The sequence below is a fragment of the Musa acuminata genome, chromosome BXJ3-4 (assembly GCF_036884655.1).
Source record: "Musa acuminata AAA Group cultivar baxijiao chromosome BXJ3-4, Cavendish_Baxijiao_AAA, whole genome shotgun sequence".
Lineage (NCBI taxonomy): Eukaryota > Viridiplantae > Streptophyta > Magnoliopsida > Zingiberales > Musaceae > Musa > Musa acuminata.
This window is the reverse complement of record NC_088352.1, coordinates 1388658-1528908: the sequence shown is the minus strand read 5'-3', so window position 1 is coordinate 1528908 and position 140251 is coordinate 1388658. Positions and strand designations below refer to the sequence as shown.

General features: G+C 38.4%; 19 protein-coding genes across 33 annotated transcripts; 11 read left to right on the top strand and 8 right to left on the bottom strand.

Moving 5' to 3' along the window:
- The first annotated feature begins 308 nt into the window (after positions 1–308).
- LOC135635170 (UPF0481 protein At3g47200-like) lies at positions 309–4624 on the top strand. The gene is made up of 2 exons (XM_065146058.1): positions 309–382; positions 2765–4624. Exon 2 carries the CDS (start codon positions 2949–2951, stop codon positions 4539–4541), a length of 1593 nt encoding a protein of 530 aa, XP_065002130.1. The 5' UTR covers positions 309–382; positions 2765–2948; the 3' UTR covers positions 4542–4624.
- A 3202-nt stretch (positions 4625–7826) lies between these two features.
- Positions 7827–10349, top strand: LOC135635429 (UPF0481 protein At3g47200-like). The gene is made up of 2 exons (XM_065146475.1): positions 7827–7880; positions 8219–10349. Exon 2 carries the CDS (start codon positions 8631–8633, stop codon positions 10182–10184), a length of 1554 nt encoding a protein of 517 aa, XP_065002547.1. The 5' UTR covers positions 7827–7880; positions 8219–8630; the 3' UTR covers positions 10185–10349.
- Positions 10350–13255: 2906 nt separating this feature from the next.
- LOC135636114 (subtilisin-like protease SBT5.3) lies at positions 13256–19217 on the top strand. Its single transcript, XM_065147689.1, has 11 exons — positions 13256–13475; positions 13626–13738; positions 13806–13903; positions 13979–14143; positions 14434–14542; positions 15859–16393; positions 16644–16741; positions 17130–17375; positions 18040–18154; positions 18239–18452; positions 18587–19217. Exons 1-11 carry the CDS (start codon positions 13392–13394, stop codon positions 19126–19128), a joined length of 2319 nt encoding a protein of 772 aa, XP_065003761.1. The 5' UTR covers positions 13256–13391; the 3' UTR covers positions 19129–19217.
- A 645-nt stretch (positions 19218–19862) lies between these two features.
- LOC103980326 (ras-related protein RABB1c) lies at positions 19863–23450 on the top strand. Its single transcript, XM_009396694.3, has 6 exons — positions 19863–20043; positions 20785–20924; positions 21619–21701; positions 21780–21984; positions 22088–22156; positions 23156–23450. Exons 1-6 carry the CDS (start codon positions 19998–20000, stop codon positions 23246–23248), a joined length of 636 nt encoding a protein of 211 aa, XP_009394969.1. The 5' UTR covers positions 19863–19997; the 3' UTR covers positions 23249–23450.
- Positions 23451–23973: 523 nt separating this feature from the next.
- On the bottom strand, positions 23974–24576 carry LOC135636951 (chaperone protein dnaJ 11, chloroplastic-like). The gene has a single exon (XM_065149188.1). It carries the CDS (start codon positions 24476–24478, stop codon positions 24089–24091), a length of 390 nt encoding a protein of 129 aa, XP_065005260.1. The 5' UTR covers positions 24479–24576; the 3' UTR covers positions 23974–24088.
- A 7326-nt stretch (positions 24577–31902) lies between these two features.
- On the top strand, positions 31903–37623 carry LOC135634786 (probable galactinol--sucrose galactosyltransferase 1). Its single transcript, XM_065145382.1, has 13 exons — positions 31903–32790; positions 33116–33375; positions 33472–33562; positions 34384–34432; positions 34572–34663; positions 34782–34889; positions 35008–35142; positions 35262–35672; positions 35754–35895; positions 35985–36052; positions 36132–36266; positions 36348–36565; positions 36670–37623. The coding sequence occupies exons 1-13, from the start codon at positions 32600–32602 to the stop codon at positions 37044–37046; spliced, it is 2277 nt and encodes a 758-aa protein (XP_065001454.1). The 5' UTR covers positions 31903–32599; the 3' UTR covers positions 37047–37623.
- A 5498-nt stretch (positions 37624–43121) lies between these two features.
- Positions 43122–43963, top strand: LOC135635698 (uncharacterized). Its single transcript, XM_065146955.1, has 2 exons — positions 43122–43144; positions 43243–43963. The coding sequence occupies exon 2, from the start codon at positions 43260–43262 to the stop codon at positions 43686–43688; it is 429 nt and encodes a 142-aa protein (XP_065003027.1). The 5' UTR covers positions 43122–43144; positions 43243–43259; the 3' UTR covers positions 43689–43963.
- Positions 43964–45306: 1343 nt separating this feature from the next.
- LOC135635089 (probable galacturonosyltransferase 4) lies at positions 45307–50136 on the top strand. The gene is made up of 9 exons (XM_065145938.1): positions 45307–45551; positions 45692–45726; positions 45820–45861; positions 45953–46067; positions 46260–46465; positions 47480–47697; positions 48109–48466; positions 48579–49154; positions 49587–50136. Exons 1-9 carry the CDS (start codon positions 45467–45469, stop codon positions 49860–49862), a joined length of 1911 nt encoding a protein of 636 aa, XP_065002010.1. The 5' UTR covers positions 45307–45466; the 3' UTR covers positions 49863–50136.
- Positions 50137–59094: 8958 nt separating this feature from the next.
- Positions 59095–59448, top strand: LOC135634922 (uncharacterized). Its single transcript, XM_065145675.1, has one exon. It carries the CDS (start codon positions 59095–59097, stop codon positions 59446–59448), a length of 354 nt encoding a protein of 117 aa, XP_065001747.1.
- A 657-nt stretch (positions 59449–60105) lies between these two features.
- LOC103980331 (protein FATTY ACID EXPORT 1, chloroplastic) lies at positions 60106–63706 on the bottom strand. 5 transcript variants are annotated; one of them, XM_065149366.1, is made up of 7 exons: positions 63326–63706; positions 63058–63216; positions 61931–62171; positions 61686–61841; positions 60607–60654; positions 60479–60519; positions 60106–60394 (listed from the first exon to the last, which is right to left on the bottom strand). In XM_065149366.1, the coding sequence occupies exons 2-6, from the start codon at positions 63112–63114 to the stop codon at positions 60512–60514; spliced, it is 510 nt and encodes a 169-aa protein (XP_065005438.1). In that variant the 5' UTR covers positions 63115–63216; positions 63326–63706; the 3' UTR covers positions 60106–60394; positions 60479–60511. The 5 variants fall into 5 exon arrangements, with proteins under 5 accessions (XP_065005438.1, XP_065005435.1, XP_065005434.1 ...); XM_065149363.1 differs by having other exon boundaries at positions 61931–62164; positions 63063–63255; positions 63364–63638; XM_065149362.1 differs by having other exon boundaries at positions 63058–63255; positions 63364–63635.
- A 23-nt stretch (positions 63707–63729) lies between these two features.
- LOC135637031 (VIN3-like protein 1) lies at positions 63730–69511 on the top strand. Its single transcript, XM_065149361.1, has 4 exons — positions 63730–63915; positions 66637–67229; positions 67880–68196; positions 68298–69511. Exons 2-4 carry the CDS (start codon positions 66709–66711, stop codon positions 69389–69391), a joined length of 1932 nt encoding a protein of 643 aa, XP_065005433.1. The 5' UTR covers positions 63730–63915; positions 66637–66708; the 3' UTR covers positions 69392–69511.
- Positions 69512–70681: 1170 nt separating this feature from the next.
- LOC135636296 (WPP domain-interacting protein 1-like) lies at positions 70682–79472 on the bottom strand. 2 transcript variants are annotated; one of them, XM_065147950.1, is made up of 3 exons: positions 79350–79472; positions 77962–79171; positions 70682–71603 (listed from the first exon to the last, which is right to left on the bottom strand). In XM_065147950.1, exons 2-3 carry the CDS (start codon positions 79139–79141, stop codon positions 70939–70941), a joined length of 1845 nt encoding a protein of 614 aa, XP_065004022.1. In that variant the 5' UTR covers positions 79142–79171; positions 79350–79472; the 3' UTR covers positions 70682–70938. The 2 variants fall into 2 exon arrangements, with proteins under 2 accessions (XP_065004022.1, XP_065004023.1); XM_065147951.1 differs by having other exon boundaries at positions 79257–79391.
- Positions 79473–81860: 2388 nt separating this feature from the next.
- Positions 81861–88918, bottom strand: LOC135636740 (uncharacterized). Of its 4 annotated transcripts, none has more exons than XM_065148729.1 (4): positions 88585–88918; positions 87236–87592; positions 85478–86615; positions 81861–84866 (listed from the first exon to the last, which is right to left on the bottom strand). In XM_065148729.1, the coding sequence occupies exons 2-4, from the start codon at positions 87379–87381 to the stop codon at positions 82182–82184; spliced, it is 3969 nt and encodes a 1322-aa protein (XP_065004801.1). In that variant the 5' UTR covers positions 87382–87592; positions 88585–88918; the 3' UTR covers positions 81861–82181. The 4 variants fall into 4 exon arrangements, with proteins under 4 accessions (XP_065004801.1, XP_065004802.1, XP_065004800.1 ...); XM_065148730.1 differs by having other exon boundaries at positions 88777–88904; XM_065148728.1 differs by having other exon boundaries at positions 87236–88918.
- Positions 88919–94746: 5828 nt separating this feature from the next.
- LOC135635405 (probable WRKY transcription factor 2) lies at positions 94747–100496 on the bottom strand. 4 transcript variants are annotated; one of them, XM_065146444.1, is made up of 6 exons: positions 100155–100496; positions 99213–99720; positions 98101–98283; positions 95882–96702; positions 95582–95740; positions 94747–95463 (listed from the first exon to the last, which is right to left on the bottom strand). In XM_065146444.1, exons 2-6 carry the CDS (start codon positions 99672–99674, stop codon positions 94899–94901), a joined length of 2190 nt encoding a protein of 729 aa, XP_065002516.1. In that variant the 5' UTR covers positions 99675–99720; positions 100155–100496; the 3' UTR covers positions 94747–94898. The 4 variants fall into 4 exon arrangements, with proteins under 4 accessions (XP_065002516.1, XP_065002515.1, XP_065002518.1 ...); XM_065146443.1 differs by having other exon boundaries at positions 99213–99711; XM_065146446.1 differs by having other exon boundaries at positions 95882–96699; positions 99213–99711.
- A 2147-nt stretch (positions 100497–102643) lies between these two features.
- LOC135635459 (probable protein phosphatase 2C 66) lies at positions 102644–107846 on the bottom strand. Its single transcript, XM_065146534.1, has 5 exons — positions 107445–107846; positions 105243–105623; positions 104850–104967; positions 104303–104526; positions 102644–103300 (listed from the first exon to the last, which is right to left on the bottom strand). Exons 1-5 carry the CDS (start codon positions 107784–107786, stop codon positions 102743–102745), a joined length of 1623 nt encoding a protein of 540 aa, XP_065002606.1. The 5' UTR covers positions 107787–107846; the 3' UTR covers positions 102644–102742.
- Positions 107847–113595: 5749 nt separating this feature from the next.
- Positions 113596–117733, top strand: LOC135635268 (uncharacterized). Of its 4 annotated transcripts, none has more exons than XM_065146235.1 (3): positions 113596–114052; positions 114581–114622; positions 115451–117733. In XM_065146235.1, the coding sequence occupies exon 3, from the start codon at positions 115496–115498 to the stop codon at positions 117254–117256; it is 1761 nt and encodes a 586-aa protein (XP_065002307.1). In that variant the 5' UTR covers positions 113596–114052; positions 114581–114622; positions 115451–115495; the 3' UTR covers positions 117257–117733. The 4 variants fall into 4 exon arrangements, with proteins under 4 accessions (XP_065002307.1, XP_065002310.1, XP_065002309.1 ...); XM_065146238.1 differs by having other exon boundaries at positions 115407–117733; XM_065146237.1 differs by lacking the exon at positions 114581–114622.
- Positions 117734–124864: 7131 nt separating this feature from the next.
- Positions 124865–125580, top strand: LOC135635436 (glycine-rich protein-like). The gene is made up of 2 exons (XM_065146486.1): positions 124865–125002; positions 125115–125580. The coding sequence occupies exons 1-2, from the start codon at positions 124903–124905 to the stop codon at positions 125378–125380; spliced, it is 366 nt and encodes a 121-aa protein (XP_065002558.1). The 5' UTR covers positions 124865–124902; the 3' UTR covers positions 125381–125580.
- A 2447-nt stretch (positions 125581–128027) lies between these two features.
- On the bottom strand, positions 128028–129447 carry LOC103980339 (fasciclin-like arabinogalactan protein 7). The gene is made up of 2 exons (XM_009396716.3): positions 129318–129447; positions 128028–129117 (listed from the first exon to the last, which is right to left on the bottom strand). Exon 2 carries the CDS (start codon positions 129070–129072, stop codon positions 128284–128286), a length of 789 nt encoding a protein of 262 aa, XP_009394991.2. The 5' UTR covers positions 129073–129117; positions 129318–129447; the 3' UTR covers positions 128028–128283.
- Positions 129448–130952: 1505 nt separating this feature from the next.
- LOC135637030 (threonine--tRNA ligase, chloroplastic/mitochondrial 2-like) lies at positions 130953–137595 on the bottom strand. The gene is made up of 8 exons (XM_065149355.1): positions 137204–137595; positions 136171–136317; positions 135890–136037; positions 135527–135780; positions 134719–135096; positions 133119–133427; positions 132819–133019; positions 130953–131398 (listed from the first exon to the last, which is right to left on the bottom strand). Exons 1-8 carry the CDS (start codon positions 137534–137536, stop codon positions 131138–131140), a joined length of 2031 nt encoding a protein of 676 aa, XP_065005427.1. The 5' UTR covers positions 137537–137595; the 3' UTR covers positions 130953–131137.
- Between the last annotated feature and the right edge of the window lie 2656 nt (positions 137596–140251).

Here is a 140251-nt window from a genome sequence, read left to right as displayed (position 1 = left end):
TCTCTAAAGTTTTTTTCCAGTTAATACCTGACTAAATGCCAAATGATAATGATATGCTAATATAGTCTGTACCACAAAGCAGCGACTTATATATTTATATGACTATATTATATATTATAAATTATGTCAATTTGGACATTATTTATAATATATAAATTATTATAAAGTGGTACAAGAGTCGAGTCTTTTGATAGACAAAAGTGTGGCTTAGTATGTGGGATGTTTCCTTGCGTGGCCCCTCGAACAAGAAAACTGTCAACTGTATAAATACAGAGCTGAGGAGGCGATGTGTCAATGTCTTCACCATCCCCGGATTCCCCAACAGCCACCGCCCCCAACACCAACCACACACCCCCACCTCCCCTAGCACATATGATTCACGGTAAGCAAAACAGAGAAAAAGGTCTTAGTTTTAGATGCAAACATGTCTTTTCTCCAGGTTAACCAGTAACACCTTTCTTTTTTGTGTCACATCTCTATCTTAGTTTTTTCTCTACGTGCAAACATTTCTCATTTACTTGATGATGTTTTAATCAGCATTTTAGTTTTTTTTTATTCCATTTAAGCATAAAAAATATAATTATGCGGACTAACATAATGTCAAAATCAAATAACATAATTCAGAGATTAGGTCAACATACCTTTGGATGTTATGATAGAATACTTTAATTTGATCTAGCAACTCACTATAGTTCGATTCACATAACTATAGCACTAATACGAACGAAACTAGATTCTTATTCCCTTTTTCTTCTTTATCTTCCATACGATAAGGATTAATAGGAAGATGAAAATAGATATATGATCTATAATGAGAGTTTCTGTCGTCTATATATAAATGAGAGTAAAAAGTATAGAATAGATAATTAGAAAATACCTCTCATCAATATTATCTCTTTTCTTTCTATGGATCATAATATTAATGGAGGAGTAAGGATTAATAAAAAAATGAGAATAGATAGATATATGATGTATAATATAATCCTTAAGAGTTTCTATATATAAGTGAGAGCAAAAAATATAGAATAGATAATTCGAAGAGTTTATCTCATCAATATCAATATTATCTCTTGAGGAAGCCTAACATAAATAGATTTCTTGTTTATAACATTGATTAGAATCCAATTATAACTTTAATATATATTAACTAATTAAATAAAGTTATATAATCTGACATTCTTTTATTTGACCTATTAATTGGTAAGATATAAAATAAAAAAATTAATATTAAAATATATTTAAAATTAATATTACCCAATTAGATGCTAAAATTTTAAAAAGATTTTAAATGAGTGCACGTACTTTATAAAACATGCTAATATACCTAATAAACATAATAATATCATATCAAGTTCGACTATCAATACGAGTCATAGTAACTATATATCATCAATATCATACTTTTTTTTCTATACTATAATATTATTAATCTTTCCTAATACAATTCATAATGATCTTTATAATTTATCTCGTCAAGATAATCTTATTTTCACATTCAACCATAATATACATATACATAAAAGTAAATAGGATAGCAGAACAAATAAATTTAAGTAAGAAAAAATAATAATGATAATGTCTGCTTCAAATGCATCATCATATCTTTTTTGTATTGTTTACGAGTCTCGTTCTAAGAATATATTCTTTAATCTTAAACTATAAAATCTTATTAAATATATTAGCAATCAATATAATGAAACTTAAAGTATATGATTGCTAGTTAAGTATATGAAACTTAAAGTATATGATTGCTAGTTTAACTATCAAGTATAAAATACTTGATAGTTAAACTATTTCTTTAACTATCAAGTATTTTGTGCTAATATGCTTAATATTGCTAAAGTATTTATCATTTTTAGAGAAAAAAATTATTATAGTATATCAAAAAATATCTTTAGTGACTTGGCAATTGAGTATGACTATACCAAGAGATAAAATTTCAGTCATAAAGTTTGATTAGTAATCTTAAATCATATTATGAAATCAGCTTCTAATGTCGATAATATAATAATAAATTAGTTTTCTCCGTAAATATAGATAGAGAATGTCGAATATCATAAATCTTATGTTGACTATTGAGTGATTACTAAAAGTGCTCCTTTATTTTTCGTCCATGTGTCTCTATTTTGATAATTGTTTCATGAGACAAAGGATGGTATCTAAATAATATACTTTTGGGATGACACTATTAAAAGTTATAATCGTTGTAAAATTTTTAAAATGTTTATACAAACAAAATTCACTAATTTACATCATCGTATCTATAATCTGTGTTAGATTATGTGGTCTTATCTAATTAAGTAAGATATATTATTGATCTGATTGGATTTTGATTATGATTATCAATTAATAGAAATAAAATCTAATTATAATAAGATTCCTTATGATATGAATTTAATGAGAGAGACTCTCGTAACTATTTAGTTTAGACTTTTTACTCTCGCTTCTAAAGATAGGATCTCCTAGAGACTCATGTGATTTATTATTAAAAAATTATAAATCTTTATTCATCATCCCTTAGTCTCTAATCCATCATTAATTATTAATAGTTGTCCTACGAAGGATAGAAAAAGATGACGTTGCACCAACAAATTAGATAAAAAAAATTTGAATAATATTGAAATGTACACATTGTATATTCGATCTATTATTATTTGATTTTATTTTTTAACATTAAGATTATAATTATAGTTTTTATGCTTATATTGTGAACAAGGGCTAGTGAATTTGTTTATACTATTTTTTTTTTATTTGTTCATGACAGAAACCGAATTTGAATTAAGCCAGCGTTCCCATGGAGAAATAGGTCGACTATTTTGTTCCCACATTCGTCGAGCAATAATTCTCCAGATTCCTTGCTTCGTTTCTTCCGAGAACCTTAGTGTAAGATAAGGTTGGGGAAGACACCAGAGAAGGAAAGCAAGAACAAAAATAAAAAGAAGCTGAAGATGAGTATTGCAGAGGAGAAGATCGAGATAATTACAAATGACGAATGGTTAAGCTCGTTGAAGACGAGGGTAGCCAAAACAAAATGGGTGGTTGGGCGCACCAGTGGGCCGACCATCTTCAAAGTCCCAAGAATCTTTCTAGAGGCAGATCGGAAAGCATATGAGCCTAAGATGGTGTCGCTCGGCCCCTACCACCATGGCAACATACACCTGAAAGCTATGGAAGATCTGAAATGGCACTACCTCAAGGAATTCCTGGGCCGAAACCCCGGCAAGCCACTGGAAGACTACATCGATCAGATCAAGGAAAGAGAGCACGAGGCACGTATGGCCTATTCAGAAAAAGTGGACATGACTAGTGATGAGTTCGCCCAGATGATGCTGCTTGACTGCTGTTTCGTGATCGAGATCATAGACTTGTGGAAAACGTATGTGGAAAGACAAGAAAAGGAAGAAGAAGAAGAAGAAGAAGAAGAAGAAGAAGAAGCAGTAGATAAACAAATTAGATGTGCGTGGCCATGGTTCCGCACTGCGCGACCGATACATTCCGTGGCCGCCCAACCGCGGCCACTGATGCATTCCGTGGCCATGCGACCGACGCTTTCCGTGTTCGAGCGACCGATGACGATGTTCGGAAACCAGCTTAGAACGGATGAGAAAGGAACAGAAGCTGAGCATAATCCAATTACAAGTACACGGTACACTCTACCAGTGGTCGTGCGAGACATGCTGATGCTGGAAAACCAGCTTCCTTTCTTCCTCCTCGAGACTCTGTTCCACTCGGCTTTTCCTAAATCACCTGATCGCCTAGAAAATTGGATATTCAAATTCGTCAGCAATCTCGTGAAAAGCAAGATTGAGAATTCCCCCAATATCGGCGATGTGAAAGTTCACCATATACTTCATCTTTTGCATTATTGCATTGACCCATCAAAGACACGAGATGGCGGTAAACCTTCCTCATCCCTCTGGCACAAGCCTAACAGGAACAACTTACGTCGCTCTCGAGAAGATAACCACCCAACTCCCCTGCTGAAATGGATTCCAAGTGCAACGCAGCTGATGGAGGCTGGAGTACATTTTAGGAAGAAGAAGGGGGCCACGAACTTCTTGGACATCACCTTTCAGAATGGTGAGATGGAGATCCCCTTGCTTCAGGTAGATGACGACACCAACATCCTCTTCAGGAACCTCCTAGTATTCGAGCAGTGCTCCAAAAATGTCAGCCTTCATGTCACGGCCTACGCGACGCTCATGGATTGCATCATCAACACCGCCGCCGACGTCGCGTTGCTCCAGCAACATGGGATCATCCTTAGCTGTTTGGGCGACGGCAAGCAAGTCGCTGATCTATTCAACCAACTTTGCAAGGAGGTGACGTTGGACTACGAGAAAAGTTATGTTTCAGGCATCTACAAAGATGTCAACAAGCACTGGACCAACAAATACAACCAATGGCGAGCGAGGCTTAATCATGATTACTTCAGTAATCCTTGGGCGGTCATCTCGCTGTTTGCAGCTACCTTGCTCTTCGGTCTCGCCATAACGCAGACCATCTATTCTGCTCTGAGCTATGTTCGACCGCCAAATTAGTCTCCGTATTATTATTATTATTATTATTATTATTATTATTATTATTATTATTATTATTATTATTATCTTGTGCCTCTTCCTGAAGTGTTTGAAATCTTACTGGTACTGTACGATTCTCTGGTTTCTGTACTGTAATTTGTTATTGCAAGCAATAAAGGGTTTGTTTGCTTAGTAGTTTGTATGAGATTGCTCAAAAGCATTCCTTTTGCTTACCTGCGTCTGAGTTATGTATTTTGTAGGACAATTAAATTGGCTACATGATCACAAAATGCAATTGAAAATGAATGCCAGGATGTCACCTATGAATTGTTCATCACTTCTCTGTAGATTCTCGCATCAATCGTCGGTGATACTTAGAAATGTAGATCACCAAACATGTGAATCTGCATTTGCAAATACACGTCAACATAGTGCGTGTATTCAGTCGTTGATGGTATTCGCAGAATATACGCATATTTCTATACAGTATCATATTATCAAATCCTGCTTCAAATTTTGAATGTGTGAATCACAGTAGAATTACTATGATAAAGACAAACCGGGCAAAGCAAAAATTATTAAAAATGACTCAACAAACGACAAGGGCATGCTTCTAATATGGTAAAGATAGACACTACAAAGCAACTATAAAGAGTACATTGTAAAGAAGATAAAATAGAAGTTTAAAGAAGTTTTAAGGTATATTCATGATCAATCTCAATTTGTCAAATTCTTATGATAACATATAAATATTGGATATCGATAGTGTTTATTATGTTTGTAATTTATTGTAGATTTTGATAAGTCATACGACATTGACAAGAGGCAAGATGGACCTAAAGATGGACAATAGAACAAAAATGATTATAGTGACCGTTTGTAAGATCACCTTACATCTAAGTGAAGCTATTATTACATTGGATACATATTATTTTATTCTTATTATTATTAAAAATATTATTTATATTTCATGTTTGGATAGTTAGTGAATATAAATTAATTTTTAAAAATAATTATTGTTCAATAATATTGGATGATAAGATCATCACTGGAGGAACATTGTATAATAGTTTATTTATGCTTAATAGTGCTCTATATATCATGAATGTGTCAAAAAAAAAAAAAAAACGATGTGGAATAGTATATACTTGTAGTATTGTAGGTTGGGTCATATCCACTAAGGAAAAATCTAAAAATTATTGAATGATGGACATGTAGATCTGTTCGACTATGAGTCATATACGAATATTACAAAATATGATAATTTACGTAACAAAATATAAATTATTTATTTTTTAATAATTTATCTAAATTTCTTTTGCTTAACAAAAATATAATAATAATTATCGATAGATAAAACAAATCCCTCTTACGATTAAGGTAATTACAACAAATCAAATACAAATCGAATGCTACTGTGGATTGCATGACTCAAAAATCAAATCAAAGATAACACCATAATAATTTTTCAAACTTTTCATAATAATTTTTTTATAAAATTTATTTTAGGGAAGCATATTGATAACTTAAATTTTATAATTAAATAAAAAATTAATTTAAGAGTTTTACATGGTTGAAGTTAACGTAGTAAGTTGATCCTCTATAAATGGAGAGCTAATATATTGGTTTCAAAAGTTAATGTAATGCTTTAGAAACAATAAGAAAATGGAAAGACGAGGTATAGTCAGGAAAGATTGAGAAATTTAGGGTTTTAATAGATTATAAGTTCTTATGATTAACAAGAGTTTATAGTTTACAAGTGTCTATATTTTTCTCCTTGATATAGTTCCGGCATTCCCAAGTTTGTGAGAGTTGTTGCTTTTCTTTTCCTTTTCTTTTTCCCTTTTCCTTTTTCATAGTAGAAGCAACCTATTAATTCGAGATGCTAAGGCCGAGGACAGGATAAAGTTGGTCGATCCATTGAGTGGGATGGAAGCAGCATATATTCTCTATAGTTTGTTTCGAATTAATACCGAGGACAGGATAAAGTTGGTCGATCCATTGAGTGAGATGGAAGCAGCATATATTCTCTATAGTTAGTTTCTAGTTAATACCTGACTACATGCCAATTGATGATGATATTCTAATCTAATCTATAACACAAAGCAGCAACTGATATATTTATATGAGTATATTATAAATTATGTGAATTTGGACTTCCCTAGTGATGAGTGCAATAATGGCGAAACGACGTGAATGACGTCAGCCACCCTGTACCGTGACTTCACTCCACGGTCAACGAAACCCTGGGACGCCGTCCCAGGCGCATTAACGCCCGGACTGGATCCCGTCCGTCACCACAACACCCTCACCCCTCGTCCAACGAGCCCAGCTCTGCGCCTTCCAGGGCTCGGTCAAGGGTAAGGAACACGCCAATCGAGATACGCCATACCCTGCAGCAGCCCGGTCTCCAACACAGCCCCAATGGGCGTGTCAGACGCAGCGCGAGGTACTTACCCAGGCCCATCTATAAATACTAGAGGGTTCCAGACGAGGAAGGGGGGGAGATCACACACTCAACAGACGGAGGTTTCTCCTCCTCCTAAACCCCCTCCGCATCTTTCTCTAACTTGATCGTCGGAGGGGTCGGGTCGAGCACCCCGGCCCGACCTGTGTGCAGGTGCGAGACGGTGTCGCCTCTTCCTGGCGCTGTGGCGGAGCTTCTTCCCGACCGGGACGACCCGACCTCCCGACCCGAACCGCCGAGCTTGTGGAGGAACTCTCTCGGACACAACACTCAGAGGCTCTTCTTCTGCCTCATCCACAGACGGAGGTGCGAGACGGTGTCGCCTCTTCCTAGCGCTGTGGCGGAGCTTCTTCCCGACCGGGACGACCCGACCTCCCGACCCGAACCACCGAGCTCGGCTGCTGGGAGACCCCGAGGAGCGCCCCCAGAAAGATCCCCGTCATCCGGACCCGAACCAAGCCGCGACGGCCCCCGATGCCACGGCTGAAAAAGTTACTTACCGTAACACCTAGCTAGCTAGTGCACCTAACTTCTTTGTAATCTACCATTATAAATACGTACATAACAGAAATTTAAGATATGAATTGTGTATTATTAGCAGGAGTCCTTACCGTCTTCCCCTTGTGCTTCGTCAATCATTTCTTGAACTCCCTTTCCCGCACACTGATAATTTACCCTTTGGGATCCACCTGCACGATCTTTTGATAGACAAAAGTGTGGCTTAGTATGTGGGAAGTTTCCTTGGGTGGCCCCTCGCACAAGAAAGTTATCAACTGTATAAATAAAGAGCTCAGGAGGCAATGTCTCGATGCCTTCACCATCCCCGGACACAAACGACCCCCCCTCCCACCCCCTAACACTTACTCCGGTCTATATAGCGCACATGATTCACGGTAAGCAAAACACAAAAAATGTCTTAGCTTTTAGAACCTAACATTTCTCATTTACTTGATGTTATTTTAATCAGCATAAAAATATATAATTATATTGACTAACGTAATTTCAAGATCAAAATCAAATTATATTGACATCATCGTAACTTTCAAATCTGATAACGATACACCAACAAATTAGATAAAGGTTTTATGAATAATATCAAAATATATGTACTATATATTCATTTGATTTTATTTGTTGATATTAAGAATTTTTATATAATAATATAATTATAGTTTTTATGCTTACACTATAAACTTGTTTATACTATTCTTTTTATATCTGTTGATGACAGAAACCGAATTTGAATTAAGCTAGCGTTCCTATGGAGAAATTGGTCGACTATTTTGTTCTCATATTCGTCGAGCAATAATTCTCGTTTCGCTTCTTCCGAGAACCTTAGTGTACGTCGAGGTTGGCGGAGACACCAGAGAAGGAAAGCAAGAACAAAAATAAAAAGAAGCTGAAGATAAGTATTGCAGAGGAGAGGATTCCTTTTATATCTGTTCATGACATGAGCCGAATTTGAATTAAGTCAGCGTTTCTCTGGAGAAATTAGGTTGGCTATTTTGTTCTCACATTCGTCGAGCAAGCAATACTTCTCTGGATCCCTTGCTTCGTTTCTTCCAGGAACCTTGGAGTGTACCTGAAGGTTGGGGGAGGCACCAGAGAAGGAAAGCAAGAGCACAAAGAAAAAGAAGCTGAAGATGAGTAATGCAGAGGAGAAGTTCGAGATAATTACAAGTGAGGAATGGTTAAGCTCGTTGAAGAAGAGGGTAGACGAAACAAAATGGATGGATTGGCGCACCGATGGGCCGACCATCTTCAAAGTCCCTGGAATCTTTCAAGAGGCAAATTCGAATGCATATAAGCCCAGGATGGTGTCGCTCGGCCCCTACCACCATCGCAACATACACCTGAAAGCTATGGAAGATCTGAAATGGCACTACCTCCAGAAATTCCTGGGCCGAAACCCCGGCAAATCACTGGAAGACTACATCGAGCAGATAAAAAAAAGAGAGCTCGAGGCACGTATGGCCTATTCAGAAAAAGTGGCCATGACTAGTGATGAGTTCGTTCAGATGATGCTGCTTGACTGCTGTTTCGTGATCGAGATCATACACTCGTATGTGGAAAAACGAGAAGAAAAAGAAGAAGCCGTAGATAAACAAATTAGATGTACGCGGTCATGGTTCCGCACTGCGCGACCGATGCATTCCGTGGCCGCCCAACCGCGGCCACTGATGCATTCCATGGCCATGCGACCGACGTATTCCGTGTTGGCGCGACCGATTCCGATGTTAGGAAACCAGCTTAGAACGGATGAGAAAGCAACAGAAGCTGAGCATAATCCAATTACAAGCACGTGGTACACTCTACCAGTGGTCGTGCAAGACATGCTGATGCTGGAAAACCAGCTTCCTTTCGTTCTCCTCCAGACTCTGTTCCACTCGGCTTTTCCTAAATCACCTGATCGCCTAGAAAATTGGATATTCGAATTCGTCAGCAAATTCGTGAAAAGCAAGATTGAGAATCCCACCAATATCAGCGATGTGAAAATTCACCATATACTTCATCTTTTGCATTGTTGCCTTGACCCATCAAAGATACGAGATGGCGGTAAACCTCCCTCATCCCTCTGGCACAAGCCTAACTGGAACAACTTACGTCTCTCTCGAGAAGATAACCACCCAACTCCCCTGCTGAAATGGATTCCAAGTGCGACGCAGCTGATGGAGGCTGGAGTACATTTTAGGAAGAAGGAGGCCACGAACTTCTTGGACATCACCTTTCAGAACGGTAAGATGGAGATCCCCTTACTTCAGGTAGATGACGACACCGAGACCTTCCTCAGGAACCTCATAGCATTCGAGCAGTGCTCCAAGAATGTCAGTCTTCATGTCACGGCCTACGCGGCTCTCATGGATTGCATCATCAACACCGCCGCCGACGTCGCGTTGCTCCAGCAACATGGGATCATCCTTAGCGGTTTGGGCGACGGCAAGCAAGTCGCTGATCTATTCAACAAACTTTGCAAGGAGGTGACGTTGGACTACGAGAAAAGTTATGTTTCAGGCATCTACAAAGATGTCAACAAGCACTGGACCAACAAATACAACCAATGGCGAGCGAGGCTTAATCATGATTACTTCAGTAATCCTTGGGCGGTCATCTCGGTGTTTGCAGCTATCTTGCTCTTCGGTCTCGCCATAACGCAGACCATCTATTCTGCTCTGAGCTATGTTCGACCGCCAAATTAGTCTCCGTATTATTATTATTATTATTATTATTATTATTATTATTATTATTATTATTATCTTGTGCCTCTTCCTGAAGTGTTTGAAATCTTACTGGTACTGTACGATTCTCTGGTTTCTGTACTGTAATTTGTTATTGCAAGCAATAAAGGGTTTGTTTGCTTAGTAGTTTGTATGAGATTGCTCAAAAGCATTCCTTTTGCTTACCTGCGTCTGAGTTATGTATTTTGTAGGACAATTAAATTGGCTACATGATCACAAAATGCAATTGAAAATGAATGCCAGGATGTCACCTATGAATTGTTCATCACTTCTCTGTAGATTCTCGCATCAATCGTCGGTGATACTTAGAAATGTAGATCACCAAACATGTGAATCTGCATTTGCAAATACACGTCAACATAGTGCGTGTATTCAGTCGTTGATGGTATTCGCAGAATATACGCATATTTCTATACAGTATCATATTATCAAATCCTGCTTCAAATTTTGAATGTGTGAATCGTAGTAGAATTACGCCTGCTGTTCTTGTAATATATACAATAATATGATTTGACTAGGAAATCAAGGAAATAACATACAAACAGACCATTTAGATATTAATGCTATTATCATATAGTAAATCTTTTTTTATATAATTTCTCTATCATCCTAATTTGGTCGACAGAATTTTATATAATCACTTATGTCTTTACACCTCTTAATTAAATAGCATATAGGGTATTATTAAAATCGAATTAAACTGACATCAGAATGGTCTAAAACTAATTTAGTCGATTTGATTTTGATGATTATAAATAGTTTCAATTCGAGGTATTCTTCTTAAGTTTGATTAGTCGATTTTATAAATTATATGAAATAATGATCAAACTAGGCATACAACAATAATATTAGCCCACTTTTAATACTATAATTTCATCAAATTTAAGTAGTTAGAGTTTTAAGAAACAGAACACAATCACAAGATCCACCATTAATGTTGAATAATGAGTCATCACCATCATCATTGTAGAACTCAATTAGATCATCAATCTGCTATACAAAATTGGTATCACCTTCCAATCTACTCCTATAATATAAAGCGATAATATCAATGATATCTACCTATATGTCAACCTAGTGTTCCACTCACGTATGAAACATATTGTTATCAACTTCACTTTGTTATACCTACCTATATGTCAACCTAGTGTTCCACTCACGTATGAAACATATTGTTATCAACTTCACTTTGTCAGAGATCAGGTTATCATTCGTCAACTATGTATTTCTCATATACTTCTAACCAATAAGTATATTCTTTTGTAAAGTATTTTGTTCATAGGATATTTCAGTTGCATCGATCAAAGATTGATATCCTTGACAAAAGCTTAATCTTGCGAGAGCATGATAAAGACAAATATGAAATGACAACTTTGAATTTCTTATATGCCCTAATCCTCAATCAATCTAATCTAAGATCTGAGGATCACTGAGTTGAGTGCATGATTTGAATGCAAGATTGAAAAAAATCTTTTCCTCGATATATATATATATATATATATATATATATATATATATATATATATATATATATATATATATATATATATATATATATATATATATATATAATCTTAATAAATGATATATTCCTTTTACAATAAAAGATATATATCATTTATTGAGAATGCATGATTTGATTAGTTGGTTGTATGTGATATTCTTATATTCTATATAGAGGGTGTTAGGATTGCAAAGTATTTTTGATTTACGAGAGCCCAAGTATCCTTGAATGATAAAGAATCATGGTTGAAAAGATGTGAAAAAATACCTCATATAAAAACAAAGATTTCTTATAAAGGAAGAAAACTCTATAAACTAGGGTTTGACTATGCTATACTAAGTGAATGATGATTGTGATTATTCTTTTTGTCAGAGAATATCAAATTATGTAAATCTTATGTTGATCTTTAAATATATTTTTAATTATTAATCTATGTAATTTCTCTTGATTTTAAATCTTCTCTCTCGTGGAGTGATTACTACAAGTATTCTTTTGTTTTTCGTCTTTATTCTAATCGTATGTTTTATGAGATAAAATATGATGTCTAAATACTATCAAAAGTGATATGTGCTCTGAACTATATATGTTTTTGGTACAACACTATTTAAGTTGTAGTTGTTGTAGAATCATTTACAATCTTTCGTTGCAAAATCATTTATAATCTTTAAAACCGAATCATTATTGAATCAGTTTGGAACTCATTCGATTTAAGTTTGATTTGGTTTTTGAATTCGATTTGAATACCCCTACCTACCAATCGCATCGACCTCATCGTGATCATCTCCTTCTCCTCTACATAGCCCCTTCACTCATCATGATCATCTCTACCCCATTCCTTAGGCCTAATGGTTTCGTCCTGTTGTGATCTACCTATGGATATTTAAGGTATTAAAGAAAAGAGCAACAATCCAAGAAAAAGTCGAGAGAGAGGTTTTTTCATCAAAATTGTTAGTATAGGAATCTATACTAACAAGAAAACTCTCATGAACACCACGCAAGCTAGTGTTACATTTGACGAAGTAAGACGTATTGAATTGTCATGGGCACCTAAAACATGTCCTCTTTGTTCTTTATATTATTAAAATAAAAGGCCGGGGTCAATAGAATACACTACTTTCAGCGTATATAACATGACAACTTCAAATCTATTTGTAGGGCAACGAGTCTAAGCAAGAGTAGAGTAATTGGTTCAGTTTAATATATAATAACCCCATGCTCCAAAAATAAAGAAACAATAACCCCACGGTTCAAACTATAATGCCTGCGCATGCAGAACAAGGCTTATAAAGCTCTAACACAGATTCCTAAACATAGAATAATATATTAAAATTATAGGATTAAAAAAAATATCCACAGTTTTAAGACATCAAATTTCTTGACTCAATCCCCTTTGATTCCTCAATTTTGTGACATTAAATTTTCTCTTTTGTTTCCCCTTGAAAGGTTTTTTTTTTTTTTTTTACTTTTGTGACAAAAAAAAGAAGAAGAAGAAAACAGCAAGAGTACTGTGTCCTTTTTAAGATGCAGAAAGTTCCCACTGCTTTCTTCTCTGGTGGGCTTCCCACACCTTCTGCACCTTTAAGAAACCTGAAGAGAAACCACAAGGATTGCCTTCCCATCACCCCTTCTGCCTCTCCCAAGGACGAGACCAGCAAAAGCGAGAAATGGGTGTCGAGAGGCGAACTTTTGTTTTCCTTCTTCTGTTCCTCCTCTCTCTGCTGCTCCAAAGTCTCACTTTTGCTAAAAGGGTAGGCATTTTATGACATCCCTTCAAAATCCCCCTTGTAAAGATCGCTTTTTTCTCTATGCTTTCTTGTTGAAATCTCGTTTTCTGATGGCCTTTTTCGTGCTTGCTTTGGTTCATTCCATTCTCTTGAGTTCTTCTTCCTCTGATGCAGTCTTATGTTGTCTACTTCGGAGCGCATTCCCATCGGTCGGAGGAGGCCCCTTTGCTCGCCCATGAGCGAGTCGTGAACTCCCATTACGAGTTCCTCGGCTCATTCTTGGGGAGGTAAGAGATCCTGTCGGAGGCATTCTGGCTCCTCTTCTTCATCTCAATCAATCATCTTGCAATGCAGTAAGGAGAAGGCCCAAGACGCCATCTTTTACTCCTACACAAAGTACATCAACGGTTTCGCTGCTGATCTCGAAGAGGAAGAAGCCACGGAGATCTCTAGTGAGGCATTCTCTCAATATTTTCATCGTGCCCATGCCTTTCCTCCTTTCACGGTTACAAGACTGTTGTATGCAGAGCATGCTGGTGTTATATCCGTGTTTCCTAACAGAGGACACACATTACACACCACCCGTTCGTGGGATTTCCTCGGCCTCGAGAGGAACGGCAGAGTTCCTCCGAGTTCTATCTGGGCACGGTCGAGATTTGGCCAAGCTGTCATCATCGGAAATCTCGACACTGGTACGTCCACTTTACATCAAAAAACTTCTACCTTTGTGAGGTAATTGGCTTTTCCTTCTCTCTTTTCATACGAATCCATGCACTGTCAATCCCCTGCTTCAATCTGTGTGTTCATGGGACTTTGTTGCTGAAGAGCTATTCAACATGAAACAGTCACATTTGACCGAGGAACTTGTTCCATCTCCTCATCATATTCATCCGCTGTCTCTATCCAGCTCTCAAAAGTATGTTCCACTGCTCACATGGTTGACTGATTTGTTCTTGTTTCTTCGAATGTGTGATGTGTGCAGGTGCATGGCCGGAATCCGAGAGCTTCAAGGATGAGGGCATGGGGCCAATTCCACCAAAGTGGAAGGGAATCTGTCAGAATGACATTGATAAGGGAATTCGCTGCAACAGGTCTGGCCTCTTTGTACCCGCTCCTTCTCGAGTCCTTTCCATCCTTCATTTTTCATCTTTCATCACATGAAGACTCTTCTGCCTCCTTTGTTCTCATCTCTGCTGCTCACATCATGTCTACTGAGCTTAGCAGATGCTTCTGGATTGGGTGAACGGCTTTCTCTGTCGGTTTGGACTCTTTTGGGTTGCTTTGGATAGCTTGCAGTTTCATGTGACTTCTTCACCTCTTAAAACCAATGCCGATACAACAGATTGCTAACTTGAAGAAGATGAAAACATGATCAATTCGACTTCAACAAGTTTAAATTAGTCGTTTAGCTTCAATAAATTCTTCACAAGTACTCCATATTGTGCCTTCTTGGCTTTCAATGTTCAAAGCCGCTTAGCATATACCAACAGGAGTACTTGGGTTGACTTTGTAGAAGATAATGAATTGAACGAAAACAAGTTGACAAAGTAGGGCTCACTTGCATTTATCTTTTCCTGGCACTATTTTTGGCCATTTCGGCAACATCTGCTGTATGTACAGTAAAGGTCATAATTTCTCATCAGAAATGTGTCTTTTCCATTGCAGATCGGACCAATAGTCTCTTTCCCAGTTCTTCAAACTTGCATCATACATTTAGTGTCCTGGACCACATTTCAGGGCTTAGGAATCTGTTCAATCTTGGGAACTTCAAAGACATAAATCCAGCAGATTCCACTGTAAAAGACAAATTTAACAGCTGTAGACATAAGCATAGGCTATGAGGAGAGGATTCATATGGTGTCCCCTTTCCTTCCTAGAAATATGCACCTTGTCTCTTTATCTTTGATTCCCATCCAAGTTGAAAGGGAAAAGACAAAACAAAAAAAAAATTTAGTCTTCCACAGATTGATGTGCCACCTGACAAAAAGGTTTTATTGTTGCCAACTCTGTTCACTGGACTAGGTGAAGTTTTCTGTTTTTTAGGAACACTAACAAAAATAATGTTGGAGAATAAGTGGATTATCTCTTTGGTTTAGTGATGTTTTATTATCTTTTATCCTACTCGAATTAAGTGAGCAGCTCCTGTTCTATGAATCTTGTGAGGAAGAAATAGCTTCTTTGAATGATGAGTGACAGAGAAAGGGAAAGCATTGAAGCAATAATTTAGGCTTCTCAACATGTGGGAAACGCTTTAGCCGCCCTCGACGAGAAACCAACCCCGTTTCCCCGTCTAACGGCTAGCGGGTCCACTTAAAATAGTTTCAGCAAACGGCTCTGATGCATGCGTCATTGACGCAAGGAGCGTGATCATCATAGATCTGACGGCTGACGCCGATGCTCTACGCAGGAAGCTGATCGGCTTGCGGTACTTCAACAAGGGCTACCGGTCCGCGGTGGGCGCCGTCGGCCTCGCCGCCGAGACGCCCCGCGACACCGACGGCCACGGGACCCACACGCTCTCCACGGCCGCGGGGCGGTTCGTGCCGGGCGCAAACGTCTTCGGCCTCGGGAACGGCACGGCCAAGGGCGGCGCGCCGAACGCCCGCGTGGCGGCCTACAAGGTGTGCTGGCCGCCGGTCAATGGCAGCGAGTGCTTCGACGCCGACATATTAGCGGCCTTCGACGCGGCAATCCACGACGGCGTGCATGTGCTCTCGGTGTCGCTCGGCGGTGGGCCGACGGATTATTTCAAGGATGGGGTGGCCATCGGCTCCTTCCATGCCGTCAAGCATGGCATCACCGTCGTGTGCTCCGCCGGAAACTCGGGCCCCAAATCGGGCACGGTGTCGAACACCGCGCCGTGGATCGTCACGGTTGGAGCAAGCACTATGGACAGGGAGTTCCCCGCCTATCTTTCTCTTCGCAGCAAGAAGCAAATTAAGGTTAGTTTTGATCTCTATTCTCTTATGAAACATCATGTTCTTGATTTCATGAATGCTACTCGGATTTATTTGTTGCCTGATGTGTCTTGTTCAAGTATAATTATTTGCTCAAGTTTTCCTCACATTTCACAAATGAAACAAAATTTTCCTTGTCTATAAACTACTGCATAGCGATCATTGGTTACCTGTAATCAAACCTCTTTGTCTCCATTGGTTTTGGTTCACTTTTCTTGTTCTTTTTTGCTTTCAGGGTCAAAGTCTCTCTCCAATGGCCCTTCCGGACAAGATGTTCTACCCCATTATTAGCTCGCGAGAAGCTACGGCTAGAAATGCGTCACAGGAGAGCGCGTATGGAAGAATTCATGCTACTGTTGCTATTTTATTCTCATTTGACTTGTCGCAAGTGGTGACCATTCTTGTGTTAAACGCACCATTGTTCTTGATTTCTCAATGCTAAAACAAAACAATTAGAAAATAAGCAGTTTATGTTTTTTTTTTCTTACATAGACTTCTACTTACAACATTGTTGAAATTACCAGAATTTGCTGAACATTTAACATCTAAAACATAAACCTAGTAATCTCGGCACTCATGTCATGTTGCTGAATATTTATCAAGGAAAAATAAACATTTCCAGTGTCGCATGCTTTTACTAAAAGCATTTTGTTTCAATCTAGTAAGTTTTTTGTGTCGGTCATATGAAATTGAATTGACATTTTTTTCATTTAAATTGCAGCAAATTGTGCCTCAAGAGATCTTTAGATCCAGAGAAGGTTCGAGGGAAGATAGTTGTATGCCTACGTGGGGAAAATGCAAGAGTTGAAAAGGGAGACGTTGTTCACCAAGCCGGCGGCATCGGAATGGTACTAGCAAATGATGAATCCACTGGAAATGAGATCATTGCAGATGCCCATGTTCTTCCTGCGACCCATATATCATATGATGATGGCCTTGCTATATTATCGTATCTCAATTCCTCCAAGTGAGTTTGTAAAGTATACATTGTTCCTAGTGCTAAATCATCAGCGTGCATCTACTAGACAACTTTAGTGGCAACTACAAGATGGCACTAGTGGTGTAGTCCCTATCAACTTTGATTGCAATAGCTTTGGCTTCACCAATAGCCTATTAGCTTGGTTAGAACATCCTTCGAAAGCACATTTTCGGCAAATTTCTAGACCTACAGAGCAAATTTTTGACCTTTTGGCTCTTCCATGAGTTATGAACTCCAAATCATAGTAAAAAAAAATCATGATCTAGATTGAACATGTATATTATTGTTACCTAATTTCTGAATAAAGATAAAGCTGTAGTTAGCAGTTTGGTGGGCATCAGTCAATCCTTTTACAGTTGCTGCTAAATGTTCACCTGCATGTTTGGGTAACTCTTTAGAATTTCTCATAATTTAGATTGACCCAAAAGCTTAATGGTCACAAACCTTTTTTTCACTGCTTGAATTTATGCAGCTATCTGCAATCTTATAGTATGCTCCAATTTCTTAGGTTGAAGCTGCAGCCATATGCAGTACATCAACATTGGGGCAAAAAATGTCAAATTCCGGAAAGACATGATATATAAATGGAAATACTGCATCTATACAATCCTTTCTGCAATAGTTAAATTTATGTAAAATATTCTTCGTGTAGGTCACTCTTTGGATATATTACAAGCCCCAGAACAACCATTGGCACAAAACCAGCACCAGTCATGGCTGCTTTCTCTTCTCAGGGACCTAATACCGTCAACCCTGAGATCCTCAAGGTTAACCAAAAACCCTCTTGATCTATATTCTGTAGGGCCTAATGAATCCATAATGTTGGTCAATTTTTTATGTCAATTTTGCAGCCTGATATCACTGCACCAGGGGTTAGCATTATCGCTGCTTTCTCTGAAGCAACTGGTCCAACAGGTCTAACCTTTGATGATCGTCGGGTTTTATTCAACTCAGAGTCAGGGACCTCCATGTCTTGTCCTCACATTGCGGGCATTGCTGGACTTCTCAAAGCTCTCCACCCTGATTGGAGTCATTCAGCAATTAAGTCCGCAATCATGACAACTGGTATGTGTTTGCTCCATGACTGATTTTTTTTGTTTCAACTCATGTGTATAACTCTACTCCTGCTGCTCTTATCTAGCCAAGCATGGTGTATCAATTTGCGTACAGTTCACCATTTTGCCTACAAACTTGTGCAGCTAGAACTCGAGACAACATGAAAGAGCCTATGTTCAATTCATCCTTTGTGAAGACCTCTCCATTCAGCTATGGCTCCGGCCATGTCCAACCAAACCGTGCCATGGACCCTGGCCTTGTTTACGATCTAACTACAAATGATTACTTGAACTTCTTATGTGCGCTTGGCTACAACTCCACTCAAATAGCAACATTCAGCACTGAACCTTTTGTCTGCCCATCTAAACCTCTAAAGATCGAAGACCTAAACTATCCTTCAATCACGATCCCTAATCTGTCTGGTGCTTCGACTATAACCCGAACGATAAAGAATGTCGGACTACCAAGCACATATAAGGTTCGTGTGGAAGAACCGGCAGGGGTCTCAGTGACGGTGAAGCCCAGAAAACTCAAGTTCAAGAAACTAGGTGAAGAGAAGAAGTTTACAGTTGCTCTCAAAGATAAAAGAAGTAATTTGGCTAGAGAGTACACTTTTGGTGGTTTAACATGGTCAGATGGTAAGCACTATGTCAGAAGCCCCATTGTGGTGAAGGTAGTGGGTTAAAAGAATGTTGTAACCCATCGTAATTTTCATAAACAGGAAATGTTTGGTATATTTGTAGACCAATGTTGGAGAAGAAAAAGCTGTATTGATGAACATCATATATTACAATAAATGCAAAAAAAAAAAATGCATAGCAAAGAATCAGCTGGAAAAATAACTTTTATCTTCTTGATTCTTTCTTTATTCAATGTTTTTTGCTCTCTCAAATTTTGATGCAGTTTCTTAGTCAACCTAACAGAGATCAGTCAATTTAAACACTCGAATTCTGGATTTTAGTCCAGTGATATGCAGTAGATGATAAACACTTGAAACAACACAAAATCTCAATATGAAATGTCAAATTTAAGTATTGCGTACAATTTTACGAAACAGATTCTTGAAGTTTAAATAATCAATCCTTGTTGTTAGTTCTGAGTAGTATAAAATCTCGTATCATCAGAAATATATATATATATATATATATATATATATATATATGAACACACGGTGAATGACTCTTAGACCGGTAACCCGGCGAGTCATGAACGAGTTGGACCCTTGCTCCGACCGGCTACGGGTTTTGGTTTTCTGTGGGGTCGGCGCCGACGACAGCGAGGACTCGGTTTTAATTGTATTATAACTGACAGCCCCGTTTATTACTACTCGAGTCACTTGCCTGAGAAGTGGGTCCCACAAGAGGGATGCGGGTAAGCCACGAGGAGTGCCAAGAGTATTCCTTTAATTGGAGGGCAACCGCGTGACGTCTCTGGAAGCCAGAGAAGGTCGACCGCAACTTCCCTTGGTTCTTTCTTCGATCGATTGATTACTTTTAGGGTTTCATTCTCGATCATTGGAGGGTCGGGGTGGTGGTGGTGGATCTGAGCGAGAGGATGTCATACGCTTACCTCTTCAAGTACATCATCATCGGCGATACAGGCACTCTCTTTTGCTTCCCCTAGGGTTTATATTTGATCTTCCGGTTGCGTCGAGTTTTCGATTTCTTTGTTCATGGTTGGGGATTTGATGAGCTACGCGTAACTTGGTGGGAATACGATGGTGGTGGCTTGTTATCAGTATCGGGTTAGGGTTAAACTTTGATTCTTCCTAGTGAATTTATTATTGTTTTGCTGTGTTCGGAGTTTGCTTGTAAATTGTGGGAAGAAGAGAATATGCTATAGTGCTTTCTCCTCTTCAAGTTTCCTGTATGGGTTTGTTATCTCTTGTTGGCTTGCATTATGATAATAGAGTATTTACGATATGAGGACGATGATGTGATCCTTTTTTTTATATGAAGTTCCTTTTCTTATACATTAATTAATGCAGATTTACAATGTTATCTATGTAGTATTACCAGCGAACATTCTTGTGATAAATCTACACATCTTTTTGTTATTTCCTATTGTAAAATTTGTGTACGGGTCATTTTTGTGTTCTTTCTTCACGGTTTCTATGTTTCTACTTACATATTTATTGGGGTTTGGTCAACGATATTGGGAATGCTCCCACTAATGTGCCATTCTGTTAATTGCCTTCATTTCTAGTTTAGTTCAGCATGTTAACATGTTCTATTAAGTAAACGAAGACAGGTAGTGTTGGTATCAAATTGGTCCACACAGATTTTTTAATTGCAGTTTTACTGTAACTTCTTGGGTTCTTTTACTTTTCATCTATTTGCAGGAGTGGGGAAATCATGTCTTCTCCTGCAGTTTACTGACAAGCGCTTCCAACCTGTGCATGACTTGACAATTGGTGTTGAATTTGGAGCTAGAATGATAACCATTGACAATAAGCCCATAAAATTGCAGATATGGGATACAGTTAGTATCTTTTGTATCTCTTTCTCTCTTTAGTGAATTAGTGTAATCATGAATTTTAAGTTTACTGTTCGTTCATTAGAATATGATATTTCTAAGGTTGTGATGGTTACTTTGTTGGACTTTTGAGATAGACTATTGGGGTTTCTTAAATATCATACTTGTAAGGAGGTAACAACATTCTACCTGGTATCTATACAGTGTTTGACACAACTGTTCCCAAATTTAGTGCTAGTAGCATTTAAGTTAGAGTTTTAAGTATAGTTTCTAGCTTAGAGGATTCTTGGATGAATTTATGCCCTTTTTTCTGTGGTTATTTAAATGATTTAGAGTCCTATTCAAACTGCACTAGTACTTATGGTATGTAAATAATATTTTCAGTGTAGCTTTTGTTTGGAAAATTATTCAGTTGTGAAGATTCAAGTTTGGGACTTATATATGTATTTCACTTTGTGATTTGTGAAATTTTGTTGGAAAAAGAAATCATCCCTTAAAGTTTTGTGGTAGAGATTAATTTATAGAGCACGAAAAAGCTGATAGGAAGAAAGAATATAAATAGGACATGCAGGGATGACATTGACTCTAGTGGTAAAGGAACTATCACCATTCCATATGTTCCTTCAAGAGCTATACATGGCATGGAATATGCCTTGTTAACTTATGAATTCATCTAATCAGAAAATTAAATTTTTTTCAGGCTGGCCAGGAATCTTTTCGATCAATTACCAGGTCCTATTATAGAGGTGCTGCTGGTGCCCTGCTTGTATATGACATCACCAGGTATTAATTTCACAGGGATCCTTGATCTTTCGGCGCTATTAGTTGCTTATACTGTTTAATATTTAAACTGATTGTAAGGAGGGAGACATTCAATCATCTTGCTAGCTGGCTGGAAGATGCAAGGCAACATGCAAATCCTAATATGACAATCATGCTGATTGGCAACAAATGTGATTTGGCTCACAGAAGAGCTGTGAGCACCGAGGAAGGAGAACAGTTTGCCAAAGAGCATGGATTAATCTTTATGGAGGCCTCCGCTAAAACAGCACAGAATGTTGAGGAGGTGAACCAGCTTTTTTTTTTCTTTTTTCTTGTGCCATGTTTTGTTATCCTAGGAACTTTTGTGTGACAATTTACTTTGCAAACTTTGTCATATATGGTTGCAGGCTTTTATTAAAACGGCAGCAATGATATACAAGAAAATTCAGGATGGTGTCTTTGATGTATCAAATGAGGTAAGACTGTGTATAACAATAGGTTATAGTACACAAACCAAAGCATTGATGAAGGGAAACTTCTCTGTAGGTACCAAGGCCTTGCTGTTTTTCCTTTTTATGTGTTGCATAATGACAAACAGAATATCAATTTTTCACTATTTTGGCTTTCTAATCTTGAGATTGTCTGTCACATGAATGTAGGGTCATTATTTGCTTGTAAGAGAACTGTGGACCCTACAGCCAGGAGGGCTGTTGTTCCTTTAGTTCTGTTTAGTTTCTGAAACTTATATAAGCAGAAAGTTTTTATATTAAAAGAAGTTTCAGATACAACAGAATTGTCTTTAAAAAGTGTTAGACAAACCATAATCAAACATGTCTCATACCTCAAGTTCCATTTCTTGCTTCCAAAAATGAGAATACGACAAATTGAGCCCAGTAAATGTCATGTAATTGCAGTTGGTTGAATAACCATCATAGTACCTCTTCTTCCTGTCAAGATATTAAAGGCTGTTTTGTTCCTAATTATCTACAGTAGTTTAATTGCATCTTTAATAGCATATGTATTATTTACCTAAAGTGCAAATTCATCATTGAATGTGACTGGTGCAGGGTAATTTTTTTGTAATATTTAAATGTAAAATTTTATATTAAAATGTCTTTTGTCTGAAACTGGAGCCTCACATACACGAACTGAAGCTCATGATGATAACCTGCAAATACTGATGATGATATAAACTGAGTGATGTCAGTCTTATCTTAATAAAAAAACATTGATATGATGCAAGACCTCCTTTGTATGTTGTACTTTTTCACTCACCATCTTGATCGAATGAGCTCAAGTCCCTATTGTCAATTATACTGGTGATGAATTTTAGGCTGACTTTAAGGGTCGCAAATTTTCTATGATAACTGTTGTTTTATTATCCTTTAATACAAATTAAAAAAAAAAACGTTTGGCTGTCTCTTGGAAGAGTAAAATTTGTGCATCGTCATTTATCTTATTTGTGTTTCTGGCAGTCATACGGAATCAAAGTTGGATACGGAGGAATTCCTGGTCCATCTGGTGGAAGGGATGGCTCATCTTCTCAAGCTGGTGGTTGTTGCAGCTGAGCTTGTGCCACTGATGTTTCTTATTTGTTCTGTTTCATCCTAATAAACTGAGCCTGACCGGTGTTAATTGGTTCTTCCAGTGTCAAGTATGCATGATGGCAAATATTGTGTAATCCGTCTGTACATTAGTCGGTATATCACCGGTGACTAGCTCCTCTATGTGTGTGCATTTGTGCTTGAAAGGTTGTATCGGTTTGTCTCATTTGTTGGGCTTCGTACATAGTCTGATCAGAGGAACTCCTCCATTTTTACGGTATGTGGTGGGTTTGCAAGCAAAGACATCTTTGTACCATCCTTCAATTTTTCACCCCTTTTTATACCACAACAGGAGGAGGGTGAATAATGTGCTATGCCTCAAATGCCCACTACTATGTAGAGGCCTCAAAGGAAAAAACGTGAAATAAAATTGAAGAGAGGTGCTCGTCGGAATATGTATGATATTAGGGTGCTAAATTTGATCCACGGCTATGCGATCCCTAAGAGTCGACACTGCTAATTTTCGGGTATGCAATGTAAGGCCGGATCTTGCCCTCCTTTATTCTAACTCCTCCTTAATCATCAGTTGTTCTCCTCGAATCAATCTCATCGTGTGATTGAAGTTTTGCCATGTCCATTTCTTTCCAACCTATAGACTGGATGTCCTAAGCCACTCGAGCTTCGTTTTTACTGATCAAGAAAGACCTTTTTATTTCTTTTTTATATTCTTTGATGACCTGAGATGAAAGTGATATGTAACAGCTACCATACTTTCATTGCCTGCCAAAAGGGACATGAGAAAGCCCAGCGAATCCTCCTCCAAAAGTATCTATTTACACGACTACGAATCAGGTGCACTGCGGCCTACCAGCACTGGTCCGTCTCCCACTTTGTGAACCGTTGCCGGTCCGACACGACGAAGCCGGCCCGAGGAATCCGCCCTACGATGGACCGGTCGTACCGCGCCCGCGCCGCCGGGTCGGACAGCGTCTCGTACGCGCGGCGGATCTCCAGGAAGTCAGGTCCCCCGCCCGCCGGCGCTGCGTCCGGGTGGAACCGCTTGGCCATGGCCCGATACGCCGCCTTGATTTCCCGCGCCGTCGCCGTCTCCCCCACCCTCAGCACCTGGTACAGGCTTGCCGGTGCCCTGCTCCTCCCCGCAGCCGTGGCCACCTGCGCCACCACCCGCCGCTGGGCCGAGATGCCCCGTGCCGGGGAGAGCGAGATCCCGGAGAAGATGACCGTTCCGGACATGGGCGAAGCGACCAAGTAAAGAGGGAACAAGAACAATGAAGGGTTTTCGTTCGTTTGGAGCACGGAAGCGAACAGAAGACTGAGTCGAGAAGGAGAACGCTTTGGGGGTCACATTTATATGCGGAGAATTAAATTATAGGAAATGGGTGTTTCTTTATTTTATATATAAATAAAATAAATTAGAGAGAGCGGTCTGCGGAATCGATGGACACGCCGCAGCCGATTTGGGAAAATGGGATTTGGACGGTAACGTGGTGCTTCTAGAAGGGACGGGGACCATGAGCATTGCGTGGCTCCCGGTTGGGTTCTGGAAGCGCAGGCGACTTGTGTTAGGTTTTGTCGTGGGGACCAGGCGCGTTCGAAACGGTGGGTTCTGGAAGGAGTCGCTCAAACGTCAACGTGGAAGACCATTTCAAGGATCCTACAACAAGATCAGCTCTTCGATCTTCGAGGAATCGACGGTCGTCAAGAAACCCATTGTTACTTTGTGTTGGTGAAAGTGTGTCGTGGCTAGTGAGTTAGCACGGCTCGATCTACGGATCAATATCGGGAGTTTCTATCGATTGAGTTGGACGTCAAGGTAGGCTGAGCCCTCGCAACGACGTGTTGATCAGTGTTTCTTGGTCCAGGTGTCGTCTGCGTCTCTCCGTTCTTGAGCTAGTTGGCAACTCACCTTCGTTCGTTGGATGGTGATTCCCAATTTGAGACGCTTGCGACTCAGAGGTGATTGCTTGTCTGTAAAAATGGTCTTCGTTAGGTAATTCCCGACTTTAGTCCATCCGACAAGCAAGTTAGTTGTGAGTTGAATTATATATGTCTCTCTCTAGGCCGGATATCGACCATGAGCTTTTATATTATTGTACGAAAGTTGGTCGCACGTGGATTCGGTGTGATGGCTGATCCTCATGGGACGAGATGGTAATATGCAGTCGTTATCCTAGGACGCACGGGACAACGTCAGATAGCGCCACCCCGAGCTTCCGGGATGGGATATGCCGAACAGTACCTCGGTACAGATTCTGACTTAACGTATGGGAGAGCTCCCCTTGCTGACCCGGCTATAGCGCGACGTGACATCGGTTGTAAGGTATCTTGGACCCAAAATATACTTTTTTTAATGATGAATTTTCTTTTATTATATTAAGCTTTCCATTTTCCATGGAGTCTTCTATAAATCAAAAAAACCGTAAGACATGTCTGAAGAACTTCCGGAGGACCTCCTCCTCTTCTCGGTGATCGTTTAATCAAACATGAGAAAGAAACATGTCTCCTATCGCACTACATATTTGTAGCAGTCCTATCCACAACCGAAACTTGAGAAACAAGCAGCTGAGTAGTACAAGTCATGTGGTCTTCTAGAAGCTCTCTGCTTTTGACGACCTTGGTTTCATCCTTCAGCTTACTGAGGATGAGGAGGAGCCCATGGGTTTCTTCCAAACCTTTTGCGATGCACCGTGGTCTGGCGCGTGAATGGTACCCATCGAAAGGGATATGGCCGCCGTAAGATTACAAAAAGGATTAAGGTGATCATCACATCATCCTATTCATGATGATGTGGATGGAGATATGTATGATGTCTCCGACGGTCAAAGGCCGATTGGCTCTTAGCTAGAGAGAAAGACGCCCATAACCAGCATGGCTTTGAAAACCGTGTTCTAGAGAGAGAGGAACGAAAGTTTTAACAGTCATCCAGAACCATCCTCACTTGCAGAGCACGTGCCTGAGTCCCACTAAACTAGACTAAGGAAACCGTTAGCACGTGTGAGCGAAGTCGTCATTTCACACCGCACCGTCGCCGCCCCACCTGTTCCGTCCCCAAGCGGCAGCAATCCCGTGTTAGGGTCATCGATCGAGTGAAGCAGCTCGGGTGGGAGATCCGGCGAGTCCTCCGGGAAGCCAAGATGATGAGGAAATCGCGGCCGGGCGAGGGCGACCTCGATCGCCAGCTACTAGTCAGCGGTGACCGAGGGGGCCTCTCGTTCGTTGTTCGTTCGAAGGAAACCGCTTCGGCAAATAGGTGGTCTCCTCATCTCCTCAGTAATATTATCGTCGTAAGGCATTTCTGTTTTCTAATGTCTCCAAGGCTTCTGCTTACCAGTTTTTTGCATGTAAATTGGTGCTATCAGTAAATCCTTTATTCATTCCATCGGCATCTCTGTGCAGAATTTCCTTTTCCCAATTCAGTTTGAGATTGACATTTCGCTAGAGTTTATTATTATTATTATTATTATTGAAGGTTTACCTTTTATTCCATAGTACAAGAATTCGACGGGAAGTCGAACCAAAGTGCGGAGTGGGGCGTGGGTGAGTGAGATCCTTGTTGAAGGCGCGGAGGTTTCTTAGGCATGCTATCCGCAACCTCTCTGTGAGGGTAGGAGTTCTGAGATATGCATAGATGTGCAAAACAGTATAAGCTGTGTCGTATTATTAGGTGGAAGACGCCGTTGTTAGAGCAGGAATAGAAGATCTAACAGCCATTTTGGTCATTTGGGTTTTTGTACTTAGAAGCTCCAACAACCATTCCTGTAGGTGTTTCAACCGGCAAAAATAATTAATTACTTGTCATATAACAAATGGTTGATATATATAACAAATTAGATTACGTGATCCTTTATAATTGGATAAGATAAATTAATTAGATTCTAATGATAGATATTGATAAACATAAAAGAAGTTTGTATTATAGTAGAACTCTCGTAATAATTTCTTCTAGACCTTCTGCTATCACCGCCTATAAATAGACAAGACATCTCGGCATAGAGGAAGCAATTGAGATATTACGAGTTCTCTCTCAATCTCTTTAATCCATCAATCTAAGTGATCCTATGAAAGATAGGAATAGAGAAGAAGAAGTATCTAGTTCTCCTTATAGATTGACAACATTTTTTTAGATCTAAGGACAATGTCTTTATAGATCACACAAATCTTTTTCAGATGATATTAGAAGGTACGTATCGTAAATCCGATCTAATGTTATTTGATTTCAATCATGGTATAAAGTTTTTTTTCGTATTACATATAGCATATCACAGATTTTATGCTTACACTGTCGGAACAAAACCATGATCTGTAATTGGCTATTCCATGCTGTCACCTAATTAAACATGAATGACTCTAGATGCGATAGAGGGCACTCAGTTGATTGGTATTTCTTCTTGGTGGGCTGATCTGAATTTGGCTTCTCTTCCTATTGGTTAGGTTCTCGAGAAGTGGACCTTATGACCCTATAATGCTGTTAGATGCTAACCTAAAAGTTAAGAGCAAATCAGATCGCTTTATAAGCTGGGAGATACTATGGTCTATGGATTAGTGCTTATATGGGTGTTGTTCTTATTGATAGTGACAACAGAGCTGGAGCTTTTAGTGTAGCTTGAGCTTGCTGAGATATTGCGAAGGTGATTGCAATGTTGCTTCAATTTTATGGATCTGTTAACAGCTGCAATAGCCACAAGTTTAGCTTCAAATATTAGGCGGATTTGCATCTCTTATTCATTTTGGTCTGAATTTACTGTTCCGATATCACAACTAGATGCAAAATTTTCTGTCTATTCAGAATTTTTTTGGAAAGAATTTGTCCAAGGTAAATATACAAGTCAAGTTCATAAACTGCTATAATATTTAGAGAGTTAATTGAGTTTGGATTTGCATGATGTGAAATTTATGACTTCCATATCTCTTTCCAATTTTATCATTATTAATGATAATTATAGGCCATTTTTTATATTAGAAACTCTTTAACAGTTTGGAGTGTATTGGAGATGCAAAATTAGGTATCAAGATTGAATTGGAGAGTAAACATCTAAGTAGGTAATTCAAGTTTAGATTAACCTCACGGATATAAGTTACAGTTGGGAGCATGTTCTATTGGAGTGTATTGGAGATGCAAAATCAGGTATCAAGATTGAATTGGAGAGTAAACATCTAAGTAGGTAATGAAAGTTTAGATTAGCCTGACGGATATAAGTTACAATCGGTAGCATGTTCTATTATAAGCCCCTCTCAACATGAATATGTCCGTGGATTGAAACCGAAGACAACCATCTTAGTTTAACCTATGAAACTATACTCTCATTTTCGAGGTTGAGTCCGGAAGTGGAGCTCTCAGTATGTTGAGGTTTCTTACTCGCAAAAAATCTGGAGTAGAAAGAAAATCTTGATTTGATCCCCTTCGATGCTTAAATTAATGAGTCCAAAGTAAAATAATTCAAGAGCGAAGATATAGCTGAGATATGAATGAACTTAGCATTTAGGTTTCATAAAACCTAGGAATCAAGGATGATTCAAAGAATACTTTCTGTTAATAGAAACGACTACTGACATAGTAAATCCTAGCTAGGTAAGTTTTCTATCATGCTGGAAATGCATCGAGGTATAATTTTATCCTTAACGAAATTTTTAACCATTGCCACTTATTTGAAGAAGAAGAAGAAGAAGTCGGCCACAACAAATAAATTCGTTCATGCTCATCAAGAAACAGGTAATATTTTGCTCATTCCTAAGCGGCCAGAATTACTACTCACTGAATCATGCCACCTTGGATTGACCTATGACCATGTAGATGACCGGAGTAGAAAACTGCGGACTCCCATAACCCACCCCAAATATAATAAGAGCAATAATTACATACATGCATTAAAAAAACAATTACATACATCCCCCAAAAAAGATGCACGGAATGATGTGCGGGGACCAGCCCGAGATAGTGTTTGTGATATTGTCTCTTGGAATCTTATCTCTTCCGCCACAAAACAACCGGGGCACACATTTCTTGACCGGCGGCCTTCCTCTGCTGCCGTCCAGTTCTATATGCCCCCTAAAGCTGGCGAAAATAAGTCGCACACTCCATTTGTGCTTCCCTTTGATTCGGCTTTCCTGAGCTCTCGTGACGGTTCATTGTCCTCGTTGCAGGTTGCTCACACTTGCAGTGTGATGGCGACTCTTGTCGATATTCTTTCAGTAGGTCACAGAGAACTGCAGACACTGCATCACATGTCCTTTGTGGTGTTGTGATGTAGGTATAGATGCTAACAATGTCGCTAAGAACATCTAAGTCACAATCTTCTGCTGCAGATGAGAGAAAATATCTCGTGGAAAGAGTGATAAACAAATGAAGATGGAAGAAGCCAATAATTCACAATCAAAGTAAGAAAAAGATGAACTTTGTGCATGCAAGCCTTTTTATGATTCTCAGATACTAGAAATCGGATGATAGTGGAACAGACTGTTAGGATTTTTAAATTTTAGGAGTTTTTATTTTTAAAGACTTGATATTAATCTTTATTTTTCTATTTAATATTTTCTAATTATGATAAGAGTTTTTTAGGTTTAAATTTTTATTTTTATTTTTGTTAGAAATTCTAGTCCTAATTGATATATATATATATATATATATATATATATATATATATATATATATAATGTCTTTGGTTATTTTTGTCAAGCAATTGATACAACTGAATACCTTTGGCCAACTTGGAGATTGATCCTTTCGAAGTGATCGAAAGGAGGTTGATCCTCTCGAAGGAATCAAATACCTATCTATTTTCTTAAATATAGTCATAGGATTTTATCATATGATATCAGAGCAGTGTTCCTAAAATTCTTACAGTGTTTCCTCGACGTTTCCAAAGTTCTTACGGTATTTCTTTAACGTTCCCTATCTCCTCTTCGATGCTGCCACAAGTCCCGACACCCGCATCGCTAATAGCGACTTCACCTTCAATGCCAAGTAAGAATGCTTATGCCCTTACCCAAAATCAAAAACAGAACTTAAGTATTGCAGATCTACAATCATACACAATGACTACTGATAATTATATGGAATCATAATTTGAAGTTTGGAAGCAAAAATTGAGAATAGGCTACAAGAAACTTTTAATGATTTCAAAAAAAAAATTACTTGAGAGTTTTAGCAAAAATTAACAAATTAAAAGTTTGGCTTATGCTAGTAAACAATTAGATCGATAAGTCACAAAAAAAAATATTACAAAGTGCATGATAATATCTACCAAAAGTAGAATTTCCTAGATGAGAAAATAGAGATCCAACCGGTTGAATTTTTAGAGCAGAAATTTTTTTTCACTTTCATAAAACTCTAAAAAATTTTAAAGTGGAAATAGCTTCAATCTAAATCTAAACGTGCTATTGAATGGTATGAAACCTAGTTTCCTTAGAATAGTTTAAGAAATGACTTCTTATTCGTTTTAAATCATTCGAATATGAGAATGTTGATTAGCAGCTTGTCAAGATTCATTGGACTTTTACGTATCAAAATTGATTTTAACAACTATCAAATTAGATTAAAAATTGATCTAAATTAAATTCAGATATTTATTAAAAAATTGATGGAAATATTCATTAAAAATTGTAATTCAAACATTTATTATGAAGTTAAGGCTCCCGACCTCGCTTATATTAGGTATCTATTGGTAGGGGAAGGAATCTAAGCAAAAGGAACACCACTAAAGATGGGAAACCAAGGAGAGAAAAGAAGAGATGCTGTATTATTATTATATTTAACAGAATTCTTTGATGACAACTACAAAAACATACATAGCTCATGAACCAAAGCAGGAAGGAAAGCAGTGTGTTTGTTGGAAATGAGTAAGAAAGGTATGCAGATGAAGACGTCCATTAACTTGCAAACTTTATTGGCTGGCAAAAGCCGCCCATGCAATGTAATAATCCATCCCCCACAATTAAGAGAAGTATTCCCACGCATGAGGTCATATGCTTCATAAATAATTCGAGTGCATGACAATTCATAGGTCACCCACATCGAACGAGATCTGTGAAAAGATGCAGCATTTGGTTCACCAAGATATGATTCTAAATGTTTCGGGGGAAAAAGAGAGAGAGAGAGAGAGGGATTATGTTCTTGAACAGATACAACATTCGATTCACCAAGATATGATCCAAAATGCACGAGAAGAAGGATTTTCTTCTTTCTTCTTATTAACAACACTTAGTCCATGCTATTTATCTCCACTTTAGTCCACAAAAGCAACCTTCTCCACTTCAGTCTCACTCGTGAGTAAAGACACAGCAGACACCAGGTTGTCGATAATAATATACCTCCATAAATACTAAGATTATTATTATTGAGTTTATATATGACATTATATGCGTAAAAAACCAAAGAACAACGGACAACAATCTCACAGACTCGACGGACTTCACTTTGCTTGGCTGGTAAGTAGTTGCAAGAGTCGAGAAGTCTGATGTCTAATTTTACCATGTACACATCTACTGTTTGTTGCATGGAAACGAGACGTCTCGATGACTCGTGTCGTCTACAAAGATTACACGCCATTTCCAACTGAATCGGTCGTTCCTTACGAGGCACCACGTAGATTCTGACGCGGATCGACGTCCATCCCCTTCCTTCCGACTGTTGTTCGATGGGAGGGAACTCGTCCGAACGGCACCCTCATCTCGACCTCTTCTTCCTCGGCCCCACCCGGCGACCACCCCGCGTGGAGTACCTGACACGTCATCCGCAGCTGTTCCCTCGCTCGCGAAAGAATTCTCGTCTCGGTACTCCGCCGAAAACTAACGATTAGGTCTACACGCACAACCTTCCGACCCCACCGCGTCCTCCCTCGAATCGCATGTCGCGGCTACGTTGGAGGAAGAAGTTGCCCAAGAAAGTTAAAATTTTGTGTCGGAATCTTTTGCCTTCCAACATCTGATCGAATGGAGCCTATGCAATTTACTGTACGTAATTCAGATTTAAAATCAATTAATCCTATCTTTTTTCACTGTCCTTTGCACTTTATGTAAGTGATCTTTGCGTAGGAGAAATATGTATGTGTGTTCCTCTATGAAATCATGCCTTTTTTTATTGAGGTGATGGCATTTATTTTGATGTGTTTGTTTGGAAGTTGCTTAGCTGCCGAATACACGTATAGTGTTCGGATGTTCCCCAATATAAAAGAAGCATCCCACCCTGGTTGGTTTGGTTCATCAGTGACGAGCATTCTTCTCGGAGCCCCTTGTTCAACATTTAGCTCGATTTCTTGAATAATTTGGGCGATTTTTGCGTCCGGTTTCTTTTTCTTCAAATTTTCTCCTTTTTTTTTCTTCGTTTGTTGGTGATTTGGGTGGGGTGGGGGGTCGAAGATGACGGTAGGGGCGGGGATTCGTGTTAAGGACGGGGATCTGGTGGTGGTGCGGACGAAGATCTTGTCGGATGTGCACGAGAACGTCGTCTTGACGCCCGCCAGCGGGAACGGGGTGATGAACGCCGCATTTATCGGCGTCCGATCCGAGCGCCGAGGGAGCCGCAATGTCTTCCCCATCGGAAAGCTTCTGTAAGTTTCCTTTTTGCTCTTTTTTTTTTCCTAATCTTTTCTGTAGCAAAGGATGCACTCCGTTCCTATTTTCGTTCCCTTCACTTCTTGTTTGTAAAAATTCTTCCTTTTCCTTTATTTGCATGGCCTCTTTCAAGATCCACCACTGTCATCGTAGCAAGCTATAGTGACATAAATAGGCGTAGCTTTAGTTTGGCCAAGACATTTGTCTTTCCTTTCCAAAGATTCTTCGACAAAATTTTCTTACCATATAAGAGTAATCTGATGTTCCGATGTAGCCTTCTTGGTGAATTCATGGTGGATAATCTCTGTCTTGGGATTGCAGGGACCTCCGGTTCATGTGTACTTTTCGGTTCAAGATGTGGTGGATGACTCAGAGGATGGGCTCTTGTGGACGAGATATCCCTTTCGAGACCCAGTTTTTGATCGTTGAGGGAGCTGATGGTTCTCATTTTGGAGAAGGGAGTGAAGGTGGGGTGGGCCAACCTGCACTCTATACGGTCTTCTTGCCGATCCTCGAGGGAGCCTTCAGAGCTGTGCTCCAAGGAAATGTGAACGATGAACTGGAGATTTGCTTGGAAAGTGGTATGCAATCTCCCCATTTTTAATAACAAAGTAGACGTTTAACTTTACTCTGTAACTCTGCATGATTATCACACGTCTGGCTACCTGATTTTTCAGGTGATCCTGCTGTTGAAGTTTATGAAGGAACCCATTTAGTTCTTGTGGCTGCTGGGTCTGATCCATTTGAGGTCATCACATATGCAATCAAGTGAGCAGTTTATTTTATTTGTCCTCACCTTTTCGTTAAAAACATTTCATGTTGGTACGAACATTGTTGATAAGAAAATTGTTGTGTATATCCTGCAATGTCTTTTAGCATTAACCAAGATTCGTTTACCAATCCGTATCGGTGTACTGGCTGATGGTATGGTACATACCGTTCCGTACCGATGTATTATGTGTCAGTACGATAGGGTGTATTGACAACATAGAAAAATGACTGAAAATACTTCTAAAAATTCTTGAAAAATAAAATAAATAGATTGAGATTTTTAAGTTGGAAATAAATATAAATTTAGTATAATAATAATAATAAAAATCTAAATTAGGAAAGAATAATGAGACAAACCACTCGGTACAGGGTGGTCCACGTACCAGTCCCCTATCGGACTGGTACGTACTGCCTGTACCGGGCAGTATATCTTGGCATGGCAACCCATGGTATTAGCAGTATTGGGGAGAGATTTGATTTAGCTATGTGAGACATTGTTGTTAGTGGTTATTGTGCAATTCTTTTCTTGATACGTTTTATACTTCCATCTTGGTGTTGCATATTGATGTTTAAAAGAGTGCATTAATCTAGCATTCATTTTAAAAGTTGTGGTTTCCATAAACTTTCAGCTAGTATAAATAAAACATTAATTTTCATATAATCCAGCACCCTATATTGTTAACCTGTGCAAAATAATCTATCAAGTCCTTCAATTGTCCTTTTCAATCATGAATAGGTATAGTGCTTTAAGATGTAAATCAATTTTGTCATGCAACATCTCTTTGTTTAGCATTTAAAGAATTCATTGTATTATACAGGACCGTTGAGAAGCACTTGCAAACATTTTCACATCTAGAGAGGAAGAAGGTAATATATACATACATATACATACACACACACACACACACACACACACACACACACATATATATATATATTCATCAGCTTGTGTACTCTTTAAGTTGGTCGACAACAATATGTTATATATATTTTTCTTTTTTCTCAGATGCCAGATATCTTGAATTGGTTTGGCTGGTGCACATGGGATGCATTTTATACTAATGTAACTGCTGAGGGGGTTCAACAAGGATTGGAAAGGTGCTACAGCAGCCTTCTGTACCTTTAAGAAACTTCTTTCAAGTGTTATGCAATTGTTTTTTTTCTCCGGAGAACTCTTGTTATTTGATTTATTAAAGATATCTTTTGTTATCTCCAGCTTAGGAATGGGTGGAATTCACCCGAAATTTGTCATAATTGATGATGGCTGGCAGTCAGTGGCTATGGATCCCACTGGAATTGCATCTGAATCAGAAAATGCCGCAAAGTAAGTGCCACTGACTTTTTTTCTTTTTGTGGCTTTAACATGACTGACAGTGTTTGATCTGTTTGCTTTCCTTCTGACATTTCACTAAGTAATTCTTTTTTTCTACTTTTTTTATCAGCTTTTCAAACAGGCTGACACATATCAAGGAAAACCACAAGTTCCAGAAAAATGGTAGGGAGGGACATCGTGATGAAGATCCAGCAAATGGCCTTGCGCATATTGTTACAGAAGCGAAGGAAAAACATCAAGTGAAGTAAGTCATCTTTTTGCTCGATTGACAACTAGTTTTATAGTACAACATGGAGTTGATTCTCATGTTTGATCGTCCATCCATCAAGCAGCTGTTCATCCGATCACAATTTTCTTGCACAGGTATGTTTATGTGTGGCATGCAATTACCGGATACTGGGGTGGCATAAGTCCAGGTGTTTCTGGAATGGAACATTATGATTCCAAGTTGCAGTATCCCATTTCATCTCCTGGGGTTCAGTCAAATGAACATTGTGATTGTTTGGACAGCATAACCAAAAACGGCCTTGGCCTTGTTAACCCTGAGAAGGTCTACAATTTTTACAATGAGCTCCACTCATATCTTGCTTCTGCTGGGATCGATGGGGTCAAAGTAGATGTACAGAACATTCTTGAGACACTAGGTGCAGGACATGGTGGAAGGGTAACGCTTGCTAGAAAGTACCACCAGGCCCTAGATGCTTCAATTGCTAGAAACTTCCCTGACAATGGAATTATATCTTGCATGAGTCACAATACAGATAATTTATACAGGTAAAATCTAATTTACTGTAAGAAGTTGTTTTGTTAAATTGCTGGTCTCCACACATTTCACTTTGTTTAATCTGGGTACAGCTCAAAGAGAACTGCTATTGTTAGAGCCTCTGATGACTTCTGGCCAAGAGATCCAGCTTCCCACACCATCCACATTGCATCTGTTGCATATAATACTGTTTTTCTTGGAGAATTTATGCAGCCTGACTGGGATATGTTTCATGTAAACAAACAAACAAAAATTTATGTTTTCCTTTATCACTACTTGTAAAGTTTTCATGTCTATTAACTTGGCTGATGCCTTTTCTTCAGAGTCTGCACCCTATGGCTGAATACCATGGAGCAGCACGGGCTGTTGGAGGTTGTGCAATTTATGTTAGGTAAGCTTAATTTGCAATATTATCTCTTTGTGAAGAGATCAAAAAGTGTTTTCTTATGTTAATCTTCTGTCTTGTGCAGTGACAAACCTGGGAATCATGACTTTGATCTGTTGAAGAAGCTTGTGCTTCCAGATGGATCAATCTTGAGGGCTAAACTTCCAGGAAGACCCACGAGGGACTGCCTGTTTTCCGACCCTTGTAGGGATGGCAAGAGGTGAAGAGCTGATCTATGTTTTAATTCATAGGATTTCTGGATTACATATCTTCTAACTCAATCGTGTTCCTGGCAACACAGTCTCTTAAAGATATGGAATTTAAATGATTATACTGGAGTTATTGGGGTGTTCAACTGCCAAGGAGCTGGATGGTGCAGAGTTGGGAAGAAAAACCTGATCCATGATGAACAACCTGGCACCATAACTGGCATTGTCCGTTCCAAGGATGTAGATTACCTTCCAAGAGTTGCTGATTGTGGTTGGAATGGCGATTCTATCATTTATGCTCATCAAGGAGGTGTGCACTCTCATATCTTGCGTCCACAATAATATTTTGATATTTACAAAATTTAGCGATTCATCTTAGATTCTTCTGTTAAGTTGCCTCAATATGTTTGGCAGGCGAGTTAATTTATTTGCCAAATAATGCATCCTTGCCGATCACATTGAGATCTCATGAGTATGAAGTCTTCACGGTTGCTCCCGTGAAGCAGCTGTCAAATGGAGTTTCTTTTGCCCCCATTGGACTAATCAAAATGTTCAACTCTGGTGGAGCCATCAAGGAGCTCAATTATGAGTCCACGAGAAAGGCAATCATAGATTTGAAAGTACGTGGCTGTGGTGTTTTTGGAGCCTATGTGTCGGTTTCTCCTGTGAAAGTAGCAGTTGATGCAGAGGCAGTTGACTTCACATATGATGAGAATCATGGTCTGCTAACCATTCATTTGGGGATTCCACAACGAGATTCATATATATGGGACATAACCATCGAGTTTTAAACAGCAATTGGAATGCTACTTCATTTGCAAGACCTGAATTCTACAACAATGAAACATTGCTGCAAGTTCATATGAGATGGCACAATAAGTAGCTGAAGAAAAGTGAACTTTTTCCTATTTTCATTTTAGGAACTGACTCTTCTGCTAAAAAGAATTGGCCTCTTTGCCTGGGATGAACCGCTCTAGAAGATATTTGATTAGGTGTGCTTAATATGGAGAAGAGAAGAAACATGAGGGCTGCTATGCTTGGTATCAAGTTGGATTGCTGCTGAAGAATGGAATGCTGTGCCCAACAGGAAACTCATACAAGTCTATGATAAAGCCAATGCAGCAGAAATCAGAAATTGGATTGTGGCTAATGTTTATGTCGAACAGTAGGTTGAGGATTCAGGTTGTAACATGAATCTCTGTACAATGTAGATCATGTTGGTCTCCTGATCTCCAATATCTTGTGTCTTATAAACATCTACCCGACATGTTTGTCACAGTGAGAATGGCCTTAGGAGTTCAGAGTGAAATAATAGCCTGTAATATTTTCTGCGGAAGGTAAAGGAAAATGAGCAGCTTGATGTTGTTATTTGGTTTATAATGTTAAGCTCCTTCAAATATAATGTTAAGCTCCCAAAAGATTTACCAAATTTTGTAGGCCAAAATTCCATAAATATCTACCAAAGATGCTAACAATATGAAATAAAAGATAAAATTGTACTGGTTTTTAGATCACTAATCAGAACAGAATCCTTTGGAACCGAAATGTTTTGTGGAAAAACCATGACCTAATGGGTTTCGAGCATGATATTAATGGTGCAGATTGTTGTCGAAAGAGAATCCTCGGGTAGACGATGTCCAATGTTCATAAGAAACATTGTCTATCATCTCCTTGTCTTGAATATTTCATGTCAAGACAATGAAAGTTATCATTGCTATTGTCTATCAACCTACTTCTGGGATGCATGATTAGAATGAATTACACAAATTCTTTTGCCGGTCGATACCAATTAGAATTATCATTGTGATCTTTTCTCGACTATACACTGCTGGTGGGAGATCGTGGGATCACGGGAAAACTTATTTGAGTGACTGAAACATTTATAGTCTTATAATTGACTAAATATCGAGAGATTTAACTAATATTTTCCTTTTCATATAAAATAATAATAATAATAAAACTCTCAACCTCTCAACTTTTCTTAATCTCGACTTCAATATCTACCGCAAACACCCATGATAATAATACCTCTTTTTTTTCATGATCTTAATAATAATAATAATAATAATAATAATAATAATAATAATAATAATAATAATTATTATTATTATTATTATTATTATTATTATTATTATTATTATTATTATTATTATTATTATTATTATTATTTTGAACTAAATCGCTTTTGCCACCTTTTGTTTCAATTCACCGGTTGAAAGCACAATCAAACCTAAGTTTGCCCTTGTCACAGATCTAACAAATCAATTTGATAAGATATATTTGGGCATCTTCTCCGCAATCACAGTTAACCGTTACGTTAGAGTCGACGTAGCGCCTTAGAACTGACGTGGCACATTGCATTGATGCGACACCTCGAACCCGTACGAGATAGTTGCATGCATCTATTCTACCTATCGGATGTGCCCATGTCGCTTGAGGTTGTATGAGGCAATGTCGCACGGTACAAAGCAGCTTGGGAAGCCTAAAGCAGTGTCGCGCGACGCAGGATCGAGCAGGTCGGTCAGTGCCTGCATAAGACGTATGGGCTAATCGCTTGAGACATCAATGACCATTAACCGACCCTATACGACGAGTATAAAAGTCGACCTTTGAGGCAGCACCTAGGGGGGACCTCGAACACCCAACCTTGCATCATTTCTTTCTACTGACTTAAACTTCGAAGAAGTCGAATAAAAAAATCCACTCTTGACCTTGACCGATGTACAAGAGCCAGGAGCTCGACGCTGGAGCGTTGCAAAACACATCCCGAACCAAGCCGTGTTGACTCCTCGACCACAACGTGAAGTTGCACAACACCGTACCAACCTCTAGATCCGAAAGATTGTTATTGTTACAAAAGAGTTTCTAAATAAAATATTAAGAAACAATAAAAGAAAATATTAATCGTCCTGCATCTTTCTTTCGTCCAAAGAGAAACAGATATATAGAGTATGATTGGCTAACCCAACCCCACCACCCATACAACCAATGAATCGGATCGTTTTACATCAGGTGCCAGGTGGAGCCCCCTCGATTGCTTTTAGAGCGTGCTTGACCTCTCTATATTCACATATTCTTCTGGTTAGTACTTTATCGTATAAATTATGGGTATCATATTCGAGCTCAAGTGTAAGCATCGTATTTAATATAATAAAAATTTCTTTTTAATTAGCAAATAGTTCTAATTGCATGTCCTATAAATGAGATATCCTTAGAGTTAGTACGTTATTGTATAAATTATGCATCTTAGATTCAAGTTCATATGCTAATAATTTTGAAAAATAAATAATAGAATAATTTTAGAGAAAAATAGTTCTAATTAGTTGTTCCATAAATATATGTTATTTTGCACATCCCTTCGCTCCCTTATGTGTGCCCTTACGAATCTTTATTTCCTTACTAAGTAAATATATAGTCTTCGTTGACACAAATCACCACCAATGACAAAGTCAGGAAGAAGAAAGAAAATTCAATAACCTTGATAGCCTCAATCTAGGTGTAAAATTTTGATCTTATCTTTTCATTGAAAAATGCTTGATAAATTTAGAGGACTAAAATTTTGAGGGGACAGTGTAATATCCCCCATTTTTAAAAATTTAGTAAATGCTCATTTGTAAATAAGAGGATTATTTAATAAATTTTTTTATATTAAATGATATTATATTAAAATTTTATGGCTAAAGACACTGTGAAGCCCGAAGAAGTATTGTTACCTATATGATAATATATGGATGATTTTCTTTAAAAAAAAAGTTTTGGCTTTTCTCAAAATATGTCTCATTTTTATTGTTCCTAAATGATGCTTTTTTTTTTTACTTTGAATAATATTCAGAAAATCTCTCACCAATCCCAATAGTATTTGTTTGGCATGTTATTTTGGTTATTATGATAAAAATATTATATGCTTACTTAAAAATACTACGATATAAATGGACTCATAACTTCAACCAAACTCATTTTTAGTTTAAAATATGATATCACTTATCATATTTTTTAATAACTTTATAGTATTTTCAACACCTCAATAAAAATATTATAAGTGAACCAAATTGAATCAAAACACATTAGAAATAATTTAATATATCATACTAGGATTTAAATAGGTATTTATAATAATTTAGGAGTCACATCAACTAAATTGGGACAAAAAATTAACATGGTACAATATCATGATCATTATAACAAAAATACTATAAATTCTACGTGAAAGCACAGTAAATGATTCGAATAGACTTCTAATTTCAATCAAGCTAACTATAAATCTAAAAATATAATATTTTAATGACAATGAAAGATGCATAATATGATGTGACTTATAATATTTTTTTAATAATTTTATTATAGTGTTTTAAGTATCTCAATAAAATACTATAAATGAACCAAACAAAATACTATGATAGTTCGAAACCAGAAAAAAAATGATAAAAGAAGTATCATTGGGTTTGATGAAAGATATTTTAGGTATTATTTGGAAAGAAAAACTAAAACACGGGTTGCTTTAGTGGAAAAAAGAAAAATAAAAAAGGGAGCATTTTCCCATGATATATTTGTGCTTCACAAAGGATGGATGATAAAAGATGGGAGAAAGAGAGTTTCTTGGTCGCTTTTCTCTTTCGTAGATGTATTAATATCTTCCGATTAATGAAATGAAGATTGCGAGCATACTTCCTCTTAATAAAATGCACCTACTTAGCATCTAAACACGACCCAATTACATCGGCAGCGTGATCAAGTGAATTGCTATTAGTTCATTTTGTCTTGCACATCATCTGGAGCTGTCACTACTGACATGGTAAATCGAACGTGAAGAAGAATGAGGCTAAAACTAGTTCAAGAGTGCGGTCAACTCTAAAACCTCGAAAGAAGACTCTACTTCGAGTGGCTTGCAATCCAAAAGCTCCTTAACCATCTCCAGCAATCATGCATCCGGGAGCGCATGGATCGGCATTCCGATCGACATCCAGTAAAGCTCGCCAGTGTTAGTCGCTTACGCTATCCCCACAAGTCATTGCTTCCAAGCCATTTACTGGCCCTCCTCGCATACACCTAATGCTGTGGTAAGCCAAACAAAGATGGGAGTCGACAGACAGCAAAGATGGGAGTCGCGCAAAGCCAAACAAAGCTCTGGGTCACATCTAGTTGGTAGTCCACAAGGATTAAGGACAAGAGATTAAGCAAGTTGCTTTCTTGGTTATCCACAAGGATGACCAAGTTCATGGCGACGAGGACCCGAACGCAGCTGTAGGATTGCTAAGTTGATTAAAGGACACGCGAGTTAACCATCTCAGATCTCCTTTAGCCTTTTATTTATTGTTATTTATGTGGGTTAATCTGATGAATTAAAATAATCTTTTTTCTCTATTATGGTGGTGATGAGAGTAATACTAATTCTTTGCATGCAGGCTTCGTTGCCTGTGGACGCTTTCCATAAAATACATGGGTGTTTTAGAGTGTGGATATCGATAGTGGACTAAATAATGCTCATATTTATTTCCTTATCTTTGTTTTAGCATAGTTATGGATATATTGTTGTGGTTCAGAGTTATTTTTGGATTCCCCAAGTCACTATACTTGGAAAATTAAATTATGGAAAGACTTTTTATCATAGGAAAAATACCTTAAAAGTTAGGGCTTAATTATTCTATGAATACTCACTCTTTTGATAGGGTACATATATCTTGATCATCCTATAAAGATTCGACATATCTTTATCAGTTCTTCATAACGACAAAATATGTTGATCCACTTCAGTATGAATTAAAATAAAAAAATATATTTTTTTAAATCTTTCATTTTTTATAACCCTACAAATAGAGATCCCTCTAATAGTGATTCTAAGTTCTCTGTCCTCTCTTTGCTATTCTCTCTCTCTTGAGATTCATGGTGAAGGACAGTTTTTATAGTGTACGACAAGTTTCAGAATCGAGTTCTTAATAATTTTGGGACAAACACCCATATATCTCTAGGTTTTATTAAAAAATATTTTAAAAATAATTTTAACACTTCCAAGGTTTTTCTCTACTAAATTTTAGTAAATTTAGAAAGAGTAAAAGAAAAGAATTTTTTTTTTTAGCAAGATGTTTATCTAACATGATGAAAAAGTTAATTTTTCTATTCCGATATAAGTAACAAGTATCAAACCATGTAGATTTTATGTTTTATTATTATTATTATTATTATTTCATATATATATATATATCATAATTATTCCATAGCGATATGTTTTTTTATTACTGAAACTAAAAGAAGGGAGAAGATAGGGCAAAATCTACGTATCGCACAACGATTGAGCCAGCGCACATGATGGGGCTGCTATCACAAAGGAAGTCTGATGGCTTCATCTCAACCCCTGCCTGTGATTTGGTAGGTTTAAACTCGACTGTCTCTTCTTGATTCGACATCAATTGTTTCGCTAATTATTACCATATCAAAACTATGGTAATAATAATAATAATAATAATAATAATAATACTTTCGATACTGAAATCAAATTAAATAGCGCAAATTGGGAAAGGTAACACTTTCCCACTGAAGACCGATTAATGCAGTCTTCTTCGTAAAGCTATGCTCGTTTATATGTATGTATGTGTGCGTGTACGTGAAAAGCAAAAAATAACAACAAAAACCAAAGGCTTATCGATAAGCAATGAGGCGTGGAGAGACGAGGAGGAGGAAGAGGAGAGGAGAGAGCGTGTGAGTCGTTCAGGCCGTTTCGGTGGTTCGCGTGGCGTGCGAGCAAAGCCTAATTGGCTGTCCCCATTCTTCTCCTATACATAAACACACGGCCATATATATATATATATATATATATATATATATATATATATATATATATATATATATCCCCGGCCCTGGAAGAAGACACCACCCCCGCAGCAATCGACCTCAGGTACGAATGAACAACCCAATTCACATCTTCACCTCTTTTTCCTCTTCCATCAGATGCAAACGGCTCCCGATTAATCTTTGCTGCATGTCATTGTGCAGCCGTGATTCGTAGGACGATGGATCGAGACACCAAGAAGAGAGGCCGAGAGGAGTCGGATGCGAGAGGAGAAGCCGGCGTGACGACGGCGTGGGACCTGTCTTCGAAGAAGAAGAAGAAGAAGGAGAAGAATAACGACGCCGTCGACGACACGAACGTGTTCCGTCCACCGGGCCTCTTCGAGTTCCCGTGGCAGAAGGGCGAGCGCCTGCTGGTGCCGGAACCCGAGGGCTGGGACCTCCGCAGCGTCTTCTTCTCTTCCCTCGTCGATGGCTGCTCTGCCGCCATCGGGGTCCCCGGCGACCGGCTCTCCCCCACCGCCCCGCGCCCCTTCGGCCTCCTCGAGGATCCCACCGATGGGGAGCTCGACGGCGGCGTGGATTGCATCTGGAGTTCCGTCCTCCGCCAGCCGCTCTCCACCGTGTACAGCAAGGGCTACAACGCATGAGAACTTTCCTCCTCCTTTTGGTAGATGATGGTTTGAACTAAGACGTTAACTGCATTGCTTAGATGACGATGACGACGATAACCAACGACGACGCTGTTAAAAACCGCATTAAGCAAAAAGAACTCAGATGATTATAGCCGTTAATCACACCAATCTCACAACCACAGTGATTTGGCACTTTTTATATCACCGTAATATTTTTTGTGTTGAAGGTGTATATTTTAATGTATTCCAATATTTTTTCTTTTTTTGAGCTTTATTACCTATTGAAATGGATCATACATTATTGAGATGGATTAGGAAGTCTGTTCGTCTTTAGCAACTGCTCCAAAATTCTGATAAATCTGCTGGAATTACTGAATTATCTATCTATCTGGCATCAACTTGCACGTGTTTTAAAGCATGATGTAATATATATCTACGGCTACCGTAAACGAACGCATTATGTTTATATATGTTTTCACGTTGGTATGGAGATCGATGGACCTGAGTAGTCGATGTTGATGGTTGTCATCCCTAATGTACTAAAATAAATATAATAATCTTACTGGGGGCAACGCTAATGCTCGAGATGGACAAAAGAATTAACCCACCGATGCTGTCTTTAGCAGTAAAACACCTGTCATAATTGAGTTGGGTCGTCGATGCTTTGGCATGTTCGAGTATGGGGTGGCTTCCTGCGTTAGAGGTACAGGGCTTTCTATCACGTGAGATGCTGAAGCATGCTTACACCCCTCGTGGAGGCCGTAGATCTCACGTACGCGGATGTGCGCCGCCGATGCTTGCCATCTGTGCACGTGGATTAATCGTATATTTGGCATTAAACTCGTTATCGACAACATGATTCCCATGCTTGCAGGGAGTTACATCAAGCACAGTTCTACGGAGATACAAGTCTTCATTAAACTTATTTTAGTGATTGTAATTTGTTATGAACATATAAAGCTGGTTCAGAACTCCAGTCATAGATTTGTTTTAGATTGATGTGTCGGAAGATTATGAATTTGATTCAGAAATATAAAAAATTACATGAGGGCCACATGATATTTAAATTAGTATTCCTCGGTAAAGATATGCTGCATCTGGGAGACACTTTTTATAATACAATAAATGATCATTACATTGAGATTGTGATAAATATTAAAAATGATTACGTGTGATCATTAATTGGGCTATGAAATTGTTCATCAAATCTGATGATGCAAAGTAAAAGTCTATCGAGTCAGTTTCCCCATTAGCAAAAGGAGCAAAGAGGACCCACGTGGATTTGGATCGCAAGTCCTGAGACATATCAGGAGTGACGTGGGCTCTGCCAGGATGTACGAATTGCGCTAAGGACACCCGTCGATCGGTTCAGGTGTGATTCAGCCAGCCTTCGAGTTAAAACGACCTTGACGTATTAAGACGCAGGCCGCAGGCGTTGCATGCAACTGTGAGCGCGAGTTGGGTCATTAACTAAATACCAAAATAATACCAGCGAAGGCAGAAGACTCATTTTAATTGGTGTACGTGGCGACCGATCCATGTCCCGCGCCGCCCTCGCCAGTCATCCACGTCATCGTCGGACTCCGCAGAACCCGTCCCTCCTCCCAACCTCTTGTTTCAAACAACGCTTTGCTTCCCTAAAACTTGATTAGTCTGTATCCGGTGGAGAAGAAGGAACTCGATTTCTCTATCCAAAGATCAGATTTTTGGGGCATTTGTTACTCCTAGGAAGTGGTTCTCGTCAGCCAGAAGTGGAGGAGGAATGAACCATTTGTGCTGAAAGGGGAGGAGACATGGCGAGAAGGAAGCCGGTTTTGTTCCTGCTCAGCGTCACTGTTGTTGCGCCTATCGTTCTCGCCATCACGCCTGGTTTCGTCGGTAATGCCTCGTCGAAGCAAGCAATGTGAAAAAGAAACGATCTTTGCTCCCTTTTAATATTCGTTTCCAAGAAAAAAAGAAAAAGTTCTTTATTTCCACACTGATTCCTCCTCTTTTCTTTTTCTCTACGTATTTGGTAGCCAATAGCCATTTCGGCGACGAGATTCCCATCCTGGTAAGTCACTCGTTTGCCACTGTATCATCAGATTTGGCTTCGTGTATGTACTCTTTTATGAATCGATGCTTTCGTGTTCTTCCTTTTCTCTAGAGTTCAAGGAATGATGTCGAGACACTCAATGCGCTTTCCCAGGTTACTTTCGATATCTCTTCTACATCTACCTTTTGGATTCATAATTTCTCGATTTCTCTATTCAACTTTTGGTGCATTAATTTCGTCACAGGAGTCTGTTGATGCTGTCAAAGAACCAACTTGGGCCGTTTACCCTGAAAACTCCAGTAATTCAGATCATGTCTCAGCTAAATCCAGTAATGGAGTGGATGCATCAACGACAACAGGTACCAACCACTTCTCTTTGCTCCATTTCAATCGTAGTTTCATATCATCTCCTATGCTATCGATTCACTTAATTAATTTCACGTTGTCGTTTATCGAACTGCTGATTTTTGTGCTTCCAATAGATAGAGCATTCGGGAGGTCAGTCTTCATATTTTGATCTGGATATCTATTTGCTATTTGGTTGGTGATAGAAATGCCTTTGGGCCAGTCTGGTCAACATAAGAGCCGAGTATTATCAGAAGACTCAGAGGGAACTAATTTGCAGACAAAGACTGTGATTCAGCAAGTGACTAAAAGTGAAAGCGAAGATGATGGCCCCCAGAAGCCAGAAATGGGACGAGAGAAAAAGGCGACAGCATTCAAGAAGAATACATTTGCAACCGAGTCTGGAGAGCAGGTAAAAAGGGATGTGAATTATGGATGCTCAAGTGAGGTTTATCTGTGGATTATACATTTTGTCTTTCTTCTTTTACTTTCGATTAAAACGCCAAAATCTCATATTTCGTTTCTCAGGAAGAAACAATATACACCATGCGCAGGAAAAATTAACTGAAAACCACTCATCCTCCTTAAGGACAGTGACATAGAAGATACTGGAGTATAAAATTGATTACATTATGGTTCATACATTCCACAAATGTCTTTGATTAGTTCTCTTGGTAAGATATGCCATGTGTTAGAAAGTTTGTTGATCTTTAAGGCATTATAATTGAAATTAAGCATATGTTGAACAATTGACTGGGAATAGCCTCTTATTTTTGCTTAAATTTCTCTTGTCATGGAGCTTCTTTTTCTTTAGGTCGAGTTCCATACGACCATTCAAGTTCAGTTCATTTCTCTTATATCCTGTATATCATGGGGGAAGAAACCAATTACGACCCTTCATGATTACTTCTCTTTTTATTTTTGGAGACCAGGAAGTGTTGGAGCTTTCATGGATGGATCAGTGAAGGGCTTAGTGAGTGTTCATGGTCAAGAAATTTCTTTCCTCCCATTGTTCATATATGTGCCCTATATTTGATGACTTTAATTTGTTTTACACAACCAAGAATGTTAAGTAGATTTCCTAATTGTTCTGCAATCGTATGCTTTTGCTTTAGGTAAAGAAGCTTGCAATAAAAATGTTGCAGTAAATGCTGATGATTCTCCTATCATGGTTTCCCTTCTGTCAAATGTAGTTTCATAGAAATTCTTATCATGATATATAAGGAAGATCATTCAAAAAACTTTTTCAAGTGCTTCTACATTTTCAAATGTTACTCCAACAAGGAAAGATGGTTGCATTGACATAGAGAATCTGTTTCTGTGGCTACTTTTACTGCAAGACATTGGTTATTAGTAAATTTGTTTTTAACTTGATACAAAGCTGATGATCATCTCTGACTACTTGCTTATTCTTCATTCTGAAAAGGACCATCAGAAGCCAGAAAAAGGTTCGAATATTGATTCAGGTGATATGCCTGATGCAAAAATTCGGCAATTTAGGGACCAGCTGATAAGAGCAAAGGTCTTTCTTAGTCTTCCATCTTCTAAAACCTACCCAGAATTCATCAGGGACCTTCGAGTACAGATGAGGTATACTGAGCGCACACTTGGTGATGCAACCTTGGACTCAGAATTGCCAAAGAAGTAAGATCTCTTATCTTGCAAATTTGGTAAAGTCTGTGTTTTCTATTTGTTGCTAAAATCTTAAGGGTGACATGAAACATATTTTATTACTCCATTTATGTTATCTGTTTTATGAAAACATTGTCATACTTCTATTTTCAAAAACTTCAGAAACAAAAAACTGAATAAATGCTCGTCCACTGTGCTTGTCATTGCTGCATGGTCATCACGAGGGATATTCGTTTACGTCATCTTCAACCTACAATTCCAAAACATGGAAAACTAATAGACAGCAAAAAAAAGAAAAAGAAAAAGAAATCCTAACACCACAGAGGCAAACTGATATAATTGATGTTTTATAGATATTAGCATTATTATGGATCAGTTCAGTTTGTAGTGAACTGTTTTTTATCCCAGTGTTTACTAATTCAGTGCCCGTGAGAAACTGAAGGCAATGGAACAAACATTGTTGAAAGGCAAGCAAATTCAAGAAGACTGCTCTGCTGTAGTCGAAAAGCTCCGAGCTTCTTATCAGTCTGCAGAGGAACAAGTGCGTGTTCAGAAGAAACAAGAGTTGTTCCTGACACAAGTTGCTGCAAAAACCCTTCCCAGAGGTCTCCATTGTCTTTCTTTGCATCTTACCACACAGTACTATTCACTTGACTCGAGCCAACAGCAATTCCAACACCAAGAAAGGCTTGAAGATCCTAAACTCTATCACTATGCACTGTTCTCGGATAATGTGTTAGCAACTGCAGTGGTTGTGAATTCTACGGTGTTTCATGCTAAGGTCAGCTTCTGATTGCCTTGACCTTTCGTTTTTGTGTTGACTTTGACTTCAATTTTGCTTTAATGCATATTACAACAAATCTTCCTCTCTTTCTTTTTTTGAACACATGCAGAACCCCAAGAACCATGTATTCCATGTTGTTACCGATAGACTCAACTATGCAGCAATGAAGATGTGGTTTTTGGCTAATCCGCCGGGGAATGCAGCAATTCAGGTTCAGAATGTTGAGGAGTTTACATGGCTGAACTCAAGCTATAGCCCGGTTCTAAAGCAGCTTGGATCTCAATCTATGATAGATTTCTACTTCAGGTTGCACCATGCCAAGTCTGATGGGAACTTGAAGTTCCGAAACCCAAAGTACCTGTCTATCCTAAATCATCTGCGATTCTATCTACCTGAGATCTTACCAAAACTCAGCAAAGTAGTATTTTTAGACGATGATGTTGTCGTGCAGAAGGACCTTACCTCACTTTGGACAATTGATCTTAAGGGAAAGGTTAATGGTGCAGTTGAAACCTGTGGTGAAAGTTTCCATAGGTTCGATAGGTATCTCAACTTCTCAAACCCCCTTATTGCTGAAAATTTCGACCCTCATGCCTGTGGCTGGGCATTTGGGATGAATGTCTTCGATTTGGATGAGTGGAGGAAGCAGAACATCACTGATATCTATCACCATTGGCAGACACTGGTAAGATACAAATCCTAGTCTCATGTTTTCTTCTCGATGCCCTGTATGTTTGACTTATAACTACTGATCACAGATCTTGTTCATAATCAATATTTGATCTCTGATATATATGTTCAATTTTTGCACGAAAATTTTGTATGTGGCGTTATTACTACTTTTTATTTGATACTTGTGCACCATTACTTCGAAAATTCTTGACCAGTGAAAAAGTAATATTTTGTTCCAAGTGAACCTCAATTTTTCACTTGATTTAGTTTGACGTTGTATCACATCTGCATATAGAAGAAGCTTAAAAGACATTGTTACCTCAAGTGAGCATAATGTTTCATGAGAAACTTGACATTTATGTCTCATCAATATCCAGAAGTTCTGTGAGATGGTTTGATCTCACCATTTTTTTGTTTCCTGCAACTTTGGTTGTACCGTCCACAGAATGAAGACAGACTCTTATGGAAGTTGGGCACTCTTCCACCAGGTTTAATAACATTTTGGAAGCGCACTTACCCCCTCGATCGCTCTTGGCACGTGTTGGGTTTGGGATACAACCCAAATGTGAACCAGCAAGATATCGAAGGAGCAGCTGCAGTACACTACAATGGAAACATGAAACCTTGGCTTGAAATAGGGATGGCCAAGTACCACAACTACTGGTCTAAATATGTGAACTACGACCAAGTTTATTTGAGAGACTGCAGCATCAATCCTTAAGAACCAAATGGTGTCTTCATATCCCGTCTAATACAGGTTCAGCTTATCTTTAGATATTATGTTTGATGGTCTTGTTCTACCTTTTTCTTTAATTTGATTCTTGGTGCTCTAGTTTAGCAAAGCTGGCTGGGGCTGCACTTCTTGTTTTTCTTTTTCGTTTACGATGACTGCATATATGCTTCAACATTAATGAGAGTTAGAATTTGGTTCATGTTGCATGCACTTGGATGTGCTTCTTTCATACTTTTTGCTACAAATTGAACTACCATCATAGGTTGGTTTCTCTTCACTGACAACATGCAAATGTAGTGCTTCTTGTTTAGTGGGTGACTTCTTTTCCTTCAAAATAAGAAAAGAAAATTATAGTGATCAACTTATAGTTAGTTCAAGTGTAGGAATCATTTTCCAAAGAGTGCTAATAAAAGAGTCCTAGTGATTGGAGAATCAATTTACATGCTTTATATATCTCCTTTTCTTTCTTTAAAACCCAGTACTGTCATCAACAGAGCTTCTTCGGCAACTTGATTTCCATTAACAGAAAACATAAATAGGTACATAAATCTCACGATACTAATAGAGCTTTCTTCTGATTTCCATTAACAGAAAACATAAATAGGTACATAAATCTCCAAAATGTCGTTTTTTGTCTTCATCAGGTGGCTTATGCCTTACTCCCTCTATATATTCCTTTTTCTCTTCTATTATTTTCTATTTGAATCTTGTTTCGTGTGATTCATAGTTGCTTTGTACTATATACAATCGTGATGAAGACTTGTGACAACAACCATGGGTGAGAAGCTGCATACTGTTATCCAAAAGTATGAATTATATGCCTTGCTAACAACTCTTTGTCATCAAAACAGAATGAGATTAGTTAACTTCTGCATATTTCTACTAAAAAAAAAGTGTAGAAATCAGATTTATTTTTGATACAAAAGTATTGGCGCAACAGATGGTTTCTGCACCAGATACATACATTATCAGGGCAAGTCTCAGATGATTCTGTGACGGATTCAGAGCAGCGATGGATTTCCTTTTCATCCTTTTTGAACGTGGAAACCACCACGGTTGAAGTGGATGTCGAGTGGAACAGAGAATAAACTTTTCTTTTCTGTGTTTAATTTCTTAGTGATTTGAAAGGAAGAGTAGACTTGTTAAAATCTTATTGATGGAGGGAAGAGGACGATAAAGGAGACTTGTGGAGGAAATGAAATTGATACATACAGGCCGATGATTCTTTGTTTTCTCTTCCTGGCTGTTCATACAGAGGATATTGAGAAGGGATATCATGGATTCGAGTGTTATTACCTGTAAATACATATACATATATATATATATATATATATAGTAAATAAATATGTAGAGAGAGAGAGAGAGAGGATTCAGATGCAGCATGCGGGAAGACATCCGATGCTCTGCCTTATTGTAGGAATGCCTCCCGGAGACAGTCGATATCCAATGTGCCAATCGTGTGTATATATATATATATATATATGTATATATATATACATGTATATATATGTATATATACATGTATATATATATACATATACATATATATACATGTATATATATATACATGTATATATGTATATATATATATACATATATACATACATATATATATATATATGTATATATGTATATATGTATATATGTATATATGTATATATGTTTATATGTATATATGGTCAACTATATATATATAGACGATGTGCCATCCTCATCCCATTGTTATTGTCAACTATATATGATCCTATTTAATTAGGTAAGATATATTATAGATATGATTATATTCTGATTATGATTATAGATATTATAAATATATTAGGAACTCTCCGAATAATTTATTCTAGACCCTCTACTATCGTATATAAACAGACAAAACTACAATCTCTCTCAACCATTCTCCCTAATCATCAGTCTAAGTGGTCCTATGAAAGAATAGGAAGATAGAAGAAGGATCCGGTTACACCTGTTCTGAACAATAATAAGGTACGTATAATAATATTATTAGATCTAATTTTATTTGATTTCAATCTTGATATAATTTTTTTTTCAATAACATGATAATATATATATATATATATATATATATATATATATATATGTTTTTGGTACAGCGATCAGTCCAAACCAGAAGAACATGGCTAGGGTTGTAGGTGTGGCGGTTACCGCTGACGACGGGAACTCTTCCATGTTCCATCTCACGGGAATCCTTTTCATGGTGTGTATGGCTGTTGTAGTTATCTTCAACTGCGGCGACAACAAGAAGAAGCCCAAACCAAGGAAGAACGTTGTGTACTACGGCGGGGGCGGCCAAAACTATGCTACTGCGGCGACGACAAGCCACAGCAGCAGTACCGCAGCCAACGTCGCGGTCGGTGCTGCGGTAGGGACCGTCGCTGGTATCGTCGTTGCTGATGCCCTCGTCAGTAATATCAATAGCGATGGCGGTGGCTGTGGTGGCAGTGGCGGTGGCTGTGGTGGCGGTTGCGGTGGCTGAGAGAATAGATATGTTGATGATGTATATCCTGTCTACGAGAAATAAGGTCTTACCATTAATGGCGTAAGTAAAAAAGGATGATTTGCTATGAAACGATGTCTTTCTCATGTATATATGCTAATAAATTTTGTACGACTACTTTGATTGCAATAATAAGTAAGCATTGAAATTTGCACCTACAAAATCAACCCAAAATAATTAACGTGATGATAGGATAGGATAGGATAGGATAGGATACTCGAGTGGTGCTGAGTTGAGGGTTCGCATCCTTTTTGTCTTGCAAATTTTTACACACAACATTAATTAGGTAGAGTTGAGGGTTAAAACCTCGTCGATTAGATTTGCTGATAAAAACGATTTAAATGTTAAGAGTAAGACACTAATATGTCGCCCAAAACTAGTCTTTTGAAAATACAAAAAAAAAAAATATTATTCACGTACATAAACTCATTTTAAGTTAGAATGCTTGTCCTATAAATCGACTCAGAATTTGATCCATCGATTGATTAAAAAATAAATAAATTACTTCATCAAGATTCTTCAAAGTCATTAGACTTTAAGATTAAGTTTAAAATATTATTTATCATACCACGAAATTTATTTATTTTACTCTCTTTTTTCTCATGCATGGTAGGTTTAAAGTCAAATCTGATTTTAATTTCTAGGAATCGAAATCGAAACATATGACGTTTAGACCGATTTTAATTTACATACTTTGTATATCTCCTTTTCTTTCTTTAAAACCCAATACTGTCATCAACAGAGCTTCTTCGGCAACTTGATTTCCATTAACAGAAAACTTAAATAGGTACATGAATCTCACGATACTAATAGAGCTTTCTTCTGATCCAAAATGTCGCTTTTTGTCTTCATCTTGTGGTTTATGCCTTAAGCCCTCTGTATATTCCTTTTTCTCTTCTATTATTTTCTATTTGAATCTTGTTTCGCGTGATTCATGATTGCTTTTGAACTATATATATATATATATATATATATATATATATATATATATATATATATATATATATATATATATATATATATATATATGATGAGACATATTTTGGCATCGTTCACGTGGACTCAAGCAAGCAGACACACGTGGAACCTCAAGTACGATGTGGCGTGCAGCACACACACGTAGCGGGCAGTCGCTTGCCGCCCCCTCCGTACGAATGATATCATCACGATGCAGTTGTCTCAGAAAGCTCGAGAGGGCATCACGCGAAGTCGATCCGTGCAAGTCGGTCGATGCTTGTACAGAAACTAAAGTCGGCCGCCCGAGAAGTCGACTATAGTTAATTTACCCTATACGACTAACTCATCCTCATAGGTATAAAAGCTAATCCTCCTTAATCAGGAGGAGAGGGACTTCGAACACTCAACTCTATCTTATTTCACCAAAAGTTGACTTGAACTTTGGAGAGGTCGAGTCGGGAAATCCCTCTCCCAACCTCGACCTTTGTGTAGGAATCGATAACGAAGCAACAGCAACCCATCGAGAGAGAACCGCACTCGGGAGATGACGCTTGGACCTAACCTGACCCAACATCGATGCGACCCTAGCATCCGCGTGGGCGACCTTGCGCTTCGGGATTGGACTGAGCCGTGCTGACATCTCAACCATGGTGTAACAGTTCACCAATATTTTGACGTTAGAAAAAGGATCCGATGTCGCAAGATCATCCCCAGCCAAGCGATCTAAGCGAACGCGTTGGAGAGGAGCCACTCCCAATGCACTCAACCTTCGAATTCAGAGGACAACTCCCACCTCCTACGAGCTTAGAAGAAAATGCCCCCACTGTAACCCCGAGCTGCTATTGGCAACTATTTATTGACCCCAAGAAGTCACCCCCCGGGGCCACCATGGGACAACTTCTCGTCTCTGCCAAGGCGTTCTTTAGCCTCACACTTCAAGTTCATGCCCTGGCAAGAATAATGCAGATCATCATCCACTTTGTTCCTCAGCTTGCTCGGTAGTCAACGTTACCTCAATTGCCGCAACGAGATCCATCGGCTCCTATCCCCATGCCATTGTCGGTCACTCAGTAACTTGCCACGACGGGCGTTACCCCATTGCCTTAAGAGCTATCAGGGAATCCAAGGCCGACATCCGAGAACAATGCTCTAAACCTCGGATGATCCTACCCGAGCACCCCTAAGCCCAACACGTTGTCATCCAATTTGGCGGACTCTTTCCGGGCTCAACTATGCTCAGTCAATCGACGCCTTGATAAGGTCCAAAAGGAGTTCAAGCATAACTTCCTCGCCAGCACGTGGTCGAAGCTGTCTACAACCATGCTCCTTGGCCTCAACCGAAAACACAATGAGATTTCTTGATGGGCCAACGACCATCTAGATTCTTCTGGTCGCTAGTCGAGTGACCAACGATAACCATCCCCGAGATGCTCCAATGTGCAAACCAGTATGTTGATGCTGCTAAGACGTTAGAAGCAGGAAAGCACGAAGAGCACAAGAAGCCCCACGCGAAACCATCCCGAGGGCTGACCTTGAGCAAGCTAAGAAGAAGGCTCGATCGGCTTGACCTACCGCTCCCAAATTAACCCTCCGCCAAAGTCAAAAAATCTAGGATAGAAATTTTCCCGCCATAGTTAAAACTCACCCCAGTTGGTTCGACTGCCATGGACATAGTAGTTGCTTAGCCTCAATGGTACACCTTGGCCAAAAAGTGCCTCAATAGTGCACCTCAGCCAAACAGTGCCTCAATGGTGCACCTTGACCAAACAGTGCCCAAGTTGTGCACATCAGTCAAACAATGCCTCGATGGTGCACCTTGGCCAAACAATGCTCGAGTTGTGCACCTCGGCCAAACAGTGCCTAAATGGTGCACCTTAACCAAACAATGCCCGAGTTGTACACCTCGGGCAAACAGTGCCCCTAATGGTGCACCTTGGGCAAACAGTGCCCGAGTTGTGCACCTCGGCCAAACAGTGCCTGAGTTGTGTACCTTGGCCAAATAGTGCCCGAGTTGTGCACCTATGCTAAACAGTGCCTTAATGGTGCACCTTGGCCAACTAGTGCTTGAGTTGTGCACCTAGGCCAAACAATGTCTCAACGGTGTACCTCAGCCAAATAATGCACGAGTTGTGCACCTTGGCCAAATAGTGCCGAGTGATGCACCATGGCCAAAGAATACCTCAATGGTGTACCTCGGCCAAACAGTGCCTCAATGGTGCACCTTGGCCAAACAGTGCCCGAATTATGCACCTTGGCTAAACAGTGCCTTAATGGTGCACCTCGGCCAAATAGTGCCCCCAATGGTGCATCTCAGTCAAATAGTGCCCGAGTTGTGCACTTCGGCCAAAATGTGCCCGAGTTGTCCATCTCAACCAAACAGTGCCGCCAATGGTGCACCTCGACCAAACAGTGTCTGAGTTGTCCACCTCGACCAAATAGTGCCCAAATGATGCACCTCAGCCAAACAGTACCCAAATTGTGCACCTCGGCCAAACAGTGCTCAAGTTATGCACCTCGGTCAAACAGTGCATCAATGGTGTACCTTGGCCAAACAATGCCTCAATGGTGCATCTCGGCCAAACAATGCATCAGTTGTGCACCTCGACCAAATAGTGCCTGTGTGATGCACCTCGACCAAAGAATGCCTCAATAGTGCATCTCAACCAAACAGTGCCCGAGTTGTGCACCTCGGCCAAAAAGTACCCCCAATAGTGCATATCGACCAATCCAATGCTTGATCCACGCCTTGCGGCCAGTCTAATGCCCAAGTCACATCTTGGCTAGTCTAATGCCGAGCCACATCTCGCGGCCAATCTAATTCCCGAGTCACATCACGACCAATCTAATGCCCAAGTCACATCTCGGCTAGTCTAATGCCCGAGCCACATCTCACGGCTAATCTAATTCTTGAGTCACATCTCGGCCAGTCTAACGCCCGAGCCACGCCTCACGGCTAATCTAATTCCCGAGTCACATCTCGACCGGTCTAACGCCCGAGCCACGCCTTGCGGTCAGTCTAATGCTTGAGTCATATCTCGGCTAGTCCAACGCCCGAGCCACGCCTCGCGGCTAATCTAATTCCTGAGTCACATTGCGGCCAGTCTAATGCCCGAGTTACATCTTGGCCAATCCAACGCCCAAGCCACGTCTCGTGACCAGTCTAATTCCCGAGTCACATCGTGATCACTCTAATTCCCGAGTCACATCATGACTAGTCTAATTCCCTAGTCACATCTTGGCCAGTCCAATGTTTGAGTTACATCTCGACCAATCCAACACCTGAGCTACGCCTCACGACCAATCTAATTCTCGAGTCACATCTCGGCCAACCCGACACCCGAGTCATACCTCATGGCTAGTCTAACGCCTGAATCACATCTCGACTAGTCCAATGCCCAAGCCACACCTCACGACCAGTCTAATTCCTAAGTCACATCTCGACCAATCCAACGCTCGAGCCACACCTTGCGGTCAGTCTAATTCTTGAGTCACATCTCAGTCAGTCCAACGCTCGAGTCACATCTCGGCCAGTCCAACGCCCGAACCACGCCTCTCGGCCAATCCAACTCCTAAGCTATGCCTCACGCTCGAGTTGCATCCTGGCCAGTCCAACACCCGAACCACGCCCGAGCCATGCCTCGCGGCCAGTCTAATGCCCGAATCACATCTCGGCCAGCCCAACTCCTGAGCCATGCCTTGCAACCAGTCCAATGCTCGAGCCCCACCTCGTGGCTAGTCCAATGTCCAAGTTGCATCTTGGCTAGTCTAATGCCCGAGTAGTGTTGTTCAGCCAACCCAGTCCGTGAGTTATGTTTCTTGACCCTCTCGAATAGAAGCTCTTGATCAATTGATAATTGAACTACCACTCTCAGGACGACAGCCAACCCAATCGGCAAAAGGCACTAAGCCATGCCCCGCGCCCCACCACAAGGAACTCAAGGCACGCCTCTTTTGGGGGGGAGAGAATGATAGGGCATATTTTGGCATCGCCCATGTGGACCTAAGCAAGCAAACACACGTGAAATCTCAAGTACGATGTGGTGCACAACACACACATGGCGGACAACTGCTTGCCACCCCCTCCATACGAATGATATCATCATGATACAATCATCCCGGAAAGCTCAGGGTGGCGCTGCGCAACGCCGATCGGTGCAGGTCGATTGACGCTCGTACAGAAACTAAAGTCGACCGCCTAAGGAGCCGATCGTAATTAATTTACCCCGTACAACCAACTCATCTTCATAGGTATAAAAGCTAACTCTTCATCAGAAGGAGATGGATTTCAAACACTCAACTGTATCCTATTTCACCAAAAGCTGACTTAAACTTTGAAGAGGTCAAGTCGGGAAATCCTGCTCCCGACCTCGACATTTGTGTAGGAACTGACAACGAAGCAACAACAACCCATCGAGGGAGAACCGCACTCAGGAGATGACGCTTGGACTCAACTCGACCCGACGTCGATGTGACTCGCGCATCTGCATGGGTGACCTTGCACTTCGGGATTGGGCCTAACCGTGCTAACACCTCAACCACGACGTAAAAATTCACCAACAATATACAAGTGGGATGAAGGCTTGCAACGACAACCATAGGTGAGTAGCTGCATACTGTTATCCAAAAGTATGAATTATATGCTTCTGCACATTTCTACTGCACAAAAAAGTGTAGAAATCAGATTTATTTTTGATACAAAAGTATTGGCGCAACAGATGGTTTCTGCAACAGATAAATTATCAGGGCAAGTCTCAGATGATTCTGTGACGGATTCAGAGTAGCGATGGATTTCCTTTTCATCCTTTTCGAACGTGGAAACCACCACAGTTGAAGTGGATGTCAAGTGGAACAGAGAATAAACTTTTCTTTTCTGTGTTTAATTTCTTAGTGATTTGAAAGGAAGAGTAGACTTGTTAAAATCTTATTGATGGAGGGAAGAGGACGATAAAGGAGACTTGTGGAGGAAATGAAATTGCTTTGTTTTCTCTTCCTGGCTGTTCATACAGAGGATATTGAGAAGGGATCTGATGAATTCGAGTGTTATTACCTGTAAATACAATTGTGTGACCACTGAAGTTTATGAGATCACTTGTCACTCAATCAAAATTTTAAGATGGAGTCTCCTTGTATCAATTATGGGATCAAAAATTTAAGCTTGCACTATGCACTTTGGGTTCAGACCTAAACTGTGAGAGGGAATACTAAACCTTATAAGTATATTGTGTTCTTTCACTTTGAATATTCCTAATTATTCAATTCGAATGTATTTACCACAAGATTATATTAGAAGATGCTCTTTGGTGTTTGATCAATGTTAGTACAACTAAGACTTAATAAATATATTAGATCCTTTGTAGATTACTGATCATCCAATCAAAACATTTAGATCCTTTGTAGATTACTGATCATCGGGAAGACCTTCGATGCTCCGCCTCATTGCAGGAATACCTCCACGCGCGAAGGCAGTCGATATCCAATGTCGACATCCGATGCGTTGTTTACTTCTTCAAGAGCTGACTTTAGGTTTTTAGCATTAGTCAACCACCGTCGACGATGTGCCATCCTCATCCCGTTGTTGTTGTCAACGAAGTTGCGTGGAAACTCTCGGCTTCGAGAAAGAACCAAAAGACAAATAAGCCTTCAAAACTTGACGATCTCTCTCCTATACATACATACATACATACATATATACTTGTTTTTGGTGCAGCAATCTGTCCAAACCAGAAGAACATGGTTAGGGCTGTAGTTATGTCGGTCACCACTGACGACAGGAGCTCTTCCGTGTTCCATCTCACGGGAATCCTCTTCATGGTGTGTATGGTTGTTGTAGTTATCTTCAACTGCGGCGATAGCAAGAAGAAGCCCAAACCAAGGAACAACGTTGTGTACTACGGCGGGGGCGGCCAAAACTATGCTACTGCGGCGACGACAAGCCACAGCAGCGGTACCGCAGCCAAAGTCGCGGTTGGTGCTGCGGTAGGGACCGTCGCTGGTTTCGTCGTTGCTGATGCCCTCGTCAGTGATATCAATAGCGGTGGCGGTGGCGGCGGCTGTGGTGGCGGTGGCTGTGGTGGTGGATGCGGCGGCGGTTGCGGTGGCTGAGGGAATAGATATCCTGTCTACGAGAAATAAGGTCTTACCATTAATGGCGTAAGTAAAAAAGGATGATTTGCTATGAAATGATGTCTTTCTCATGTATATATTCTAATAAATTTCTTTGAAGGTTGATTTGAATATGATTTTTATGATTTCTTTGAAGGTTTTCATGGACATATATATTGCTGATATATTTTTATTTTATTTTTAAAATAATCTACTAATTTGTGATGGATTTAAGATCTGAGCAAGGATACTTTTTCACCATTTATATCATTTAATAAAATTTATAATCCTTTTCCATGTTCAAAATGTTTAGTATATTAAAAAAATGTTTTTAATTAAAAATCTCTAGTATATTATAGATTTTGAAATGATAATTTATTTTTTTAATAAATCGTGGATGTGACAGTCCTCATCTCATTTAATAAATCGAGGGTTCACATCCCATCTTGCAAAGTTCGGATAACGTTACTGTGATCAGTGTGGTTTATAGGAAGACTAATCAATACCCACTATAAATCCATTACCAATGCCGGCAGAACGTAACAAAAATTGTACGTAACAGAGATCATTCTGAAAACCATGCTTTTCTTATCAGCAAAAACTAAATCCACTAAAACACTTCCATTGCGATGATAATAAATCCGAAATGACCCATGTTTGTGAAGAAAAAAGACAATGCCAGTACTCATATTATATTTAGACAATGATAAAAGCACACAAGATTTCGACCAGACAGTTTTCTGGAGTCAAACTTCTGTCCAAGGAATAATACACTTCACAATTCATGTTCTAGCTTTTCATCAAAAAAAATTTCCACGACTCCATTATCAGTTTACATAATGGATCTTTATGACATAATTTTTCATACAACTGGGTATTCTGTCTGCAATCGCTTAGAGAGTCTCCAGAGATTAGCACATACGAATAAAAGCAAATCATTGCAACACTGCCACCGGTTAGAAATATGATCAGAGATGAGTAATGATCTAAAAAGATGATTCTCAAAAAGTTCATTGGTGCAGAAGAATACCTTATGAAAATATAAAATCCTGTAGCGAAGAGTTTATTTGACTGCATCAATATGAAACCAGCCAATCATTACCACTTGTAAACGGATTATATACTAGTCAATGAAAAATCTAATAGGTACTTTATTACCAAGGAGTACATCTGCAGAAAATTCCAGACAAAGTGTGGCAGATGTGGCTGCAAAACAGACAAAGTAGACTCATAGTTAGCATATCCAGAAGTTAGCACTATAAGATTGAATAAAATATTCGGTCATCAGCCAGGTTATTCTGTTCAAGGATCTGAGCATCAAGACATCCCATGCCTGCTTGTGTCATATAATTGTAGCCTCTTTCATTTATGAATTTAATTGCACATTTACATAAACATCTTGATCTAAAGACATTGGCATTTGAAATAAACTGGTGATGAATATATCCCGTAATCTAGGCGATAACCTAGACCTAGGTGGTAGCCTGGAAAACAAACTTTAGAAAAACCACTCTACCATTTTAGAATATTAGATAAATGACCCAATAGTTTCCAACTACAATTAGAAAAAAAATCAACAGTTCAATATACCTCAACATTTGGAGGTAGTGGCATTAAAATATTCACGAATAATAAAAAAATATTTTACCTATTGCAAAAGCAGTTAGACTAGAAAACTTATAATAGACAAATATAAATACATAAAAATTATCCCAAATCAATCAGTTTATATGTGAATATATTGCATGTATAAATATTGTTTCACATCAAAATATAAACCAAGGTTCGAGTCACGAAAACCTCTTTTAATATTTAAAGGTAAGCCTGTATACATTGACCCTCTCTAGATCCTGCATTTACGGGAGCCTCATGCACTAAGTACGCCATTTATCAAAATGAATGTATGAAATCATATACAAATATATGATTGTATACGTGTAGTAATCCAGGTGAGCATTGGTTAAATGCCTAAGCATTGTATACAACCCTAGCCTAGACGACCGAGCAAACATCCATGACAGCACTGACATATGCCACCATTTTCCAAATGCAGGTCAATCAAAAAAATTTAAAACTCAAAGATAGCAATGCTAGAAATGCCCCAATTGTGAATTTAGGGACATTTAGTCATAGAATCCTTGGGAACTACATTAAATAATATTTCTTTACATTGAACCATAATAAGGAAACATGAAAAGATGGTAAGTATAAAGGGGTAAAGAAACAGGGATACAAACCTGCTTGATCCGATATAAATGGTAAGCTGGATCTTCCAGTCCTCCAAACCTTTAGGCTAAAGAAACTCAGAGCCAATATGACACCACCACTTACCATGCCTGTAGGATTTCTAGAGAAAATATATCCAAGCAGCCCCCCAGCAAAAAGAAACCTACCTATAAAAGAAAATATTATGTTCGTTAGAGAGGATGTAGGTCATATTCTTCACATCAACTACAGCAAACAAGACTTCTACTCAGCTTACACTTCCAACTAAAAGGTTTGATTGGCATACCAAAGGGGATTCCTAAGCAAAAATCATGTATTTTCGCACTTCTTTTGATTGTGATAACAGCCTCCGTTTGTACATGAATGTCCATACTCATTTTCCCATTGACTGGTTCCACGGTTGGAGCTTCATCAGGCTTACTTTGTGTGCGTCTCATACTAGTGTTGGCATCAATACTACTAGAACTACTTCCCTTGTGGCACAAAGAGACTGAATGCTGACATTTGAAGAAAAAGTTTGGAGTCAGTCTTGCACTGTATAAATAAAAAGTGCAAAGAAAGAAAATACAAGCTCTACTTGCCAAAATGAGTTTTCATTTGTTGCCATCTTTGCTTTAGTATATAATTTTAATCTTTTCTTTATGGTTCAAGAGAACCATGATAGCTGCAGCTAATGAACTAAAATGTCTGACCTAAATGAATATGTTATCTTGATTTACAAAAAGAATAAATGAGACAATGCATATCAGAAGACACTGAATTATGTAAAGAAAAACTATGCAATCCACAATTAACTAGGAGCATACACTCAAAATCTCCAGATAATTCTTTATGTAGTATGCTCATGGATTTGATGACTAGTTAACCCACTTCATTAGAAAAGCAACCACAAGATGGGCGAAATCAAAGTGCCAAATTGATTCTGGATCATCAAAACTTATGCTTCTTTGAGATCATGAAGAAAGGAACACATAATTATTCCAACTCCAACTGATCCATATAATCTCATTCCCCATCTGCTCTTGATTTTACACCATTTTGGCATGCAAATAGACATATAGCTCAAAATTCATGCATAAAAGAAGAGACATGTTTATATCTCTATTATCTATGTACGTATATTTATCTCCCAATGCACACCAATGCTGCTTGATCATGCATAACATGCATACAGAAGATGGTGCTGGTGTTAGAGATGGTAATCTGCCTATAATTTTCTCCAAAAAATTGAAAACCTAAGAGCAAAGCTCGAATGCAACCACTTATATCAATAGTTCAACACGTCGGCCCCATCTCCCATCACACTTTCGTCGCTACAAAAGGAGGTAAGGAGATGATAGGAAATAAAGAAAGTGGACGGTCGAATGGTGATTAAACTGATACCTTACCTCCACTGATGTTGGAAACTCTAATGGCAGGGACTCTCACATACTTGCCCATGAGGTCCACCCGATCAGAAGAAACCCTAGACCACAAAGCCGACGGGCGAAGCCCCTGCCGTGGTTGGATGCTCCACCTCGCCGCCAATTTGGACCCACAAAGCTGCACGGTCGACATCAATCGATCTATTGATTAGAGTCCCTGAGATCAAGATCAACATACGAACATGAGACGTTGGCCGCATCTGAAACAGATCTTCCTAGAAACGTACGTTCAAGAACTCGAAATAATTGGAGAATTTGGGCGTACGGGCGGGTGCTCGTCCCAGATGACGAAGAGGTTGACCAGCCGCGTCCAGACGAGATGAAGCAAAGGAGGAACGGAGTGCGGGGACGCGGCGCGTCGGTGGAGTATTCCGGCGAAGCAGATCGATGGCATCGGGGGCTTGAAACCGGGAAGAGAAGCTTGGGTAAACGTCCAGGAGCGGCGGTTGTGAGAGCTCGCCTTGGTGTGACTTCAATCGGTTGAGCAGCCCAAATTGAATCTTTCGTCCAAGTCAATGTTGGGCCCAATCGAATCGAATCCGCCAATGGGTTCGATCCATTTCTGGTCCGACCCGTTAAAGACCCGGGCAACAAATCCCAAACCGAATCCCTAGACGAACGCTCTTCTTTCCGGTCGTCTCGCGTTCTCCACCTCCTTCTTAGGTCGGTGCCTCGTTCCCACCTACCATTCCCTTCGCAACCACCGCCGTTCGCGAGGAGAAACACCCACTCGCCTGCCGTCATCACGCGGTCTCCGGCGTGGGACGCCTTTGGAAGGGGGAGTCCGGCGACCAAAGGCCAACGACCGGCTTCAAAGGTAACTCTGCTCATCGAACTCTTCCTCCTCCTCCTTGTTCTTTGCATTTAATAGGACAAGGTGTGGGACCTTTGTCAGAGATTGCCTCGATGATTTAATCAGAGTATTAATTGCTCGATTAGGAGGAAAACTTGCTCATGATCGGATCGAACCTTCCGGCTCCGATCCTATCGCTGGAGATTAGGATTAGCAGCCATTAGTTGCGGCAATGGGCATACATTGCAGAGATTGAGAATAGGGATTCTTACTTGTCGATCTAGGAGTAGATTTGATAGATTCTCCTAGTTGAGTCTCGCGTGCGCATCCCTGTTGGATGCCAGTCCTATACCATAATCCTTAAAGATCATGTCGAACCTTAATTTATTTATCTGGGCCTTGTTTCTTTAATGCTTAAATACCCTAGCAGTCTTCTGTTTGAGAGTTTGCATATCACATATTTAGGGGTTTAGATTATTCACACTCTGCAGTTTAACATACATCATTTGGAGAAGCTCCATTTAAGCATTGAATACTGCGACTCTCAAGTTCCTTACTGTAAAGGTAAGATCATTTCACCATAATATGAAGCACATTATCATGAGAGAAGATATGGATGCATTGATTAGACAAATTGGCCATTTGATTGAGGATGCTCTGAGCTATTTCTGCAAAAGAACCTGTGGTAAACCTTCTAAGAAATTAGAAAGGCTTACCACTTGAGGAATGGAAATCAATCAGACTGCCTAATGCAATAAGAAATTGATAGGTAAGTGAATCAGGAAGGAGTATGCGCTGCCCATTATGATGCACTGAGTGAAAAAGTTCAAACCAATATCACACAGTATGCAGATAAGATATCACAACCATACTTTAACCAAGAATGGTCTATTGTTAGGCTGTTCGGCTCCTTGATTTGTAATATGAGGTTTGCATGGTGTAGTTTGCTGTATATGCACCCTGAAATGATTCGTCCTACAAGTCAAATTCTCGCTAATGTACCACGTCAATTTCATTCCAAGCAATAATATAATTTAGTGCATGAGAAATGATATAACTTTCTGCTGACATTAAATATGATATTTCATGGTACTTTTTTTTGTTTATTAATACTTATGGAAGTGTTTAATTGGCATGGACAGAACAGATTAATGAGAGAAAAAACTCCACATTCAGTACTATGTTGATGTTCTATGGGATGCCTTTCTTCTCATTAAATAATCCTGAGATTTAATAACATCATACAGAAAAAAAAAAGATACATCACTGTTATCATTTGGCAAGAACTATGACTTTTTGGCATATGGCATCCATAATAATTCATTGACCAAAGAATTAGAATTGGTGTAACTTGCTACTGCCTTTTAAATATGATATTGCACACTACTTCTCTTTTCTAACTTGTTAGCTTTCTAAATTGTATTGAACAGAAAAAATTACCAAGAGAACAACTCTTCATTCAATGCCATGTCCTATTTGATGTCTTGGCTTCTGCATTAAATAATTCTGAGATATTATGTCATCTTATAGAGAAGAAAAGATTTGTAACTGGAATCATTCATAAGGAAGCTATTAACATTTGCGTATGGATCCATCTAAACATGTTTGAGTAGCATAGAGCAGTAATGATTTGTTGAAAAAAAGAAGTAAATCCATCTGAGTCAGCTTCACCTATTAATTTAGGACTTCTGCTATCATAAACAATTGAATTCCTACCTTAAGACTCTTAATGCCAACTTTTGGTGGGTAATTTTTTAATGATTGTTTGGTTTGCTTGGCATTTCATAAATAATCATTCTAGATGGATTTTTAGATAAGGATATTCGGGTCAGATACAATAAGAAGTCAGAGCTAGTTTGAAAAATTAGTAATTGTAATTGTATGTGCTAGGGTGTTATCTTTGTTTATTTCTGACAAAATGATTGAAGCTTATGGTTCTTTGGCCCAAAACTATGAGCATGAACCTAGAAGACGCGTTTTCATTTAGACCTCAAGGAATGATGCTTCATCAGAGATTCACACAAAGTAACAATTGTAAATTTTTTCCCCCATTGTAGATGTTAAATTCACCAATTTGCATCCTCATGCTTCTGAAGCCCAAATTGGGCTCCCATTGGGGTCATCATCCTCGAAGTTTGTCATATCATATCCATCCTCTTCCTTTCAGTTCCTTTGTTATTTTCTTCAAATTGGACAATTCTTTTCCTTGTCTTTGTATCCAAGTGCTTGCATTGCTTGTGTACTCTGAAATCTGTTGATCATTTGCATTACGTATACTAGTATCAGAGGAAGACATACCTAAAATAATACAATGAAAGACAGAGATATTTATGTTTGGGAGTACTCAGATCTTCCCGAAAATGAGTCTAGTGTTTTGGGGAATGCCATTTTAGTACTGAGACTATAATGTTTTATTTGCTCTTCTAAATCATTTAACTTGTTTTGTACAATTTTTTGCTGTTTTCCAGATAAATCATGACATGGTTCATATCAACAAGTAACATGTATAATGCATGTAGACATGGGAATCATATGGAATTAAGTAAACATGTATAATGCATGTTGACAGTACAAAGCATATATATATATATATATATATATATATATATATATATATATATATATATATATATATATATATATATATATATATATATCCTGGTTTTAGAACATATAATCAATGCATGTTAGCATTTTTCTCATCAACACTAATTCATTGTGTTGCTTCTCCCGTTATTGTTTCAGAATACATCCTTTCACTACAAGCACTCTGGAAGAAAGCCTGGTTGAGCTCCTGAAGTTAATTCTAAGAAGGATATGGCACAATCATGTCTCGATAAACAAAGAAAGCAACCTAGTTCATCAAAATGTAAAATGACAGTTGTTAGTAAAGCAACAACCAAAGGATGCAAAAACTTGGACTTGAAGAAGCTTTCTTTAGATCATCCAGATCTCACCGACAATGAGCCCCCTAGGAAGCAACCAAGGAGAAGTGAACATCCTGTTCATCTTCCTTCTGCTGAAATCTTTGAAGATTTCAGGTCTGCTAACACGTGGATCTGTAAGAACTCAGCCTGTAAGGCTGTCCTTTCCTCAGAGGATACATTCTGCAAAAGGTGCTCATGTTGCATCTGCCACCTCTTTGATGACAACAAGGATCCTAGTCTTTGGTTAGTCTGCACATCTGAATCTGGTGATAGGGACTGCTGTGGATTGTCTTGTCATATTGAGTGTGCACTCCAGTGCCAAAAGGCAGGAGTTTTCAGTCTTGGACAATTTATGCTGCTTGATGGGAGCTACTGTTGTGCTTCTTGTGGAAAGGTTTCCGGAATAATAGGGTGAGTTTTCACTTCTTTAGCTGTTGGTGAATTTGTATTGTGTGTTTATTTACTGAGTCACTGCGAATTTTTTTACAAGTCAGTGTCACTCCTTTAGGTTACATGTTGTACCATGCACTTCTTGCATAGTTTTTCACACTTCATACCTCCTCTCCTTCCTTCTATCCCAACAGTACTGATGTTCTTCATCGTTTTACTGTTTACAATGTATTCTACAGATTTTAATTTATTCTTTGTTACCATTGTGTTTTTTCATCAAAATAAGGTGGTTACTGTAAGCTAATCTGCCCAGTCTGTTTATGCACTTCTATATGTATGGATGGAGGGATATATTTGATATACTGTCTTCTTAATTCGAACCTTTATGTTGACATTCTGTTGTTCATCCTCAACTAGATGCAAATATGTTTTCTATTGTTATAAGAAATATCATTTGTTCTTTGTTGACCACTTCTAATTACCGTTGGTCAATATGTTGACAGTTGATCATTTAGATGCTTTAGTGACCGTGCAGTTTAGCAAGCCATATCTCTGACCGCATGTTTTTATGTAATTGATGTCAAGTTTAGTGATAGTTTTTGTCTGAAATTTTACTTTTTGGCTGTATAATAGTTGACATGTAGTGATGTCCTTCAACTCATCCCTAACAGATGCTGGAAGAGGCAACTTGCAGTGGCAAAAGATGCTCGTCGGGTGGATGTCCTTTGTTATCGCATTTTTTTAAGCTATAGGCTTCTGGATGGCACATCTCGCTTTAAAGAATTGCACCAGACCGTGGAGGAAGCGAAGGCAAAGTTAGAAACAGAAGTTGGTCCAGTGGATGGAGTATCAGCCAAGATGGCCCGTGGCATTGTGAGCAGGCTGTCCATTGCTGCCGATGTTCAGAAACTCTGCTTTGCTGCAATTGAGAAGGCAGATGAATGGTTAAGATTGAGGTCAACTGGTCATTTAGAGGAAAATCACAAAGGTGAAACTCATTGATGCTTGTCCATAGGTGCTCTCTTGCTTCTAGTCAATACAATTAGATTTAAGTTTGACACAGTAGTCCCTTTTTCCACTTTGTTGCAGATTCACTTCCGGCTGCCTGTAGGTTTCATTTTGAAGAAATATCATCATCTTCTCTTGTAATTGTTTTGAAGGAGGCTTCTTCAACATTTGATGCCATCAAAGGTTATAAGTTCTGGTACTGCAAGACCAGAGATCAACCATATAAGAAAGAGCCTGTCATCTTCCCAAGAGCTCAGAGAAGGATTTTAATTACAAACCTCCAGCCATGTACAGAATATGCCTTCCGGATTATCTCATTCACAGAGGATGGGGATTTTGGTCACTCTGAGTCGAAGTGTTTTACTAAGAGCGTGGAGATCATCAACAAGCATATGGAGAATAATGGGGCAGAAGGGTGTTCCTCCAGTGACAAGCAAGAAGGGAAGACACCAGTTGCCAGATCCTCTGGATTTAAAGTTCGGAATCTAGGAAAGATATTGCGGTTAGCTTGGGCGCAGGAAGATGGGTGCTATGATGGGTTTTACGATGATAATGTTCAAGAGGAGTCATGTGGTGGGAGTGGTGAAGTGATAGCAGAGGTTGTCGAAGCAGCACCTGCCACTTCACGCCGGCTTGACTTGAATGTGGCCACAGTTCCTGATTTAAATGCTGAGGCAACTCCACCCACTGAATGCTCTCCTGAGGAGGAAAATGCATGCAGCTCTGAGAAGAATGAATTAGCCAGATCTAATGGAAGTGATGATTCCCAGACTTGTGCAGCAACATTGGTCCACGAAGTGCCTGCAGTGGAATCTCGACCTGAGTGTGAGGAACAACCAGCTGAGGAAACTTGTGAGGGAGATAGCACTTTGGTCAGTGGTTCACCTAGGCGATTCCAACATAGGTTGGGTCAGTTGGATGACAATTATGAGTACTGCGTGAAGGTGATAAGATGGCTGGAGTGTTTGGGGCACATTGAAAGTGATTTCCGCTTGAAGTTCTTAACATGGTTTAGCTTGAGGTCAACCGAGCAAGAACGCAGGGTGGTACTTACATTCATCCATACACTTATTGAAGAGCCCAGCAGTTTGGCAGGGCAGTTGCTGGATTCATTTTCAGAAATTGTTACCTGCAAGAGACTGCGCAGTGGTTTCTGTAGTAAGCTGTGGCACTAATGTGAAAACCTGGCTCAAGAGTTTTGGCTGCTCTTCCTCTTGTCCTCTTAACATTTATTAAAGAGGTCCATCCATATCGGTTTCTTTGATTATTTATCATACAGGTTGTTACTATCGGCACTCGCTAACTTGGAAACACTAACATCATCTGTCTACTACCATTTCAATGAGTGTCCACTTTGGCAGTTGTCCTCCGTTCAGGGAACTACTGAAGGTGATGCCAGTGACAGTTTGCTTAGGTGGGGTCCTCGTGGAGTTGGCTACATCATAACCAACAAATGCAACCATTTGATGTTGCTGTTTGTTCCTTGTCGACCAATCGGAGGTTCGTAGTTCGTAGTGCTTTCGTTGTTAAAAAGTCAGATCCATATTCAACTTGCAGCGATCATCTATATACACAGATTTGTTGCTCCTGCTTGCCCAATATATTAGCTGGTTTATGTTGTAAAAGGTAGGATTGTGAAGACAGAATGATTCCATACACTGTCATAGTGGTAGCATGGTTTATCTTCCAATTTTGTTTGCTCATATAAGCTCAGGTACTTGGAAAAGTCTGCTTGAATGTCTCCAAAGATGGAGTGTCGATTTTACCTTCTCAATCTTGAGAAGGTGAAAGTCACAGAAGCAATCACAATACATATGAGGACAATAACAAGAACTGAAGAAGCTACTTTGTGTTGTGACTTGATAATTTACCTGAACCTTAATTTTTTACATTGCAGAACAGAAACGATTCTTGCTGGATGCCGCCAACTAATTAATACGTAAGATCATCCATTTCTTTGCTGACGTATTCTTTCAATGAAACCAACCATTGGATTGCCATCTCTTGTTGCTACCATGATTTTTCTTGCAATATTACCATTCTTCAAGCATGACATGCAGTTTAATCAGTGTCCTTAACTCACCTTAGGTTAATGATCGGAAATGTGACGATAATTTTTCTTTGTTTGAAAATTCAAAATCTCAAGCATTGATTTCATAGACCTGACCCACTTTTAATTTCAGTATATTCATGCATCCTTAGCATGATGATTCCACTAGATTCTCAAGTTAATAGCAGACACAGGCTTCCAACTTGATCAACCAGTGAAGCCCCGGGTTTGATTTATCAGAAACCACAGTTACTAGCTCATTAGTATAGTATAGGAGTCATGACAAGACACATGAAAACGACAAGGACATCAGATTACAAGAACCCATGACGATTATAAATGACAATGCAGTTGAGCAAATGCTTTAACTTTTCCAGCCAAAAAAAAAGGGGAAAAACTCGACTCTCAGAACAAATATCATGAACACATCCAACTTTCTCTCACCAGAATATCATACATAAGCTAGACCAGTTAGTCAAGCAAATACAGTGAAAATATGTACTGACAGAATCAAGAACTTGTTAAACAAATATATGACCACTTCCCTAAGCAAAGATACTAACTCCAAGGGTTCAAAAGGATTTGTGAAACAAAAGGCACGTTCGTATTTGCCTAAGAGCATAGTGCACAGAAATATCTCATGTGACACATTAAAAGTAGACTGGGTTGTGATTACGTGGGTGCAACCCCACTTGATGACGGAAATAACTGCATGAGAAACAACCCAAAAGCAATACACAATAGTATGATCTGGACACAAAAACAGAGAGAGTACTTGTACGCTATCCTCTGGAGCTTCAAGACCTCTTCGGCCGCTAACAGATCCTTCTCTAGTTCCTCAGCTCCTCCCCTTGACACGAAAGTCTCATTTTCAGCATTCTCCACTTCACACATCATATTCAGCTGATCCCCGGATGGAGATTTCTGCTCCTCTAAAAGCGCAATGTGATCTTCTTCTAGAACTCTCCAAATTTGTGTAGTTCTCGCCAGGATTGTGTATTTGATTTCTACCTCTATCTTCTTCTCAAGCAGGTTCTCAAGCTCCATCTCCATGTCCCTGCATTTCTCTTGAAAGAACAACAGGTCGGTGCTATCTGATTCCTTGTTTGGCCGCTCTGTCCTGTTGAGGACTGCTTCAAGCTCAAGTATCTTTGTTTCCTTGGCCCTGACAACCGCTAAAGCTTCTCCCAACTTGCACTCTAGATGCTCTATCTTTTCATTCTGTTCAACCAAATTCACTTCAACAGCTGGGGAACTACTGCCTTCTGTTTCTTCATATTGGCCACCATAATCATCAGGTAACACATCTTTCCCAATTTCCCAAAAATTTTGAATCTCTGCAATATTCCATAAAAAATCATTTTTTATTTACATCACAATTTCTGGAAAAAAAAAAACCAATCCAGAAACCATCTTGACCACATGTTGACAGGTAGAAATAATAGACTATACTTGAAAATTAAGGTTTTCTTATGACATGGCTACTCTTAATCATCCTAAACCATTAAGCTCAAGGTCAACGCTTTATGAATTAGAACAACACATATTGCCTAGAGTAGTTTATCCAAATTAAGTGGTTATCAGTTCTTCAGCTCTAGTTCATAATGCAATTGAAAATGGTCAAACAAACATGCTGTTAGATATTATTCATAAGTCACTTTAAAATGACAACCAAGATGACATTGTCATAACTGCAATAAGTTTACTGCTTTATTAATTAAATGCAGCTAGTGATCGCTAAGCTGGTGCTGTGCAGCTTATTGGATATTTCTTCTAAATCAACTACATCTAACTATAGAGAGGGAACTACAAAAAAAAATCAGAATCCAAAACATTTAGGTGATGCCAAGCTTAAAAAGGTTCTAATTCATAACGGCCCATGTGTACATTTCACCAATATGAAAATCCAAGCAAATGAGTTGATGTATCATCATATTCTCCAAACTCCAATGTAATAATATATAGCTGTGTGGATGGATAATATGCTTGAATTTAAATGACAAGCTTAGTTCTAAAAAACAAGCATGCAGAGGATAATTATATGATAAACCCTGTCATATCAACATCAAGATGCAATCTGGGCAAACCATAAACGATTAGCACATCAAATTCAGGCAGAAGTCATAACAACATGAGCAACTAGAATCACATTCTACACTACCATGGGTGCAACTGCAGATCACTCGTAGATGTTTAATTTGAAATTGCACATAATAAAAAAACATTGAAAAGGTCAAATTGCAAAATTATTGATGCAATTGCTTATATTGAACCCAAAGAGAACTAGATATTGATGTAGAACAGGGTAGAGAAATAGAGAGATAGCAAGAGAGGAGTAAAATTAGAGATTATAGAGGAGAGAAAGAGGCTAGAAAAGAGAAGATGCAATTCTTTTTCATTTAAATCTGAAGTGTCTTATCTATTGACAAACTCCACTATTTATAGGGGTTTAGGAATCTTAGTACAATCAATTGAGGTAATGATTTCCAAGAGTACCCTCCCTCCTAGAGAACTTGTATACCTTTTAAAAACCTAAAATGTGACTTCTATGACACCTAAACAACTTTAAAACAACTTATTACAACTGAGAAGAAAAAGGGTGCACTTGATACAAAAGTAGAGTCCCAAGGTTAGCACCTAGAAAGACTAAATGATGCTTCAATTTTTCACACAACTCTTGGAGTTTCTAGGTCAAATAATTAATGACATTTTGCTGATTTATTTCCCTAGAATAAACTCTTTTGAAATCCCTTATAAAGATAAATGAATCTTCATGTGGAAAAACACTTGACCCCGTAGAGTGATTTGGAAGGTAGTGGTCCAATAAGTTTGGTGCAAAGTCATGAAGTTCCCTCAAAGTAATCCAAGTGACATCGGAAGTTGGACAATCACGCAACTTGACAAGAAAGTATCGGTGACACTAGTAGCAGACAAAACAAGATGGTCACCAAGAATAGTCTCTACACCATCCCTGTGTTGTGGAAGAGTCGATGCTTTGAGAGGATTGTCACATGCAGGAACATGGGTAGAAAGAGGAGGCTCAAAAGTACCATGATATGGAGTTAAATTTTTCATATTGAAAACTGAATTAATATTTAAGTCGACAGGCAAATCGAGCATATATGCATTATATCTCAATTTTTTGATAATAGGAAAAGGATCAATAGCTTGAACACTTAATTTTTTGAATGAGGTTTTGGGGAATCTCTCAAGCCAAATGCGAACCAAGACATAATTCAATTTAAAACTCTTGACTCTTACAATGTGCTTAGTAGCAAATTTATAACTTACATTACTTAGGACAATTTTATGTCGAATCTCAGTATGCAAATCATGGATATGTTGAGTGAATAAGTAGGCTTCATTTGAGGCATGATAGTTAAGTGAGAGGTAAGTGAGAGAGATCCGTCAATTACATGTTGGATTTCCCATATGAGTGGTTGTTCCTGGTTGTTCACTAGGTAATTCCAAAGGTATGACATCTGAAAATTCATTTAATAAGGATTTAACTTTAGGAGTTAGGTCATAAGCAATGCAAGGACTAGGAAATTCTTTAGCAATGATGACCACATAAAATTTGTTGTTTAAGATTTTTACTTCAAAAGACTTACAGTCCAGTAATTAGAGTCCCTTGGTGGTTGGGGCGTGTGGAAGGGATTTGAGAGTTCCTTAATGGTCCTTTTATGATGATTTCATTGGTCGCAAGATGATGTTTTTACCTTAATAGTAAAAGGCATCGGTGTTTTCTCTCCCATGATCGGTAACATCGAGGTCATATAGTCAAGGTTGACCTACAAAAATGTGAGTAACATCCATTGGTAGAACATCACAAATCTCATCCTAGTAATCGCACAATACAATCTCTCGGTCACAAGTAAAGTGGTTTGTCAACCCAAGCTACTTTGAATAGTATCGTATGCGACTCTACTTTAAGGTTTAGTCTCTTGATAGTAGATTTTAAGACTACATTCATAGTGCTACGTTCATCTATAATCAACTTGTAAGTTCTCTCCTCGATTTGTATAAAAGTATAGAATATATTAGAATCACTAGTAGGAGAGAGAATGATGCGGACAATGTTGTCATGGCATATTCAATTTCTAGTTCATTTGTATCACTTGAGTAGGCTTCGGGTTAAACTACTTAGTATATTTCCTCGATTTGATCCTCTAGTTCTTTTTTTAAGGTAAGGGTACGTTGTGAATAACGAGAGGCAATATGCCCTCTATTGTTACAGCAATTACATTGGATTGAAGATGAAATAATTTGAGAATCAATGACCAAACGAGTAGGACAATTCATGGTTGGGCTGGAGTGTTGCTAGCAATGGATACTTTTGGCTTGATAGAGCCACTACTTGGATATATTGGGAAATAGTTATTATTGAAAGATTGAGAAGATGCTCGAGGAGTTGGATAGATTTTGAGGGACTTATCAATCTCATGGGCTCGTTAGGAAGCTTCCATGGATGTCAAACCTTAATAAAAGTTCTATGGTGTCACGGAAACTAAGGGAGGCTTCTCATTGAATGTCAAATATTAACCTATTACCAAACCTTCGAACAGTGATAATTTGGTCCTATTTAATTTTATACTTAAGTAAACGCTCCTTAAATCAGGCCAAATACTTAGCCTTACTAGAATTCAATAGTTTGAGGTTCAATTGTTCAATCATTTGGCCTTTAAGTAGGTTGCCAAATATTTTTCGTCAAGTTTTTGTTTCATGGCTTCCCATTGGGTGACAGAAGGCTCTTGACAGTGTCCAAGACTGCATTGGATATGTTGCCAATACTTTCTATTGGGTCCTACTAGTTCTTTTTTTTTTTGCAAGTCGCACGTATTTAATATCAATCATTTTGTACCACTCAATGTAGTCCTCAATACTATCTAATCAGTCAACAAACACATTAAGTCAAACCTACCATCAAATTGTCAGCAAAATCGAACTTGTTGATCCATTACTCAAGTTTGTGGGTTTCTAGTAGGTTATTGGAATTCATCCTTAAGGTCAAAAGGTTAGTTATTACAAATAACTAACCCAAGGTCAAAAGGTTAGTTATACCTTTTAGAAACCCAAAATGTGACTTCTAAGAGATCTAAACAATTTTAAAATAACTTATTACAAATAAGATGAAAAAAGTGTATTTAATACAAAAGTAGAATCCCAAGGTAAGCACCTCAAAAGATGAAAATAATCTCTCATTTTTCACACAACTTTTAGAGTTTCTAGGCCAAATAATTGATGACTTTTTGCTGATTTCTTTGTCTAGAATAAACTTTTCTGAAATCCTCTATAAAGCTAAATGGTTCTCCATCAGATATACACATGATGAAATTCAATGATACTAACAGAAATTTTAATAGCAATTTATCTAAAAATGTCATAAGAATATGATTTTCAAACAACACTAAGAAAATGCATAAACCTGGAAAATTTGTAAACACCAACAGTACTCATTAGGAATTAGAAGAAGTGTATACCATATCTAAATCCAAACTATAGATGGCACTGTAGGACCTAACATATCATTTGATAAAACATGACTTCAAAATCACCATGGTTGTATTGAGTATACAGGGGATATATGTTACATCATTATGCACATCTCCGGATTAGAATACGATGGATCTACAATGACACCGATGAATGATGTTTAGCCTATGTTGAATGGTGTTTTTTGAATGAAATATGAACAAGGAGGAAATTTAGGGTGGTCATATTCGTCACAGCAATGAATATAGATTCAGAGTAAGATATAGATTGTGTCACCTATGTTCTCACTGTTATTAACTTAAGTCCCTAGGGAGTTCTGAATTTTGATCCCATCAAGTGACTGTCCCAAAAGTTTTAACCTTCAAAATAGTCAGTTTATATTGATATACACTTTTTGTGCCTGACAGATGAATTCTGATTCTTTCTGACATGTTACTATAAAGTTATCAACAGAGGAATATGAGGAACTTAAGAGAATGTTTATATGCCAAAAGGAGTTGCCTTCAAGGTTTCCCTATCCTTCAGAGTTTCACAACATAGGTTAAAATAGACAAAAGCTGGCCTGCAAGCCAATCGTAAAAGGTTTAATGAGGATGAATGAGACTGGACAAGTATACATAAACATGTTGGACATGTTATGCTGTTAGGTTATAAATTTTTTAACTCATTACTATTTGTAATCCTACTTAAACTTCATTACAGTACATGACAGTCAATATCCTCCAATACCTACCGGTCATAATTCCTCTGTGCTTCCATAAGTCTAACATATCTTACATGAATCTCAAGGGAACTCACTCAATAATTTTTTTAATTAATGTGAAAATGGATGATCCAACTAAAATAAATATCAATCACAGTGTTCCATATCTGCATGTAGAGGTACCTAAGAAGCATTTCTTACAAGAAAAAGAGGAAAGTAGGAAATAGAGTTAACCTAATGATGGAGCTTAGCTATGATCAGTTAGCTGAGTGATTCACCCAGCAGCACCAACAGAAAGTTTAACCTAAGAATGGAGCTTATTGATCCGTTAGCACCAACAAAAAGCTTTACCATCACAAACCAGTCATTTAATTGCAGAACTTCACAAATAAAAGAGCGAACAGAAAGAGATAGAGGAAGCACTGGGTAATTATTGAGGTCCCCCAAGACCTTGGCAAACATTGCAGGTAATTATTTTTGTGTTAAATATTTGATCAGAACAATATAGAAAAATGAAGAAAGCCTAGACATGAATCTTAATAGTCTGCAGAGAAAAAACAGCTTTTGGAACTTTTTGTACATAACATCGTAATGAATTTCTTTTTTTGGTAAGTAACAAGGAAGGAAATTTTGGTAATAGTGATTAATTGAAATAACATGTGCCAAGAATCAAAATGAAGCAAAATGGAGAAACAAAGAAAAGAACAGTGTACTCTTAAAATTATGTTTAGTAACAATTGACTTTATTGTCCAAATATTTAACAAGTTATGTGACTGGAAGCAAATTTGTTACTAGACAAAAAATACTGTAATCATCCAAGATAAAACATGGATCCTATCCTTCCATAAGCGCATTACCATACGTCATTCAGGGATATCAAATTTTTTTCTTGTTCATTCCTGCAAAGTCTTATTTGGTCATCTAATCACCTGACAGTAGCAATCGGAATTTCCATTGTTGCTGCATCTACAAATCATATGGACATTTTCAAATCACCTTAATCAATTTCCCCTAGTTTATCAACAAGTGATACAAGTACCTAGATGTTCTTGGCTCTATTTTCTCTAGTAATGCCCACGATGACATCCTAGTCATTATAGATAAGCACAACATTTGAAAACCACCAATAGAACCAATCCTGCTGCCTTTTTTCTCAAGTTTTTGCCAATTGTCAATTTATGGCTACAGCTGCTAAGTGCAAAAAGAGGATGGAAAAAAAAAGCTCTCTATCTTTTTAATTTGGCTAACCCAAGTTTGTTGATTAAACAAAAAACTAATATAGTACAATAATAAGATGATGATAACAAAACAAGCTCTATATCTTTATAACAAGGCTAAGCCAATCGTGTTGATCCAACAAAGACTACACACCTTTTCTAGAACATTAAATGTTAAAACCTAAAAAATTACACTTAACGCATTAGAACGAAGGTGAAAAGAAAAAGGAACTGCACAGATCTTGTTATGGGAAAATGAAAATGAGACGAAAAATGCCTACCATTTTCTAGTGCTTCTTTTATTGCTTGGAGAGAATCAATTGACTCTAGAAAGGGATCAAGATCCGACAGTGGCTGACTTTTAGACTTATTCTCACCCCCTGAATACTCGCCATCCAAATCATCCCTCAGTACGTCTCCAATGCCCCCATTCTCTTTGAAGAAACCTGATCTGACTTCTACACTTGGCTGAGCATCATCACTCTGTTCACCGCAATAGTTCACAGATTTCTCACTCTGCTTCCCATTACTAGCCATGCTATTCGTACAAAAAACAGCCACATTTGAACTCTGCAAGTCAGAATAGGAGTTCTCCATCTCGATCTTAACTTGGTTTTCTGTAATTTTCTTAACATCGGCTCTAACTCCTTTTGCCCGCTGACCTCTTTGTTGTACAACATGCCCTGGTACTCTTCCAATAACATTTCGTGCCCTACTTCTGTCCCTCCCAAAACCAACCGTTTCATGCCGCAGCCTTAGAGCACTCGCAGCTGTCGATGACTTACTACCATGATCATCACTGCTCTCAGATTCTATGCCGATATTGAAACCAGTAGCAGTGACTAATAAACCAAGCTCTGGATCTAATGTAGTGGGGGCAACTACAAAGGGAGGCCCTCCAATGTTCATGGACACCGATGAAGCAACTGAACCTTCACCCTCAACCTCGTCCTCGCCATCACTCTTGTGCTTGTTGTCTTCATGAGCTTTTGATGGCTCCGCAAGTGAAAGTCTGCGCTTCAGAATCTGAGCTGTATCAGCACAGCCTGTTATATCTTTATTCAAATCTCTCCTAATTCTCCTCCACTTCTTCAATCCAAAACCTTTTGAAGGTGCCAACTTCGATGCCACCACCTCCGCCGCTGCACTCGAAGGAGATCCAATCGAATTGGAAGGTGACTCGGCCAAAAACTCTCCTCCAACGGGATCCCTATTAACCTTCACAGCCCCAGGAGAGGAAGCCACTGCTTCGCCAGGAGAAACATTACCCCTCTCCTCCCAAATTTGATCTGCACCTCCTGTCCCAATCGGAGAATCGATCCCAGAAGGCTCTTCACCGCCCAGTTCACCGCCAAACTCCGCGTTAATTTCACTCAAAGGAGCCATCTTTACAGTGGTTTCACTTCTGTTTTCCCCTCCCAGCTCTTCCAACCTCGATTTGGAGCTCTCCTCCGAATTCATTCCCAAAGCTACTGCAAAACCCTAGATCACCTACAGTTACACGGATGATGACCAAGTATTAGGGAGAATTACAACAAACCGCCGGAAACTTCGACAAAGATCGCGATTTCCTTACAAGGGAAACGAAGCGAAGAGAAGGAGCGATTCAATCGAAATCCAAATGAAACTTCGACCAGGGAAAATCTCGGATTTCGAAGAAAAAACAAACCTCTAGCGCGGTTCCTTGGTCGGAAATCAAACACAAGGGGCTCCGAAGGGGGCAAAAGGATGCCCCCCGAATCTGTGAACTCCAAAGACGGGAAGGGAGGAACGGAAGAGGGTGATGTTATTTTCTTATACGGATTTATTACGTGGGAGGATGTCGGTGGACAGATAGATAACTGGGCCCACACACGTGGCCGTGCTTCGCAGAAGACACCAGGCGCGGAACACCTGTCGTGCCGTAACCACCAATACAACACCTCTTTCCATTGGTCGACGTCCGCGTACCGCTTGGATCTTCCTGTTTGGTGCTCCCACCCACGCAGAGGATTTCACGAGGCATTCCATCGGCAAAAGTGGCAGGCCCCGCCCCGTCTGCGAAATAATTTCACATGGCAATGCAAAGTCTAAACAACGAAAACTATTTTAACTTGCAGTTTCAGGTTGACTTCACGTAGTCGGATGAGATATTATGAGCCATAGCGAATGCATAATTCAATTTTTGTCCTTAAACTATAACTACAAATGTCAGGTTAAATGACTTGAGACTTTTTCTGTGAGGGGTAACTACTGCAGGAAATTACCTGATATTTCAGCTTAATCAATCAAAAATATCTTTCATCTCATCTCTTCGTTGGATGTCTTCTATTTGAATATATACAGTCTGCTCTCTACCGATATATTGGACTTCAAGAAAGGCTCCATTTGTAGTTAGCACCCCCTGTTAGGGGTAGTGCAAAATAGCAAAGTAGTAGTGGTTGTAATGTCTTGGCGTGCGTGGAACATTTGCTTGTAGTATTACGAAGCAAGTGAACTCAAATATGGAAAATAGCTTTTAAAGACTCGGTATATGGGAAATTTGCTCTTCTAATACTTTCACAAGGAGCAGACAGACAGCTCTCTCTCTCTCTCTCTCTCTTACTTGGATGGAAGTTTAACCAACACCACTCTCCACTCGAAGTTTAAGCTGCATCCACATCTCGTAGCAATTAAAAGCATTGTATTACAACCACCACGCGAGCTAGTTGGGTTTCTTTAACCCTTAACCCTTTTGGCCGCCTTGTCAAGGATGGATGACAAGTTCATGAAGTACCTGAGGCTGGAGATGAAGACTGGGTGGGTCGAGGGGGGGTGGACCATGCTGGGTTACCTTGTTCAGGGCATGGTCACTGGAGTTGGGCCATACCATAACTTCTCGGATCAATCGATTGGTTGACCCTGTGCACAACAATGGCTTCACCAATCTCAAGTTCCAGTGAGTGTAGCTCTTGTTCCGAGGAGGTCATGATCTCCTTAATCCATCTCCGTGGCATGCTTTGCCACCACTCAATGGTAATGGAAAGATTGATCTGTACTTTTTCGGCAATCAGCAAGCAACGTTCCGTAGTCTAAGACACTTTTCACGGAAAAAGCTTCCTGGTCTGGGAAACCAGGAAACTTCTTTGAATGGTGTCCATCGAAGAGCTCATCGAAAACATGAGGTAACGATGATGATTACTTCCTTTATCTTCTTTCTCTTCTCCTATTGTGTGTGTGATTAGAGAATTCAAATAGGGCGGGGAAGACGACGAGCCGGGGCGAGGCGTGGGAAGCACAGGTACGGCCGCGTGTCACCTGTTCCTACGTGGTGGGAATTCCTTGGACCGCGCGATGTGGCCCCCGCCACTCTATTGATGAGCCCTGTCTCTCATTCTCCATGCATTGCACACACATCGAGGCCCACGCCTCCCCATGATAACGCCAAACTCCACCACGTTAATTGCTAGAATACACTGCCAGCAGCAAGGCGAAGCAGAAGAAAGAAGAGGCGATGGCCGTATGCCCGCTTCAAATTGCCAGCCAATGGCTGACAGCTTTTACGTGTCTTGTACGGTGTTACAACGCTAATTCAGCATCAGCAGCATAAAAGGGCCTTCGTGGTGTCAGTTTGCCACCAAACGAAGTAGGAATTTTTACTTCTCTTGGCTACTGTTTTCATCTCTCTCTCTCTCTCGTGCCCTCTGTTACAGTTCATGCAAAAAGACTTGATCTTGCTTGTCCAACGGCTATATTTCATGTGGCAGGCAGTGGAATCTATGGAAGCTTTCATGAGCTGCTCTCGTGTTGTCCTCCTGACTGTCAGATTTCTCGGAATCATCTTTGGATTCATAAGCACACGCAATGGATCACTGGCTTGAAGAATCATGCATTAATGTGTAAAGAATGCAGGAATAAGGATCTATTGATGCTCGTATAGGGGTGGTTTCGGTTGCATCAACTTCTAGTTGAACCGACAGTGCACGAATCAACAAGCAATTAAGCCGTAGAAAACAAGTAAGATTTGCTAATCGGGGGAAATGGAACAAGAAATTATTCACAAAATTCCTACAAGGTTTAATTATATCCAAAGCCATTTTGAGACGATAAACAAATCAACCTGCGGAACCCATAAAATGTTTAATTCAACTTTCATTATCAGCATCAAGTAAAATTAGAGGCATTGACCAAAGACAATTCTAAAAAAGACTTATTGCCATAGTTGATGGGAAGATTCAAATGCATGGATTATTCAGAGTTCTACATGCACTTGGAAGAGAGAAAAGATCTCTGTTGCAGCCAACAAGGCCTTTGAAACATCCATATTTTGATACACAACACTTCAAAATTTCAAGAGTACTAAGATTCTAGTTAATTTCAGTCTTTTTCTTCAGGTGGATGCTTCATGACTGTTTAAAAGGCCTGTACATTGAAAAGTCTAACCAAGGTAACCCAACTGTAAAACAACAAGTTTTGGTGGCTACATCGCTGCAAGAGAAACCCGAGAAGAGATTTGTTCTACGAGCACTTTGTACAGGGAGGATCAGCGAAGGGTCTGCGAGTAATACAATGATGGGTGTGTGCGAGCAGCCGCAGGAGAGTGGAACACAAAGCGGCTAGGCAGTAGAGGACCACGTCCTTCTGAAGTGCTTCCTCTTCTCATCAAACTAGTATTGACCCCAGTGAATGGGTTTGGTAACAATGGTCTCAGGCCACCAGGAATGTCCCTTATGTGGTTCTGTGAAGAAAAGCAGGTAAATGGTCTCTGAGACGAAGGATTCAAACCTGAGGCAGCAAAAGGCAAAGTGCTTGTCGGACTGCTTAAAGTTGGTTCCTTATCAGTCTCGGGAAAGTCGCTGATCACAATCAGTTCATTCATCATATAAGGAGATGGAGAGGATTTGGCCCTCTTATATGCATTCTTTTGCTGAATCTGCTGATCAGGCCTTGGCACAAAAAAAGCATGCTGGGGAGTGACTGAATAACCAGCCATCGGTGTGCTAGGCAGGCATATGGGAAATTTGTGCTCATCCATTGAGACAGCCGAGTCAAGGACAGGAGAACCGCCGAAGATGTGGTGATGGTGTCGAAAATTCTCCTGCTTCAGAAGGCTGTTGGTTGAGCCAAATCCAGGAGGAGACAGGAAATTTACATGTGATGGGTAATCCAAAACTCTACTTTGGGGTTGCACAAGCTCTTCATCTTTCACCACCATCAAATTCTTACCCATCAACCTAAGGAACGGACTGGAAATTGACTGGTTATGTGGCTGAGATGATGGGGTAGCAACACTGGAAGTTGGAACCTTGGCTGAAGAATCTGATGAACGCTTAACGAAAGTAGGTTGCCTATCTGGTTGCAAGCTGGAGCTGGCCATAGTATTAGTTCTCTGATTCTTGTACGAACTAAAAGAAGAAGAGACTATTGGCCTGGCAAACAAGTTGGACAGCTGCTTTCCCTTGGTTGTCCTGTGGGCAGCATTTGATCTTAATAATTGAGACTCTCTTGAGAGGCTCTCCCTACATGAGCAACAGAATAACTTATTCTCCAGTGAGTGGTTAGGCTCTTTTGCTGGCAGATTTTCCTTCACTTCGTGATCTCTGCCCTCAGCATTTCTTTCTGCAGCTGCTACTGTGTCTTCAGTAATTGGTACTATCAAATCCGACTTGTCTTGAGAATTAATAGCAATTGCTAATGGTTCAGCCTCTGAATCTGTGTATTTGGAGTCCTCTGAAGAGGGGAGGGAGAGAGTTGAGGCAGTTGACACAGGTGATCCACATGGTTCGTCTTCACTAGCCAAATTTGTAGCATCATTTGTAGTTGTTATAACTGAGGTTATTGATGTCCCCTTTTGGGGCATTTGAGGCCCCACATCCTCATGACTAGTCAAGCAGCCACTAGACTCTTGGATGGACATGGTATCAGCCGTACACTCTGTGAGCTCGATAACACAAGAGCCTTTTTCCCCTCTGACTGCCATTTCATCTGTTATTTGGCTATTAAGGCCATCAATATCTTCGCTGGGCAAGCTACCACAGTTCACCTCTTGCTTCTCGGATCCTTCCACTAATTGTTCTTTGTGGGCCTTGCTTTTAGATATAGGTTGAACTTGTTCAGCCGATGGCGAAAGCTCTGATCTGGCACCAAATGTTGCTTGCAGGTTTTCTGAACTCACAATACCATTATGGGAAGGATTGGCAGTAGCCATTTCCATTGAAGATTTACTGGCACAATTTCCAGAGCCAAAGACCTCTAGTTGCATGTTCAAGTTTTCAGAATCAGGATCGTGGTTTTCAGTTTCAAGGCGCAACCTCTTCAAAGCACTGTGTTTCTGCTTTTCCATTATGTTTCTGTCATCTCTTTTCTCAGGTCTTAGGACATCGTTCATGTTTGGAGATGCATCATTCATCATCTCTCCTGCTGCAAATATTGCAACATTCTTCTTCGAGCAACCAAATTTATGGGATCCTAGTGAATTACTTGTTCTTGAAATATCAACACCAGGTCCATGCAGTCCTCTGCGGATAGCTGTCCGAAATTCTACTCCACTCTTGGAAATGGATCTATGCTTACGGAAAGTTTTAAAGGAAAAGGATTTCTCACTTAGATCACCTTTCCCTGATTCCAAGTTGATGGATGGTCTTTTAACTGAGTCATCCTGTTGCCAAGTTAAATTGATTTGGTCCTCTATTGAGGAATGAGAGATCTTGGAAGAAAGTTTTGTCCTCTGAGAAAGCTTATCAGATTCCTGCTGGATATCCAGGTCAATCTCCTTTGTTTTGATCCTAGGAGTCACAGAACTCCCAGATGATTTTAATATTCTCAATAGGAGACCATGTTTCACAGTACTTTTTGATGACCATTTGCAACTGGAGATAGGAAGCTTTTCAGAGTTTTCAAAGCCATTGACCATGGAGGGGATCATCTTTGGAGAGCTGACAAAGTCTTCAGATAACCTAGAAAACTTCAATTGATCACTTATAGCAACAGAAGACTTACCAGGATCCAGATGGCTACTCTTGGCAAGCCTGCTTCTGGTGACATTATTATCTGACACACAATGAACATTCTTTCTGAGAGGCTTTTTCAGGATATCGGATTGTCTAGAACACATCCACTGCCTTGAAGAAGCAGATCCACTGCCCTTGGGGAAGTTTTCTGGGTTTATTGATTCTTCATTCTCATAACAAGTATCCATAGGACAATCTCCTTCATGTGCAGTTTTCATCTGATTTAGCAAATATATGAGTCATGCTATCAAATTCCAAAATGATCAATGCTGGTGAGAATTAAACTAATTTAAAATAAGTTGGCATGCAAAATTCAGCAATCAAATAGACAGTTGGGGAGGAAGTTGTGAAGTTGGACACATAAAGTAAAGGCTAGAAAGCATCAAGTTTAACAAACTTAAAGACTTACTACAAGCCAAAGATCATAACTGAGAAAGCCTGAGCAAGAGAAAATCAAGGATAGAAATAGTCACAAATTCGAACTTCCAACATCAAAGAAATTGAGGAAAGGAATCAAAAGAATTGCTGATTAGACCATAGAAGTAGTAGTCTGAATCTTTCTTTAGAATTCACTACAAGGTTGTTTCAGATATCTGAAGTACATATACAATTTAAACATGTGGCAAGGTAACTACAAAAAAAATGATGCTAGTGGCTTTATTCTCATTAGCATATTATTGAAAATACCAAAAACCTGGTTCCAAAAGAGCATGAACTTACTGAATCATTGAAATTTTCATATTTTGTGTTTAGATGATCTCAGGTAACAAAGGTTGTGGGTACAAGTACGCATATGTAGCCATAGATTTCTTGATGAAAAATGAAGTACCTGTGCTTTCAACAGCAAATATGAGCTCAGTTTCTTTCTCTGTGCCTTCACTTTCATCTTCTTCGAGTACTTTGTCGTCAAGTGCTTCTTCTTTCGGATGAAATTTTTTTTGGTTGTCTCAATTACTTCTGCATGCTTCAAAAACTTCAGTTCTTTCTTCAACTCTGGTGTATCATTGAGCTTGGATAAAATTCTGAGTTTTATGCCATTTGAATCAACATATACTGCTCCTTCATTTACGCTGTCTCTAGAATCTGTTGGTAACTTTGGTTTCTTTGCTTCCACATCAACTCCAACAGTTGCTGCTGTGGTAAATGCCAATTCGATGGCCCAGTTTGTGCCATTCCTCCTATCAAGATCTTCAAGAGTGCAGTGAGGAGCAGTAGCATAAATATCCACCATCAGTCTCTTCTTTCTCGGTTTCACTTTTGGTTTTAAGAGTTTGTTTGAAACCCAGTTGTTGTTGGACACCATTGAGAGGCACTGATCTATATGAGCATTCAAAGTTGTGTTCGAAGTGGAAGAAAATGTTTTACAAACTGGACAAACCTTTGAAGCCATATGATCTGAAACTGTGCTAGAGTTAGATATTATGTCCTCTGCCTGACAGCTCCTAGATATGACACCTAATTTGACTATCAACTTGCATTTCTTTTCTAATGATTCATGTGAGCTTTGAAGGCATTTAGTATGTTCAAAAACATCTATTTCTGAAGGTGCTTTAGATAACGAGGAGGAAGGTCCACCAGTTTCACTGGAAGTTCTTTCGACTTGCTCATGGTTTCTTATCCAGCCAGTTTCGGCATCACAATGAGCCAGTTCATCTTTACAGATTCTCTGACAACTTAACGCCTTCCTATCAGGAGATGGTTTCTCTAATGATGAACACGATTGCTGTCTGACAATAGCAGCCTCCACTGGAGGATCAGCATGCGTTAGTATCTGTTCAATTTCTGAGCATATAACAGGTTGTACAGATTCCGATCCCTTTCTGCTACACTGGACTCTCACCAAACTTGGAGTTTCGAAAGGTGGCAAAAGATCTTTGACACCGTGCTTCAGGAAAAGCTGCAAGAAATGTGGCGTAAATGGCCAACTTGACTCGAGGCCTTTGCTCCTTGTTGCAAAAGCATAATCTCTGAAATCCAAGAAAAAGATCCGTCAGAATGAACATCCACTATATTTGTTACCGAGGCATAAATTCTATGGACGTAAGATCCTCAAATGCAGCTCCCTACTTCCAGTATATGCAATCGAGGAGGTCAGCTTTTCATGACAAAATTCTACCAAGAACTAGTTCAAATTGTACACTTATTAATTACCAAAACTAGATACAAATTGATACCACAAATCAAGAACTAGACAAATATTCCACAAAGCCATGACCCTCGAGATCTGTCACCATTGACAAAAAGGACAACTTATTTTAACAGGTGATATGAATGATTAAACTCACATAAGTAAAATCGTATAAAAATAGATAAAAAAAACATAAAAATTCCAAAAAAGTACAATGAAGCCTTTCTTTGCTTTAGAAACTCGAGGGTCTCAGAAGAATATCAACATAAGGATCCTGGCAAGCCCGCTCTTAGATCCATCAAAGGTTGGCCCATATTCTACAGATTTGTAAGTGAAGAAGGAAAATCTTAAGCAAAAGGTCCTACAGAAGTCAACCCACCAATCTGATTGATATAAGCAAAACCAATCCTTGAAAGCAGTATAATAACAACACAAGGCATGATTTTGGGAAACTGTTACCTTATAGAGAAATTAGGAGTTGGTGTCTCTTCGAGGATGGGATTTCTCTCTTGAAAGGGAAGCTTTTCAGAAGCACACTCACCTGTTCCCGGTGCTGGAAGCTTGGAGGAACATGAAGGGTGTGGTGTGCTTTTAGTGGATAACATCTGAGGAAGCGTTGTCCAGTTTTCCTCCTAAATCTTCCAACAGGAGTAGCAGCCCAAGAGCACTACTGCTACTGTGCCTTCTCTTATCCTTAGCCTCCAGCATAACAAAGGACTTGAGCTCCCTAAAAACCCCTCAAAAGAAGGAGAGCGGTAAGATCCAGCAAAGGACAAACACCACCACCCTTCTCCCTCTCTTGAACTGACTTGATGCCTGCAAGATTGCACAAAGCAAGGAAGAAAAACTAAACTTGGCAAAAGTGAAGGCAGCTACCAGAGAAGAAATAGCACACTTTTTACAAGGTGGAGGCTTCTAAAACATTATTTCATGTATACTTGATACTGGATTCGTGTGGGTCTAAGCCAAGAAGATGAGATCAGTCTCCTTGGAAACAAAAGACACTCGAAGTATGAAAATTTATGTGGCTGGAAGACTTCCAGAGCTGTCATTTTATGTGACCGAAGGAGCAGCCACACCCGTAAAAACATTTCAGGAAGCCAAAATCAGTTTACTGAAAGATTAGTAGGAAGAGTTCGAGGAGGAAGAAGAAGACCTTGGCAGAAGCCCTGCGCATGAAATGATAACACGAGCCACTAATCAAGGTTTGAGAACCAAACCAACGAGGAGAATCAAAAGCATAGCCACCCACTAATCGAACCAGATAGAAGAGAAAAAAGGACGGAAAGGTCATGGAGATGAGAATTAACATGATGGATTCCTAGGATGGAACACAACGGAATAAAGTAGCCGAAATTACACACAGTATAAAGGAAGCACGATGAAGAAGCTCATCTCAACCCTCCTGGGCCAAAAAGGACAGGCAAATCTGAAGAAAACCCTCTTCCTAGAGTTTTCTCTTCTTAAAGAGGTACCAGGAACCCCACCCACACACACCCCCAAGAAGATCCAAGCAAAAGGGTTCAAGGATGGCAAGGAGAGAGGGGTGAGACGGGGCAGAACGATTGATCAGATGAAAGATCCAACAAGGACGTGGCTGATGCAAACTGATGCAGGGACCAAAACAAGATCCCAAGGAAAATCCATGAAGAGCAACAACCCAGCAGGAAGTTTCAGAGACTCTAAGATGAAAACAGAAGAACCACATGCAAGAGATAGATGGGAGAAAAAGCCCATGACAGAAAGAAAACAACACACACACACACACACAAAAACAAATCACATAGAAGAAGAAGAAGAAGAAGAACCTGCAGGCGTTACCCAGTCTTTGGATCCAAAAGGAAGTGAAAAAGTCAAGGTAGCTTGAGAAGAGAACTCTAACTCTAAGAGTTGCCTGCTCTAGCAAAGGAGAGGAAGGGGGCGGAAGATGTGATGAGAAAGCAGGGGGGGTGTTGTAGAGATCGTAGGAAATGGAAGATGAGAAAAGACCACCCACTCACACATCTATGGCATCAGGTTCTCCACCAAAAAGCAGACCTGTACATTAACAGCAACTCGAGAGAGAGAGAGAGAGAGAGAGAGAGGGGGTGGTGGGTAAGGGGGCAAAGGGCAAAGAAAATGGAGGAGTTCTCAGAGAGCAGTCCTTTTCCTGTCCAACTCTGTTAAGCTTTTCTACCTCCGCTCTTTCTCCTCCTCCTCCTCCTCCTGCTTTGCTTTTCGCTGATAATATTATTCAAGAATGAACTGGTAATGATGCTAACTCTTGACCCTGCCCTCTTCACTAAATCACATTCACACCCTCCTCTCTTGTAATGATGCTAACTAACTGTTTATTGTTGCCACTGCGTCATCACTTTCACTTGTGGGTAAATTCCCTAATTAACTTACTACGAGATTCTAAAAGTAGTTACTCCTTTTAAAGGCACCTTTTTTTGCTTACTTTTCGCTTGTTTGTTTGTTTGTTTGTTTGTACACATGTTATTTTGTTTTCCAAAGTACCTTTTGTCCTCTCAATATTAACAACACACAAAAAGCATTGAGAGGTTCTGATCTCACCATGCACTTTCAACTATTTTTACGTTGACAAAAAAATTATATTCTTGTATAATTTTTCGATCCATCGGTATATCTTAATTATGTATTTCATTGAAGAAGTTATATAAATACAAAGGACGATGAATATATTATCGACTGACTGTCACGTAATCATCGACTTACGACACTCCCAATTGATTAGTCAAACCGATGAATCAATCGGACGAACGGTATATTTAATTTATTTTTAATATTATATTTTTTTATGAAATCTTAAATAGTATCAAATTTTCATCATCAATTTCGGTTTAGAATAACATATAAAATATTGATTTGAGGATGTTGTATCATATCAATCTACTTCAGAGTTTAATTTCATTAGATAAAAAATACGGTAAAGATTTTTATAAATTATTATAAGAACCTAAGATTTCTCTTTAAAAAAATATTTTAAAAATTAATACATTAGAGACTACATTAAAAATTTAAGATCGATTTGTTTCACGATAATACTTATGGTAACTTTTTAATTTGTATAATGCATTTGATGCTATAAATATATATGTATTTTTATTTAAATAAATGATGCTACCTTTTTAACTAACTCCTTTATTTTTCAAATCATAATTCCTTATCGAGTTTCTCCCTATCTTCCAACCTCCACAATCATAAATAACATCAAAGGAGTAAAGATAGAAGTTGTAATTTAGGGTCGGAGACGAGGGTACTTTGGGAAGTGGGCACGCATGCACTGTTCCTGTGCACATGCGTGGTACTAACTTTTCCTTGCAAGGAAATCAATCACATCACATTTATATCTTTGGCACATTGCGTTGAGATTGAGAAAATCGGTGGCCCACATCAAAGATGGTGCGTGTGTTATTGGGGAGCCACGAGAATAGAAAATACGTGTGCGTATTACTTCACGCCTTCCACACATAAGCGGAGATAGTGAAGGATGAGTAGTTTACTTTTTAAGTAGAGACTCCCCTCGGAACTCTCAATCGATCCTTTTTGTGTTCTTCCAAACATATGTGTATATATATATATATATATATTATAAATACATATAGAGATAATGATGCAATAATTTTCCTTGTAGAGCACGAAGATTAATGCACGAAACAGTGGGTCTTTTTCGAGGTGTAATTTTGGGTACCGAAAGGGTGATGGATGGAAGCTTTAAATGTGAGCCTTACAAATTGGTGGATGGACCGACGGAGCACCATTGTTGTTTATTATTATTATTATTATTATTATTATTATTATTATTATTATTATTATTATTATTATTATTATTATTATTATTATTATTCTTTTAATGCAATGAGGATGTGGATGAGATACAACTTTTCTTGCGGTCACGGGATGAATCAAATCTATTTATTTGAAGTATCATTTCATAGATTATCAAATGATAAGGTGTTTGATAATTCATTGATAATATCTATTTATTAAGGATTATGAGCCTGAAACATTATTTTATAAATATTAACAAAAAATAAACTACTTACTAAATTACCAAATCATATAATAATAAATATATGATTGGTGATGTACGCTTTGGGTCCCATCTTAAAGGTGTAAGGTAGGCTCCACCACCAATGTCGGAATGGAATCAAAATGAAGTCAGTCAAATTATCAAATATGGATAATTAAAAACATTGTTGTTGTAGTATAATTAATCGCTTCCAAATATGAAATGTGTGATTCACGCATGAATTCGTTGAGCCGCCCCTCTCTCTCTCTCTCTCTCTCTCTCTCTCGGATCGAACCAATGGGGTGATGACTTGGAAAACCATCATCATGTCTTTTGTATATTCTACCAAAAGCATTGTAAACGTGCTGCTAGCTAACTTTAATCAATTTGATCCGAATAAGTCAACACAAAAAAAAAGTCAACGATATTAGTGTTTTTTGTCGACAAAAGTGACTATTTATCTGTGTCTTAAAATCAACAACACTAACTATTTACCACTTTCTTTAATAAAAGAATTACCGAATTGTCGCCGGACAATAAATCCTAATTTCACTAGAAAGAGAGATAGATATTTTTTCTTGAATTATATATATGATGAAACGATGCTTTACGAGTTTCATCATTTCGAAAATTTACCATCAATTTCGTATCCAAATAGATCGTCAAAAAGACAAATCATGAATTTGGTAGCACTGAACATCGATCGAGTCATCGATCGTTGAAATGCCTAACGACGAAGCCAAGAATCGATATGATTGATAGATAGAATGTTAAGCTCTAGTTTTAACATAAAATGGCTGCATACCAAATGATGTGATGGTGACATGGGTTGGTGAGATGAGTTAATTGCACTATGGATGGTTGTCCAATCTAATGAAGGTACTGATATTAATCAAAATGGTACATTTAATTCTTGAATTCTTGACAATTATCATTATTCCACCCTTTTTTTGTTTGTTTGTTTGTTTGTCCTAGTAATGCTAATACTTTATGATATGATGCTTTTTTTTAAAGTATTTTAATATGATAATTTATTTAGTAATTTTTATATTAGAGGAATATTGCTAGGGATATGATTTATGAAAGTCTTCATGTTAGATTAGTGGATCAAAAAAATCTTTAAATTAGTCTCCATTATTTATGATGTGATGAATTTTTTAATTAATATGATAATTTATTTTGTAATTTTTACATTAAATAATTTTTATATTAGAGAAATAATGCTAGGGATATGATTTATGAAAGTCTTCGTGTTAAATTAGTGAATTTAAAAAATATATATATATAAAATAGAGAGAAAATAAATGGTATGTGCCATGCATGCTTGTAGTATGATTGACATCTATGTTTTCTTGATTCATGGTTGCTACATTGTAACTTTGATGTTATCTAAATATTTATAATTATGTTGTGTTTCTTTTGGTGCTCTATTTGAATGATTTAAAGTATAAATATCTTTCTAATTATTTATTATAATTAATCTCTTAAATTCTGTTAAATAGAGGTAAGATGATATTGGCCTATCCATATCCAGCTGTTTACATAATTCTGTAGGTAACTTTAGTTTATATAAAACCTATTTTATTTGAAAATAAATTTGTATATCTTTCTAATAATATTTTACTTAAAAATTTTGGAGCATAATTGCTCAACTAGTAAAACTTACCTTATAGATTCTCAAATTCATCAATTCTTGCTTTTACTTTTTGAAGCTTGGATTTTAGCTGAAATCCTCACTCGCTTAAAGGAGTTCTTAGTAAATGTGGGGTTCTTTTACTATTTTTCTTATTAATAATGCTCTTTGGTTGCTAGACTAGTCTTAAAATGGATGACTTGGATAATTTTGTAAGTCTCACTTTTTATTGTATTAGCAAGGATTGAAGTGTCGTAGCTATGCGGTATTTGAATGATGGGCATGCAAAAGGATGCAATCTCGTTGGACATGACAAGATTGATGTCTCGCCAAAGAGCTATTGGTGATTTATGTCCTGCGAAGCTGTTGCAGAGATCCTAAGAACTATCCTTGCATGGCTCCATTTGTCTTTTGGAATTTGGCCATGGATTAGTGCTTCTTGTTTCAGTATGTTGTTTTTAGGTTGAGGATATCTCATGTATCAAATATTAAAGTTTCAAAAAAAAAAAAAAACTATGTTAGAACTATAAAAATTGAAGGAGTTAGAGCCCATGTAAGAAGATAAAAAAACGAGCATAATCATTCATCCATAAAAATGAGTTATCACGTTTAAAACTTAAGAGAGAGAAAAATTTCTACTATAGATAAAGCCCCGTGCTATATAGGCCCTCAAGATGAGTTCGAATTAGATTAATAAAGATAGATGAGATGAAATAAGAGAAGAATTCTTAAAAATGTTTTAGAGCTTTTAAAAAAAAATTAGAATTCTCTAAAAGGGTTTTTTTATTTAATACATAAAATAGCCATGGTCGTATATCCGTTTTTCCTTCTGTTTTTTTAAAATTAGTCCATAGGATAACAAATCTAATTATAATGTTCTTACATTGTGTTATAGTGTTTTTAATAATATTAAAAAAATACTATAACACAGTATAAAAACACTACATTGTTAAAAATATTATAGTATAAAAAAATAAACATAATATTTTGTATAAAATTTATATATTGTTGAAAATATCATCACACAGAATAATGGATCGATCTATGGGAAAAAGAGTATTCCAGAGGAAAAAAGATTGGTGTTTGAAAATGTTGAAAATGAGAGGGTGAATTCGTCCATTTAAATTACCATTTGAAGCCTACTAAAATTTGGTATTTACGTGAACTAATAACTAAAGCGTTCAAGTCTCCTAAAATTTGTCTTGGAACCCAAAGAAAACAATGTGTGTGATGATGAAAATGATCTTTCAAGCAGTGTCTGTCATACCGATTCGTATCGCCCGGTACGGGCGGTACGTACCGGTCCGCACTGTAGCAGTGCTACAGTGCTCGGTACACCTTGGTATACCGCTCGGTACACCGTACCATATCGGTACCGAGCCTAGATCGAAATACCGGTACGGTACGGTATTACGAACCTTGCTTTCCAGTTGGATCACTAATTCTCATTTCACTCGTTAGTCGTGGAGACTTCAATTCCTGCGATTCCATCGGTTGATGAGAAGACCTTCCACCTCCATTGACTAATAATCTATATATGTCTGCAGATACTTTAGAGCACTCATTTTCACATGCAATCTCCTCTCTTATAGCTGCTTAAATTTGATCTTTCCTTGTTTGGTGTTTAATTTAGGCCTCGACGAGAGTGGTCTTTGGTAGCTTGCAAGTTGGAGAACAGAAGATGAAGTGGGAGACACAGACATGGAGCTGCGCCCACCCACTTGTGTGTTCATGTAAAAAGGTCGATGGGGCTAAATGCAGTACACCATCTCCCAGAAGATCACATGTCCTGCTAATGGCTCACAAGTATTATTGCCGACAAAAAGGAAGGTTTGAGGACATTGCCTTCATCTCCAGTCATGGGTAGGGAAGAGTGAGCATGCACCTCAATGATCTCATAAGTCATCTTGATTCTTCTTTCAAGGAAGAAAAGATCGACTGTGTTGATGTTCTGTTCATCTTTTTCTGATAATTGGGTGGTATGCATTTTAGCCCAAGGATGGAGTCATAAACCAATTCCAAACACTAGCATTCATGGATGGAAGAAGGTTTTGTTTACCTGAGCACCACTGTTCGTTTGATGTTCCCTTCATTGTGTTTCCAGAGTGAGCATGTTAGATGTTTGTTTCCTTTTTGTCAAGCATGAATTCTTTCTCTGCAGTAGCAGCAGCATTCAAGTACATGAACTCATCAGAGCTTTAGGGTGGTGATAACAATTTGTAAATGACTCCGTTTAAATAGAGAAAGTTTAAATGTGTCTGCTATCATTTCATGTCCACGGTAAACTAATTCCCAAGTCTTTTCTTGGCAAAGCACAGCCCAAACAAGCCAACATGAAACCATTATACTTAATGTAATGCCTTGCATGATGTCAAGGTTCACTTGATCCTATGCTTGAAACAACTAAAAGAGAGGCTTTTCTTTCCCTTCCCTTCTCAGGTGTACAGAGAAGCATCCATCTTTCATTCTATTATTTACAGCTGAGGTCCTAGAGGAAGCCTGCTCATCATCTGATGATAAATTGAGGCGGCATTCAGCACAGGCAGCTCTGAGTCTGGCATGGATTCTTCCTTGGGCTCTACTTTCGGCACCATTAATCCAGCTTCGGTCAGCTGGAGATGACTTAAATAAGGATGAAGCGGAGGAACAACCGGCATCTTCATTGCTGCTGCCATCGGACCCAATCCAGCTATGGCAAGGTTTGCCAGGCCCGGTTGTGCCATGGAAAAAGGGAAGCTGGATGGTTGTCCTAACTGCTCTCTTCCCGGGAAGCCAAATGTGCCGAGAGCTGCATGGCCATCAAACCTCACAAAGCCATCTTGGGTTGGCTCAGGCCTTTGCAGAAGGCCATTATGTTGTGGAGCTGCATTGGCTGTTGTATTTGACTGGGCAGAACTGGGTTGGCCACTGTTTCTTGCCACTGGCACATCGTGGTTATGCTTGCCCTCATAAGTGGTAATCACCGACTTGAGATCATGCGAGGCCCTCTCAATGTGCTTCCGTACTGTGCATCCTGGATTGGTGCACTTATAATAACTCCTGCACCCAGAAAGCGAGATTTCAGCTCCATCAGCAGTGGAAAAACAAATAGGATTTTTCTAGGAATTAGAGTTGCATTTGCAACCATAATTTGGACGATGACAGGAAATTATGATACCTGGGATTTGGGTTTCCTTTGACAACCTTCTGACCATACTTGCGCCAACGATACCCATCATCGAGAATGTCAACCTCACTGGTAGTCTGAACCACCACTCTTGGTTCGCGAACTGCCCTTGAAGCTGCACTCATTTCAATAGCAGAAGCTTCTAGCTTTCTGGATCAGAACAGATGAAAACAAACAACCAATTATTACGATCCTCATAAATTTACAGGTGACAAAGTCAGGTCATCAGATGTTTTTCTTGCTCAAATAAACTACTGGAAGTCGACAGTAAGGTAGCACCAAGAAAATAACCTTCTTTTTGACTCTGTTTCATCTCCTTCACCATCACAACCAAGTGAGACACTGCCATGGGTTGCTCGATCATCCTCTTCTTCATCATTGGACATCGTTGATGAAACACCAATAGCTTCCGGGGATAAATGAGTGCCATCTTGGTTCTGTTGCAGGGAGTTAGAAGGGTCACACTGTTCAGCGGCAACAGGGGCTGATGAGGTTGCCTCCAGGCTATCTCCCCACCAATCTTGACCTCCATTCCCGCTGTGTAAGCTTCCCTTTACAGGCTTGCCATCAAAACTTGTTTGTGAGCCAGGCTGTTCAGAGCCATCAATCTGAGGGTCACCAAATTGGTGCAATAAACGGCGACTTGTGTGAGGTTTGGGGTGATTGTGGGCACCCTTATAGATTATCTCGGTGATGTGACCCTCATGAGATCGCTCTACCTTTTTCTTCACCTGACATTTTGGATTCGTGCATTTGTAATAGCTTCTTGGATATTCACTGCCCTTTACCTGTTTTTGGCCATATTTCCTCCAATTGTATCCATCCTCAGCTGGAGTGCCAACAGCTGCAGAAAGTTCTCCTCTTAGGTCTGCTTCCCCATCCTGCTGGGTATCGACAGTCGGAGCATAATCAGTTCCAACGATGGAGTCAGAGACTCTCTGGTTCAACATAATATAATCAGAGGTATCTTTTCTATCGGATGGGACAGAAAAGCCAGCCTGAAGGTGAAATTTTTGTTGATTCTGGAAGTTATTATTGTCAGCTTCTATGGTTCCTGTTTGCGTAGGTTTTCCAGATTGAATGGGCACCTCAATGCCTGGCAACTCCTGCTGCTGAACAAAATCCAAAACCACCTTACAAACATTAGTGTATGGACTGCTAAATGTATATGTGAATAAGATACTGATAAACATATTTGTTAAAATACATATATCTTACGCTGAAGAGTTTGTGTGGTAAATTTATTTTGTCAATCTAACAAAGAGCCGAAAAAGTCACCATAAATAAGATATGCATAACTATGCCAAGAAAAGGGCAACAAAAAATGTTTCAGTCATTTGGAAAACCAGGGTGCAAAAAGCTTTTGCATCAGAAGGTAGGTTCATAGAGACAGCAAGAATGATAATTCCTCCACCAAATATGGATAGAAAGCCTAAAAACTGTTTAATAAAGACAATAAAGCCTAAAATGATAATTCTCAAAGTGTCTCCTAAGCAGGAGAAGAACATTCAACATAACAGTTATTCACTAGAATAACAGTCCGGCCTTGACTATTTACCGTTACTATCTCCATTAGTTCTCAATCTGCCTAGTTGGATGCCAACGCAGGCTTAGAGGAAAAGATAGAATATGTTTCTTCATGTGTAATCAGGTAGATAAATGCTTCTTTCCAGCTATACATTTTCCTAACTACCATGCAAATATCATTAAGCAAGTTGGTCAGATCAATCAAGTTATTTTATTTACTAATAAGAGAATTTCCACAATTGACAAATTAGGGATGTAGTAGGCAATTCTAAAAAGGAACATAGCAGGTTGGGCAGCACCAATACACAATTTAATGATACAACTTGGGAGATTCTGTATAAAGGTTATTTCACAAACCTTTTATAGGTCACCAAATTGTTAAAATGTAATTTTATATATCAAACCCATATCTATATTGCTCTTGACCTAACATATTTGGCCACTGGAAGTTAAAAAATACAGAAATAGCAAAAAGAATTATAAATTATAAAAGCACATATTTCCATCGATTTGAGGCATTTAAACTGATCCTCATTGCAACAGAACTTATAAACTGATAAAGGAAACAAACAAAGCCTTGCAAGATGACTGCTATTTTCTTGGTGAAACGTGCCACCGTAACTTCCTTTGTCGTGTGTAAGTTGAGCCAGAATCCTACTGGTAGACAGAAAATAATACAAAACCGATTGTGTAGACTCCAAAATCAAAATCGATACAAATTGGCATGATTTACAATGCTCAAATGACTTACAAATGAAGTCTATGTTCTTTGAAGATTTTGAACATATGATTCAAGTAGGTGGAAAAATAAATACTATCTCAATGAGATAGAACAAATTGTGATTTGATCAATAATTCAGGATCAGTATGATCAAAGCCTTCATCTTAGCAATAAGGTTCTAGATAATATCTGTGCATACAGTGATGAGTCATCAGAAAACTATAGCAGCAACAGAAGTTTGTCCAGGCATCCACAACATTACCTTTTCTTCAGTGCTTGAGAGGTGTGAGTGTGATTCCAGAGGAGGCTTAAAGGAAAATGCTTCTGGAATGTCTTCAAATAGATCGTTGTCACTTTTAGTAGAAACTGCCGAAAGTGAGAGTGACATTGGGTTTGAATCAATATCTGCAAAATTGAACTTGCCTGTTGTTGGAGATGGTTGAGCCTAGAAAAATAACAACGAAAAGTCAGGTAACAAGAGACCCAGAGTTTCAGCCCTATATGTTAATGAACTGAATATGACAAGTAGAAAACTTTCAAATATAAAAATGGCCAAGTTTAAAATTCCCTAGGACCTCAATGCCAATATGCATTGAATTAACAGAAAAAATGGCAAAAGAACACCAAGAAACTGATACACAGCTCTCAAGCCCTTTCTACTTATATTCATATATTTTTAAGCTCCACCGAATTGTTGACTAAATTGTATATTTTTCAACTTGTTTGTGTAAGCATGAAATAACTAGCAGCGGACTTGCATAAAATGTCTCCAACAGTGTGCACCATTGATTTACTGAAGTAGAAAATGCCATGCTTGTCCTTATCATTTTCCTAGCCCAAGTTAAAATGTGAACCCACCTGCTCCGATCGGATAATTTATCAGTCTGACTATGTATCACTAGCATTCTCAATGATGATGTAATATAAGCAATTAAGGAAAATTAATGCCGAATTGTAAATGAGCCTTTTACATAACATATTGAATCAATACTTATTTCCTGTAACCTCACAGAAATTTCTTCTTCTTTTTTTTTTTTTTGCCAAAGAAGTTAAACACAAGGACCATGGGTAAATCCATATATGCTATCATTTTGTTTAAAGGTAACAAGTGCTATGATTCATGAACAACAAAAATCCATGTGTTCTTTCACTACCTGGTTAAGAACCACGATGATGTTGGTGCATTCAACAAAGGATCAATGAACACAGTGACCCTGTAGAGGTTCTTCTCACTCTACAACAACTAACTATCAGCAAAGTTGTTGATATTATGTTGCAGTTCTTAATTTATATTCTCCATCTATCTGACTTCCTTAATGTGTTTATGTAGAAAACACGACAACTACTAAAAGAATGCAAGGTACAATATCTTACCAGACAATTAGCAAGAAAAACCGGGGACTCCAACAACATGGTGGGACTTAGACCAGGTGGAATAGTCAAATAAGGGGAACGTATTTCCGAGGATGAAACGATGGTGGCCGGTGGTATCCGAGCTGTATCAAGCTTCGGCACATTAAATCCTTTTCTGGCTGCCATCCTCTCAGCAAGACCTACAGCAGAGCATGATTTGGGGGCATCAAAAGGTTTTGGTTGCACTGAGGCATCATTTGAGAAGTCGTTTCCAGCCTCAGCTTCTTCTATTTTTGTGTTTATGCCCATTTTCTGGTTTTCACATGTCCAAGGAAACCCCACATTTCCATTCTCTGTCAAGAAATCTGAGAATGATTTCGATCCAAATTCTTCGTTTATAGAGTTCGAAAGAAAGGCTCTTGAGCTAGTATTTGGAGGTGGGCGGTCGTCGATCATGGCGTTGTTGTCATCTGTCTTAGCCATGATTAATTCAATTCTTCACTTGATTCAGCACAAATTCCTGCAGGATCTTAGTAGGCAAATGAAGGAGAAGATTATATTCAGATGAAGCTTATGAACAAACGCGGCTCGGAATTCCAATGTTCTAACAAGAGAAACAAAAATCAGAACCTACCTTCAACGCAACCTGACAACAAACTAATAGACCAGCGAGCGAAAGGGAAAGATGAGATTTTGAAGGATTCCCAATCACGCAATTGAAGAAAAATGACTTGGATTACTAAAAAGTTTCGATTTTTAGGCGATCACAGGTAACAAAATCAACAAAAAGCGACAAACTTCAGGACGAACGAAGACCCAGAATGTCCAAATGACCACATACATCTCCGGAATGAAGCTACCAAAAACCCGCAAAATTGAATCTTTGCAACAGAAACAAAACAGGAGGGAAGAATTACAAGAAAAAAAGAACCAAGTAAAGGATGCAAGGCAAAAGTTACGGACCGAATCACACCACTTGGAAGGTGGGAGCAGGAACAGAGGCTTCGAAAACATCCAATGATTGGTCAGCTTCGAGCTCCGAGGCTGCAACACCAGGGAATGGACAGGGACAGGTGCTACAGGGGGAGGCAAGCATCAACGAGACAGAAATCACACACATTTGTTGCTTCCTCGGGGAAATCCAAAAATTCTCCCAATAAATCTCCCTGCTTTCTCTCTAAAAAAGAGAGAAAGAGAGGGAGAGGGCGGTTTGACCGAGAAAAGGAGGAGGAAAAAGAGAGAGAGGAGAGAGAGCAAGAGGGAGACACGAGAACTAGGAAGGATTTGTTGGCATTGAAAGGTTAAAGAGAGCGCGCATTAAATGGAGAACAACTCTTCTTTTGTTTGTTCTCTTTCCCTTATTTATTCCACCTTTTCTGTTTTATATTCTTTGTATTCTTTTTCAGATTAACTCTCATCATTTCTATATTAACACATCACTCCACATTTCTCGACATATCCCTATGTCAATGCTCGATTCTTCACGTTTGATACATTGCAATTGTACATTGCCAAAATATTTAGTGCATTAATCGATCGTATCCCATTTCACAGTAGTTTATCTAAAGGATAAGAATCTTTGCATTTTGATTTGCTTGATCCCAACACCCTTGTGTTAGTTGTTGTTTGCATTTTTTTGTGGATGAAGATTTGATTTAATACCTCACGCAACTCTTTTAGGAATCTATATTTTTATTTTGTCGACAACTTTCAAAAATCTAAGTTTAATCGAAGCATTATTTAAATGAGAAACGGGAAGGAAAATGGATATATGAAAGACTTAAATGATCAAAATGCAATCTTGAAGTGCTTAATCAAACTCGGTTTATTGTTTGTTTAATGGAGGGTAAATAGAGGAGGGAGGGAGGGAGGGAGGGAGTGGAGGGTGAAGGAAAGCCGCATCTTATGGGAATGGTGGCACTGCCATGTGGAAAGATAGATTACAGTTTCTTTGTGTTGCTACCAATTGTCACCTCTTTTTTATTTCTATTATTGTTTATCTTCTCTAATTGTTTAGCTAACGATAGAACAAATCATGGTTTTGCAAGAAATGAGGTTCCAAAGTGTCTTTTGCTTTGCCTGAGAAAAGATTATGCAGTTCCATTTTAGGTGGCAAGTGAAAGCTTAATTGGAGTGCACGACATGACAAAAGTGATTGTTGCCGAGTCCTTTTCATGGTGGAAGGGAGGGGCATTTCTTCTTCCAAGAGAATCCCCATATCTGAAGACTCTCTCCCCACAGCACTCCTTTTGGAGTACAGCTTGAGCTCCACCCTTGACCATTGACGCTGTCGATGCACCTGTGTCACCCATCTCGGTAATGTTTCTCCAACATCAGGCTCTATAAAGTTTATAACGAGATAGAACAGTGTTTCGGTGAGAAGCTCTAATGATGAAGCATGGAAAAAGGGTTGTTTGGATTACAGTGCTCGTTTGGACGCAGTAAATTAGCTCGATTCTACTTAGCTGAGGAGAAAGAAGGAAAGGAAAGCAAGTCATCGTAATTGCTTTTCTCCCTCTGCTCGACCTCTCCACGAGCCACGTATTCAAACAGAGCCTCATGGTAGTCTTCTGGAGAGCAGTCTTTTCGCCGCAACTTCGACGATCACGGCGAGAAGGCTGCTGCTGCAAGTTCTCCTCTGCAAGCCAAATAGAAAGACTAGTAGACGCACTTGGATGAGTGAAACTTGCAAGGAATAAGGAATGGTGGGGAAGTCTCTTTCCATTTGGAGTTGGATGAAGTGTGTTGGCAAAGAAAGATCGCAAGAGCAACGATAAAGACAGATCAATTTACAACTGATCAAAGAAAAGAATCACAAAGTCAACAATAAAGAAGAAACAAGAAATTCTTCAAGTGATATCGAAACCATTAATGCTTAATATTTCTAATTCCTTGATGATTAGTGTGCATTTCCAAGTGAAGTGTGTTCCAAACGAAAGTAGTTTGCAGGATAACATACGAGGGTTCAGAAAAGAAGAAAAATCAAAGGGAAACTGATGGTTGCAGGAGCCAAACATTACTTTTAACACAGATGAAGGAGCCTTAACTCTGACCGGCTTACCGATAATTTTGTCTCTCCTCTCGGGATAATCCACGTTTGGCTCGGGGCTTACTCCGAAATGATCAGGTCGAAGTTCCTAACGATTAATATCCCTTTGAAAAAATAAAATGAAATATAGCTAATTCCCCGATAAAACACACCGACATTTTTTCATATAAGTGGATGTAATTCACAGGCTTTTTTTTTTCCCAAAAAAAAACTTTTTACAATGAGAAAAGAAACCTGTCAAGTGTAAACCTCCAACATCAAAGTAACATAATGTAGGCCTTGTGTTGCTCTTCTACAGTCGATTAGACAATACTGGTAATCCAAATCGAAATGATAATGTTGGATTAAAGACTCAGGCAGATGGATAAAATTCAGTACAATAATTTCCAGATCCAGCACCAGATCTTATGAATTTTTTGTTTTTTCATCTTGTTCATTCCAACTTTGCATTAGATAACAACAAGAATATCCAGATTCAGATTTTGGAGGTGATTGTGGCTTCTCACAACCATTTTTTCCAACTAGAGGTTCTTTTATCACCAGATAAAAATCTAGGAATATTAAGTAGGGAATTTACCCTAGTGAAACCATCTAAGGCTGACCATTCCTCCTCCTCAAGAACGGATATACAATGGGCAAGGCTCCTGGTAGATTGGGAATTTTCTGGCACAGTCATCACTTGGGGTCCCTCAGATACTGAAACAATCTCATTTGCACTGTGAAGAGCATAAGAGGGTTCCAATCCAGTAGTATCAACAGTGATCGATGATTTCAATTCACATGTTTCTTGTTCGCCTATAACTTCTTTATCAGTAAGACCCAACACCATTGGCTTTTTTGGCTCGGTCTGTTTCTTGTTCGAGTCGCAATTCTGAGATGCATCAGATGATATGTGTCCCAAGAATAGGCAGATGACAGCACAGTCATCGACCTTTGATGTAGGAAACTTAAGCTGCCATTCTCGCACTGCACAGTCGACAACAGCTCTGGCAGCACTGCTGCGAGTGGGTGCTGATACAACAATATCTACTACCTCCTTGTTAGAAAGAACATCCCAAACCTGCACAAAATTAATCCTCATGTTAGAAACTATATAATCTTCTAAATCAAGCTAGCTTTTCATCAATGTAAATATCATGCAAGCAAAATGTTAATTGAAAATGACTAAATGAGAAAAGATTCATGACTGATGGTTAATATTTTACTAATTATGATATGGATCAGTATTGGTTACACAACAGAAGCATGCACTTGCAAAAACACAAAAGACCTGTGAAGAATGAATTAGATGGCTACTCTAGTGGGACCAATTGTAAAGAACAAATAGGAGAATTTTCACTAAATTGTAGACCGACAGCTTCACAACGCCAACAGCCAAACATATGAACAACAATGTCTTAAAGAAAAAGTATTTCATACAAGATTTGGGTTTAATATGAACAAAAAGTATGAGGTGCCATGCCTTTTCATATTTGGGTTTAATATTCTGATAACTTCATGCAGTATGAGGTGCCATGGAGCCAACTGGAACTCGAAACATGCCGTGTCAGAAGGCACCAACAGATGTCATGCCAACTGGTGCCAACATATGGCTATGTTAATCTTTACATTTAATAGCCAGCAAAGGGGCATGCCAGTCAGCATGGCACATGATCATACTGTACCAAACAAGTATCAGCATGCCTTCATACCATAACATGGCAATCCTTATGCAGCACAAATAACAATGCCAATGGAAAATACCTTCTGACAGATAGTCTACTGAAGAATATTTTCTATATTCAAAAGGACTGTGTAAAGGATAGTTTTGCAAGAGTGATGATGATGTCCAATAAGAGGGATAAAGACAACTGCAAAATAAGTTTATGATGCAACCACAGAATACAGATGCCAATTGGGCTACACTAATCTGGTTTTCATAATTCTAAGATAATAAAATATTACAGAAAGATTTTTCACACATATCTATCAATCTAGATAGTACTTGATCTAAAACTAACATTTTAATTTTGCAACAGTATTTAGCAAAGGAAATTACACAATGACAGGAAAAGAAAAATACCCCATCGGTGGCAAGAACTATAAACTCATCTTTCTCAGTCAGATGGCGATATGAAATTTCTGGAACTGATATTAGACCATAATCTTTAAGACAGAAATCCCCAAAAGCCCTGGCCATAGCCAATCCAGGGGAATTGTTGTTTGGCAACCAAACACGTGCGACTTCTGGTTCATCTTGCAGTGCAAAAACTCTTCCCTTGCATTGCTGGATTCTGGCAGCTTCCCCTAGTGACAACATATTAAAGTTTAATCCCAGGTAGACCTAATAAGTTAAGGAGATTACTAAAGCTTGTCAACAATGAGAAGTGAACATCACTCATCAACGAAGAAATATAGACATAGAACTGTGAAATTGTAGACTTAAGACTTAAGAGTGAATTGTTTCACCTCTTAAAATAATTGATTAATTATGGCAAAGACCTGGATTATTATATAGATCAGTAACATAAGCCCTACGTAAAATGAAAACACTCCGATAGAAGCAAAGTGAATGCTCTATTCTATCAATATTTTATGCCAACAGTGCTTTCGATAAAAGTTATAGTTACTAGGAAGATTGGGCTTCAGGTCAACGGTCAACTGTGTAGCAATTAAATTATTGTCCTCATCTCGTGTTCCCATTATCGCTCTTGAGTCACCAATGTTTCCAATAACAAGGTCCTGTCCCTGTAGAAGAAAAGTCAAACTTAATGGCCACCAAATAGATCGAGACAAAACCAATTTTAAGTTTTGGCAACTACTTAAAAGTTCACCAAAAAACTTATTGTTTTAAACTATCCGAAACTACATGCATTAGTAAATAATAATGATGACTAATTAAAAACTTCAAAAATTAGGAAGTCTAGAATCCCTAAACCAAGTCGACTTTGGAATTTCTTTTAAGCACCAGAAAGACAAGAATAACGTGAAGAAACAAAAACATTTTGCAACTCAACTATTACCTGCTTTACTATAGTAACTGCTGTAGTTCCACTACAAAAACAATCGATCATTGGATGAAACTTCAACTCTTTGTCCATCAATCTAAATGCCTTCAGGAAAGATTGCTTCAGTGGAAGATACATCTCAGGCACTTTTTCATTCTCATCCACGTAGTCACTCCAATTATCATCTTTGCTAAAAGATGCCATTTCTTCAGAGTCCATGCTCCCAGAAATACTACCATTTAGATCAGGACTCTCGTGACTGTTAGCTCTAACTCTCCATTGGGTGGACAACTTTAGAGGAAGAGAATCTCTGACTTTCTTAGCAACCATATGACCATATGGACCGTGACCATCAAACACCCCGCAGAAAATGGTGCCTTTTGTCAAAGAGAAATTCTACAAACACACATATCATTGTAATGTAATCAACAAGAAGTTCCAAATGGTAGCGTTTGCAATGAAGGCAATACGTATATACTGGTTGGTAAAAATAAGGTTTTTCCATGTTATCTAAATGATTGTAATGAACATCATACATAAATAATATATGCAGGTGGAGTAACAAGGCAATAGCAACAAGGTAACAAGCATGTGTTATTGGAAAAGCAATAGCTATTGCAATGACCAACAAGACAAACCCAGCAGCAAGAAACTTCTAATTTAGCTGCTGCACCTGCTTTGAGTCATCTCTCTTGCCTTTACCTAATCAGGTACTCATTCTAATAAAAGTAAGATTAAGCATAGATTCAATTGTTCATTTTGTCAAAGCTCAGTTTCCTCTCCCACGGCCTACTATTTTACAGAGTAATTCTCTAGGAAACAGATGCTTAAAAGGCCATTTATTTGCAATCGCATTTGACAATGTGAAGGCTTCAGCAATCAGATGGCCATCAACTCTGACATATTCTTTAAAGATGCCATGCAGCTATTGCAAAAATCTCATTAGTTAATAAATTTCTCCAGATTTCATGTGTCTTTGTAATAAGCATAAATAATTGATGCATTTGGGAAGATCAGAATATAGATTTTCTCAACTCATTTGGATTACATATATTTAGGTATCTTCAATTTACTAGATTTTGGCACCAAAACACCCGCATGATTAGTTCACTACAGAATTGAGGATACAGACTTAGTTATTCTATTGACATATGTCATATATATTTTCATTTATATGAGAATTTAAATGAAGACAGTTTAATGCAGGGGTAGCTCCATGCTTAGGCAATCTTGTCTCTTTTGGTAAATATGCCAATATGGATGTATTGCAATACATATATGTTAGAGACAATATGTATGCCATGCTCTAACTTTCCTTCAAGACTGGAGTAAAAATAACAAATCAGAGTGCAGTTAATGAGTAACTACTATGCAAAAAGCAAATCTATCACAAACGAGCGCAGAGGCATGAAAACTAGAAGTCACAGGTAACTACAGAAAACTAGAAGTAAGCATAATTGTTAATGTGAAATTACATAATGTGCTAATTTTGGAAACTATTATTTAGCTAAAATTTTTAAGAATTGATGATAGATAGTGCAATCTATAAGTGTAAGATTCTTAACTGTTCTGGCCTCTTTCTTATATTTCAGAAATGGGTTTCTTTATGTTTTTATTCTAGTAATAATTACAAATTAGAGCAACAAAAAGAACCTCGATATTAACTTACAGAATTACTAGATTAAGAAAAAAAAAATTCCCAAGGGAACATTGGGCTATTTACCAAAGAATTTGTGAAAAAGAAATAAGATACAGAGAAGAAACATTAAAGGACACCAGTGAAAAGGGAAACAGGTACATCACCATGCAAGATATTGCTGTATATTGCAAATCGTCAAAAACTAATAGCCTTCCAATTACGAGTGGAATCACCAACCACAAATTCCACAAAAATTCAAGATTTAAGAAGCAAAATATCACGAACTTCCCCCAAAATCAGTCAAAAAGAAGCCAATTATCAAAAGTAGATTTTTTTTTTTTTGAGTAAAACACGCTACATAATGCTTCCATTCCAAGAAAAAAATTCATACTGAAAGGAAAAGACTGAGTTTAATTGGACAAACAATATGCAACAAGAAGAGCAAAATAGACAGAGCATCAATTCATCATCACTACGCATAAAGACACATTCTTGCGATCGAAACCACGTAGTATTGCCAACGAAAACCATCATTTGTCGCCATAAAAGCGAACAAGAGCCGACAAGCAGATAGATACCTCCCACACGATCATTGCATCCTGGTTAGTCCCCTTCCGTCCCTGCTGCGTGTACAGGCAAGCGACCTCGCTGGCGTCATTCAAGAACATCCGGCCCGGCATGCGGCGGAGCTCATCCTCCACGGCCTCGCAGCCGCCGTCGGCCGTTTCCCGCCGCCGCCCGCCGCTACCTGCCCCCCGTCTGCCTCTCTTCTGCTTCTCCTTCCTTACCTTCTTCCTCCCCCTCCAGCTCTTGGAGCCGAGACGAGGGAGGGCCGAGGAGGAGCCTCCGTAGCCTGAGCCCACCGTCGGAGTTCCCTCCACCGTCACCGGCGACGGGGATGCGGAGAGGCACGAGCCCATCAAGTATCCGCGAGAGCAAAAGAAAGACTCGTTTTGGTGCCACTAAGAGCGTCATGTTATGTAAGCGACCGGTTGGAGTTTATTACTTAGAAATCAAAGTATATATATATATATATATATATATATACACGCACACACAATGGAAATAGAAGGTGTGATCTAAAAAATTTCAAGGGGATACTTAATAATCATTTTTTTATTTTTTATTTCTTCAAGATTTCATTAATATAAATATCTTAAATTTATTGATTAATTAATTTTTGTCCTTATTCAGTGTAAGAAATAATTTCACACTGTTTTTTCTCTTTAAAAAAAAAGAGAAAATTCTAAGTAAATAGAGAAGGCCACAAATTCTTTTAGTTTTTTGTGCTCCGTATATAAAAAAAGAGTTGAGTAAGATAAATATACAGTAATCATCGTGGATTATAACTCAGTTCAAGTTTGTATTTGAACATTGTTGGATAGCATGCACAAATCATCCCAATTAATTTGCGTCGAAGGATTCGGAAGAGGATGACAAAGACATAGATGATGATGAGTGTCTTTTTGTTTGATTCCTTTTGATCCATCCTCTTGTTGTCTAGATAAAAGGTAGTGATGAGAAAAGCTGTAGCTTTGATTGCCCACACTATTGTCAATGACAACGAAAGGAGAGCAAGCAATGTTTCGTTCTTCTTCTCTATCCACATTAATCAAAGCACTAAGTTTGGTAATCCATTACTACATTATCTAATTATGCATGAGATTAGGTAGCTCGATTTGGACCTATATCAAATTTTGGCTCCTCATAATAAGGTTGAGTCAACTATGGGTTGTTTATTATTTCATTACGTATTAGTAATTGTTAGGGTTGATCGAATCAAATATTCAAGATAAGGAATTCAAGTACGAAAAAAACTAAATAAATCAAGATTTATTATCTTTTAAATATACTATGTATCTTAAGATTTTGATAATTAAGTCCTCATTAGGGCTCTTCTCTAACAGATCCAAAGTAAGTGAAAAAGATTCAGAATATGTGAGTGTATAATTTATTTAAGAAAGAAATTATTCTGTATGTTTTATTATTTGTTACATTGTGAAAATTTTAAAATTTTCTTGATTAAAGAAAATAATGCATAAAAATCAATCTTATGTTGATTGATTTGAGTTTATGTGTTATTATTGATTATCTTGATTGTTCATTTGATATTAGTCTTCTACTAATTACAATTTAAGCTCATAAAATTAACAAGCAGTCCTTCAAAATTCCTTTGAAGTTGGAAAACATTCACAAGTTGAAGAAGAAAAAACAAAAAAAGACTAGTAGTACATTAAGCTGGCCAAGGAGCTAATTAACAAGCATCATAAACCATCAATTCTCAACTCTTGACCTCACAAATTACTTAAGTTTGGCATTGTCATCCTGTACTTAATGCTTGCTTGTTTTGGTTCTTCACCAGAACAAAAAAAACATACTCCATCCAGAGACTCCAAAAGAAAAGTTAGCTCATGCTGCTACTGCTTGTGCCTAAAGAAGTCACAGTTGCAGAGAGTAAAAACAAGAAGAAGATAACAGCAGGTAGCATTTATGAATGACCTACCATGCTCTGCATTTAATTTGAGTACCTACTGCAGAACTTGTCATAGGTATGGTTACTGCATGCAACAGCATAACATTTCTTCCTCTCTTTTCCTTTTGGAAGTGAAACATGAGCTTTCTAATTCTCATAAATTAGGGTCAAAAGTCGAAGCAGAAGTGTTATTTCAAACCATAATAACAAGTATATTTTCTGCAGAGCATGTGGGTGGGGGATGGACTGACTTGATGTCTGTCCCTCCATTCAGGACAAGCTTCTCTGGCACATTCTTCCACAATGAGCAGAGGGGTGACTCAACCACAACAACCTATTGTACCAATTCATTTATCACCATGGCCTAAGCACATGAAAGCATATGATTCATTTAAACCCCATCTAAAAGACTTGCTGAGTAGGAAGGCATTCTCAGTTTTATCAGCTATTAATGACAATATTAGTTCTTTCTAAGCAGTTTCAACTCCCTAGCTTACTTCTAAATCATGGATTATTAACCACATTAATCTGCTGTCCATTTAATTTATTTGTCTATCAGTACATCAACCTACTTTTTCTCTAGAAAGTTACTGAATACATGGTCACCTCACATGACCAGTTTGCTTTTTATTTATTTCTTCCCCCACTTTCTCTTTCTCTTGTTTCTATGTGAGAAAAGATAGGTGAAGCTACTAGAGATATGTCAAACAATAATGCCATGGCACACAACCAAGATATACTAATCTACATTATTCAAGTCATTTGAATACTCATGGTGACATGATCGAGCTTAAACCACTGCATCACAAGCCAAATCCGCAACATAACTACAAGTGAGTAACATGCAGAAAGTACGAATTCATTTTGTGCTTCCATATGTTTCTACAATTAATAATTGATTCCTTTTTTGTTTTCCTACATTCCTACTGGCTTTGATGGAAATTCTAAATGAATTTTTCATGGATCTCAAAGGCAGGAACAATTTTGCAGTTGGACATGCCCACCATGTATTGGATCTAATATGCAGTAGTTGGAAAATCCCCACCACACTTCAATATGGTGAGATAATTGTCACTCTCCATAGTTAAATACTTTTCTTCTTATGACTAGCTACCACTGTTGTGGACCATTTGGATTCAATTCTCTGCTTCAATATTTTTCTGTTGTCGGCTATTGAGGCACTAGGAAGAGCTAAGAGAAGGATATTTCTATGCCTTGGTCAAGATATCATATCTTTGTGGTAATTGTCATTGTGGTTAGGGGCTGAAACAAGGGTCATAGGCACAAGGAAACTTTGGTCAAACAAGCATAGAATTCAAGTTTTTCCATAGGCCTTAATTTCCCTTTTTTTTATTGTAACAATCCATGGAACTGAAAGTGATAATGGCCAAACAAAGGCTTGTGCATTTTTTTAGCTTATTTAGCAACCTGCACCACATATTGGCACTCACAGCTTTTTCTGTCACTAACATACTGTTTGAGTAGTTGATTGACTTCTGAAATGCAGATTAAATTTAAAGATTTGGCTTGTACCCTCTTTGTTAGCCTAGTGGGCAAGTTGAACTATCAAGAGAGTAGTTTATTGTCATTAGACTTGGATGGCAACAAATGCATTGTATGGATTTTAGCAAGTTGAACTATCACAGAGAGTAGTTTATTGCCATTAGACTTGCATACCAACAAATGAATTGCATGAATTTTAGCAAGTACTGAACAGTTCAAGCATCCAACAAGAAGACCTCAAGAGATCTTAAAGAAAAAGTTTTTTTCTGAAAAGAAACTTCTACTTCATTTTCCAATCTAAAAAGGTTGATTACTGTCTTCTGTGCTTGGAAATCCCCTGGTGATTCTGAGGATTTGCATATTAGCAATGATGATGATGATGAATGCTTGATTTTATACTGAAAACTCCAAATGAGTTCATGAAGAAAAGTGACTCATTAGACATTGTTAAGACACTTGGATATGTATCATATAAGAGAGAGGCTATTTCTCTGTCATCAGAGACATAAATACTCTATGCCTCCCATGAGAACAGAGCTTGTGAATTTTCAGATCTCAATGAGGCATCAAGTCTTGAATGAGGACTCTTGTGTTCTCATTCAATGATGTTATTGCCCACCATCCTTTTGCCTTTAACTTAAATGAGCTACCAACCTCACTCCCATCAAGCCACCTCTTTCAGTCTTCTGGACTTGAGACCTGCAAGTTAACCAACTCAATCAGAGTGCCTTTAGCAAAGAATGAGAGGACAGGAAATCTCTTTGGCCTCAGTGCAATGAGATAAGACCACTGAGAATGCCAAAGTAATTGGTCATTGTTCATCATGTAACATCTTTATATGGACATCTCAATGAATAACACAAACACAAACACACACAATCTCAGTTGTCATGGGAATTGAAGATCTAACTTAACAAGATTGTATCTTGTTTTGCCCAATTGCAATATAACAATGGGTGAGACCACAAGAGTCATGCTTATCATGATTTGACACAAGAGCTCAAAGCAGGTGATTGTTTGGGTTAGCATATGACTGGAAGACAATGTGCCATATATTATTTAATTATGAGCAATTACAACTCAACAATGGATTTCTCTATCTAGGAGGCTTTTGAATCAGCATAAGCATAAATCCTTTATACCGAACATTACTTGGAAACATCTAAGGGAAGGGGATAGTCATAAAGGATGAAATAATAACAAGCTTATAAGACATCATAACAAGAATTCGAATTCTGAGATTTATAATTTATATAATAACATACTAATCAATTGAATGTCTCAATAGAGATTCTCACAACAGGCCTAATTGGTTGGGTGTGTGTGCATTATATTTTTGAAATTTTGTTAATAGGTCAATGTGGGCTCTATCATTATTGGCTCATCCCCAATAGTTTGAAAAATAATGAGCCCTAAATTTTTGAATGATCTTATGCCAAAATACAAGTCTTAAAAGAAGAATTATATATAATTATTTATCATTTTTTGGAAATCCAACAAATATATTTTTTGAAATAATGAACTATTTCTACTTTAGAAGTTTATAATAAAACCTCAACTAATTAATGATTCAGTTCATCATATATTCATTTGACAGATTCATTAATTAAGTTATTTATTAAAAAAAGTTATGTCTGATTCAAAATTGTCCAATTATTGAACTTTTGATCTTTTTACCTTCTTTTGATGCATCTAAAAAAAATGAAACTTTACTATTATTTTCGTGCTCAAGCTCATGCAAATCCTTTTTTTTTTGTAAGCTTTAGTATGTAGAAATGGAAAAAAAAAAAAGCAGGAAAATTAGAAAAAAATGATCCTATTAAATCCCCAGTTGTATGTGCAGAAAGTGAAGAAAAAAAAAAAAAAAAAGAAGGAAAACATCAGCTCTTTTTTACTGAAAATCTCTTGGTTCAATCATAGTCTTTTCAATTTTTTTATTAATTTAAAAGAAAATATAACCTAATTTTAAGTCCAAATAATTTTCATCCTCATCAACTCCTCAAATTCACAACATGCAGCAATGCAACCACAAAACCTTCTTTCAGGTGATCTACTAAATAAAAAAGAAGTGCATCTCAGATAGGTTGTGGAGTTCTGCAAGTCAATGCCATCCTTCAGGCCTCTTTCTTCATCTGATGGCTTACCTCTGCTTGTTCTTTTGCAAGATAATGGCATCTACAAGCAGTGCAGCTAACTGTGCCACAACATGATAGCATCTTCCAGTCTGAACATTTTACACTGTTCAACCTGAAATTTACTGTTTAATATTATTCCTTTGCCGACAAAAAGGAAGTGTAGATCCAAAAAAAAAAAGCCTAGCAACAATCTACTGCTGCTATTTAGTTATTGTATTACCTCTCTATCAAGAGATTACAAGAACTGGACTTCACAGCTCCTGCTGGAACTTGCTGCTCCCTCATCTGTTATGGAGGTTGATTTGTCTATTTTACTGGTCTCGAGAGAGTGTGTTACACAGGAGAAGAGAAGAGTCAAACATGTCTCCAACACTTGCCAACTGCAGCACACAGTGTGTACCACAATGCATTCTTACGGAGTGTTGCAGTATCTGATGGAAGCAGCATGTCCTCTGAAACATACAATGAAAGGTAAACTCACATGCAGTGGTGTTTCGGAGCAACAAAAACCAATATGAAGTTTACTTCATCCTCGAGCTCAATGTTCCTTTTGTGCAGATTAAATATAACAAGATTCAAGAGTATATTTTCACTGCATATCAAGAACTTGAATTCATCTTTGCACAGCCAAAGTCCTTGAATTGTGGGAATCAAGAACAAGAACAAGCAGGCATCATACAACCTTGGAATGATTGATACAGATCATTGTTCATAGCTACTTGGTGATCCTTAAATTGAAGGCACGTAAGAACGATTGACTCTGTTTCTTACTGCCATGTCTGCTATTAATTGTTGCAGACCTGTGAAAAGAATTGGTCACAGGACAAGACAGGGCAATTGAGATGTACCAAACTTGTAACTGGGCAACGAGGAAAAGGAACACTAGGAGGACGAATGGTGCGTGTTCTGTGAACAGTTACATTATTATTCTGTTTCTGGTAATTCCATAGCTGTGCACAGACAGAGAAAGAAAGAGAAAAGGGGAAAGATCTGAGGGCAATGGAGAGTTCTGTGGATCATTTCTTTCTTCAGTTCCTCCTCCGCACCCTACCTCGCCATCGATCTCCCTTCCAAGGTAAGAATCGTCCGATCCCTCAATCGCCTCTGATTCCATCCTTCTCGTCTCGGCTCTCGTGAAAGGAAAGGAGATTGCTTTACGGGAAAAAAAAAATCGTTTTTGGGGTAGATTGTGTGGAGCTTTCTTGGTGTTCGTTGATTTTGACTGGAGATCTTGGTTGGATTTGCCTTTCGGATGGTTGGATCCATCGATATGGAGACGAATTGAGATGGGTGGACGAGTTTTGTGGGGGAAAAATCTCGACTTCTCCTTTTTCTTCTGGTTTGTCTGCAATTTCGTGCTGTGTTTTGGATTTGAGATGCCAAGATGACATTGTTATATGTTTCTTCGTTGATCGTGGCTACTTAGTTCTTCTGTATGTGGTCAAATTTTGTTATTGGCTTTGTTCGAGGTACAGTTATTTTGGTTCAGAATGTTCCATGTTCCAAGATTTCAGATTGAGATGTTACATAAACCATCTCAATCTGTTGATTCTTGTTCTTCCAGTTGAGCTTAATCATCTTTTCCTATGTTTTCTTGCTATAGATGGAGAAACTTGTATCGATATGAGGAGATGAGAGGGCACAGGTCTGTTGTTAGTGGTCACATATATTCCTGCAACTTTTAGGAAACTGTTGCTTGATTCATGGAAATTGTCTCGTCAGTTTGCTCTAATCTGGAGTATCTAGGTTTTAGATTACCTTGAATTGCCACAATGATGAATGTAGATTGTCATATTGGTGTCTTGCTTTTTTCAGTTCCGAAAAAAGAGAAATTGCATTCTGTCTTACACATAATAAGTAGCAGAATACCTTCAAGAAGGATCCTTAAATTTTCTTGTTGTTGAGAAGTAAAAGATTATAGATTTTACTCATTAGACAGTAGTCCCTGAACTTGACCTTTTATATATTCGATCAAATTTGTCGATTAGGTTCATGTATATCAATGTCAGTCCACATATTGATGTATACTTAGCTAATACTATATAACACATTAGGCAATGTTCTCATGTATAGAGACAGTTATAAAATTCCCGACATACAACAGTGCAGTGAATAATGTGATCAAACTCTCACGTCGCTTTGTTGATTCTCATTACATCAGTTGTTTGGGTAGCAAGGACTTTTTTTTTTGGCAGTTCATTCCTGGTTGAAATCTTTCTCCAGGATCTTACCTCTTTCATTGCATAGACCATGAAATTTCTTCTTTTTTGCATCGTATATCATGCTTGCATGTACGTATGCTGTGCATCATGTGCAGCAATTCAAGTGTTCATCAGTGTCACTGTAACCTTCAGTGATCTTTGGCTTGCCATTTGTTTAAGCGTCTTACACTGAAGAGGTGTTTTAATTTCCAGTTGTCTACTTTTCAGGCATTTTGTTGCTTGAGTTTAAGTTTTTCTGCACGAAATTGCAGCCTCTCGAATGATAATTTCATATTCTAATTGCCCTACTGGTAGCAATGGGCATTATAAAGTTAAGGCCTCAGCGGCCTGGAAATGATCATCATTTACGGCGAAGCTCTTTCATCATTTTGCAAAATGAGGATACACATGAGCTGGAGAAGACTCTTGGTGATGATTCCGATGACTGCGAACTTGGTGAAGTGGGCTATGAGTATGTCATGGTTGGAGGTCAAACATGTGGTATTCCTTATGAGCTTTATGAACTTCCTGATCTGAAAGAGATACTGTCCGTAGAGACTTGGAATTACTATTTAACCGAAGATGAAAGGTTTTCTCTGGCAGCTTTTCTTCCAGATATGAGCCAAGAGACAGTTTGGATTGCAATAAAAGAACTGCTTACGGATGTTGATGTGTTCTTCGGTAGCCCACTCAAGAAGTTCTACAGTGGATTGAGGGGTGGACTTTATTCTCCACAGGTTACTCATTTAAGAGAAGGCATACACTTCTTACAGAGAAGTGAATACTATCATAGCTTAAGATCATACCATGAGAATCTGTCTCAGGTGTTTGTAGAGATGAAAGAGGTATGGAATAGATGTCGACCAACCACCAGTATCGAAGAAAGAGTTCAAATTTGGAACAGCAGGAAAGAGAACAAGCCTGTTTTTGTAGTTGATCTAAATACATTTCCAGATGAAGGTACCTTAAAAAAGGGTGACAGTAATGACAGAATTGTTGAAACTGTACCTTTCTCGAAGAAGACTAAGATGTATATGAATCAAAGTCATGACTCAAAGGTTCTTGTGAGTGGTCTAGTCTGTAGCACCAAAAGAAAAGCAAAGGGATTTCTGAAGTTAAAGCCAATCGTAACAAACTCGGTGCCAATTCAGATGATGCAAGCATTGCCAGATAAATCAGGGGAACCATCTATGCGGCTGCCAAAAGGCGTTCTGAAAATAAAGCCCAGATATGATCCTCTTAGTGAGGAAAAACTAAGACCAAAACCAGAACAAATTTCTGTGGATGGTTGGGGTACTCATGCACACCAGGTCTTACCTCCACAATTTGCTTTCAAGAGAGACAACCTTAATCTTAGCAAGAGGTTACCATTTTCACATCAGGTAGATAGAGATGGAAGAACTTACAGAGACACAGAGGACAAACAAGATTGGCAAAGAGATGAGGATCTATATGCAGGTTGTGGATCAGTTGATTATTCTGAGAGTGAGAGATTCCAAAGGAAGCCAAAGATGATAATAGACTTGAGGCATGATGATGTAGAAATATGCAAAGGGTGGTTTCCTTCACAAACTAACCAGAATTTAAGAATTTATCCTCAAGAAGATGGTCATATTAGAGAGTGCCAGGGTAAGAAAAGTAGCTGGAATAGCTCGAACACTCAGCCAAATAGATCATTTGAAAGTTTGGCAGATCCGAAGAAAGAATCTTTCAAACATGCACTTGAAAATTACCAAGAAAGAAAGCCGAGTGCTTTAATTTCCGAAGCATGTTTTGGGGTGTCAAACAATTGTACCCACCAGCATGAGATTTTGACAAAATTTTCTGATCATTTGGACCATCAATGTAAAGATAATGGTGCAGTAAATGTGGCAGTTTCCGGAGTCAAAGAAGGTCTCATGCTTCCTATAACATACAAGAGGAAAAAGCCTCAGAGAAAGCTCAACCAGGTGAATTCTCTTAAGCAGCAGCAGCCAAATGTAGTGAGTTTGGAGTCAGCTGCTCCTAGTGGAATACTAAAGCCGAAACCAATGGCCATTAAGATTAAGTTCAGTGGTTTGACAGGTTACAATGCTTAACGAATAAAAGCTTCTGCTGGATCGACTGTGACATGAACATCAATCCAGGTAACGCAGCCAGATGCAGCAATGAGAATCTTTGAAAGGCATATTATACATTGAAGAACAGCAAATGCTTCATGAAGCTATGGGTATCGTTCGATGGAACTTGGCGGATCTGCTACTTCTTGGCTTTCGACTCTGAGCAGCCACTTTGATGGATCATGCCGAAACTATTTGTTGGAAATGGTGCTGAACTGACACAGTTTGAGCTAAGAAGAATCATCCAGCACAGGTCACATTTCATCCCTTTCCCAGGGATGATAAACAGGGAGATGGTTTTTCTTGCTCAGTAGTCACTAGCTTCATGTGGTCAGACATTGTCGATCGATGTATGCTAATGAGTAATGAAATTGATATTCTTCATTGCATATGCCTTTCAAATATGCTCAAACATGCTTTTTTTTTAATAATTCAAGCATTTACCTATTTTTATCATCTAAATTGAGTATGGTCAGCATTTACTTCATTGTTTGATCTTTCTCGGATTTCTTAAATAGTTGTTGACGAATCTCCATATGGAGAAATCCCTTGGGCATATTGACAAACTCCATACTCCATAGTATGTTTTGTTTTTAACTTTGTTACGTATTTGTACAATGCAAATGTTTTCACATATATATTAATTACTCTTCATGTTAGATTATTCAACTCATTTGTTTATTGAAGTGAAATAAATCATATCTTTAAGGCTTGAATAATAAAAATATGTTCTTTATTACCTGTAAAGGAAATAGTTAGATTAAACTAAACGTCAAACAATCATACGAAATGTTCCTGAGACTCCAAGGAGCAGATTCTAGAATCAGGACTGCTTGTATTGCTTGCAACGAATCAGATCGTATCCGTAGGTCCTCAATGCCTTCTGAAGCAATGTATTTGATTCCTTTCGATGTGGCTTTGCATTCAACTTGCAGAATACTTCAAGCAACAAGAGGAAGAGCTGCCAGCAATGCAAAATCAAAAATAAATAAAATAAAATAAAATTTATTTAAAAATAATTTTAAAAATCAATTATACATGCATAAACTAAAAATAATAATAAATTTAATAAAATATAATAATACTATATTAAGTCTAACTAGTAATATAAGTCATAGCGGTTCCATGTCATCAATATTATACTTGAATCACGATAATATTAGTCCTTTATAAAATGGTTCATATAAATTATCTTGTTAAAATAATTATATTATCATATTTAATTATAATATGTATATATATAAATATGAAATAGAAACAAATAACTTTAAGTATGTAAGTAAAAATATCAATTATAACATTCATTCAAACGTACATCATCATATTTTTTTTAGGCTACTCACAAATCTAATCATATTCTTTCAAATACTTTAATTCATAAGTCTTAAGTGAATTGATCAACAATCAATATAGTAGAACTCGAGTTATTAATTAATATTAGTTATTTTTAGACTCTTTTCTCAAACTATTAAATACTTTATACTAATATATAGAACTGCAAAAGTACTTATCATTCTTAAAGAAAAATAACTGGAATAACTTGAACACTTAGCCAAATGGTTTAGTCGTCCCGACTTACATCTATTCCCAAATCTTTTTCCCTCGAAGTCATCGATTTTCACTATCGATCTTCTTTCTAATGGACAAATGTTAACTATCCTTATTATAACTTTCTCATTTTTAAGATTGAAGAAATAACCTCCGTACTTTTTTACATGAGGTCTCTCACATCTTACAATTTAGAATTATAATCAAATTCAAGAGGAGAAAAAGACTTATGCTCAAAATAAGAGTTTATAGTACTTTTGTGCTCAGAAATAAGTGCTCCATCAAACAAGCCTAAGTGAGGTATTTATAAACCCCAAAAAACTTAATGAATGGATCCAAAAATTTAAATATCTAAGATTTCATGGCACTAATAGTACTACTACCAGCATCGAATGATAATATCACTTTAATGAGATCACAAATCTTAGCTCTTGCGATACTATCATCACCCTAAGTGTATTACCATTGTCTTGGGTGGTGCTACCACCAGCATGGGTTGGTACTATAGTCAGAAACACTGAAAAAGCATAAATAGTTCTTTTCAAAAAAGTATAAATAGTACTTTTCAACTGACTTAGGTGGTACGATTGCTTGGGCCTAGCGATAAGATTATCGATTTGGTCTTCTAATAAACCCAATTTGGTCTTGGTTCAAGCTCAATAGGTTCTTTGATAAGTTGGCATAGTTTCGATCCAATACCAACTTAAATTAATCCAAAATAACCTTAATCAAGATTTTAATAAATAAACCACATATTCGATATATTTATGAAGCTTTGATCACATTGTATACTCTTCCAACGTATCGTCCGATCTTTCAGCACTTCGTTTAAACCTCCGGTATATCACATTTTTCTTCGACATATATATTTACTTTTTAAAAATATCCAATCTTTCAACATAATATTCAATCCTACCAGTATTATGTCTCAACTTATCTCAAAAATATAATATCTAATAAACTCATTAATTAATTTTATTATCGAAATTTAATCCCCAGTTTGACGAGCCTATTCGGCCGCAGAAGCAGCGGCAGAGTTGAATCGCTAAAGAACCAGAGAGAGGGTTTTCGATGGGATAACACGGCATGTTGGATGAGGATGGTTTGAATCTCCTCGACTGGGGAAGCAATAATGTGTTGACGACACGGTGTACCTCTGGGATGATGCAAACAAGTCGACTAAGGTGCTTCTACAAGCCGTAGAAGACAGCGGACCTATCACTAGCATCAGCTGGTCGCCGGATGGCAACGTCCTTGCTGTCGCATTCGGCAATTCAGTTTTAGCCTTGGTTGATCCAGCATCAGGACAAGATGTGAATTGTGACGGAAGAAGATGAGAACCCGACCCCTGTGTTGTCTGTTCTTGCCTGGAGAAGTAATTCAATCTTGACAACGGGCGACTCAATTGCCTGTTCTTGTGTCGCGGTAGCGGTAAGCGGGACGAGACAACCAGTTGAATCCTTTCCTTCCTCGGGACGGGACAATGAGTTGAATCGATTCGATCAGAAGAAGGATCAGACGGGAGCTCCGTTGTGGACATCGTTAATGGCTTGATGGCAGGTTCCATGTTCTCGAGTCATGGCACGTACTTTCTGACGCGCCACAGTCCTTGATTTTGCATGCATGCATCTTTTGTGCCTATTTAGAGGTTTTTTATTCCACAAAATTTCTACCTTACAAATATCCACGATTTTAGGGGTGGAAATTGGCGACATACTATCCTTATTTGTATAGGGATTAAGTTGGTGGTAGAGTTTATTAGTGCAATTTGATTTGGATCCAATTTGCATAGGAGGTTTTCATTTCGTCCGATGTGCATATGAGTTTTACTTCCGAATCATTAATTTGATGTCGACCAAGTTGGACTCCAACTTGTGTTATGAGCCTTTGATCTCGTTCGAGGTGTTTATGAACGTTCAATGTGATGTCAACTTGTACTAAAATTGATGTCGGATGGATTCCCAATGTGATCATTTCGATACTCAAATCAAATTTTCGAAATAAATTATGTAGCGAAAGAAGAGGATGATAAGATCGTTAATCACATTCACATTTTATAATAGATCCTCCTTAAACATAAGTAGTTAGGAAAATATTTCCTTGTTTTGTCTTTTTCTTTTAACTTGTATGCTACTTTTTTAGTGTTAAGTTTTGGTTGGAGGTGAACATTTTTTCTATCAGTAGATATTATATGAACATTTTTAAAATTTTGTGGTCAGAAGATTCTCTGAAGTAAAGAAAAATTTATTGTAGAAGTTTAACGTTATTTTTTTTTTAATGATCAAAATTGATTAAAAATTAAATTAATAGAAACATAAAATGCATTGTCAAGTGTATTCAATTAAGTGAAACTTGTTATTGTGATGTCTCTAACCAAAAACCCTTCCAATTATGATAAGTGTCTAACATAAGCGATAACTCAATATCTCGTAGTTGATCTCATATGATAAAGAATTTGATTTTTCTATATAAATGTAAGTAGGGATTTGTCGAAACATGATAATTTTTTTTGTTGACTTTCTAGTATACTTTTGATTGTTGATCTTAAAATTTTTATTATTAGTTTTTGAATTCTTCTTTTCCTCCCAACAAGTGGCACTAGAGTCCAAAAGATCCAATGATTAGAGATTCAATAAGGATTGAGCAATAAAGATTAGCAAAAGTATTTTCTCTTCAAAGGTATAAAAGTGGATAAAATATTTATTAAATGAGATATTGTTAGAATTAACAAGTATTTTAGAATTCTTGGAGCTAGTGTCTCAACGGGATAGAGAATCCTAGTACAAAGAGTTTTCACGAAAGAAGAAAAAATAATAATTAAGATTTTATTCTTCTATAAATATCCCATGTAACTTTAAGTTTTTGATGAAAAAATAGTAAAATATAAAAAATAATTTTGGTATTCCTAAGTTTTTCTATGGGATATCCAGAGAGAGAGTACTACTCTCAAGGGTTTTTAGAGATGATGAAAAAAATAATAAATTCCTCAGGATTTATCCAAAGGGCATGTAAAAAAAATCGAGTGAGGATAAGACAGCAGAGAAGACAACTCGATTAGATTGCGGTAGTCTTTCTAGCTTTCCAGCATTGTTCTTCCCAAATCACCTATCTGTTAAAGACAACTTTTACATATAAAAGTAATTGGTCAATGGTTTATGCAAATGAGTTGTCCTTGTTGATGTCACCAGCCTTGTGAAACTTGATGAGAACAAGGTTTGTTTACTCCACACTGCTTTGGAATCTCAAGTAGAAGGCTGCGAGTATCTCCCTTTATATTGCCATCATCTACATCACCTTTGATCACTTGCAGATGTACAGTGCAATCTAAGAAAGAATGGGACTAAAACATGGCACGCTCCGGAGGTCTGGTTCTTCACCACTTCCAACCCAAGAAGAAGCACCTCCGGTGGCTAGGAGAACACTGGCAGAACTATTCATCCCTCGGTGTCTGAGGGTGGACAACAACAGCAACGAAGAAGACGGGGAAGAGATGGCGGGGAGGGAGAGGAAGCCAACCTTGGAGGAATGGCTTCTCAACTCTCCTGGCCTTGAGCTCGACTCCGTCGTCGCGAGCGGATCGCAGCACCGCAGACACTCTCCCAAGGTTTGTCCTCTTAGTCCGGCGCTCCCCTACGAGCACCTCCGTTCCACACCAAGACACAGCTCTGCAACTGATGAAGGACGGATCTCTTTCAGCAGAAGCGAGAGTCAGAAGAAGAGGGTGAGTTTTCGGTTACCTGACGAAGCAGACATCCATATAATATACTCGCACGGTGACGCAGAAGAGCGCGAGCATGGCGGAGTTGGTGAACGAGTGTAAGCGCAGAACATCTTCCGTAGATGCAATCTAAAGCTCTCATCTCATCTCCTTTGCTAAGAGAGATGCGTACTGTTTCCAGCTTGATGTGATTGTAAGCGAGGATGACTCGTTCTCAAGCTTCAAACTGCATGAAGGGAATGTTTGTGCATCAAACCTGCTTCCACAATAAATTATCGGTCTGCTTTGCATCGATATCAGTATATAGCTTCAGGAGCTTCATCTAATTCCAACCTTGCGAACTGTTCTGGCCATTGAATGCTTTGGGAGAGACGCCGATATCAAAAGAAAAATCCACATATCAACAATACAAAATAAAATATATTCATTGTTATCCAAATAATCATTATTGTTTTTTAGGTAATTTGAATCGAATAATTTCTAACCTTCGATGAGCGTAGAATTGCCTACTAAGTCTGATTGATTAAGCAATCATCACACATCCACCAAAAAACCCATCGATCTTCTGCTCCGTCACCCACGAATTATACTGACGACAAACAAGAAATATGGCCATTACTGATGACTTGTGGTAAGATACAGTGACTTGCTGATTAAAGAATCTGAAACCTGTGGTGGGCTCTAACATGACTGAGTCATGTTCTTTGGTCATTTAAGGACCTTAGAAACCAAATGCCATCCACACCAACAAGAACTGAATGGAAGATTTGTGTGCATTTCTTTTATTTCTTTGTAAAAATCCAAAAGATATAAGCCAAACTAAAATGATATCAAAGTCAACTGCTTAGCGAGTAGCAAATCAATAGTTCACTTCATTTACATATGTGAATCAATAGTTCAAACTTCACAAAGCTCATGCTCTAATGAGATCGGATAGTATGATTCTTTTACGATTGAAACCCAGTTACTCGATGAATGCATTCAAGGTAAGAGAAAAAGAGCTAAAAATATCATTGTATCATTGAAATGCTCTTATTCTGTACAAAACTGGGGAGAAATTACCCCTATTTATACTTAATATTCACTTCAAATAAATGACACTAGATCCAACATAGAGATTACTAATTTTTATTTACCATCTAACCCTAGGCCTAGTTTGATTTAAATCCGAACTAAACTGGTTAGGAATCAAAATCGAATTAGGTCAACGATTCGATACTAGTTAAAAATAAAAAATAAAACATGAATAGGAATTATGGTGTAGTATTTAGCACATCAAATTTAAAATCTAATGACTTAGTTCAAACCTTGATGATAAAGTAATTCATTTTTTTTATTAATCGAAACAGGTGATTCAAATCCGAATCTGAATCGAAATTGACAGTTTTGAAACCATCTTAAAAAACCAATGAGGCTGACGTATTAACTGTTCAATCCAGTCGTTTAATTTAGTAGATTGTAGATCTAATAACTGTATAATCCAATCAATCATCGATTAAATACATCAGCCTATTTTCTTCATTATTAATAAGAAGATCACCTAACTCTTCCAGAGAGAAGTAGAGGTATGTTGATGTCGTTTTGTCATCAGAATATGGCAAGATGTGACAACATGATAAATGCTCTTCGACCTACAGGAATGTTATCCAGTTACCTTCTTTTAATTGTTGTCTTCCTAGTTTAATATGCCAGTGTTGACTGTGACCATTCATTGGAGTCTCCTTCCCAACTGTACACTATTAATGCCTTGACTCTCTCTCTCTCTCTCTCTCTCTCTCTCTCTCTCTCTCTCTCTCTCTCTCTCTCTCTCTTCCCACCTTCCCAGCCAAAATGGATTACGGTGCCACATGTTTCATTGATGAGGGCATTCAAATGAGCATACAGATGTTGTAGTGAGAAGAGTCCATCTGCTTTTCCTCGATTAAAAGATCATGTATAACTTACGTGGAAGTAGTCGCCAATGAAAGTACATATATATACATATTTTATTTTAGGTATTTTGGTCGTCCACCCATTTATATATGCAGTAAGGTGAGGTGCTACAACCTTCTCTTTACATCTCGCTTAAACATATTCTGGAGTTGATTCGAGCATTCTTTGTTCCAATGTAATAATACTCTATGACAGGATAAGCTTATCATCGGTTTCTGACCATATTTGTCAGCATGCAGTGATACGAACAAATTAATGTGTACTAACACCCAACTGTATCACTGGCGAGATAACATGCATCCTCTCTTAAATGATCACAATCAGATCGATACTGCTCGCTATACTGAACATTATAAATAGGGCAGCGCACTCATGGTTCTTCTCACCTCAGCCTATCCAGCTTCAGGTAGTTCACCAGTGGACAGACATGGCTTCCAAGGCTTTACTTGTTTTTGGTGTCCTCTGTGCGACTCTCCTCCTCGTCTCCTTGCAGATGGCAACAGCCAGGGAATTGAGTGAGAAAACTGGTGAGCTCTCTCTCTCTCTCTCTCTCTCTCTCTCTACGCCAATGCAAGTTTATGGCTACGTAGAATACATATACTTGGGAATAGTCTGACGACCATTCTGGCTGCCATGCAGAGCACCAGAACATGAAGGAAGAAGGTGCCGAGGACCGGAAGTATCCCGACGATCGCGGATACGGTGGCTACCCTGGCCGTGGTGGTGGTTACTACGGTGGCTACCCCGGCCGTGGTGGTGGTTACAACGGTGGCTACCCCGGCCGTGGTGGCGGTGGCTACTGCAGGTGGGGATGCTGCCGCCGCGGCTACTACGGTGGGTGCCGATGCTGCTCCTTCCCCGGAGAGGTTCCAGATGCTGAATACCAAGCTGAACCGGGGAACTAAATAAGTCTCATCCAGTACTGTTCTAGTAATCCATATTTATGTACTGTGTGGTGCTATGATCTAAAGAGTGAATTATCCAAAGAGTTCTGCCTCCTGGGTTTCTCTCTTAGTTCGTAGTTGGTATGCTATGGTCTAAAGAGTCAATTAGTGTTCTATGTTCTGTCATCATGAATAAAGTGGTTGTTCTTGTTTGATGCAAATGATATCTCCTACGTGCCTTATGAAGATGTTGAATAGTGCTTCTTCTCAGATAAAATGTCATACAGTGCAAGAGGCTGCTTCCAGCCAACACCATTCTCTCTAAAGCAAATGTGTTTATGCTGTTGTTTCAGGTGTAATGACGAGAAAGAGAGAGAGCATATGGCATCGTAAGCCTTGTCAACACTGGTGATTGCCTCTCAGCCTCCAACGTCGACAGCTACAGTACTACATCGCCCAGGCGTCGAACATGACTAAGCAGCTAAGAACAGTATCATCTAACGATATGATTCTTATGCACTTAAGACCAAAGAAATTTAATCATATAAATCGTAAGATAGAAATATATGATCACGATCATGCATGAACATATATCATGTAAGATTAATTTAGTTTGACCAACCATTATTTTGAGAAGAACAATAATCATGTTTAATATGGACTATTGCAGTTAAAAATTCATTCATAATTGACCTACTCTACGCACAGATATTATAAAGACAACAAATGTCACAAGTGCCCGGTACGATCAAGATCATATTGCTTGCATTGACTTCCAAGCATTTCATGGACCGAATGTGGTCGACTACCGACGTGCACATTACTTGATGCAACTTGACTTTTGTCTCAATCAATCTCTTCTTTGAAAGCTCATAAGACCTAATTGGATAATGAGTCGTTCATACAATGATTCAGGACGCTTCACAAAAAGATTTACGGCTTTTGGATGTATTCGGCAAACATAAATTTGGCATTATGTGTGCTATGGACTGATACTTATTACTTAATTATTGGCCGCAGTTGAACCATTATTTGTTGGGTGATCTATGCATGAAAAATAAATTTCTAACTCTATAGATATATCCGAATTTATTCTAAATATGATTAAGGGATGTTTAAACTTTGTTTAAGTGGATCGGATATATATGAATATGAAAGAAAAAAACTCAATCTACTGATCATGTTACTATTTGATCATAATTAAGGTACTTGCAAATTCCACTCTACTTAAACCTAATCCCAGCTAAATATTTAGTAATATTAATTAATCTCAAACCTAGTTAAAGGATGAGAAAATAAATCTTACAGTTGCTTCTCCAATGAGGTTCCTTCGGAAAAACTTTTTAGCTAGAATAAGAAATTTACTTGTTTGCTCCTCCTAAAATGTCCATGATTATAAAATTCTTTCGTGCTTTTTTTTTTTTTTTTGAATTTAGTCAGACAACATTGTCACTTTCTTCAGGATAGGTCAATAGTTATTTCTGTGGATTTATGTGTATGTTCCAAATAGATGATAAGGGTTGGATTAATATGCATGTCCTAACACCCAACTATCTCATTTGTCAGATATCATTTTCTCCTAAATGTTCACGGCCAATGCCGGAGGAAGCTCACGAAGCTTATAAATAGGGTATTGGAGTGCATGGCTCTTCTCACTTCAGTTCATCCAACTTCTAGTAGCACTCACCGGCAGTCAGACATGGCTTATAAGGCTTTGATTGTTCTTGGTTTAGCAGCTCTTCTCCTTTTCTCTTTGGAGACGGCAACAGCCAGGCACCCGGCTAAGAAAACCGGTACTGATAACTCTCTCTCTCTCTCTCTCTCTGACAGAAATATATGCATTTATATATAAAGGATTAACGAGTTCAGATGTAAAATGATGCATGTTCATGATGTACGTAACAGAAATCATCACAGCTACCTTAGTGCTTAATTATTTGACTCTTATTTCGTCTGTCGTGCAGAAGAAAAGAGCACGAAGGAAGAAAGTGTTAACCAGCAGAAGTATCCTGGCGGATCGGGTGGCTACGGTGGCTACGGTGGCTATCCTGGTGGCGGATTTGGTGGCTACTGCAGGTGGGGATGTTGCCGTCGTGGGTTCTTTGGAGGTTGCCGCTACTGTTGCCCTTTCCCTGTTTGACTTGGTGATGCTTTACCAGGGAACTTATAAAGACGTGCTTGCTGCTATGAATCCTTTTAAGTATGGCATTGCAAGAATAATATATATACCGCATGTGTGTGGCGTAGAGAGAGAGAGAGAGAGAGAATAAATTAGGGAGCTCTCCCTTCTCTGTGTTTGGTTTGTTATATGCATATATATGGTTTCATACTGTACTCATTTGCGGGTTTGATGCATGCCAGTGGCATTTTTATATAATGTAGACAGTCAATGCATCCTTCGCAAGATTTAATTTATCAGTACAAAGTCAACAGACAGCATCTACATGCAAAGTTGACTTCAAGCGTCGGTTCCACATGATTTACTGTGTTCCGGTCAGAAGCCGAAAGATAGAAGACGAACCTTCATATTTGGTGCATCATATGCCCTTGTCTGAATTCGAACATTTTCACATGGAAAGATTGAAGACCTTCACATGGTTCTAAGTTTGTTCAGCAGAAAGCCACTCCACATGATCTCAACCCAAACAAAAACAATTCTTGAATCACATCTCAAACTCACATTCTTCTTGATACATATGCAGTATTTCGAGGGCAATGTTCATCAACAAGTGTTATACAATGAGGTAAAAAACCTTCTATATATCAATTGGACATTATTCCGGATGACATACAAATTGCTGCGTCATATAATATAGCAAAAAGTATAAGTAAACGACATATTTATGTAAACCACTCCGTCAAAAAGAACTGCCAGAAAAGTGAATCAAAATGCTGTAAGTTGAAATGCTTTGCAGTGCTGCTCACTAAAGAAGCATCAGACCGCTTGAAACAGCCAAAACGAAGTAGATCAAGAGACCAACCCCCCTGGTGTTGTATGCAGAACGGCCGGTATTAGTTGGTGACTCTAAAGATTTGGGAGAAGAAGCGATTCCATTGTGACTGGGGGCTATATCCGATGCCTTCGTGGTCTCCGGAGCTGGAGCTGGAGCTGGTGCTAGAGACGGATCAACGCTGAAGATTGCTTCCGGCAGTAGGACGCAACCGATCTGGTAAACGGCGACTGGTGCAGTAGAGTAGACGCTGCTAGATATCTTTGGGCTTGACCAAGACGAGACGACATGAATGATCCCAGCAGCCTCGGTGACGTTGAGAGTGTACTGCCCGCCGGCAAACGTGGTGACGGGGTTCATGTTGCTGAGGTTCCTGAAATCCGAGAGCGAGTAGTACTTGGATAATGAATGGGACAGGAGAAGCGTCCTGAGTTGGTCGTCGGTGAGGTTGGCCAGGACTGAGGTTTTCAGCAGTGCGAATGCCGAGTCCTTGGGCACGAAGATGGTGATGCCTTGCTCCGAGTTGTTGGCTTGGTTTTGGAAGGTGTCGATGACGCGGGTTTGAAGAAGATAGTTGAGGAAGGTATGGTAAGGACCAGCGACAGAGAGGAGCTCCGTGAGGTTCACATGGTGTGGCGCAGGTGCTGGTGCAGGTGCTGGGGATGGAGGTAGGATCGGTGCCGGAGGTGTCTGAGCTATTGCAGGAGAAGAAATCAGCAAGGCTACTAGAGTAGTAGCAAAAGAGATCGCTGTGAGCTCCATGATCTGTCCAAAACTGTTCTTCCCGCAATAAGACTTTCCTTGCCCCTGCAATCCGTAGAGCTGATCAAAGTAAGCTTCTCTATGAAAATATTTCAAACATAAAGATCCCCAGGCATCAAAGAAACAAGTGAAAGGAAGAGAAATGTAATGATAAGCAACTCATGCACCACTGAAGCCAGAAAGAAGTCTGCTAGAATTAACATTAAACATCAAAAGACAGTAGGGAGAGAGCATGAAGAACTCACCCAACTGTGAGCTTGAGGAGGCACACAACTCAAGGGATGAAGGAAGAGGAAGGCAGCATATAAAAGGGTGGCAGTAGGTGGGATCACAGCAAATTGGAGAGGGTGAAAGAAGGACGTGAGTTGGCCATTCTTCTATTCTTTTTCTGAAGCTTCAGAGACAGCCCATCTCAGTTGAGAGTCGGAAGCTGACCCGACAACTAATCTCCCTCGTCTTCTTTCTATAAGCTTTCTCCACCTTGCACTCCACCCCAAGTCCTAACACCAACATCATTACTACGAGATGGGGCATTGTCTTAGAGTTTCTCACAAGTCTCACAAGTGGTCATGAGGAGCACAACTCTCTCCTGTATCACCTCTATACATGCTAGTTTGTGCAGAACAGCAAATTGTACAAACAATGATTTATATTGGTAGTAAATAAATGAAGCCAGCTTTGGATAGATATCCGTATCCACCATGTGAATCAGCAGGGAGAAGATGGACTCAAGACATGAGGACCAATCACTCCAACAGCACAACAATTAAGGGAAATTTTTCCTGATCCCCAAATCCTTTTTAATTTGCCTAACTACAAGAAGTGATGGGTTGGACTAAAGGTTTCACACAGGAGGAACCTAATTAGATCTAATATAGAGTCAAATGGTGGTGTCATTCTGTGGTTGCCAGGATGTGCCTGTGAGATTCCACAGACTTAGTCAATATGCATGGATGCGTCTTATATCCAGGTTGGTGTCAGTGAGGTGATTCCACCTTCATTGTTCTTAATAATGTCAATTTTGATCTAACCCAATGTTGGGAAGATATCCACCTTGGAATGAAGTGTGATCGAAGTTATTGGGTGACTTGGATGAAGGAAAGTCTTTTGAGTTGGAAAACAATTTAATTGTTGGATATCTATTTAGACTAATTCTATAAATCATGCATCAGATAAATATGTCTTTCCGACATATTTAAAATTAGTTGACAAAATAAAAAAAAAATTTAAAAATTTAAAATATACATAATACCTAAATTACAGAATATTAAGTGTATTAATGAAAAAAAATTCCTAAATTTCATGCTGAAAGGCATCTCCATTTGGCACATCAATCTTTCTTGATTGACTGACACATTACACATGTTTTCCTTTCTCAATCTTATTATTTATTTTTACCCTTTTTTTTCTTCATGTATTTCTTCTTTGTTATTGGTGCGATTGGAATAGTTCTCTAAGAGAATCCCCATCGAGCGTGGCATACCAAAAACTTCTCGATGACTGCATTTTGAAGAACAGGTCTCGTATCCTCGCTTTCAATAGTGCACTCGAACCGCCGGCCAGGAAGCTGCCCCAATTTGACGAGCCCATTCGGCCGAAGAAAAGCAGCAGAGGCGAATCCCTAAAGAACCTGACGACCCCATTAATATTTCTTCTTTGTTATATTTATTCAAATTTATTATAACAAGTAATGATATTTAATACTTTATGAAACAAAGTAAGTGAACGATTAGGCAACCTCTCATCTTTAGTTTATGATGGATGTGATTCATGTCATCCATCCAGAGTTTTCCATTATAGTACAGATGCAATGTGAAAAATTCACAACAAAATGAGTAGGAGGTAACTGATAAACAGATGTGCATGAGAAGGAATACGCGTGGGAGGAAAATATTACTTCATTAAGAGCAAACAACTATAGTACATAATTTGGGAGAATCAAAGGGGGAGAGGGGGAAAACTAGAATCCTTTACTGTTGCTGTTGGTTGAGAATGCACATGCTACGACTGCAAACTCCACTGTACTCAGTTTTGATACTGTTTGAATCAAGGTTAGATGGGTTTCCTACAATGATGTTCTGTTTGACACGGCAAACTGGATTCTAGCTATGAACTCGTCGATGGTCATCATTCCAAGTTCACCTCCAAACCTCGATCTGACAGTAACCATCTGAGTCTCGACTTCTTTTGGCCCAACAACTGCCATGAGAGGCACCTTCTGCTTTTCTGCATTTCTTATGAGCTTCGGTAGGCGCTCGCCGTAGCAAAGCTCAGCTCGGATGCCAATGGAATTTAGCTTTGATACCACCTCCGTGCAGTACTTGACCTGAATAATTCATAATGAAAGTTATGAGCTTAGAAGTTTTCACAATAATGTATGTAATAAATAACAGCACCTCAATAGCTACATAGCATACAAAAGAACCATTTCCCTTGATACTGAGCTATTATTAAGACTGGTTGCAAAACTCGTATCACTAGAAAACATGTTATATGTGAACATGAAAAGTGAAAGTCCTCTATTTGTTTTCACTAGATCCTTGGGTTATATTTCACAAGCAACACATTCTGACATTTAATTAGGTATACAGCACACATAACAACATCCTGATTGAAGGGTAAATTAGAAATGTATGAGAAGCATATTAGCCGTTTAGCCATTGTAACTATATGTTAAGATTGATATCAATGAGTGCATTGAGATACAAAATGCCTTGATTGTTTCACATGGAAGAAACTGCATGCATGACTGTAAATATAGCAGCCCCAACACCACACAATTTATTGATCATCAGTGTTCACCAGCTGAAACGCCAACATTGAGCTAGCATTTATTCTGTTTGCAGACATACTACTTTTATGAATATCAATATGTATCTTTTGACTCCAATAACGCTGAGGACTCATGGAAAAATATCATGATATAAGTTAGTAGCTTCCTTTGTAGAAGTCTCAAATGTATATACAACATTTGTTCCACAGATGTATGTTGAGTGGGTTGGGCCTGCAGGTGTGTTTCATCAAGTTGGCACTCCCATTAGATGAAAAACAGCAATAATCATAATAAAGATGTGGGTTTAAAAAAGGAACTAGATAAAGAAGAGAAACTACAACAAAAAAAGAACCAACAGATTTGCAAGAAAGAATTCAAGACCCATGAAAAAGGACATCAACTCCAGTTAATAAAATCCTAAATTTCAACTAGAATGATTAAGCATCACAATACACCAACCAATAAAGGAAAACCCCTAAACTCATACTATATGGTAAAGATGAAAGGAAATCTATTGCAAAAGTGTGTGTGTGTGTGTGTGTGTGTGTGTATGGAAATTGCCAAAAAGAAAATCTCTGACATCCTTGGCATACCAAAAGATCCATGAGCTTCAAGAGAAATAGAGGAAGAGAAAGAAAGGGAGTGTCAAGAGAGCACCATCGATGTCAACACAAAGAAGAGGGAGATAGGAGGAAATTTTGAACAAGCATATTGTATTTTACATCTAATTTTGATATAAAAAGCACCATTGATATCAACACAAAGGAGAGGGAGATATGAACAATGTACATAATTTTGATTAACATAGAACCATGTTGTATTGGGTTGGGTAGCCAGACACTTAAGCAAAATCAAGTTCAATCCATTTGGGATTGACAACAATGTAGAAAAATAACTCCTTTAGGAAAATAAATATCAATCCATTTGGGATCAAAAGCTTAACAACAAAATCATGGTAAATGGAGAAGCATACCTCAGTATCAGTCACAGGTAAAACACGAGCTTGGATCGGGGAAATCCACAGTGGAAAGTCACCAGCATAATGTTCTATAAGGACACCAAAAAATCTCTCCAAAGATCCAAGAACAGCTCTGTGGATCATAATAGGGCGTCTTTTCTCGGCATTTGAATCCACATAGGATATGTCAAACCGCTCAGGCAAGTTGAAATCAACCTAAAATAATGTCATACAATGGCCTAGTTAGCCTATATGCACATTCCAAAGCTCATTTTGAATGTCCAACCGAATAAAAAGGAATGCTAAACAACTTGCCTGCACTGTTGAGCACTGCCATTTCCTTCCTAGTGCATCTTCAATTTTTAAATCAATTTTTGGACCATAGAAAGCACCACCACCTTCATCAATCTGGTACGCCCAACCTTTGTCATCTAAAGCATCTCTCAAGGCAGCAGTTGCTTTTTCCCATATATCATCAGTGCCCACAAATTTCTCTGGCCGCGTTGAAAGGTTCACCTCGTACTTCTTGAAACCAAATTGAAGCAGTATCTCCTCAGTCAGATCAAGGACACCCCTAATCTCATTTTTTATTTGATCATCCAAACAGAATATGTGTGCATCATCCTACATCATAGTGAAGCCAAACTCAAATCATCAGCATCTTGTGCATTGGTATACAATCATGAATTGTTGGAACTATACTCTCAAGTCTCAAGTAATATTAATGAAACTAAAACTATTTGTTTAACTTTGTTCGGAGTGATCCAAGAACCTTCAGAGCAAGTACAATCAAATATCATTAGGTGATTAATTGAATGTTAAGAACGCAGTTTGGTAAGCATCATAATAACTTTCAGAGAGTAGACCTGTTGTATATTTTGTAAATTGAGATATCAGACTAAAGTGAATGCTACAATCTGAAACAATCCAATACTAATATCTCACCAGTAAAAGAGTTAGATTCTTTTACCAAATGTGAATTTATTCAACAATAGCTATAACTAGGAACACAGATAAACAATAATATTAAAATAACACTAACAGTAATGTTTTTCAACTTGATCATTGTAAAGCAAATCCCCATAAGCCATCTACCCATGATAAATAAAGATCATGAATTCATCCAAACCTCTTGAGTCAAGCACTGTGCCTCTTGAGTCAATGCCTCGCAATCATCCACACAACAATTTGTTTTTCAAATCATGAGTCTATTGATTGATGCGACAAAAATCACATCCATTCAACTTCATCTCAAATCTACTATGCGCATTTTACCACAAAGTAACATGTCATCACTGGATGTCTATAGATGACATCAACTATTGCACTCCTTCGTTAACAATGACTCATAATAATCCATCAAGCCAGGCATTATATCATCACTTCCCTAAGGAGTAATAGTTACTGGCATGCATAACATGTGCAATTGCACGATGGAGATATTATGCACATGCCTGGAGTTAAATTTGGAATTGCATCTCAGGATGTGACCATGCCCAGTGTTAGTACCTCACCGACATGGATAACATAGGGACGCATGACTAGAACATGAAATCCATGCATCAAACTCCTAATTCTTATGTCAACCATGTTCATGGCTTTGCCAATTGACATCACTAATACATGAGATCCCAGTCATGCTATAATGCACATGCATTATCCTCATATGTGTCAGATGAACCAAATGCTAGTAATTTTCTTCAAAAAAAAAAAAAAAGACAAGAATGACCAGAAAACCCTGGCTTAAACTGATCAATTGTAAAAGTGGAAAAGTGAAAACATGTGAAACACTGAAAAATAACCAAGAATACACCAAAGAAGGAGTTGGCACAAAAACATAACAAACTGTGCCACTAGAAAACGTTAAACATGATTAATTGGCCAAGATGCTCTAGAGGCCATCATCCATTTGTACCTGGGTGAACCCTCTCACACGAAATAGTCCATGCAAGCTACCAGACAATTCATATCTGTATACAGTTCCCAACTCTGCCACTCTCATAGGAAGATCTCTATACGAATGCAGCTTCCTCTTGTATACCAATATGTGATAAGGACAATTCATTGGACGAAGCTGATAGAGTTCATCTTCTATATTCATCTGGTCATACATATTTTCCTTGTAAAAGTCCAAGTGACCACTGACTTTCCAAAGATCAGCCTTTGCAACATGGGGAGTGTAGAGTAAGTCATAACCATGTTGCAGATGAATTTTTTTCCACGAGTCTTCAATAATGTGCCTAACCGTTGCACCTTTTGGATGCCAAAATACCAATCCTCCACCTGCATCTTCCTGCAAAAGAATAGAAGGAAGATTAGAATATTCCTCGGGAATTGTAGTTCCAATATACAGGCTGAAAGTTTAGCATAGTATATACAAATTAATATAGAAATGCAAACTTGTCGTACATGCATGGAACATGTGAACAGCAGGCATTGATTGGTCTCAAAGAAATTATAGGGAAGAAGTAATCTCAATGTTAAAACACATATAAATATTTATGAAACCCTGACAAGAAACCAGTAGAACTTTGTAAGATGAAAAAGTGCAAATGAAGTCTCACAAGTTTTCACATGTTATACTTCCATATATCCCTCTCATCTGATGGAAGGATAGAAGTTGTAGCATGATGACATAAACCAATTCTCAAAGAAGATCCTCAAAACATTTTTACTAAACAATTATGGTCAAGCTGATAATATGGTTGAGATAGTTGTAGTACCTGTATAGAGAATAGATCAAGATCCTGACCAAGACGCCTATGATCACGTCGCTTTGCCTCTTCCTTTAGATGAAGGTAAGCTTTTAGCTGTTCTTCGGTCTCCCATGCTGTTCCATATATCCTTTGCAACATGGGTTTACTTACATCACCTCTCCAATAGGCCCCAGCAACAGATTCAAGTTCAACAGCCTTCTTATCGATATGTCCAGTCGAATCCACATGGGGTCCAGCACAAAGATCCCACCATTCATTTCCTGTATGATAGAAAGATAAGTGAGCAGCAAGTTTTTTCAATGGATGCAGCAGGTTCACTATGTTTCATAAAAAGGTTGACCAAGACACTAGAAGAAGAAGCAAACTTACCTATATGATAAATTGTAATAGGTTCTTCCTCTATGCTTTCCAATATTTTTAACTTGTATGGTTCATTTACGGCCATAATTCGTGTTTGAGCCTCTTCCCTTGATACCTCTTCTCTTATTAAAGGTAGATTGCGGTTGATGATACGATCCTACAGATGATGCAAGAAATAAATTCTGTACCCTGAAACAATAAGCTAATGAATATTCTTGCATAGCTACAGCTATGTCATGACCTTAATTTAGAAAGCCATTCAAAGCTTTTGAAGATTAAGTCAGGCTTACCATTTCCTTCTTTATTCTCTTCAGATCCTTGTCCGTCAAAGGCTCCATATCAAAGTCATAATAAAAACCATTGTCTATCCATGGACCTATGGTCACTTTAGAGCCAGGGAACAATCTCTGAACAGCCATTGCCATGACATGTGCGCACTGCAAAAAGAGATACTAGCATCATGTAATGGCAATGCTGAATACAAGCAGCAATGTTCATCATTTTGACCCTTTCTCATTTATAAATATACAGTAAATCTTTACAAATGTTTAATGAATAAGATACAAATATGAATTCCATGTCAACATTTCACTAGTTCTTTGTTTTATTTTCCTTCCTTTAGCAGCTTTGTGAAAACAAGGAAATTGACAAAGTTCATTATAACACAAAGAGAGCACTTAAGTCTGTAAAACGTAATTTTATTTATCAATGGCGATGGATATCAAAATTGATGATGTAGATACACTTCTTCGCACACACAAAATAAATAAATATATAAATATGCAAGATATTTCTTACTGCATTTTTGTATTGGATATTCATGGTTCATCGCATATCATCAATGCTTGATATCTTGTATATGTAAAAACAAATCGTCTGTACCATGCGTTATATAGTGACCGAGGTGCAGAAAGTTGATAAGCAGAATTTTTCTTTTTAATGAGCAAAGCATTTGAAAACAAATTTCATATTTCTCAGTCACATACTTAAAGACACTGATCCATCGTTCTATCTTTTTTATTTCTTCCCTAATTGGAACAGTCCAAGACTATCATCCCTTCTTCCCAAAAATTCCATTACTTGCATAATTTTTCATCAAGAAAGCGAGAGAAGATCCAAGACATACAAAAGCCCAAAATACGTACCTAAATGCTTGCTATAGATCTTACCAACGACTGCAAAGCATCAAAATTTAAACGTTAATGGCATATATCTAAAGAAGAAGGATAGTTCGACAGTCAATATAACTAAAAAAATTATCCTTTTTTACCCTCAGTCTGAGAAAGGAAGCAAGAAGGGTTCAGTTAGGAGGAAGAGCAGTACCGTGTGGCGAATCCGGAGTAACTTCTCGGAGGATTCATTGGTGGGGAGAACGATCCTCTGTTCCCTCAAACTCTCCTCCTTGTCCTTGGCGCTTGTTCCCCCATTCTCGGCATCCAGCTTAGGCTTCCCCTCCACAGCGCTGGGGGCAGGCGAGGAAGAGGCAGCGAACCTGCGGGGGTCTCGCGTCGGAGACCAGAAGGGGAGGGATGGGGCCCTCCGGGTGGCGGGAGGCGAGGGGAGGCGGCCGTTCAAGAGAGGACGAGATAGGGTTTGAGGTCTGGGGAGGAGGAGCGACGAGGGTGAGGCTGCCGCCATGGCGTAGGCGAAGCTCATCTTCGCCTCCCCTCTTTCCGCTCCAACGACTTGGCTTGTGTGGACCGATCGTTTCTCTTTCTTTTGTTTCCTTTTAGATAAACTAAAAAAATGAGAGGTATTTTTTGTTCATCTTTAATTATTTTAAATAATATAAATTTATTTTATTTTATTTTTTAAATTTTGGTTATTATTATTTTCCTCTGAACTCTCAATAGTTTACTTGTGGATGCTCGATGTCCACGAATGGCTAACGGATTGGAAAGTTTGCTCTCCTATCTCATTTAAAAATAAAAGGTGATTAGCCTTCCTTTTTTTTTTCTCCTTCAAATCAACATGAGGAACAAGTTCTTTCAAAATCTGTCGCTATGTCTGCAATTGAGTATATTTATATACATACAAAGAGTTTAGGAGATCAAGGAACTGAAGTTTCGGGACAAAATTAAGCAACAAGAATAGAAACATTAAGTTCCTTTTTCTTTCTTTTTTTTTCTAACAAAAGTGCTATGGTTTCAATTAAGATGGGTTAAGGTCCATTTAAATCATGATGATTTTGATCATGATATTCTTAAGTCCTAATGATTTACTAATATATAAAGTAACTCATACATTTTAAAAATCATAGTACATAAGTCTCTTCCATCAAATCTAAATTAACAGAAGTTAAATTCGACATATTAATTTATAATAAATTATTAATATAATAATATATATAATTTAAGTTAAAAAAAAATAATAATGGGAGGAGATGTCATCATGGAAGCGACCACCAACAGTAGTACCGAATCGCTATTACCTTATAAGGTGTCGTACACACGCAACCTCTCCCATGTTAACAATAAGCTCAAGAGTTTCTGGTTATGCCTCAAGTAGATGTTCTCGATCGACACTATGTATGCGATGATCTCTTAATCCCTCTTTCTCCTTCGGAGCATCTTTGTCCCCACCACCTCTACTTTATCCTCTCCTGTGCCCCCGCTCATCGAGCTTTATGATGTGATGGTCTAATTTTCCCTCGCCTCCACCTCTAGCCTCTCCTAACTTTGTCTCACCGCCTTCGTCCGCTATTACAGTCTCTATCGCTTCCTTTTCCTCAACAAGCTAGTTAGAGAGAGTGAGCGAGGGCAGGAGGGCTACACAAACTAGCTCGACCACTCCTTCTGGTTGCTCTTTATCTTCGTGATGTCATGCTTCGTCGGAGAGATAGCTTATAATATGGTACTCGTCGGGATCGAAGAGAGTGTCGTTTATGGTGGTGGGTAGCATCGTGGTAGCATTCAACTGAAGCTAGCGAGCGACATATGATAGATCCAATTCATCGTAACTTTTAATAATTAAATTATCGAATAGGAATAAGGTTGATATAACATGACAGTAAAATAAATTTGAGAGATTTATGTCGAGCGGGAAATTTCTAAAAAATCAGAAAAATCCATAAATTACAGCATAAAAGTTTGTTGCTTCAGCAAATATAATCCTGTTTGTGAACTAGATCTCATTCGATGGAACATGCAGAACAATTTCTGCCTCCAAAAATTATTATCTAAATAGGAATAAAAAAACTTGTGACACCTAATCAAACTAACACTGAATCAAGTGTTGATTGTACATTCTAGTGCACAATAATTTATTTGAGTGTAATATCATGGAGTCTATCCAACACACTTTAAAATTTTAGGACGGAAGAAAATATGATATGAATAGTTATTCTACTGATATTTTAACATTTTTCTTAATTTATGGACTTGATAATTCAATTTGACATGTTTTCATCTTAAATTTACAATCGAATGTAACAGAGTTTATTTACTGAGTATAACACATAAAATTTACATACATACTTTATTTAAACCATCATGATCGAAGGATAATGTGATAGAAATAGTTACTCTATTAATTTTTTTTATTTTGTTATTTTTTTAGTCTAATTTGGTAGAAGATGAACATGTTCGATTCATTTAACTTGGTTAGAACATTTTCAGCATTTGCACCCCAAGTAAATTATAAAAAGAGGGGCACTCCTAAATAAGAACTGATTAGGATGGATTTTCTTGATAAATTGGTCAATAAATGAATATAATCAAATACTTATATTAATTTTAATTAAATCTTATATTATTTATTAGGTTTAATGATTAATCCATTAATTTGATAGGCCTAAATAACTAGTTCAAAATGTTGAGCTCATGTTAATGATATTATTATACTTCATCTCGCTCGATACGTCGACTCCAATATTTCTTAAATTCGGGTCGTAGGACATATCATTTTAATTGTTTAGTTTTCGAACTAATCAAAGATACAAAATAGCTAAGCCTAAATCGATGGTAGGAGACTCATCAAGATCTTACAAATCGATTTAGATCATCACTCACTTTGTGAGCTTCCTCACTATAGAATTTGATATGTTTGTCAAAGGATAATATATCCTTAAATTCAATCGTAAAACGGTACACGTAAGGTTTAGTCTAATAATGTTTTGTTCTACGTCATGACATCTTCTCTGCTCCTTTCCATGGGTAGACAATGAATTGCTCACCCTGCCTAATATTAGATTGATTCTAATATGTTTTCTAATGACATTAAGTTGGTGTACTAAGAACTTAGGCCTTATAAGTCATATTTAGGCCACAACGAGGGAAGCCCACGACATAGCAGACCAAATCAGCCCATCAGCTTCTATGAAGAGAAGAAAGAAGAGAAAGGATAACCCTAATAATCCTCTTTTTATTTCTA

Excerpts from the sequence above, each read along its gene's own strand:
- LOC135636740 (XM_065148728.1), bottom strand. The coding sequence starts at position 87,381 with ATGTTATCCACTAAAAGCACACCACACCCTTCATGTTCCTCCAAGCTT. Across the intron at positions 86,616-87,235 it reads ACTCCTAATTTCTCTATAAG|AGATTATGCTTTTGCAACAA; the intron begins GTAACAGTTTCC and ends CTTGGATTTCAG. Across the intron at positions 84,867-85,477 it reads ATTTGCTGTTGAAAGCACAG|ATGAAAACTGCACATGAAGG; the intron begins GTACTTCATTTT and ends TTGCTAAATCAG.
- LOC135635436 (XM_065146486.1), top strand. The coding sequence starts at position 124,903 with ATGGCTTCCAAGGCTTTACTTGTTTTTGGTGTCCTCTGTGCGACTCTC. Across the intron at positions 125,003-125,114 it reads GGAATTGAGTGAGAAAACTG|AGCACCAGAACATGAAGGAA; the intron begins GTGAGCTCTCTC and ends GCTGCCATGCAG.
- LOC135635405 (XM_065146444.1), bottom strand. The coding sequence starts at position 99,674 with ATGGCTAAGACAGATGACAACAACGCCATGATCGACGACCGCCCACCT. Across the intron at positions 95,741-95,881 it reads GAAACAGAGTCAAAAAGAAG|AAAGCTAGAAGCTTCTGCTA; the intron begins GTTATTTTCTTG and ends GTTCTGATCCAG. Across the intron at positions 95,464-95,581 it reads AAAGGAAACCCAAATCCCAG|GAGTTATTATAAGTGCACCA; the intron begins GTATCATAATTT and ends TTCTGGGTGCAG.
- LOC135635089 (XM_065145938.1), top strand. The coding sequence starts at position 45,467 with ATGGCGAGAAGGAAGCCGGTTTTGTTCCTGCTCAGCGTCACTGTTGTT. Across the intron at positions 45,552-45,691 it reads CATCACGCCTGGTTTCGTCG|CCAATAGCCATTTCGGCGAC; the intron begins GTAATGCCTCGT and ends CGTATTTGGTAG. Across the intron at positions 47,698-48,108 it reads GACTCAGAATTGCCAAAGAA|TGCCCGTGAGAAACTGAAGG; the intron begins GTAAGATCTCTT and ends TTACTAATTCAG.
- LOC103980339 (XM_009396716.3), bottom strand. The coding sequence starts at position 129,072 with ATGGAGCTCACAGCGATCTCTTTTGCTACTACTCTAGTAGCCTTGCTG.
- LOC135636296 (XM_065147950.1), bottom strand. The coding sequence starts at position 79,141 with ATGAATTCGGAGGAGAGCTCCAAATCGAGGTTGGAAGAGCTGGGAGGG. Across the intron at positions 71,604-77,961 it reads AAAAGAAGCACTAGAAAATG|AGATTCAAAATTTTTGGGAA; the intron begins GTAGGCATTTTT and ends GGAATATTGCAG.
- LOC135637031 (XM_065149361.1), top strand. The coding sequence starts at position 66,709 with ATGGCACAATCATGTCTCGATAAACAAAGAAAGCAACCTAGTTCATCA. Across the intron at positions 67,230-67,879 it reads AAGGTTTCCGGAATAATAGG|ATGCTGGAAGAGGCAACTTG; the intron begins GTGAGTTTTCAC and ends CATCCCTAACAG. Across the intron at positions 68,197-68,297 it reads TTTAGAGGAAAATCACAAAG|ATTCACTTCCGGCTGCCTGT; the intron begins GTGAAACTCATT and ends ACTTTGTTGCAG.
- LOC103980326 (XM_009396694.3), top strand. The coding sequence starts at position 19,998 with ATGTCATACGCTTACCTCTTCAAGTACATCATCATCGGCGATACAG. Across the intron at positions 20,044-20,784 it reads CATCATCATCGGCGATACAG|GAGTGGGGAAATCATGTCTT; the intron begins GCACTCTCTTTT and ends ATCTATTTGCAG. Across the intron at positions 21,985-22,087 it reads CAGCACAGAATGTTGAGGAG|GCTTTTATTAAAACGGCAGC; the intron begins GTGAACCAGCTT and ends ATATGGTTGCAG.
- LOC135634786 (XM_065145382.1), top strand. The coding sequence starts at position 32,600 with ATGACGGTAGGGGCGGGGATTCGTGTTAAGGACGGGGATCTGGTGGTG. Across the intron at positions 32,791-33,115 it reads TTCCCCATCGGAAAGCTTCT|GGACCTCCGGTTCATGTGTA; the intron begins GTAAGTTTCCTT and ends TTGGGATTGCAG. Across the intron at positions 33,376-33,471 it reads GGAGATTTGCTTGGAAAGTG|GTGATCCTGCTGTTGAAGTT; the intron begins GTATGCAATCTC and ends CTGATTTTTCAG.
- LOC135637030 (XM_065149355.1), bottom strand. The coding sequence starts at position 137,536 with ATGAGCTTCGCCTACGCCATGGCGGCAGCCTCACCCTCGTCGCTCCTC. Across the intron at positions 135,097-135,526 it reads TTGATCTATTCTCTATACAG|GAAGATGCAGGTGGAGGATT; the intron begins GTACTACAACTA and ends ATTCTTTTGCAG. Across the intron at positions 133,020-133,118 it reads GGCAGTGCTCAACAGTGCAG|GTTGATTTCAACTTGCCTGA; the intron begins GCAAGTTGTTTA and ends ACATTATTTTAG.
- LOC135635268 (XM_065146237.1), top strand. The coding sequence starts at position 115,496 with ATGGGCATTATAAAGTTAAGGCCTCAGCGGCCTGGAAATGATCATCAT.
- LOC135635459 (XM_065146534.1), bottom strand. The coding sequence starts at position 107,786 with ATGGGCTCGTGCCTCTCCGCATCCCCGTCGCCGGTGACGGTGGAGGGA. Across the intron at positions 104,968-105,242 it reads CAGTTACTATAGTAAAGCAG|GGACAGGACCTTGTTATTGG; the intron begins GTAATAGTTGAG and ends TTTCTTCTACAG. Across the intron at positions 103,301-104,302 it reads TAGTTCTTGCCACCGATGGG|GTTTGGGATGTTCTTTCTAA; the intron begins GTATTTTTCTTT and ends AATTTTGTGCAG.
- LOC103980331 (XM_065149362.1), bottom strand. The coding sequence starts at position 63,231 with ATGTCGACCGTGCAGCTTTGTGGGTCCAAATTGGCGGCGAGGTGGAGC. Across the intron at positions 61,842-61,930 it reads CAAACCTTTTAGTTGGAAGT|GTAGGTTTCTTTTTGCTGGG; the intron begins GTAAGCTGAGTA and ends TTTCTTTTATAG. Across the intron at positions 60,655-61,685 it reads ATTTATATCGGATCAAGCAG|CCACATCTGCCACACTTTGT; the intron begins GTTTGTATCCCT and ends TCTGTTTTGCAG.
- LOC135635170 (XM_065146058.1), top strand. The coding sequence starts at position 2,949 with ATGAGTATTGCAGAGGAGAAGATCGAGATAATTACAAATGACGAATGG.
- LOC135635429 (XM_065146475.1), top strand. The coding sequence starts at position 8,631 with ATGAGTAATGCAGAGGAGAAGTTCGAGATAATTACAAGTGAGGAATGG.
- LOC135635698 (XM_065146955.1), top strand. The coding sequence starts at position 43,260 with ATGGATCGAGACACCAAGAAGAGAGGCCGAGAGGAGTCGGATGCGAGA.
- LOC135634922 (XM_065145675.1), top strand. The coding sequence starts at position 59,095 with ATGTCGGTCACCACTGACGACAGGAGCTCTTCCGTGTTCCATCTCACG.
- LOC135636951 (XM_065149188.1), bottom strand. The coding sequence starts at position 24,478 with ATGTCCGGAACGGTCATCTTCTCCGGGATCTCGCTCTCCCCGGCACGG.
- LOC135636114 (XM_065147689.1), top strand. The coding sequence starts at position 13,392 with ATGGGTGTCGAGAGGCGAACTTTTGTTTTCCTTCTTCTGTTCCTCCTC. Across the intron at positions 13,476-13,625 it reads GTCTCACTTTTGCTAAAAGG|TCTTATGTTGTCTACTTCGG; the intron begins GTAGGCATTTTA and ends CCTCTGATGCAG. Across the intron at positions 16,394-16,643 it reads GCAGCAAGAAGCAAATTAAG|GGTCAAAGTCTCTCTCCAAT; the intron begins GTTAGTTTTGAT and ends TTTTGCTTTCAG.